The sequence below is a fragment of the Perca flavescens genome, chromosome 3, assembly GCF_004354835.1.
Source record: "Perca flavescens isolate YP-PL-M2 chromosome 3, PFLA_1.0, whole genome shotgun sequence".
Classification (NCBI taxonomy): domain Eukaryota; kingdom Metazoa; phylum Chordata; class Actinopteri; order Perciformes; family Percidae; genus Perca; species Perca flavescens.
Window position 1 is genome coordinate 10,790,553 of NC_041333.1, and position 144,179 is coordinate 10,934,731.

At 41.3% G+C, this 144,179-nt stretch overlaps 1 protein-coding gene across 1 annotated transcript; it reads right to left on the bottom strand.

Annotated features, from left to right (window-relative positions):
- Nucleotides 1-53,541: 53,541 nt before the first annotated feature.
- Nucleotides 53,542-101,045, bottom strand: LOC114552239 (uncharacterized). The gene is made up of 4 exons (XM_028572898.1): nt 100,846-101,045; nt 90,150-90,243; nt 81,490-81,591; nt 53,542-53,781 (listed from the first exon to the last, which is right to left on the bottom strand). Exons 1-4 carry the CDS (start codon nt 101,043-101,045, stop codon nt 53,542-53,544), a joined length of 636 nt encoding a protein of 211 aa, XP_028428699.1.
- Between the last annotated feature and the right edge of the window lie 43,134 nt (nt 101,046-144,179).

Sequence of the window (144,179 nt, forward strand, 5' to 3'; positions counted from 1 at the left end):
CCAGAACTTCCAGTGTTTGGTCCAAGAGTTCGAACCATCCAAAAACTGCTTTCAAGCTAAAAACAAACCGGAACCATGCTTCAGTTTTATCACAACTGATACTACCTCTTTTGGTTGGACCAAATTTCAACTCTTTGGTGGTCTGGGAAAGGTTTCCCACCTGTAATTTTGGTTTTGGGTCAAACAAAGTAGGCGTGAAAGCCCCCTTAGTTTATACTAGCACATGTTGGTATAGAGGGAAATGAGATTGCAGATAATATTGATAAAAGCGCATTAAACAAAAATGATGGTCAGAAGCAAACTCAATAAATCATCATGAAAGAATGAAATCTCTGGAATAATGACAATAAGGGTAGAGAAAATTCAAAGTCTGTCAAAGAAAGAAGTTATAGAGGTAAATTTAGGAAAGTAGACACAGTTGTTGTGGGTTCAGATTAGGGCATGCAGGACTCAATGCTACGTTATGCATGATGAAAAAGACAGCATGTGCATGTGCTGATAGGTTGCAGAAAGATTATTGTAGAAAGAGAAAGATTGAAGGACAGGGGGGTAGATATGGGAAGGGAGAGGAGCATCACAGGACAGTTAGAGACCGGGGGAAAACAACTACAGGTTAAAAGGTTTTATTAAAATTTTTAATATCCAAACATATAACTTCTTTACAATTTGTTTTGTGAGTTTTTTTTTAGTGATGGTTGTTTAAAGTCATGAAATTACACACTCTGGTAGTTTGAAAGCGCCATTTTGTTGGAAAACCACATTGGGGAAGGCTGCTTGTTATATCGTTCCACTTACAGGATTCCTTCGGTGCCGCTGGCAATTCAGCCAGATGTCCCTCATTTCGGCCGGATGTCCTTTACCTTCCTCTTTCTTTGTGTTGGCGTTCTAAACTCAGGTGGATTTATGCAGGGTTAATCCACACAGTTAGCTAGACTATCTGTCCAATCTGAGTTTTCTGTTGCACAACTAAAACAACTTTTGAACATACACATGTTCCACCAAAACAAGTTCCTTCCCCAGGCTATTATTTTGTAGAGGCACCTTTGCTCCATCCGGGGCTTACCACCCAAGACGATTGTGATTGGTTTAAAGAAATGTCACAATTCACACAATACAGTAACGTGAGCTATTTAAATTAGCTGGATACATGGCTAAACCTCATTGGCTCTTACCAGTGTATCTCCGTTTGTACTTCGTCCACAGCCATTCCACCAATCGGTCCCAAAACGTCTCAGTTAGAGAGGAAATGCCCTAAACATATTCTTTGTAAATCTTTACAATCATTCCCCGAAAGAACCAAGCAGGCCTGCCTTGTTGCACCATCCAAACATTTTTAGCATGGAGCTTGCTAGCTCGAAGGATGTTGTTGTTTCCTGAAGTGAACAGAGTTTGAGAACGGCAACACGCAGAGAGCAGAAGGTGACACTTTAGGCAATTATCTTGAAAAAATGTACTTCCATTGATCCAGAAGACTGACTGCCATGCTGCGTTTCCACTCTGCTTTAAAGCAGACACTATTCTACACATTACTTAGCTCTACAGGCAGTTAATTACTTTACAGTAATGGAGAGAGAGGCCCCCCACCTTCAGATCCTATCTGCTCATTTAAAACATGTACAATTTCATAAGTTAGGAGAACAGAAGCAACAACACTGTAGAAACTCATCTATAACCTGTTGTCTGCTGGTGGCTTGTGTATATTGTTATCTGTAGTGAGGATAGATACAGCTCAACAAAACAAGCCAACATCTCACACAGCCACGAGGGGATGGATTACACACAGCCTGACAGATGTAACAAGCAGACTTTCGGGGCGGTGATAAAACACAAGGAATAAAAAGAGTCACTCTGGACAACAGAGGAACCACATTTCCTTTCCGAGTGGCAAAGGGAAGTGATACTCCAGTATATGGAGCCCAGAGCTGACTGCAGCTGCAGCTCTGATATGAGAGAAACAGCCAGATACACAGGGCACACTCCAAAAGAACAAAAAACTAAATTCAAAATACAAAGGACACTGAAATATAACTCCAAATAATAAATGATCTCTGGATAAAATTACACATACATGCATCTAGACTCAATCCAGTGTAGCAGGTTTTCTTTTCCTGGTCACAAATAAGAGATGGCTGGAGAGAATGTGAGGTAAGCGCAGGATAAATATTATTCAATTTTTATTCTCATCCATCTCCGTATATCCCCATTTCTCCACTGAAAGTGTTTTCCTATTGGCAAATATGGCAGCGCTTGTGTAATAAATCATGAGTAAAAGCTGTGGCCCCCAACTCGGCTGACAATGATTCTCAACGATTGGATTTCTCCCACTGTACATTAGTTATCATGGCACCGGCACCATGAAGAACAGCAGTTTAGCCTGCAGTAAGGTGCAGCTTACTGCCAATTCAACCCAGGTGCTATGATTACTGTTCTTCTCACAAATATAAATTTAACCCACAGTTATTCATCCTTTTCTTTTGTCATTTTACGGTCATTATAAACTCTAAAAGTAGGGCTGCCAATCGATTAATCGCATGATTGTCAATAGTTAATTTGCGACTAATCGCAAATTAATCACACATTTTTTTTAATCTGTTCTAAATGTACTTTAAAAAGGGATATTTTTCAAGTTTGTAATGCTCTCATCAACATTGGAGCAGACAACTATGCTTGCTTTATGTAAATTTGTATTATTATTGCAGCAAACAATGACAAATACTGTCTAGCGTATTCTCCAGAATAACCTAAAAGGTACTGTATGCTCAAAAAATCGTCTGAAAGCATGATATGGTAAATTCTAGCCCATTAAGCTGCAACAGATGGGCATATTGACCTGAATGGAACATTACTAACACAATGTAGGGTCTCACTTTACACTTGAAAAGGTTAACTAAACAGCAGCTCAACAAAATCAATGGACCTCGTGCTTTACAGCAACAGACACATTGGTCAGCTGAATGTAACAATATAATGTAACAATGTCACGTGGGAAAATAAAAGCTCACAAAAAACATCCCCTTCTACTAAGTGGTATAAAAACAGGCTGATACAATAAATAAATTCCAACAAACAAAAAGTCTGAGAGAAACTGTGATGGCTCGGTGGAGGCTATGTACTACGTAAAGCGTGATTTATGGTTGTGCGGAGGCTCCATGCAGAACTTTCTCCGTAGCCTACGCAAGTGGTCTGATGTTTATACTTGTGCGTTGGTGTGTGCGTCGACCTCTATAAGAGGATAGCAGGGTTGGCATGTGTGCATGTGTGTGTGTGTGTGTGTGTGTGTGTGTGGTAGAGTGAGTGAGAGAGAGACGGTGATTATCGCCGGAGCGAGTACCGACTCTTGAGTCATAGTGAGAGAAACAAAGTGTCTCCCCTGTTCTTTCTGACCATGGTGGGAAATCTGTAGCAGGAAAAGTTAACCCTCTCCTTGACTTCATGTTGTTTATGGAGAAGGAGAACCAGGAAATGAGTCGCGGGAATGCGAGGCTACCAAGCCAAGGCCGAGCGGACCAATCACAGTTGCGCGACGTGTAGTAGCATTTTTTTGAGAGGTGCATGTCAGGCTACGGCGTAGGGTTGGTATCTCCTACGTACGTACGTACGTACCCACAGCGTCAATTTAAATTTTTTTTAAATTGGCCTTAAGGCATATGCTAGAGGGGAAGTTGCCTGGCCGCTGCAGACATTTTGCGTGCTGACTTTATGTTCAATGATCCCCTGTCTGGCTACTTTTAGAAAGTGCTCGGGGCACGCGTCGGCTAAATGCCTCTCCTCTATCTTCATGACAGTTACAGCATGTGACCAAAGCTCCCACTGTGGGTCAAAATAATGTGCTGTGACCCCAAGGTAACTGTGATAACTTGTTATCACGGCGATAATGTTGACAACACTAGTTTAAAGACTCGGTCAATATAATTTAGCAGTAAAGTGTAAAAAATAATGTTTTCACATCAATAATGAAATGTGTGGTTCATTCATAATATCCATTAATAAAGGATGGATATATTTGTTAACCCACAGGCAAAGCTATGCAAATTAAACCATGCAGCTACAGTGGGCACATATTGCATAGATCCAAGTCGTATCCTTGTTTCCAAATAAAGCTAATAAAAGTCTAAGCATAACAATTGGACCTTCAAGCTAGGTTAAACATTTGCAGCTGTGCCCTCTGCCTGCGCTATTTTCATCTCTGTCCAGCAAATGGTGAGGAGTGTTCAATGAGAGGAGGCTGAGGAGAAGAAAAAAAATGCAGATTAGTCATCAGAAATTGGATTTGCGCTTGCCAGAAAAGCACCCTGAAAACATGGGATGTGCTTCACGCAGCCGGAAATGAAGAGAGTGAGAGGGGAGAAGAAGGGAGTGGGAGTGGAGGTGGGCGTCAACAACAATTACTGTAAGAGTTCTGAAGAGACGGCAAATGATCCACGGGGCCAGATGGAGAGCGTAGGTCTCGTCACAGCCAGCAATTCACAAACATAACGGCCCTTCTAACGGCGGGCTGCCAATAATTTTCTCTTTTCCCCAATTTTGTTGTTTTGTGTGGTTTGTATATACACTTTCATAAGAGGACGATGCCCATGAACGGTTTATCAAGATGCACACAGTGAAAAGCTTTCATGATTGTGGGGGATTTCCTCTAATGGATACCCAGAAATTTTTAATTGACATTCCCTTTTGCCACTTGCCACACCTTGGCCATGCTTAAGAGTACCACCACGGCCTGTGAAGTTGTCAGTAAAGTGTGCGTGTGTGTGTGTGCGCTATAGCCGATGGGGAGCAAAAGAGCATCAGAGCATGACAATATAATGAAGCTACTAATCATAGCCTTCAGCCAGAAGCCATTGTCAACAGGTACAGTACTGTCTCTGGCAAAGAGACGAAAACTTTCATGTGGACTGTCCTCAGAATCAGGGGATAACAGGAGCATTAACATCAACAACACGAGTATAGTGCTCTAATATCTAATATCTAATATATAAGATCTTAGTGCTGCATTTGACACTATTGACCATACAATCCTGTTACAGAGACTGGAACACTTAGTTGGCATTAAAGGAATCGCACTAAGCTGGTTTAAGTCCTATTTCTCTGAACGATCCCAATTTGTTAATGTTAATGATAAACCCTCCAAGCACGCTAAAGTTAGCCATGGCGTTCCTCAAGGCTCAGTGCTTGGACCAATTCTATTCTCCTTATATATGCTTCCTCTAGGTAATATTATTAGGAAACACTCGATTAACTATCACTGTTACGCAGACGATACCCAATTATATCTGTCAATTAAGCCAGATGAAAGTGGTCAGTTAGCAAGACTTCAAACGTGTATTGAGGATATAAAATCCTGGATGACCCACAATTTCCTGATGTTAAACTCAGACAAAACTGAAGTTATTGTGATAGGACCAACGCACCGCCGAACTTCGTTTTCGAAAGATATAGTTACTCTGGATGGTATTACCCTGGCCTCCAGCACTGCTGTCAGAAATCTAGGAGTTATTTTTGATCAGGATATATCCTTCAACGCCCACTTAAAACAAACCTCAAGAATAGCCTTTTTCCATCTTCGTAACATTGCCAAAATTAGGAATATCCTGTCTCAAAACGATGCTGAAAAACTTGTCCATGCATTCGTTACTTCTAGACTAGATTACTGCAATTCCTTATTATCAGGTTGCCCAAATAAGTCCATTAAGACTCTCCAACTGATCCAGAATGCTGCAGCACGTGTTCTGACGAGAACTAAGAGAAGAGATCATATTTCTCCTGTATTAGCTTCTCTGCATTGGCTTCCAGTGAAATATAGGATCGAATTTAAAATCCTCCTCCTGACTTACAAAGCTCTAAATGGTCAAGCACCATCATACTTAGAAGAGCTCATAGTACCTTATTGTCCCACTAGAGCACTGCGCTCCCAGAATGCGGGGCTACTTATGGTTCCTAGAGTCTCTGGAAGTAGACTGGGGGCCAGGGCCTTCAGCTATCAGGCTCCAGTATTGTGGAACCAGCTCCCAGTCTGGGTTTGAGGAGCAGACACCGTCACCACATTTAAGAGTAAACTGAAAACCCTCCTCTTTGATAAAGCTTATAGTTAAGGAGTGAGGAGTTGCAGCGTCCGCCTAACCAGGCCCACCTGCTTCTCCTCATAGTCATCAGTTTTATATACTGTATAATTAATAATCTAGCGAGAGTAGAGGGAGGCAGGCCAGTACAGCCCGATCCGGTTGGGGAGAGTTCTAGCCCGACCAGGCACCTCTCTTTAACCTGCCTCTCTTAAGTTATGCTATTACAATTGTAGTGTGCCGGGGAGGCTGTTCCTCCCTAAGACACACTGAGCTGCTTTCTCATCTCTACTTGTTACTTTTGTATGCATCCTGTCCCAGAAATGCTTGTTACTAATCTAGCTCTGGGGAGTTTACTCCCCGGAGTCCTTATGTTTCTTCTTCGCAGAGCTATGCTCTGCGATTCTCTGCATTTCCCGGCCGCATCCTGCTGCGTCCTGCTGCGTCCTGCTGCACCCGCCGCACCCACCCGTGCTCTGCAGCGCCACGTCACATCCCGCAACGCCCTGCTGTGATGTTCCTATGCACAGAGTAGTCAGGATCCGGTATAGGAGACTGCACTACTCAGTATGACACGATGTGCCCTGCTATGACATGAACTTCCACGATAACCTTCGAAGTCACTGTGACTTCTAATGTGACTGTTATCACCACTGTTCATCACGCCCCCAACCGGCCCGTCAGACACCGCCTACCAAGAGTCTGGGTCTGCCGAGGTTTCTTCCTAAAAAGGGAGTTTTTCTTGCCACTGTCGCAATAGCCACTGCTAATGCTTGCTCTTGAGGGAATTACTGTAATTGTTGGGGTTTTGGAATTTATAGAGTGTGGTCTAGACCTACTCTGTCTGTAAAGTGTCTCGAGATAACTTTTGTTATGATTTGATACTATAAATAAAATTGAATTGAAATTGAATTAATATTGTGTAAATACACATACTATACAGTATTTCATGTTTGGATTAACCTTTGGGCTTCAATAGCATCAAACAGCAAAACAAGCTGATTAAGTCTGAATCCTTCTGAAAGCCCTTATCGAAGCAATTTGCGTCTGGCTTTCTGCAATTCAAAGTTAAGAACGATCTTATATTTAAGAACGTATGACATATTTTCTATTTAGTTAAATAACTACATTTGGATTTGTTAAAATGGGCAGATGAACTACTTCTATTTCTAACTTTAGTTAAGAGACCAGCATAGTGGAGCATTTAGTAGCTAAAGAGCCAGATATCAGAGCTAAAAGGAGGGTGAATATTGGACTTACATTCAGCAGATGGCCAGAAATAACTCACCAAAGGAATTAAAATGTTATTTTGTGTGAAAAGGCAACTGTTTGCTAAAATGCCTTCTAAAACAACTTAATTAGGTGACAACACACCCGTGTTGTTTTTACAGCTTGTTGCGCTGCTGTGTGAAACACTGTCAAATGATTTCTCAACTTAAGTAGTTTGGAAATACAGTCTTTAATTGGAAAAATCTTGACTAAGATGAGGAACTCTTAGGGATCTGATTAAAGAATAAATACCAATAGACTGTGAAAATGATGGACGTAGCATCAGTGACATCACCCATTGGTTTGTGGACTGCCGTTTTGAGGCCTCGAGCTTGACAATTTGGTTGTCGCCATCTTGTTTTTTAAATGGACGGGATGATTTTTGATGAGAGGGTGGAGCTCGGGAGGATGACTATTGGTTGCAGTGGCGCAGTGCTAAGCTATATGCTAAAGGGGAAAGTTGCAGATTGTTAAACCTTTCTGACACGAGTCATCCAGTGGAGATATACCGGAGGTACAGCAGTACAGATAATCAGCAAACTTTTCCTTAAGTTACCAGCTAATGGTAGCAGTGTTGGCAGAACGCTTAAACAAGTCATTTTTACAAAATGTACATTGAAGCAGACTTGAAACTAGCGATTGAGACCATAAACACATTATGAAAATCTAGTAGGCTCATTTTTCTTCTATAGAAACAAGACTTCTTTTTGGAGCCAGTGGAGTCGCCCCCTGCCGGACATTAGATAGAATGCAGCTTTAAGGAGCTTCAACATTGGCTTCACAAGCTTTGTCCATTTTCCAGTTCCTAGCTGTATACTAGATCTTTGATTATCCAACCAATTATAAAACATGGTCAGCAAAATATTCTGGTATGACAAAATGTGGACCACACCTCACTGAGAATATCAGATATGGATAAACACACACTAAAACTTTTATATAGCATTCAACTGCAAAATCAGTGCATTTATTCTTCTGCTACATAACAGTAGAATAAAACTGGTAATATAAAGTGTGGTGATGTCACACACTGCTACAAATAGAGTAGGTGATATTCTTTTATAGACACAATAGGTGTTTCAAGCCTTGTGATCTTTCTCAGACAGGTTCATTGTTGTCAAGTTTCCATTCTGTCTTCAGAGACAGTCATTTCTTAATGTTCACAGATTTTTTTTTTTGTGGTGTAGCTGATGAGACACATCACATTTGCCTGTGCAGTCTAATGATGACAACTGGCCCTGACATTGTTAAATATTGCCCTAGTGACATCAAATATTTGAGATCACATAACAAAACTAATGATCATCTGTCTGAGGGTCTCATTTTTGGCTCCTGAACTGACACCCAATAAATGAAAAAGTGTCAAATGTTAAAATCATACACAGATATTTACTTATGACAAATTACTTCTTATGTCGATCAACTAAACCATTAATAAACTATTCATTTGAGCTCCAGTTTGGACTAATGTATCATTATTTATCTCCATCCCACTGTCAACATCCGAATAAAGCTGCTACATTATTTTGTGCATAAAAAAAACAAGAGTGAAGCTATCAAGAATTGCCCTTTAATTTACCATTGGACACATTACAGGTAACATAAATATAACAATGGGATACTATATGTATAAATGCATGTTTTAATAACTTGACCATGTAAAACACAAAGTATTTGGCTAATTTAAAATACCAGTTTGACTAAAAGCTGTCCGTGCACAGAATGTCAGCCATTTTTCTTTTAAATTTTAACCCAAAATTCCCAAAAGTGTTTTCATGTAGACCTTCACGTAAGAATTTCTAATCACACGTGACCATTATGATGTTATGCATACACTTATTTGAAAAACCAAGCAATGCAACAAAGGATTTCAGCACCAAGGACAGCGCCTTCGGTAACCATGCTTTCAACCAGAATCTTTTGTACAGGAATACGAAAATACATGTGTGTCCCCCTCAACACTGCACCTGAGAAATGGTTTATGTCAAGAGGCTTGAGTGATTAACATTCACATTCTATTAAGCCGTGATATAATCACCTTGAATATCAGCAGGGAACTTCGTAATGTTGGAGTTTTGGCACAGGACATAGGACCCACTTAATTTTTAATTTCCTCTCCAGGTTCCATTGCTCATTTCCCACAACGCTTGTCAGAGCTTATACAATTCTTTGTGACCCTCAGCTGTCACATAGTACTGCATTACTACAAGTCTTGTTATACAACGCCAGGAACTGTCTTAACTAAATTAGACTGGATAAGGATTTTAATATACTTCAAATCTTTCTTCTGGTAAAGCTTTGATTTTTCCACAACGGTTTTATTCTCCATCAAATCCAATTTATATATGAGCTCTTTTTTGTGTTTTGTCAATCAGTGAGAAGACACTTTGATGGAAATTACAATAATATCTTAATATTTGAGTTATTTCTAGTCAAACAACTCAAGCTGTGAGCATTGAAAATTAATTATAGATGATAGAACCTCCCTAGTTGAATAGCAACCTTAACGGTACAAATCACACGTACAGTAGAGCTCATTTAGTTTATGAAAAGAATATAGTGATGATTTTTTAAGCAAGACATTGTACAGTATCCCTGACTGATCGGCCTAGAAGACTGTTTGCCAAATAGCCAGCCTTTCACCCCTGCCTGAGACTCTTTTCTTTCCTCTCTGCAGCACTTTGCAGCAGACAGCCCAGCTTTCTTGTTAAGATTACAAACAATGTTTTTGCAAAACAGGTAACACACAACTATTCCTTATAGAGTGATATGATTTATCCTAAAAGGCCAGTGAAAATGGCTGCAATGCCATATCATATTGTGGCAATAGCTTGTGGAAACTCCAAGGTGTAAAGCTATAAATTGCAGTGTAAGCTATCTGAAATTTAACTTACTGCAATACTGCAATAAGTGTAGAAACTAAAGATTGTATATATCCCATCAGGGGGCGTTATGGGAGTCATGTGGAATTTGCCATTTTCGATTTAAATATATATATTTTTCAGCGATGCCACAATAAGAGCCACTAGATGGCAAAAGGGTAATTTGCAACACCAGTGTATGTCTTCAAATTAATGAAGTGCAATTGAATGCACCATTAGTTTAATAAGATGCACCTGAAGGCACCATGAAGTCCCGTCGGAGCCCACATGTTTTACCGTTTGTTTGTTTACATCACTCACTCACGGGGAAGGTAAAATATTGCCACACCGATGACTTCAGGGAAGCTTCAGGGAAACAGGAATATTTTCTGTTATTTCTCCTAATCTCTGACTCTGATGCAGCTGCAGGCTACTGGTAAGCTAACGTTACTTAGCTGCATGGCATGCTACCATCCGGTAAGCTAACGTTACCCTGTGTCTTTAGCTGCATGCTACTAGCCGGTAAGCTACACTGTGTCTGTTGTTGTTTTCTTCTTACTTGTGCAAGTAGGCGGGGGTGGAGAGAGAAAAAAATACTGTTTTTTTTTTATTTCAATCTTCAAAATCGAAAGCTCATTCCGAAAAATTATATATATATAAGTATATTTAATTTTATATAACTTAATTGTTTAGTGCAAATATTATTCAGTTTGGTATAACATTGTGATTATGGTCTGTGTAGCCTCTGTACACCCCCCAAAACAGACAGAAAAGGCATGCCATATGCCGTTTTTTGGCCCTACACTACCAATAGCTCATACAGTTTTTGGGATAAGTGACCAATGAAATTTTACTTGATGATGTTATTCTCCACCGCCCACTGTATTAGACAGATCCACAAGTGATGACAAGCAGTATTTACTGTCTGTATGCGTGGGGCATCTATTTCAGAGCAGCTTATCATTGCCTGCTGTAGTGAAGACATCAACTAAGTTAAATATATATCTTTAATTCTGAAGGTAGTAGCGCAACCATTGTAATTAGCTAGACAATGGAGGTTATTTTTATAGGGCTTATGCTGGCATTTCATGCCTGTTTTCCTACACCCCCGCTGTTATTTGCTGAGAGACAAACTCCTTTCTGAACTTCAATTAGTGCAGAATAAAAGACAAAGGTCAAAAATACAGTGCTCTAACTAGATGTTGCAGCTTTAAAGCTTAACTCACTAGTTGAGGGCTGGTGCTATCAACAGAGCTATCTCTAAATGAGTGATGCTGAGAATCACATCACTCGGATCCCTTCTCAAATGTATAGAAAGCTGTTTGATTAGAGGAATGATAAGCAAGATATCATCTGCTCTATTGCAGATTAACCTTTCAGAGGAGACTACTTTCCAGTATATTTTGTAATCCACTTCAGATGCATTACAAAGCTATATTCTCTTTCATCTTTCAGATGCCCTATAGGCCAAGACATTCTACACATGGAGAACCACGAGTCAAACTGAAATCAAAGCTAAAATAAAAACTGTAGGACTGTACTGCCTTTTCCCATGACACATCTCTGAGAACAGAATAGGAGCGATGGCAGCATTTCTTTGTTCCACCGACATTTCTATGATGTTTACAATAACAAAACAAAACTGTGTCGCAGGAGTAGTTTTGTTGCAGTGAGACATTGAATTATATCATTTTACAAGGCTCAATACACACAGATATTGTATCATTAACTATGTGGAAGTGATATGCGACTAATAATGGCTTCAAGGAAATTATTCCTTTTTTTTCTCTTGGAATATACTAAAAAACAAGTGAAATGTGTCCTTGTTTTCTGAACCAGTTTGGTATCACACGATGTAAGATTCAAGATAAATGATTCAAATAGAGGGGGCTGGTGATGTTTCTGCAGTTACTTCTCAGAAGTTCCATCTGAGTCGTGTAAAAATCTCACCGGAATATATCCAGTATGATATTCAGCCATGACTTTCAAAGAAATGAGGGATCTCATTTGGATAATTTTCTATATTGGAATTATAGGAATTAAAAGAAAACTGATGAAGACTCAACATTCAGAACTGATTTGTTTTGATGAGTTCAAAGGTGTGTCAGGTTTTAAGCTACTTTAAGTACATCACAGATCATTTGACTCCGTTTGAGAGAGACTGCAGCCTGATGTTCTCAGGTTTCTTTTGATTCAAACAGTAGACTAAAAATAAGGTGTGATGCGTTTGCAACCAGAATTCATTTGAATATTTATTCACTTCTTACAGCTCATTTTAAAAGATCCACTTTTATGTGATCTCCTTTTGCCTTAGTTTTTTATTCCTTGTGAAGTGCTTTGTGGCTATACCATATAACTACTTATTTGTGTTATTTTTGCCTTTTTCGTCATTGAGGCTCCGCCATGGCAACATGAGACAGATTTTTTCCCAATCAGGAAGTAGCACCCACACGATATGAATTACCACCTTGAGGCACCGATCTACACTCGCCATCTCCAGCAACCCTCGACTGTTTTCAAGTAACGTGTCCAACTGGCAGCAAGCTTTAGGCCGTCTGCTTTCTGGCGCCAAAACACGGAGTCAGTTCACCCACCCCAACGTTTTTATTGCTCTTATTGTCATTTCTGTTGCTGTTGTCGTTGCTTAGGACAATTTTTATCGTGGTTAATGTTGCTATCATTGTTGCTAACATTGTTGGTGGTGCTGTGGTCGTCATAATTTTTGTTAATTCTGTCATCATTTTGTATTATCACTGTCCTAATTGTTACTATTGCTGTTGGTCAATCAACATTGTTGTTGTTATTGTTGTTGTTGTGAGACAGCAAGTATAATTTCCTCCTTCCTGAGCTGACAATTTCCACTTTTTACTTGTCATCATTTCCTACCCTTGATTTTAAACAAACAAAAGGGACAATTCTTTACCTTCTTTTTTTCCACTTCCAATTAAGTACAGCATTTAACTCTGTTCTAGCTAGAGGTAAGACACAGTAATTGGAACACACTCTGTGCACCACAACATGAGTGAATAACGGTCTTTACCTTCACAAACTGCCTCATTAGTATCATCAACCACAGAGGGAGAGTGGGACCAATGCACACTCCCAGTTACGCCAAAACATTGCCCACATGAAAAGCTTGAACATAATGCAGGAACTGGTGAGCAGAATCTCAAACAAAGTCCTAATGGTGAACCTTGTCTTTTTCTTTCAAATTAATTCAGGAACAGTATGAAAAATATGATTTCCATGATCATATAGCATTATGGAGGTGACTTTCTTCATGTTTAGGTTATTCCTTGTAATGATGAACTACTATAATGGTCACATTATGGAAACTAAAGCAGAATAAACAAAACAGAACACCCCCAGGGAAATATATATTCCAACGTTTTACTGCAGAATAATCTGTCTGTTTTCTTGTTGTTGACTTTGCACTCTAAGCTAGAGATGCATTGTGAGGTGTTGCACACACTATTCAGGATGTGTGACAGAGGCCTGCAGAGCTTGCAGAGCAGGTAGCACCAGCTCCTCACAGGCAGAAGATACCAGAAATAATTATTTATAGGTTATTATTTATATGCCCCCATTGCTAAAATATAACATAGGTTATTGAGCAGAAAACTCAGAGTGGGCTGAATGAATCTCTCCTCATTTCTCTGCTATAATGATAACATATTTGATGGTTTTGGCAACATAAAACCACAGCAAAAGTTAAGGTGTACAATATATATGCATTCTCATGAACAGGTTTGTATGATATCATACGAAAACTTATGTACACCAATTTGTATATTCTCTGAAATGACAGCAAGTGCCGGCCAGTCACATGACAAGTTAAGTTCAGCGGTCTCTACAGTCAAATCTAGCTGACAAAAGGTTACTGGGAGCCAACTTACAGAGCACCACGACACTGCTGGTTGTTTCAGAGGCCGTTGCTAGTTGAGTTTAGCCAGTTTTTTTGTGATTGTTGTGGGCAAAAATCCTTGATTCTGTGCCACGTTTTCTTAAAAAATGCGATGGAATATGCGGGATATTTATGCAATTTTATGCGATGAAATTGCGGAAACTTGCAAAAACTCCGGTTTGATGAAAAAGAGAAAAAAAAGTGATTCCCCCAACACCCTGCTTTTCGATGATGTTCACGTCGTGTGATTACGTCACTTCATAACGTTCCCATGGCAACAGGGGAAAAGGCAAAAATGGCTGCTCTGTCTGCTAAGATATATGTGACTTTTGCAACGAAAATGCGTGGATTATGAAATCATGCAAGCCCCGCATATTTTGCGTGGAAATCGGCAATTTATACGGCAAAAGTGCGGCGTATTTGAAATAATGCGGCCCCCACATAAATATGCGGACTGTGGCTGATTATGCATTGAATTATGCGATTGCATAATCACGTTTTTTTGGAGGGACTGATTGTAGTGGTAATATTTGACATCTAGGTTCTGACATTGTCGCTCTCAACAAACATACACAAAGTTTAGCACCGCAGAGACCGATGAGTGAGGATCATGAACTAAACCCTACAGAGCGGCATGCCAACTTTTAAGCTGAATCGACTAGGCTATGAGTTGGCAAGCAGCACCAGCTGCTTCTCAGTAAAGCACCTCTGACCATTACAGAGAATTTACTATCCAGTGAATTGTTGAGATATATAAATCTAAACCCAGCAATGCAGCAGTAGGTGGAGACATGCCAGCTATGCAGCAGATAGTTACACTATTGGGGGTTAAAACATGTATTAATCAGTGCATTGCAATATAAATGTCCCAAATTCTATATCGATTTAAACAATTCTGATATCCATAGATTTAATTTTCTTTTTTTCAAAGATTTCTTTGGCATTTTAGGTCTTTATTTGATAAGACAACTAAATCATGAAAGGGGAAAGAGAGGGGGAATGACATGCAACAAAGGGCCACAGGTCAGATTTGAACCTGCAGGTAACCTCTCTACCAGGTAAGCTACACAGGCATTTCATTTTCTCTTGTTATCATGTTCTACTCCTGTAGGAGTCACACTAGTTTAATTTTGCATTGTACAGAGACTCAACTTGACCAAATGACGGCGGTGGCTGATCAGGGGCCTCATTTATAAACGTGGCACAGAAGAAGATATAGGCTGCTCTCTACGCAAGAATTGGGATTTATAAAAAGTAGGGCTGTCAATTAATCGAAATTAATCGCATACATAATTAACGGTGCCTGAAGCTATACTTTTTAAGAAAGTTTAAAAAAAAATGAAAAAAAAGAAGGGTACTAAACAACAGTCGGCGACATTAAAGAACAGCTTGTTTATTACTAAGGCCATATGGTCAAAATTAAATGATTTAATAATAATGTAATAACTATAACAATAACTTATTTCACTAGTAAATTGTTGTTGAACAACAAAAACAACCACCAGATGGGAAAAGGACATTTAACAACAACAAGGCCGTAGTTTCCCAGCTTCGTTGAACGTACTGTCTGTCTTGTTTTATATCCATATAGAACATATGAACACATGTTCTATATCTATGGTTATATCCATGAATGTATTAAGAGAACGGTTAGATCTCGGTGTTGGAATCTTCTACAGTGAAACACAGTCAAACTTCACACCGTTTAGCGTTAGCTGTTAGCATTTTAACCGTTTTTAATCCAGCTACTAGCTAGCGGTAGGCTAACGTTAGCTGCTGTCGAGTATAGTGTTAACTAGCGTCCCGTGGAGCGGTGTTTGTGTTGCCTGTTTCGTCTGTCTCAGAGCATCAGAGAGAAGACAGACATATCAGGGGCACCAGATTAAGAAGATTACTACAAGTAAATGTTCCAATCAATGATCCAGGCAGCACATTCTCGTCTCCCTCCTTCATTTTACAGTTGAATGGTGGCTAGAACGGCTCCGGGTCAAACGTCAATATGGAATGGATTAATCTGCGTTATTTTTTTTAACGTGTTATTTTGACAGCCCTAGTAAAAAGCAAACTTGACGGGAAAATGTGCGGTCCTCCATGGACACTCTGACCCAGGCGTACACACAGAAACGGGTGCAATGAGAAACAGCGACACCTACGGCAGATGGATGAAACACGTGAAACTGAGAACATTGTGTTAAAGGGGAACTATGCAGTTTTTTTTGCTTTATTTACCTTAACTGAACAGCTTCGGAGTCATTGGAATGGTTATATGACTTTTTTTCGGTTTGAATAGTGGTCGTCTTGCTTCCCCCTAGCGCCTGTGAGCGGAATAACCACCCTTGCAACTTTGGGCCGGCGAGCTGCGGGCCTGAGCATCAGGAAGTATCACGTGATATCAGGTCTCACGATGTAACGAAATGCTTTACAGCACTGCACACATACAGGAACCAGCTAGCTATAAGAACAAGGTAACAATGGGGTTTTTGTCAATGTGCTTGTCTGGCGGAGCACATCGTTTTAATATGGTCATCATATACAGTATCATAGTGTTTTATACAGTGTTTATTTTAATGGCTATAGATCGTTTTATTTTTGTTTTAAATGTTTGTTTTTATTGTAGGTTGTAGCATGTTTTAACCATTGTGAAAGGTACAATAGAAAGTTTTACTAATTACATGCTCCTTGCGCAGAACTTTTTGTCATTTATAATTAGATTACCTCCAACACCTTTAGCTTTTTAGATACAATCAAATTGATGGGTGGACAAAGGCATGCCATGCATAGTGACGCACAATGGCTGGCTTTGCACTGTTGGGAGATGTGGCAAATGCAGACAGACAGCAAGAAAACTTGCTTGCAAATGAGGACGAGTGGCCTCAGAGCCTCGAGCTGTCCTGTTGGATCTCTGTGCTGTTTTGGGCCAGTGTTACAGAGGAGCACTCGGAGAAACCACGCCATGCTGGTGTTGTGCCGACACTTGTCCCACTTCAAGGGGGTCAGCGCCGGCGTCCCATGGCAGAAACACTTTTGCTGTGTAGTGCTAGTTGTTTTTTGCAACTTTAATATCGGACTCTTTCTTTTTTAATTTGGGCCACGGTCCGACCTCTAAGGCTGTGGCATTAACTGCGTTTGCAACATGATTTGCTTTTTGGCATTAGTAATGCCCACACTGTGCCCTCCAAACATATTTAGCTATTTTCCACCTCTCTAACAAGAACTACAACTTCACATTGAGTTAAACTTCTTTGCTTTATTTCCCTCTCTGCGCATGATGTCGGTATGGATGAATATTAATTTGGGGCGTTTCACTGACTATTTAAGGGCAATTATGGGCGTGACATGAAGCCGCCAAAGCTGCGCCACATTTAGGGCCCTATCTTGCACTCAGCGCAATTGTCTTTGTACAGTGGACTTTTCCCTCCACAGACGCACGTCGGTAAAGTAGGGAATGTATTTGCGCTGCCGGGGGCAGTTCAGCGAAAAGAGGAGGCATGTTCAGGCGCAAACGTTCCCTGGTGCTATTTTGCAGTTTCAGAAAACAATTCCGCCACTGACCAGGAAAAACCTAGTCTAAAGTCAGTGGCGCGTTATTCAGATGCTATTTTTGGGGCGCATGCTTGGCCATAATGTAGCTTGTGCACAACGGGCATACACTTTGCTTCTCTCATCTACACGGACGCAGCAGTTCCCATTTTTGCAAACCATACATAATTACAAGGAAAAATATTACTGAAAATGTGCTTCAGGCGTTTGGATAGGTCAGGAGGCACTTTACAGTACAGTCCTCAAAAAGTCGCAGCATTCTTTGTGGCTTGTTGTGTTTTACACAACATTTCCATGAATCATGGATGTGTTGATGACATAAATGAGGAAATATTAGAGGACTTAAGGAGACGTGATGTTGAACTACGGCGGGATTGGACACTCCGGCAGGATGTGGTCTGGGAGTGGCAATGCGCGATGCGCTCATGGTGGAGCGGGTGGACGGAGATGGAGTGGGGGGAGGAGCAAGGGGCACAACAGGTGCATTTGGAGGCCCACGCTCCATGGCTGCAGAAATCCTCTCCAGACTTGAGGAGATGCGCCCGAGAGGCCACAGCAACATTGCCACCAGGTCAAGACGGGCATTTATTACTTTGCTGCATCCCAGAAAGCTCCCGCTGGCGTGCACCAGGCAAATCTACCGTCATAATAGCAATCCGCCATGGAACAAGCGCGCCTGCTCTTAAAGGCAATGTGAGATGATGCCACACCTAGCTACTTCAGACCAACCCATTTTAGATTTGCGTCTGGCGCAAGAGTCATTTATCCCAAGATCCGCCCAAAAAGCTACTTGCGTTTCACGTTTGATACTTGCGTTTCAGATCGTTAAAATAGGGCCCTTAGAGTCGATTGTGATTTATAAAGGGAATCTGGAGTGTGAGTGAAAAACATTGCAAACCATAAAATAAAAATGTCCTAATGGATTCCTTCTTGTACGACTTGAGTCAAACACAGTGTTTATCACCATGTACATTGAGGGTCTACATTATCTGGCTCCTCCATCTTGTGGAAACACTAAGTCAGATTCTAAAATAAACACTGATGGGGATCTTTTTAAAAGACTTCCAAACACATGACAATCAATTGGCCCTTATTGATAGCAAGGTTAGTCAGTCTGCAGAACTTCACTTGAAATAATGAGCAGGTTCTCCTTTGAGGGACAGCACCATTTACACATGGTGCTGTCACAATGGGCTTACACGCCATTAAGTAACCCTTCTAGTGTCTTTATCCAGCCAGGTTAGTCCATTTGTTAAGATGACCTTTTCTGTATCAACTGTACCCATTATTTTGCTGTTTCTTGTCCACGCTGTGTGCCTCCCGGTCACTACAATCATTAGGAAATGCAACAATGATGGTTCTTTAGTGCTTCAATAAGTTTCATTTGTATTAATAGTGAAACATTCCCAGAGGCACATACTATGATACGATACGATACAACTTTATTGTCAGCCAACGGCTGAAATTCTTTGTACATCCCTGGGTAGCTCATTTAAAAATGAGGACGTACACATACATCCAAAAACAGTGAATGACATACACATATATCCAAATGAGGACATACACATACATCCAAAAACATCCAAACATACATAGGATTAATAACACCAACAGACATACATGAGACATTACCACAAATGACATAAACTCCAAAATAAGGAAACAGTGAAAACATATATAACAACAGTACATGACATGAACATACACAGAGACAAAGTCTTGGAGATGTATATCCCTGAAATAAATATTGCACTGGGTTTAAGGTAGTCGGTTTAGCAATAGGATATTGATGTATGAAGGAGTTTTTAAGTCTAATATGATTAAAAGAATGAACTCTAAAGCGTCTGTTTGAAGGCAGAAGGTGATATTCACTGTGCAAGACATGTAAAGAGTCATTTGAAATATTTCTGGCTAGTCTAAGCATACTATTATTGTGAGCCTCCTGAAAGGAGTGCGCTACAGGTAGTCCTATAATCTTTGGGCAAATTTTAATCTGATTAAATAGCTTTGTTTTATTTTTAACTGAGAGGCTACTTAGCCAAGCAGTACTACAGTAAAGCATCATACTCTGAATTACTAATGTGAAAAACAGAGAGATGATTTGACTACTAGCTCCAAAAGATCTTAATCTACGAAGAAAATAAACACGCTGTTGTATTTTTTTGCAGATAAAATCTATATGAGAAGTCCATGAGAGATTGTCGTGTATCATGACACCCAAATATTTATAGACCGAGACTTGACTAATTTCTGAGTTATGAATCTTCACTAAGGACAGTTGACATGAGTTATTCCAAAAATGATTTCCTCTGTCTTCACAGTGTTAATAATGAGAGCATTATTATCACACCACTTAACTAACCAATCCACATTGCCCTGATACAGTGTAGGGTCATCACCTTTGTTCAATAAGGTCAGGAGAGTTGAGTCATCTGAGTACTTTAACAAAAACTGATTTGGTAAAGTAGCGGTGCAATCAGAGGTATATAAAGTAAACAACACAAGTGAGCTAATACAGCCCTGGGGTACTCCAACATTAGTTGTCTTTGGAGAAGACTGGAGAGAGTCTGTCATTTACTTTGACCAGCTGGACCCTATTTGAAAGAAATGAGTAATACCAAAGGATAAGATAAGAATTAATCTGAAACTGAATCATTTTTGATAAAAGTAAATGTGGTTGAATTGTATTGAACGCAGATGAGAAATCACAATCACATCATACTCTACAAATCCAGGCTCATGTGATTATGTCAGGTGCTGTTATGCCACTCAAGGTCCAGATTTCCCCAATACCCCAAGACACAAGACATATACAGCTTTCTCTGTATTTAGAAATGCTCTGTAAAGCTATCCAACACATCACAAGAACATGGGCATTCACAAGTAGTCCACCTCTTTATTTTAGTTCATGGCTGCTCTGAATAAACAGGGCAAACCAACTGGAAAATCATGCAGTTCTACCCTGCATGAATTGTATAGTGCCAAATGTGCCCCATAAAAAATCAGTGTCAGACAAAAACAGCCAAGGCATACTGCCTCATCTTTTGCCTGTGCATACATATGCAGTACGTGCAGTATGATAAATAATAAAGATTTCTTTTTTCATATATTATCCGATCCTTTACAGTTTATGTCCATCTTTAATGTAGTACATTTGTGGAACAGCAAAACGTATTCAGTGGAAACTAGAAAACCAAAAAGGAGCTCTGTATGACTGACTGCTGCTGTCATGTGAGGAAGAGAAGTGACCCCCCCTCCTGGCAGTGCGTTACCTTGCATTGCGTCCTCCTCTTCACCCCCCACTCCAGCTGTGTGCTCCCTGGGTCCGTCTGCATCCTGTCCCCTTAGGCTCTAAACCACCAGTAACAGGCAGAGTTAGCGCTAATTTCTCCCAGTCCCTTCTCTCTTTCTTCCCATGCTTTCACATAAACATAAGCCTCCTATGTCGAGCCTGGCATTCTCAAAATGTCAGAAGAATTGTCCCAAGGCTTTCCGACCCGTTAAATTAAGCCAGACATGCAAAACTGAACCTCTAATGAAGTACATTAACTTGGAGCAGTGAGCTTCCATTTACAGCATTGTGTTGTTTGCTTACAAGCCACCATGGGGAAAAAAATGATAGTGAGGGGAGGGAGACAGAGAGAAGATACACTTGACAAGCATATTATTGAGGAAAAGAGTCTCCAACGACTTGGTGGCTGGAATACACTGATACATTGCATCTTCTTTAAGGACAGAAAAGATTAAACACTTTGTCTAACATCACTGATACCACTGACAAGAGAAGACGAAGCAGGAGAAAAAAAACAGAAGTCTCTCTGGACCCTATTTGTCTGGCTGACACAGCCGATGTGCCCACAGCCTGCTGCGTCAAAATGAGCTAGTGTGTCCAGATTTCTGAAAAGGCCTAAAAAATGCATTCATCCAGTCGTACATTTGAGATGATTCAGTGTTGCCGACTTTCTGTGGAACTCACACTGGCATTTAGCTTTGGACTAACACTGAGATCTGTCAGCTCTGGATTTTGCCAGTTGAAAAGAAATATCTTTTGTTTGTATCACATGGTTTACTACAAGTGCATTTAGTGAAATTTTGACTGCCTGATCCACAAAAATGATCATAATATGTCTGCTGATCAGTCCCAGTGACTTTCATTACTTTCATGCAGGAAGAAGTCTGTAAGGCCGGTTACACACTGGACGCGTCACGCGAGCGTGTCAGCCGCGTGGCGTGTCCGTTTATATTTCGGCTCCCATGTTAACAGGTTAGAGCTTACACACTGCCTGCGTGAGACGCGCGTCTCGAGCCGCGCCTGAGACGCGTGCCTGCAAGAAATAGAACCAACGCCTATTTTTCACGCGAGACGCGAGCGTGTTGGAAGCGTTTCCAGGCAAAATAGAATAGGAAAATATGTGTATATGTCATTTAGACACAAATACATATTAACAAATGACATGTTGATGTTTGAAAGCCTCTAGGTTTTGATATAAATACAGATAGGCTTATATGAATGTATTTTTTTAAATCGATTTTCTAATATTGCACCTGTCAATACAAAACGAAATATTCTGGAGCCTATTTTGCCGTCAATACTGCCGACGTTGTCTTTGCTGTAATCAAATCAGTATATATTTATGTTTAACATGGTATTTCATGGTATGCCTCTCCGTGAACCATCACCTTATCGTGGTGGAGAGGTTTGTGTGTCTCTGTGAACCTGAGGGCTGTGTTGTCTGGAGCTTTGTGCTCCTGGTAGGGTCTCCCAAGGCAAAGTGGTCTCAGGTGAGGGGCCAGACAAAGAATGGTTCAAAAACCCCAATGAAAAAGCTAAGCAGAGATGGAGTGACCCTGCCCGGAGGAAGCCCGGGGCCCCGCCTGGAGCCAGGCCCAGACGGTGGGCTCGTCGGCGAAGCGCCTGGTGGCGGGTTTGCCACGGAGCCCGCCGGGCACAGCCCGAACAAGCTACGTGGCAACTCCCTCTCCATCCCATGGGCCCACCACCTGTGGGAGGAACCGTTGGGGTCGGGTGCGATGCCACATGGGTGGCAGTGAAGGTCAGGGGGGCCTCGACGGACCAGACCCGGGCAGCAGTCGCTGGCTCTGGGGACGTGGAACGTCACCTCTCTGTGGGGAAGGAGCCGGAACTGGTGCGGGAGGTGGAGCGCCACCGGTTAGATCTGGTGGGGCTTACCTCACGCACAGTCTTGGTTCTGGAACCATACTCCTGGATAGGGGTTGGACTCTTTTCTTCTCCGGAGTTGCCCAGGGTGTGAGGCGCCGGGCGGGTGTGGGGATACTCACAAGCCCCCGGCTGAGCGCCGCTGTGTTGGAGTTTACCCGGTGGACGAGAGGGTCGCCTCCCTACGCCTGCGGGTTGTGGGGGGGAAAACTCTGACTGTTGTTTGTGCATATGCACCAAACAGGAGTTCGGAGTATTCGGCCTTCTTGGAGACCTTGACTGGAGTCCTGCATGGGGCTCCAGTGGGGGACTCCATTGTTCTGCTGGGGGACTTCAACGCACACGTGGGCAATGATGGAGACACCTGGAGAGGCGTGATTGGGAGGAACGGCCTCCTGATCTAAACCAGAGTGGTTGTTTGTTGTTGGACTTCTGTGCTAGTCATGGACTGTCTATAACGAACACCATGTTCGAACATAGGGATGCTCATAAGTGTACCTGGTACCAGAGCACCCTAGGCCGAAGGTCAATGATCGATTTCATAATCGTTTCATCTGATCTGAGGCCGTATGTTTTGGACACTCGGGTGAAGAGAGGGGCAGAGCTGTCAACCGATCACCATCTGGTGGTGAGTTGGGTCAGAGGGTGGGGAAGACTCTGGACAGACCTGGTAAGCCCAAACGTGTAGTGCGGGTAAATTGGGAACGTCTGGAGGAGGCCCCTGTCCAACAGACTTTCAACTCACACCTCCGGGCGGAGCTTTTTCGTGCATCCCTGTGGAGGCTGGGGCATTGAACCCGAGTGGACAATGTTCAAAGTTTCCATTGCTGAAGCTGCAGCGAGGAGCTGTGGTCTTAGGGTCTTAGGTGCCTCAAGGGGCGGTAACCCACGAACACCGTGGTGGACAACGGTGGTCAGGGAAGCCGTCCGACTGAAGAAGGAGTCTTTCCGGGATATGTTATCCCGGAGGACTCGGAGGCAGTTGCAGGGTACCGAAGGGCCCGAAGGGCTGCAGCCTCTGCCGTGAAAGAGGCAAAGCAGCGGGTGTGGGAGAAGTTTGAGAAGACATGGAGAAGGACTTTCGGTCGGCACCAAAGTGCTTCTGGAAAACTGTTCGCCACCTCAGGAGGGGGAAGGGGAACCATCCAAGCTGTGTACAGTAAGGATGGGACACTGTTGACCTCAACTGAGGAGGTAATAGGGCGGTGGAAGGAGCACTTTGAGGAACTCCTGAATCCGACTAATACGCCCTCTATGTTAGAGGCAGAGCTGGAGGATAATGGGGGATTGTCGCCGATTTCCCAGGCGGAAGTCACTGATGTAGTCAAACAACTACACAGTGGCAAAGCCCCGGGATTGATGAGATCCGTCCAGAAATGCTCAAGGCTCTGGGTGTGGAGGGGCTGTCCTGGTTGACACGCCTTTTCAACATTGCGTGGAAGTCTGGGGACGGTGCCAAAGGAGTGGCAGACTGGGGTGGTGGTTCCCCTTTTAAAAAGGGGGGACCAGAGGGTGTGTGCCAATTATAGGGGTATCACACTTCTCAGCCTCCCTGGTAAAGTCTACTCCAAGGTGCTGGAAAGGAGGGTTCGGCCGATAGTCGAACCTCGGGTTGAGGAGGAACAATGCGGATTCCGTCCTGGTCGTGGAACAACGGACCAGCTCTTTCACTCGCAAGGATCCTGGAGGGAGCCTGGGAGTATGCCCAACCGGTCTACATGTGTTTTGTGGATTTGGAGAAGGCGTATGACCGGGTCCCCGGGAGATACTGTGGGAGGTGCTGCGGGAGTATGGGGTGAGGGGTCTCTTCTCAGGGCCATCCAATCTCTGTACAACCAAAGCGAGAGCTGTGTCCGGGTTCTCGGTAGTAAGTCGGACTCTTTTCAGGTGAGGGTTGGCCTCCGCCAGGGCTGCGCTTTGTCACCAATCCTGTTTGTAGTATTTATGGACAGGATATCGAGGCGTAGTCGGGGGGGGGAGGGGTTGCAGTTTGGTGGGCTGGGGATCTCATCGCTGCTCTTTGCAGATGATGTGGTCCTGATGGCATCATCGGCCTGCGACCTTCAGCACTCACTGGATCGGTTCGCAACCGAGTGTGAAGCGGTTGGGATGAGGATCAGCACCTCTAAATCTGAGGCCATGGTTCTCAGCAGGAAACCGATGGAATGCCTTCTCCAGGTAGGGAATGAGTCCTTACCCCAAGTGAAGGAGTTCAAGTACCTTGGGGTTGTGTTCGCGAGTGAGGGGACAATGGAGCGGGAGATTGGTCGGAGAATCGGCGCAGCGGGTGCGGTATTGCATTCAATCTATCGCACCGTTAGGACGAAAAGAGAGCTTAGCCAGAAGGCAAAGCTCTCGATCTACCGGGTCAGTTTTCGTTCCTACCCTCACCTATGGTCATGAAGGCTGGGTCATGACCGAAAGAACGAGATCCAGGGTACAAGCGGCTGAAATGGGTTTCCTCAGGAGGGTGGCTGGCGTCTCCCTTAGAGATAGGGTGAGAAGCTCAGTCATCCGTGAGGAGCTCGGGAGAGCCGCTGCTCCTTTGCGTCGAAAGGAGCCAGTTGAGGTGGTTCGGGCATCTGGTAAGGATGCCCCCTAGGCGCCTCCCTAGGGAGGTGTTCCAGGCACGTCCAGCTGGGAGGAGGCCTCGGGGAAGACCCAGGACTAGGTGGAGGGATTATATCTCCAACCTGGCCTGGGAACTCAGGATCCCCCAGTCGGAGCTGGTTAATGTTGCTCGGGAAAGGGAAGTTTGGGGTCCCCTGCTGGAGCTGCTCCCCCCGCGACCCGACACCGGATAAGCGGACGAAGATGGATGGATGGATGGATGGATGGTATTTCATTTTATCACTGGGAAACATCCATGTGTCCAGACAAGACTAGCAGCAGCAGCACCGCGTCAGACACGTTTCTGGTGTGTAAAGGCAGACAAAATCCACACAGCTGACACGCAGCTGACACGCAACAGAAACGTCACGCTCCCGTGACGCGTGCAGTGTGTAACCGGCCTTAGACACTTGCAAGCTAATGCAGTTCATTTAACTTAAATAAAAAAGATGCATCATCTCGCACACCTTTCTCTGCTTTTATCTGTTCAGACAATAACCCTCATAAAGACCAGTAAGCTTAACTGTCAGCTGTGTTTCATTTGCATCTCAGTGGCAAAGAACAGAGTTTTGAATCAAGAGTTAACTCTTAGAATTGTCACCCCAAGAATCACAATAACATTGTGAGATAGAGTGAGAGAGTGGCAAGTTATTGTTGAAACTCTGCTCTATTCTTGCTTACACATCTCTCACTAAAATATGAACATATTTAATTGCATGCTAGCATGAGCTGGTTCAGAGACTCAATATTGTTTTAAATTTCTTTGTTGCTAATAGAGACCGACATGAATGGTGCCTTTTAAGATACAAGCTGCCATGAATATGCGGTTATTTATTCGGCAGAAGTATACAGTTTGATAAGTTACAATGAGTATGTTTACATGCACACTTATATTCCAGTATTATTCCAAATATGAAAACATTCCGAATTTGATACCCATTATGTAAACAGCATATTCCATTTCAATGTTCTGAATAAGGCTTTTCTTTCTTCGAATTTAACATTTTCTGATTAGGACACACATTATGTGGGATATGCCAATATTATTCAGGTTTCAGAAGCATGTACACAGCGCACTCGGAATCTGCGTCTCAATCAGGGTTTTACACCGCAGTTTGTGACAGTTTCTGGGTCTCTTGCCTGTTTACGGCTTACGGTCAGCTCTGTGCATTGTTGTACATAAACCAACCAGCCGACAGTTTGCAGGGCTGTGGTAGAGATGGATGGCCAAAAGAAAAGAAGGAGAAACACAGCTACTTTCAAACATGATTAAATGAACTGGATATCAACAGGTTTTTGGATGTGCACAAACATTGCAACGCTGACAAAGGCAAAGCTGGTTCAAGGAATGAAAGAGGGAGGCTGTGTTCACACGGCCGAACAAGTCCTCCACCGCTGGAAAACTTTGAAAAAGTTCTGTTTTGCACGGCTGCCTGTAAACGGCAATATTAGTGGAATATTCCCTTTCACTAGCCATGCAAACAGCTTAATTAGAATATCTATTTTGGATTAAGGACAAAAAACTGAATATTATACACATGTTAACTTGGTAATTGTTTAGTATACTGGCCATGTCATAGGAGAGAAGTGGAAGGTGTCCTTTCACATAGACTGAAGTTCTTTCACAGTAACACACATACACTGACAGAAAATATGGATTCATTTCTTCCCAGAGTTCAAGAAAAGCAGGGTTGATACAGGTGAGGAGCTTTTGGAGGTGAGTCAAGTCATGCACCATTGAAATGGCATCTGCCACCCATTAATGTGTTCACAAGTGTAATACTCAACATGATTAACAGATATATTTATTTTTCATGCTGTTTAATGAAATGTACACTAAAACAACATTTTATTTGACAATAACATGACAAATGATTCAAATTCATCTTGTTTTTTTTAGCCATCATTGGTTGGTTCGATCCACCACTTTGGTCTAGACTGAAATATCTAGACAACTAATGTATGGATTGTCATTCAATTTGGTGCAGATATTCATGGTACCTGGAGGATGAATCTTACTGACGTTTGTCATTAACTGACTTTACCTCTTGCACCACCATGGAGTTGACATTTTAAGATTTTTGGGGGAAATGTCTCAACAACGATGGATAGCCATGACATTTGGTACACACATTCATGTCCAACTCAAAATTAATTTTAATAACTTTGGTGATCCCTTAACTTTTGATTTAGCACCACCATCATATCAGAAATAGGATTTTGTTAAATACTTTGTTTTATGACCAAAAACCTGCAAAGCTAATGCCATTCATAAGCCTTAGCTGTAATGCCAGCATGCTAACACACTAAGCTAAGCTGGTTAACAAGGTAAATATTATACCTAGTAAACAGCATGTTAGTATTGTTACTGCAAGCATGGTAGCAGGCTGCTGTTAACATTAAGCTCAAAGTAGTCTATATCGACGATGTTTCATTTCCGGGATTGTTCAGGTGCTGCCAGAAATTCCGCCTGATGCCCATTACTCTCCGCCTTTTTGTGTTGGCATTCTAAACTCAGGTGGATTTATGAGGACTATGGTTAACTGCTCCTCAGATCTCTGCAGGATTAATCCAGACAGCTAGCTAGAATACCGTATCTGTCCAATCTGAGTTTTCTGTTGCACGACTAAAACAACTTTTGAACGTACACGTTCCACCAAAACAAGTTCCTTCCCGAGGCTATTTTGCAGCTTAGCACCGCCCATGACAATTGTGAATGGTTTAAAGAAATACCAATAAAGCAGAGCACGTTTTTCCGCCATCCCAGAATGCTGTGTGGACTAGCCAGACCCTCCTCTGCAGCGTTGTGGAGGAGGGTCTGGCAATGCGTGACTAACCTCAAAGCACGACTGTGCAGCCACAGCTAGCTTGGCTGTACCCTCTTAAGCACCGTTTACACGAAGGGAAGACGGAGATATTTTCCTGCGGTTTGGCCTCTCATTTACACGAAAACCCTGTTTTCACAGAAAACGATTATTTCTAAAAACTCCGTCCAAAGTGGAGATTTTGGAAAACCTTGTTTGCACATTTGCATGTAAACTGAGACAAACGGAGGTTTAGGCAGCCGAGAGAGAAAAAGAGGTAGTGATTGGTTGCTGTTGTTGCTATTGTCGGGTTTCTGATTGGCTAACGTGGGCTTGAGCTTCTCGTTACACTGCCACCTACAGGTCTGGCGTGCTCTTGACTGCATTGACGGCATATATACACAGGTACATATAAACACTTTTCTGAAAACGGAGAGGTTGAAATGTCCGTTTATGAAAATAGCCGGCCACGTGTAAACATAGCATTAGACTTGTTATGGTTTGTCCACTTCTATCTTTACTATTTTTCCTGTCTTCATTATCCAATGCAATAAAAAGGATAAAACACTGTGTACTGCACTGTACCCTAAAATCCTGAGTATATGATTGATCAACTGTCATTCAAATAAGTCTATTAATTCAATTCAATTCAATTCAATTCAATTTATTTATAGTATCAAATCATAACAAGAGTTATGTCGAGATGTTTTACAGATAGAGTAGGTCTAGACCACACTCTATAATTTACAAAGCCCCAACAATTCCAACAATTACAGTAATTCCCTCAAGAGCAAGCAGTGCGACAGTGGCGAGGAAAAACTCCCTCTTGGGAAGAAACCTCGGACAGACCCAGGCTCTTGGTAGGCGGTGTCTGATGGGCCGGATGGGGATATGATGAACAGTGGCGATAATAGTCAAATTAATAATGGAACAGTGACTTCAAATGGTAGTCGTAGTAGTTCATGTCATATCAGGGCGCTGCAGGGCGTTCCAGGATGTAGCGTGGCCCAGCAGAGCATGGATGGACGTAGCAGGAAGCTGCAGGGTTCAGCAGGACGCAGCATGACATTGCAGGGCACCGCTGAGCTCAGCAGGGAGTGCAGCAGGACCACGGCGACAGCTGCAACCAGGATCTTTGTGCCAACGTTCTCCAAGGAAATACGCTGGGGGAAAAAACATAAGGACTCCGGGGAGTAAACTCCCCAGAAGCTAGGATTGGTAACAAGCATTTCTGGGACGGGATGCACACAAATGGTAATAGAAAGGGAGAGAAACAGCGTAAAATTATAACAGCGTAACTAAGAGAGACAGGACATAAGGAGAGGTAGCCTGTTCGGGCTTTGAACTCACCCCCGCCGGATCGGGCTTAGCTGGCCTGCCTCCCTCTACTTTTGTTATACGTTATTAATCTAACAATTATGAAGAGAAGCAGTTGGGCCAGTTAGGTGGACACTGCAACTCCTCACTCCCTAACTATAAGCTTTATCAAATAGGAGAGTTTTAAGTTCATTCTTGAATGAGGTGACAGTTTCTGCCCCCCGAACCCAGATTGGGAGCTGGTTCCATAGGAGAGGAGCCTGGTAGCATAAGGCTCTGGCTCCCATTCTACTTTTAGAGACTCTAGGTACCACAAGTAACTCTGCATTCTGGGAGCGCAATGCTCTAGTGGGACAATAAGATATTAGGATCCTTTCTAGATATGATGGTGCTTGACCATTTAGAGCTTTGTAGGTCAGGAGAAGGATTTTAAAATCAATCCTGTATTTTACAGGAAGCCAATGCAGAGAAGCTAATACAGGAGAAATATGATCTCTTTTCTTAGTTCTTGTGAGAACACGCGCTGCAGCATTCTGGATCAACTGGAGAGTCTTAAGGGACTTATTTGAGCAACCTGACAGTAGGGAATTGCAATAGTCCAGCCTGGAAGTAACAAATGCATGGACTAGTTTTTCAGCATTATTTTGAGACAGGATATTCCTAATTTTGGCAATGTTACGAAGCTGAAAAAAGGCTGTTCTTGAGGTTTGTTTTAGATGGGCGTTAAAGGATATATCCTGATCAAAAATAACCCCTAGATTTCTGACAGTAGTGCTGGAGGCCAGGGCAATACCATCCAGAGTAGCTATGTCTTTAGATAATGAGGTTCTGAGGTGTTTAGGGCCCAGCACTATAACTTCAGTTTTGTTAGAGTTTAACATCAGAAAATTATAGGTCATCCAGGATGTTATATCTTTAATGCACACTTGAAGTTTAGCTAGCTGACTAGTGTCGTCTGGTTTGATTGACAAGTATAATTGGGTGTCATCCGCATAACAGTGAAAGTTAATTCAGTGTTTCCTAATAATATTACCAAGAGGAAGCATATATAAGGAGAATAGAATTGGTCCAAGCACTGAGCCTTGTGGATCGCCATGGCTAACTTACTTGGAGGATTTATCATTAACATTAACAAATTGAGATTGATCAGAGAAATAGGACTTAAACCAGCTTAGAGCAATTCCTTTAATGCCAACTAAGTGTTCCAATCTCCGCAACAGGATTGTATGGTCAATAGTGTCAAATGCAGCACTAAGATCTAGTAAAACAAGAATGGAGACAAATCCTTTGTCTGCAGCAGTTAGAAGGTCGTTAGTAATTTCCACCAGTGCCGTCTCTGTGCTATGATGCTTCCTAAATCCTGATTGAAAGTCATCAAATAAACTATTGCTACGTAGAAAATCACATTAGCAACCACCTTCTCAAGGATCTTGGATAGAAAGGGAAGGTTAGATATAGGTCTATAGTTTGCTAAGACCTCGGTATCGAGGGTGGGTTTTTTCAGAAGAGGTTTTATCACAGCTATTTTAAATGACTGCGGTACATAACCTGTTAATAAGGACATATTGATCATATGTAGTAATGGAGTGTTGACCACGGGTAACGCTTCTTTGAGAAGTCTCGTTGGGATGGGGTCTAAGAGACAGGTAGATGGCTTAGCTGAGGATATCTTTAACATTAATTGTTGGAGGTCTATAGGATAAAAGCAGTCTAAGTATATGTCAGGACTAGTTGTTCTTTCTAGCGGTCCTGCATTTAAAGGTGAACTGTTAGAAGTTGAGGGCAAAAGGTGATGAATTTTAGCTCTAATTGTTATAATTTTATCATTAAAGAAGCTTATGAAGTCATCACTACTCAGAGCTAGAGGAATAGATGGCTCAGTAGAGCTGTGGCTATCTGTCAGCCTGGCTATAGTGCTGAAAAGAAACCTTGGGTTGTTCTTATTTTCTTCTATTAGTGAAGAGTAATAGTCTGATCTGGCCTTTCTTAGGGCCTTCCTATAGGTTTTGAGACTTTCTTGCCAATCCAAACGGGATTCTTATGGTATCTACAGTTTACATGGTATCTACATCTTAGTATCTACAGTTTTGACGTGAGAGGACTCTGGCGCTGGTTATTCGCCGCTTCTCCGTCTGCTATTCTCTTGTGTTTGTTTGTGTTCGCTGTACCCCCTACCTCTGGACAGCCTCTGTACCTATGGACAGTCTCTCAGCTGGTTCCCGAAGCCGCCTCGGCTCCTTGACCGGACTCTTGCCTCGTCGGTTAGCCGCTAGCTGGCTGCCCCCGTTCACCAAACGCGTGGCGGCTAATCCTAGCTGCTACAGCGGCTAACCCGATTGCTGATCTCCTTCTCACAGGCAACCTCCACCAGATGCGAGCCTCGACCAAGACTAGACATTCCTCTCCTCCTGTCATGCCGTGGATCATTCTGGCACTCACCTCATTCATCCACCTCTGTGCTCCTAGTCCACGGCTTTCCCCACTTCACATACACTTAATCATAATCTCCAATCATTTGCTAATCGGCTCACTGTCCCCCCTCAACTGCAATACCCCCACACCCCACCGACCACACGCACTGCTAACCGGGACAACCTCAGATCTCTCCAGCCTGCCCCCATCCCACCACCCTCTCACCATGCCAACTTTGCCCTCCTCACACCCGATCGCTCAACAATAAAGCCCCTGCCCTCCATGAACTAATCCTCGACAACACTCTGGACTTCCTTCTGCTCACCGAAACCTGGCAACAACCCAACGACTTCTTCTCCCTCAACCAAGCATCCCCCCCTGGCTACAACTACATCGGCAAACCCCGCCCCTCCCGCCATGGAGGTGGCCTCGCCGTCATTTTCAATCAGAAGGTGAAAAATGAAACAAACTGGCCGCCAACTTGAACGTCTGACAAAGAAATCATCCCTCACAGTCCATCATGAAGCCTATAAATCCCATCTCACCGCCTACAAAGATGCCCTCATTGCTGCCAATTCTGCCTACCTCTCCACCATCCTCACCGACCCCTGCCAAAACCCCAGAACCCTCTTCTCCACAATGAACAACCTCATCAAGCCTCGGACCAACAGCCTCCTTACCTCTACTCCAGATCTCTGCAACTCATTCCTCCACTTTTTCACTGACAAAATCAATCTCATTTACAAATCTCTATCCCCTGTATCTGACCTCCCAGGATCTACTCCAGCACCTACCTTGGACCATCCTCTCCCCATCCCTCCAGACCTCCCGACCCCTCCTCCACACTGCCTCCTCTCCCAGTTTGACCCAGTCACTCCTCCTGAAATCTCCAAACTCATCAGCTCTTCCAAACCCACTACCTGCTCCCTTGATCCCTTCCCTACTCCAATCCTGAAGTCCTGCCTCCCGGTCCTATGCCCCTACCTCACTAACCTCTTCAACTCCTCACTGTCCCTTTGAACTGTCCCCTCTGCTTTCAAAACTGCTGCTGTCACCCCAATCCTTAAAAAACCTGGTCTGCATCCCTCCTCTCTCAACAACTACCGCCCAATATCCAACCTCCCCTTTCTGTCTAAAACCCTGGAACGCATAGTCGCCTCACAACTACAAACCCATCTTCATGTCAATAACCTATTCGAACCTCTCCAATCTGGTTTTCGCCCCCTCCACAGCACAGAAACTGCTCTCCTCAAAGTCCTCAACGACCTCCTCACCTCTGCTGATGCCGGTTCCCTCAACATCCTCATTCTCCTCGACCTGAGTGCAGCCTTCGATACTGTGAGCCATAACATCCTGCTCCCTCACCATCTTCCAGTCCCGCCTCAAGACCCATCTCTTCAACTCTGCCTACCCATAGCCCCCCTGCCCCCCCTCCCTTTTTCATCTGAATCTTGTTTTGTTCTACTTGTTTTGTTTTGTTTTGTTTGTTTTGTTTTGTTATGTTTTTATAATCTACCCTGCCCTGTAAAGCGACTTTGAGTCCATGAAAAGCGCTATATAAATTCAATTTATTATTATTATTATTATTCCACTTTGGTGGAACGCCACTTACTTTCGAGGTTTCGCGAGATTTGTTTTAATTTGCGAGTTTGGGAGTTATACCAAGGTGCTATTTTCCTTTGCTTCATCATCTTCTTTTTTAGGGGAGCAACAGAGTCAAAGGTCGTCCGTAGGCAAGTCGTAGCACCATCTACAAATGTATCAATTTGAGAGGGACTGAGGTTAACATAAAGGTCCTCTGTTATGTTAAAGTGATGGTTCGGAGTAATTTCACCCTAGGGTCCTTTGCACCATGACCTCGAGCCAAACACCCCCACAGAAGCTTTTTTCAGCTGGGTCTAACATTGGGAGAGTTAGCGTAGAGTAGCGTTATCAGCTGAATAGCTTAGCGCAGGGGCTAATGGACCCACGTTTGTATCTCGTAAATGACCCCACTAATAATGCCCGGAATGATACCAAACGTCTACTGTAGTACAAATAGGTTATGTACTCATAAAATGATGGATTGGAAAGTTTGTAAGTACACCAGAAGTTTATGAACACTTGCCTGCTAGCTTCTGCTCTCTGCTGTTGTTGCTTCTGGGGGGGTGTTTGGCTCGAAGTCATGGTGCAAAGGACCCTAGGGTGAAATTACTCCGAACCATCACTTTAAGGCATGACATAGAGTCGAATGCTGTTGGAATATCTTCCTTAAATTTAGCTATAGCACTGTCAGATAAGCATCTGGTGTAGAAGCTTTTATCTAATTTAGTATAGTCAGGTAGTAAGAATTCAAAAGTAATTAAAGAATGATCTGATAATACCGAATTCTGCGGAAATATTATTAAATCCTCAATTTCAATACCATATACCAGCACAAGGTCGAGGGTGTGGTTAAAACAGTGCGTTGCCTTGTGCACACTCTGACTGAAACGGATTGAATCCAGTAATGAGTTGAAAGCAGTACTAAGGCTATCATTGTCAACGTCCACATGGATATTAAAATCACCTACAATAAGTACTTTGTCTGATTTAAGGACTAAGCATGATAAAAACTCTGAGAATTCAGATAAAAATTCAGAATACGGACCTGGAGCCCTGTACACATTACAGCAACAGAATACAACTCAAAGCCCTCCATTGGTGCATGATTCTCCCTCACGTCTGTAAAAGGATGGTGCCTAATGCTAGCATTACAAGCATTTTTTTTGGATCTCACTGATATTTTGTTTTTTTTAAATGATGAGTGACGAGTTTAGCAGATTTGACGTCATCGTGGATAAAACAAAAGTATTTGGCAATTTTGTCTCTATATACTTTTAAATAGTTGTTTTTTATTTATTTATTTTACTTTCTCTATCTATCTGTACTATTGCTGTCCATGTGCTGCTGCAACAACCAAATTTCCCCTTTGTGGATCAATATAGATTTGTCTTATCTTTAGTTGAAACTGCCGACCATGCTGACACTGATTTACCTCACGTTTGTGAAGACATGATGATGAGACAACTAATCTGTGTAAGAGAGTAGGAAGAGCAGGAGGGCAGTCAGCAGAGGGCCCTCCAACTCGCTGGACAACTGTTGGCATGTCAAATGGCTCCGGCATTAAGGAGGAACTGCCATGTGCCCCCCAATGGGTTAGCCACCATTGGGAATACAGTACTTGGCCAAATGTATTATTAATCTGGTCCAAATGGCTACTGAGTATAGTCCAACTGATAAAAGGCTGGATAGTAGGTCCTTTAAATCAGCCCACATGGTTTACTGTAAACTCATAGGAATGTGTCATATTGTACCCAGTTTCAGCCTTTGTTCACATGGCCCACACTTGGGCCTTGGGGGGACAATACAGTTTGCCAATTTAAAGCCCACACCCTGTTGTTACCCATAGTCCATGTCACGGCCCACATGGACATCTGCTGAATGTTGACAATCCCTGGTCCTTGGTTAAAACAATGCAAACACAAAAAAATAGCTCTCTTTTATATAGATAATAGTCCCAAAATGTGCATATTGCATTAAAACAATTAACCCTGATGATAGTATAGCATAAGGTTATGACTGCTGGTGCCTTTTTGAGCGGCCTGTATCTAGTGTCCTTGCAAAATAAACTGGCAATACTGCTTTGAGCTTTTTTCTTTTCCTGTGAGCTATCAGCTGTAAGTGTTTGCCAGTGACAGTGGCTTTGTGACTGTGGAATCCAATTCTATGGAGACAGGTGAGTCAGAGAAAATTTGAGAGGCGTTGATTATTGTGGGCAATTTAAAGCCCACACCCTCTTATTACCCAAAGCCCATGTTACAGCCCACATGGACATTTGCTGAATGTTGGTTAAAACAATGCAAACACCAAAAAATAGATAGATGCATATCTCTTCTTTAAGAGAGATAATATTCTCCAAATTTGCATGTGGCATTTAAAATGTTACCTTGATGATATTAGTACCGGTATTGCAGTATAACATCTTGTTATGACTGCTGGTGCCTTTTTGAGCTGCCTGTATCTAGTTTCCTTGAAAAAAAACTGTTGATGCTGCTTTGAGCTCTTTTCTTTCCTGTGAGCGTTCAGCTGTGTTTGTCAGTGACAGTGGCTTTGTGACTGTGAAATCCAATTCTATGGAGACAGATGACTCAGAGAAAATTTGAAAGGCGTTGATTATATTGATTTTGACGCCCCCTCCCGCCCCCGCACTTTGCATCGCACAAGTATACGTCTCACAGATATTCTTGTCTTTGCCAATTGGACATAAGACATGTTTGTATGTGGCTAGGAGGAGACAGTGACAGAGTCACGAGTCAGAAATAATGAGAAAGGTAACAGCACAGGCGGCGAGCTAACTGGGTTGTCATAGTTTTCAGGGCTGGAAAGTGTGAGGAGTGAAAAGCAAAAGATTTAAGGGATAAGTGTAATATGGGAGAAATAATCAGGATAAACTTAAACAGGTAAATAATAATATAAGAAAAGAGAAAAATAGCATAAATATAGATATATGGAATATACTGTGTATGAAACAATGATATATTCAAAAGGTACTTTTCAATAATTTATTAATAAATTCATGAACTCACATGCCCGTTAACTTACTCATGGTAACAACATATGGTGTGTGTGTGGACTGTGGAGTCACAAAACCATTAGGTCAACTCTAATGGCACAACCATTGCTAATTCAACATATGCTACACACTGTACGTATTCTATATTCTGTATACTGCAGGACAGAAAATGTTATATTGACTTGAAAGCTTCTTCTTTGCTGTTATCTTCCCTCCCGACTGTGACAGCCATGGTGCTGAGCTTGGAAAGTTGGAGAAACTTCAACAATGAATGATGCTGTGTCATTGGAGCTGTAAGTAAGTAAGTAAAGTTTATTTATATAGCACTTATCACAGACAGAGTCACAAGTGCTTCAGAGGCCAAATAAATAAATACGTTATAACAAATCGTTAATGATAAAAAAGCACAATGAATCACAATAAATCGTAGTAAAACACAAAAGCATAAAATACATAGGAATCAACGTCAACAATGTGGTTAAACAAACACCTGACTAAAAAGATGAGGGTTCAGCTGATAACTTATGTAGGCCGGTCTCTGACCATTGATGGCTCGGTATATAGTTACAAAGTGTATCAGTCAGTACGTTTACATGCACACTAATATTCCACTATTATTCTGAATTTGACAATATTCCGAACTTGTCATGTAAACAGCATGTTGTATTTGGATATTCCGAATAAGGCCTATTTCCGAATTTAGCTTTTTTTTGATTAAGACGTGTGATATGCCGGTACTTTTCAGAATAAGAGCAAAAAATTGAGTATTATGTGCAGGTAAACGTAGTCAGTGATAATTCCACTCACTGAACACTTCTTATGAACTATGGGGCTTGAAATTGCTGAAATAGCTCCTCGTAACTGCTTGTCCATCACTCTGAGGTAAGCTGTCAGGTACCACAAGTTAGTAATGGGCCGGCACCAGGATAATTGGCTCAATTTATTAACTTGAATAATCGTGCGCGTGATGAAGTAAGTTTCCAAAAGGCTACTGATGACTAGTCCAACTAAAGGGAGAGGCTGTCGAAGGGGACTCTTTGTCAAAATGTTACCCACAGGGAACCCATAAGAGGGTTCCACATGAGTCCAGGCCTCCTGAGTAAGTCATATTATCATTCATCTACACTTACGTTTAGGGCTGGGAATTCTTAAAAAAAATTCCATTCCATATTGGTTTCTGAACGATTTTTTGAAACCCATTCCAGTAAAATAAAACCAATTAAATACATTTTAACGAGAAGATATTACAACATTATGGTATGATTTTTATTTTTAAATTCAAACTCCTTTACACCTATGTGACGCACACTGTAGTCAAGCCTCAAATACAACAACACACACGCCTGGTCTCTGTGTAACGTAGTGCCTCATAATTAGATCTTGGTAGAAGCATACTGCATGCTAATTGGCTAACTGACACTGATGAGATTTACTCCTTAGTTATTGAAATTTGGTATTAAATGAGAAGACATTTTTCGATACATCGATATGGAGGCAGTTCGTCGGTGCCTAAAAGTATTGAAATTTGGTACGCAGCTCTACTTATGTGTGATACTTGACACTACGTGCAATATATATAAAAAAGAAAAAAGAAAATTAAAAGATGAATAATAGTTGCAGAATACAGCAGTAGGTAGTTTTTTGTGTATATAATGAATTGGATTAAACCATTTTTGGATTTATATCCTGCCACAATTACTCATGGTAATTACATTACGGAAGAGGATTAGGGCCACTGGTGAAAAATGTATTTGAGTTCTGACTTAATTCTCAGAATTCTGATTTTATTCTCAGAATTCTGACTTTATTCGCAGAATTCTGAGTTTAAAGTCAGAATTCTGAGAATAAAGTCAGAATTCTGAACTCAAATAAAATGTTCACCAGTGGCCCTAATCCTCTTCCGTATTACATAGATAGCCATATTTTGAAATAATACAGTGTTTCTATGATAACGTGCAGGAGTCTCTCATGTTGTCTGCCTAATAGCTTCTATGGTTGTCGTTCAAATTTCCCTGCCAATTCCAGTAAACAGCTGCAGCTGTTGTGGAGCACTGGCTGCCAGTGACATTATCCAACACCTTATGTTGTATCAATAAAATATAACTGTCTCTAAACAGCTGATTTCCTAACACACAGTTGCCTACATGAGACTGCACTATCTAATAACCCTGAACACATTTGTTGCAAGCCAGACTGCTCCTTCCCACCGGAGGGACCAGTTTTGTTAACGCACCCAACCTTAATTAACACCGCGTCTCCTTCTGATGTGCATGAATCATCAAAGATGCAATCTAATACCTGGAGAAGCGCAGAGAAGCACTTTAGTCCCTCCTTTGCTCTGCGTATGCTTGTAGCACCCTTTGAAACTGTACAGTACAGCAATGCTATGTACCCTGGACCAAAGGCACTTTCTAGGAGGCTGTTCTGCGAAGTAATTGGACTAGGTTTAGACTTGTAGACAGCTATGATCAAGGTAAAAGTTAGTTTGGATAACTCTAGCGCCACCCATGACAATTGTGATTGGTTTAAAGAAATGCCAATAAACCAGAGCACGTTTTTCTCCCATCCTGGAATGCTGTGTGGACTAGCCAGACCTTCCTCTGCTCCACAGCGTGTGGATGGTTCTGGCAAAGCGAAACTAAACTGTCCCTGATAGGTGTCACGGAGCGGTTCAGACTTGGACCCAAATGCAGAATAGGCGAGGACAAGGCAGCAGTTGGTATGAAGGACTTAATAAAGAACACAGGACTAATAAAGAACACAACGAGAACTTACAAACACGTGAGCTGATGACTGTCCAAACACAGGAAAAAAAAAAACACGAACACGGAAGGCATAGGAAAAATCCAAAAACACAGAAGTAAGGGAAAAACCCCAGGAACACGGGGAAACACCAGGAACATAGTATACAGCTGGCACAGGCAGAGACTTCTCGACAAAAGTAGGATAACAAATGACGACGTGCCAACAGCAGACGCAAAAAGCAAACAGATTACATACACAAGGTAATGAGGTAATGAGGGACAGGTGACATGAGGGCTGATGAACAGGTGGAACACATCAGGACAGGGCAGAACATCGCGAAGGCCGGAAAACACACAAGGCAGGAAGTAACACGAGACATGACACAGGATAAACAGAGACTACAAAATAAAACAGGAGACTGAAGCATGAAACACAAGGAATAAGCTAGGGAAACACACCGAAAGAACAAAGAACTTGAGCAATTAAGGGAAACATTAACACAGAGAATGAAAGACAACATAAAACAGGAAACTAAATGACAGAGGGAACAATACAACATGGACTGACAACACAAAGACAGGCTGACTTGGGTGAGACCAGCAGGTAAGGACTACAGAGACACATGAGATAAACACACATGGTCAAATGAAAATAAACTTGAAGTCCAAAGACCAACTGACCTAGAGTAAGACCGTGACAACAGTTAGTAGCGTGAATGCAAAGAGAAACTTAAATTTGGAAATATCTAGAGTATTCACTGCTGCTTAATAAGTACCTGATTTTCATATTTTTGCATATTTGGACGGATCACCTTCAAATTATGCCATCAGTGTAACTTTGATGAAAGGCTTCTATGGAATTTTCAGCTGGAGCCAGAGCTCCTGCAGAGTTTACACAAGGTGGCAGAGATTGGACTTCAGAGTGCTGAGGGAAAAAAAGATGAGCGACACAGGCAGAGTTAAGGAGACAGTTTGATCGGATCTGTGTGTGTGGTTTTTAAATTTCCACTTTCTGTGTCTTTTCAGGTCCGAAAGCTAGCTGCTGGTGCAGCAAAATGGACAGAACTGAAAGAAATCTCAAATGAAAAATGACATAAACTTTTGTCCACTGGGCTCCCTGCAGGCACTGTCGTAATGTTGCAGCAGTGCATGAAAGCCTGCCAATCACTCACTAAATGCCACAGTGGAAGACATGATGAATAGTTCTTCAAAAACACCCACAATTTGCCTCTTCATGATTCAGCATGACATTTTAATCATGCAAATTGTACAAATCAAATACCCTAAAAGTAACGTTGGCAATACAGATAAAGAAAAGCTGCGCTTATGTCAGAACTCGGATGATAACTGGCGGTGGTGTGAATCCAAGTGCTAAAAGATGATAATGAGATACTTGTTTAAATTCACATAAACATCATAAGCTTTTAGCTGACATTATTATTCAGAGTGACTTGCAGTGCAGTGAGTTTAAAGGAGTAAATTAGCCTAAAATGTCTCACATCACAGGCAGCAAAGAATAAGGGTCAAAGGTCACAGTCACACTGATAATAGAGGTAACAAAGGATTACTGTGATCATGAATAATCACTCTAGATTGTTGTCCCGCTTACACACACACACACACACACACACACACACACACACACACACAAACAGCTTCAACCTTTTTGAAGTGTAATGTATTAAATGACTTTCTACACACCCCTTATCTCTGACTGCGTTTTTGTTTATCTGCCTCCTCACTGTTGCTCTCCATTTATCAGCTGCTCTGGCATTCCTGCATCCCGGGCTCGATTCCTGGATATGGATGGACACAGGTGGTCAGAGAAAGTGTCCACATGGCTGAGACCAGAGCACCATCCTGGGGCTCTGGCAGTGGCCTTGAAGGCTTATCATCTCTCCACAGAAGTGCTCTTTCATGCTTTTGATCTTGAGTGAATTAGTTTCTCTGGCTTTTCTGTTAAAAGCAATTTGTCCTCCCCCTCCCTGTCTCAGAAAATCCCAGTGGCGATGGTTATGATCAGAAACTTATGGGAGTGTCATTTCCGCTGCCGTCGTGGCTGTGACTTTGATGGACAATCTTAAGGAGGGTAGTTCATGAAATACCACTTACTGCACAAGGAAACATGCATTATCTGAGCAGTTAAACAGAACTGCTACTAACCCAACATCTTGATGTGGGTCTGGCTTGTCAGGCTATACTAATGCTATCTTTTTTGTATATCTTTGCCGATTTATTTGATTTATTTTGTTAAGGAAGAAAGTGTAATAGGTTTCAAATCCCTAAAAAAAAGAATTATAAATTCATAAATAGTGGTCTGTTGTGACCTTTTAATAGCAGTTCAGATCTTACTATTATTGCTATTTTAGCATTAGTATTTGTTGGGTCTGGCTTGTCAGGCTATACTAATGCTATCTTTTTTGTATATCTTTGCCGATTTATTTGCTATTTTACATTAAAATAGCAATAATAGTAAGATTAGAATAGTAAAAGAACACTACAATACAAGTTTTTATATAACAAAGGCTGGGCTATAACTCAGTCTTTAAGAGCCATCTACGTGACAAAAATGGTTCCCCATTTCATGAACCACCTGTCTAGTCTTTCTTTCAGGAAAAAGGTTTCTTTTCATATATGCTGCCTCTCTAGTGGAGTCAGAAAAACAGACTTTCATTATTGTACCATTATGTTTAAGATATCAGTGAAGGAGTTTTATCTTTTAGAGTCCATGGACTCTGGTGCAATGGAAGTGCATTTTCAGGATCATTCGCCGGGCTGGAACCCCGCCAGCCGCCACCAGTTCTGCCCCCGCTTACCGATGGAGGAACTGAAGTGGCAGACTCCCACCTCCCTGTTGGGAAAACTGGAGCTCGAAACAGAAGAGGCTTATGGAGCCCCGCCACTGCATCATTGGCTTTCTTCTCTGCATCAGGCGGGCTCCCTGCTCACTGCTAAGGTTTTTGTTCTCAACCATGTGAATGCTGAGTAAGCATTCTCCGAACCCAGGAGACGGACGGCACCAGTGTCCCGCTATGCACCGTTCACCATGGTCCACGGCGACACGGAAACGGAGTTCCTAGCGGCCCCAAGACTGCGGCAGAGCCTGGCCTCCATCCTGCTTCCGAAGACCATTTTTCAGCCAACAGAAGTCCACACTGCCATATCCCCGGGACCAGGTCCATGCCCACTTCACTGACCGCGTGCAGCTGTTTGCCGCCTAGGTGACTGCGGCACAGAACAACATTGCTCCGCTGTCTCCGCCATGACCGCTAAGCCTTTGGCTACCCCCCGGAGTTATATCGACATCTGGCTGCATATGTCACAGCAGACCATCTGCCTGCACAGGTCACAACTCCTAGCCAATAGCAGACGTGTGCTCTTGGACAGTCCCATTGCCCGTGGTGGGTTGTTTGGACCTCACCTTGGACAGCCACGAGCTATAGGTAGTGGAGGGGATGCGGAAACACACCTCCTGGAGAGCGGCGCCTCGGCCAAAACAGCGGCACCAAGATGCCAGCTCGAGAAGACGGCGCCCTGCAGGCTGCGGCTGCGCCTCCCCCTCCCCAAGCCCCGGCTCCAGCTCCACCGTACCGCCCTCATCCCCCGTGGCGGTATCACCCGCCAAACATTAAACCTATGCGGCCATAAAGTTCTGCAGGCGGCTCCCACCTGATCCAATCTATCCCTGAGCCGATTTGAAAACAGTGGCGTCAGTGGCAGTGACAGTGACGGGGTGCTGGGAACGCATGTCTCACATTAAAACCAGTGAGGAAGAGTCCGACATACTCATACTCGACATACATTTTGAAGTGTATTACCTTGTCTCTAACTCATTTTAAACCTTAAAATTACTTAAATATTACCAGTTCTTCTGTAATTACAATATCCATCTCTTTCCTCAGGTATTTTCAATGAATTTTTACACTACAATAACAATAGTATAGCAGTGTAGTATCCATACCTACAGTCTCAACCTAAAGTATCAAGACTGTAATGGCCACAATACCAGTACCGAGTCTTTTTTTTAGACTAACGTCAGTGGGATTAATACCAAAATGAACGGTGTCTCATGGGATATCACATTCTGGGCACATGGAATAGTGCATACACTCTTTGCTTCTCTGCTGCTTTTGTGTGAATGTGCATAGTCACCTCATTAGTTAAGAGAATCCATTTACCATAAAAAGCTGTCTTGTGTTTTAACAAGCATGTGATCAAGTTATTAACCGAAAATACCTTGTAGCAAAAAATAATGTGGAAAATCACTCAGAGGTAATGCAATTAGATTAAGAAGTAGCCTATTATTGATGTGTTGCACCGTTGAAAAGAAACAACTCCGTCTTCTTTGTTGTTGTGTGTTTGTTGTTGTATAGTTTAAATGCAGCAGCCGGGTATGACAGCGCTGTATGCACCAACTCAATACAACTTCAGTCACGCACACTGATATGCTATCAGTGTCACTCAGAATTGTCGTACTTCAACATCAGCATATTAACAATGAAGGAAGATGAACAATGAATAAAGTTGCGTAACATCTTTGTAGCTTGGTAAATAATATTTTCTTTTCATTTTTATCCTCATGACATTTGTATATCTTAATTTGTATGTATTGATATTGTATATACAGATGCAATCATCTCATGACACATTATTCCCCCCTACATGATAGTGCAACAGTCACTGTTAGTCACAAAAGTGTCTGTATAGGTATTGATGACGATGATGTCATAGTTTTCCTGTAAGCATGGATGCATCAAAACAAGCACGCGTCATCAACAAAGCTAAGATAGTTCAACAGAAGTTGGACTAAATGTTCATACATATGCTGTCCATACTAGGTTTAGTGGGGGGAACAAAACCCTGAAACAGATTGACAGACTGACATGATTACCTAAGCAATTGGTAATTGTCAGATAATCCAATCCATTACTGTCTGTTGCTGTGATGAAAAACAGTTTTTCAAGTTCCTTCAGCATTGTGTGCATCATTGTGTTTTATTGCATGGTGAAAAGGTTTTTTCTGCGATCCTCGGGAGGAACTTTCATTTCTTGCAGAAGAGGCCTTGCTCCACTAATGTGAAAAAGAGACTGTATATTTAACTTGTCTGCTTCTGTGCTTTCTCCCTCCAGGCCAAAAAATATTCATTATTTGGCTTGTCATATCAAATGAATTCCCCCGACAAGATAGGAGGACCACTTCTAAATATGAATCAGTTTGCAAAAACTTGAGTCACAGTATCAATAAACTTCAGCCAAAGTTGGCCGACCAGAGCTGCTCTCCCAACCCTAAGTGATTAGGAAAAGGAGAAGGGATTTACTCTAGGGATTGGGTATGATGTATAGCAGGAGGGATAATGCTTATTAGTTGTGGCCACTGTGAGGAAAGGGCCCATCTCCCTCTGCTGAGGAGTGTCACATGGAATTTGTTTCCATTTGCGCAAGGCAGCGAATCAGTCAATTTCATCTGTTTCCCTTTCCTCTTCTATGCATCCCAATGAGCTTAACACAATGTTAAAATATGGCAGATAGCTGATGAGAAAAAATGAGAGCAATGCCCATCTGAGCTGCTGCTTCTGTACTGCCTGTCCCTGTTTCCTGCATCCACAGACGAGCTGCATCGATTCTGACTGCTAGTAAATCTACAGTATGATACATTAAAGGCAGGGAAGATGCTCATTCAGCTAAGTCTCGTACCCGGAATGGGTTAGAGTATGCGCAGCAGGGGCATTTCATTGGTTCTTTCCAAGCGGACCACAAGGCAGTGATTGGTTGGCGTTTTTACAGGATTACAGCAGCTACAGATGACTGATCTTTTTTGATCCTTTTTCAGAGTCCAAAACGTATATATTGCTGTCGGGGTGTGAAGACCATTTCAAAGAATGTATTAAAAAGTGCATATTGGAAATAGTTAACAACCCTGCCTTTATATTCCACACACACATGCACGCATGCACGCATGCATGCACACACAAACAGATGCTTTTAATATGCTTGTCTGAAAGGTCAAGTGTTCAATGGGAATTGCCTTGTCCAACTTATTGGAGAATGTAATGAGATGGAATTGTTTATGTATCCGCTAAACACTTGTCACAATTGATGGTTCATTTCAGGTTCATTTAATATGCTCCTGGTCACTTCCATCTTTGATTCTGGGTGTGACAGAGATCTCTTTTAAGCCTGTACACACAGTGGAGCCCGACAGTGCAATTGGTCACAGACATGTTGCGGGTGTGCTGATAATTCCCATACAGCTTGCCGGAGCTTAGTTTCCCTCTTTGCTATGCCGCCTCGTGTGGTAACCAGGGAGCTTGTTAGAAAGCCGAGATACAGGAAGAGGTGGACAAAATAGCTGGAAACGGTCCTTGCCAGGAAAAAAAAACAGTTTTTTTTCTGGCAATTTGTCATTTGTCATTTGTTCAAAAGAATAAAATTAAGAATGTTTTGATAAGAACATCCTGGAAACTGTACTTTGACTGTGTGACACTTCTAGTGTGTAGTACTGTACAATCAAATTACTCTCTTCAAAGTGGGTGGTGGGTGTTGAGTGAAGATCCATGATGGGTCTTAAAGCATATAAAGCATCTGACTCTGCCACTGGAGACCCCTGTCCCCATCCTGTCTTCTCCCAACAGTTTAGGTTCGCTCAACCTCCTCTAACCTTACAGAGGAAGTGTGCTGATTTTACAGATAAAAGTTGGTCTTGAAAATTACTACTGCATATTTGAAGGAAATTGTTGTGTGATAATTGCCTCAAGTGATGTCACTTGGGGGGGGTGGTGTTAGAAAGAAGTGATCTCACCAGACCTCTGAAGCCTGTCCCCCGTCTCTGCTTGAGGCTAGCAGCTCGAGGCTACTACGAGCTGCTACAAGCATGACAAACACTAAATCTCCAACTGAACTGTCTGCAGTTATGTTGCATTGTGGGTAATGTTGCCACCAGGTTTTAACAAGGAAGAAGAATTCATAAGATACAATTATTTTTTATTTTTTAATATCTCTGGTTCTACTGTATCGATGTTTGAAACAAAAAAAACTGTATCTGTAGCTGTAAAGTGCTCTTTTAATCCTAGAGGTAGCAGATCAAAAATCTCAAACCTCACTTAACCCCCAACCCTCACATTAAACATACCCAAAACGCAATCTGGTTTTCATCAGGTTTTCATCAGCTATAAATCATTTGTGTAACAGTCATATGCATTCTGGAAGGCTGTTGCAAAAAAACGCTCATATGCAAGCTACTTGCAAATAGCTTGTATTATCATTTAGGGTGGATGACTTGTTGATAGGCCTGCATATCAAGAGCTACTGTACAGTAATTGGTGTTACTACAGTCTGTGCATTTACATGCTGTATCTGTCTCTGTGATGCTTTTCATGTGTCACTGAGGTGTTGATCCGCTCTACAGTTATTTCTGAGGCTGTAGATTGTGGTGTTGTATCAGATTGCATATTGTATGTTCCTGTTATTCTGTCCAATTATTACTTTGAAGATCTTTTTTTTTTTTTTTTAAGCAACACACCTGCATTGGTTACACCAGTGGTTACTCAAAGTGGGGTCCCGGGACCCCCAGGGGTCCTAGAGGGGGTTGCAGGGAGACCCTAGCACAAACTCCAAAATTCCATCTATAAGTAACACAGAATGTATGACTATTTTGGTTATGGGTTTCATACTCTTTCTGTAATAAAACATCTAAAAGCAAATATTATTTTAGGTGGGGAATCCTGGGACGAAATCTTAATTAAATTGGGGTCCGTGGTCTAATTTGTGTCAGTTTAGGGCTCCTTGATTTAAACAAGTTTGGGGAATACTGGGTTAACACCTGAAGCCACTGGAGAATTTGAAATTAAAGTCGGCATTTGCCTTAGACCTTTGTCTGTGACATACAAAAGCTAATCTACCTGCAAAACTAGGCTCTGTTCTAATGTCATACTGCAATTGATATTACTGAAGTCTGTATTGCTGAAATATCTGTTACACAGATATTAGAAAGACAAAGCAAATTAGGGAAGAACAAAAGAGGAGCACAGCAGCATGTTACATAAAAGTGACAAAGAGGATTGGTTCCAGGAGATTTCACCCAATCCAATCATGTGGGCTTTTCTGGATGAGTTCTCAAGCGATTCTTGCATCTCTCAGGAGAAAGCACTCAAGCTAACCTGTCCTTCAGTAATGAGCTTTTTCGTTTGTTACAAGTATGATATTCTGCAAGATTCTGTAGTTTGTACTGCCCACACAGACAGACTTACAACAACAGCACTGAATGGTTCTGACAGAATATGGGATATTTTGCATGCACAAAAAAGTACTAAATAATTTAACATGAACACCGTCAAATTTGCAATAAAGACTTACAATAGAAAACATATTTAAGTATTTATTAAGTATTTAGACATGGTTCCTAATACGTTTAACGCTATTCCATTGGACATTTAGCCAGGAAACAAACACATATTGTCACATCCAGCTCCCGCTCTTATTTTTTCTGTTGGTTTTCATGGACTTCCTGTTTTATTTGAAATTCACTGTTTGTCTGTATTGTCTTCCTGTTTTTTTTTTTATTTCCCGCCTTTTGTGATTACCTGTCCCCGCCTTAATGTTATTCACCTGTGTGTAGTTGTCTTCCCATCCCCCGTGTATATATTCCCCCCTTGTTTTACTTGTTCCCTGCCAGATTGTTGTAGGAACTCGTGTCTCTCTTTCTAGCATTATTTCCTAGTGTATGCTTCCAGTGTCACCAAACCTTTTGTTTGTACTCCTGACCACATCTTCTGCCTGTAGATTTTGTACTTTTGTCTGCATTTGTTCATTGAGCAATAACCGTTCCTACCTTTACTCCAAGTTCCGAGTCGTGCATTTGAGTCCGCCATTGTACCCTAACACTTATGGCATACAATAACAAAAACATTATTCCTCAAAGTATTATTAGATTGTGAGTTAAATATTTTTATGTGTCAATTGTCTCTTGATTGTCTTATTGGCTATAATATAAAAATGCTTTTTGCATGTTTAAGCTAATTTGCATGTTCTTCAATTCAAAAATATCACATTACTGTTGATAATCCAAAGCATCATTTTTTCTCCCCAATTTACTCCTTCCAGGCAGCCACTGATTAATGCTAATTTTAATGTAATAGCATTGACTTGATTTGTATGGCTCAAAAAGGAAAGAAGGCTCAAATTCAAAATAATTATAATAGAGATTACCCAATGCCCCTAAAAAACAGTGGGCTGGGATTGTGGTACCGTGGCCACAGAAAGACCTGGGACCCAAAAACCCGTTTTGCCTGACACACGCAGAAATGGCTGTAAAACTATCAAGAAATTATTACTATTATTACCACAGTTTGAACCATGAGGTCTAAAAGCCACAACGATCCGTATATATTATTCTAGTACCATTCATGTGTGCAGGGAGTCAGCCAGTGACAGACACTAATAACCATCAGGGTACCAAAGGCAAGGAGCAGTAGAGTCTTTTGAAAACATCTTTTTGGAAATCAGCTTTCAGTGGTATAAAAAGGCCAAAATGTTTGAAGGTGCAACATTCTGCAATTTTTGTGTGAAAATGGCTAAATCTAAAAAGAATTTTAACAGAGAGAGAGAGTGTGTGACCCACCCACACTAACACACACACTCTGAACATACACACGAATGTGTGTACACACACACACACACACACAAAAACATCCATAAAATATCTGTACATATGTAAATTGATTTAAATTAGTGTTGTGTTAATGTTCATATAACTGTTTATTGTGTTCTGTCCAATTATTTGGGCAAATTGTATGTTGATGCTTTGGCAACACTGTTATTGAAACTTGTATGCCAATAAAGAACTGAATTAAATTGAGATATGAAGAGAAAGAAAGAGAGAGAGAGAGAGAGAGAGAGAGAGAGAGAGAGAGAGAGTTTTTCTTTGAACGTGTGTGTTGCTCAGGAAATATTCATTAACTTTTGTAGTAGGATGTTTACGGTGTTTCTGGGCATAAAATATCTTCGGCATGCAGGTCTGACTTTGCCTGGCTCTGTTCCTGGGGGCTTGCTGCAGGCTACACATTCTCTGACAGCCAATCAGATCACCTCTGGCTTTGGCCAACAACTGGCTGCAGCTGATCACACTGTTAGAGTATGACTGGTCATAGTGTGATTAATTAGCAAGCTAACAGAAAGTAGTTTGTTGACATAGCTAACTCTTATTAATGGGAATGCAGCTAGCAGCTAATTCTAAGCTAGCCAACTAAATATGTTGACATGATTTCAATATGTGCAATCCCACAATATGTTATAACGTAATTTAAATTTTGTTATGCACTAACTGCTCAGCACCAAACAGCACAGCATTATAGTTATTTAATAATTATAATAATTACTGTATATGATAATACAACCAATACACTTAATTCAAGAAAATACTCTAAACAGCTATAAAACCCGTAAAGGTCCTGGCAGAAAGCAATGCATACGGATGTGGTCTAATGAGGTCCAGTTCCAGGAATGCACTAATATTTTGTTGGTAGTACCAGTTTGCAACAATTATAAGTTAACACTAAGTTGTAAACACTTCAAACGGAAAACGAGCCATATTTCAGGAAATAAACTTGTCCATGATTCTTCTTCCAGCTAACAGCGGGGTCTGTGAGCAACGCCGGCCGGCGAGCTGGCGATCCCGGCGATCCAGGCCGCAACCAGCCTGGAGCTTCTCAAGTCCAACAACATCGGAGCAAATGTGCAATTGGCCATACATTTTTGTAAAACTGCCCATATTCAAACTCTACACACTTGATTTCTCGCATAAAAAAGTCTCAGAAGTGAATTTAGTGGTGAAACAGCAGACGAAAATTGTAAAAAGTTTCCAGTTGTTGGCTGCTGCAAACTCCCGATCTAGATTCTAGAATCGATTGCTTTTTTACAATTTTCACAGACCTCACTGTCAGCTGGAAGTCACTCAATGGAATCATGGACAAGTTTATTTCCTGAAATATGGCTAATTTTCCGTTTGAACACATTGTCATCAATGGTTTAAAATGACCCATTTTTCAAATTTGGATATCGTTTCAAAATCGGAAATCAAATGAACGGAAAAGTACGCAGGTCCAGTTAGAGTAACTACATGAAAACTTCACTGTTGTTGCATGAAATATCGTTTGTGTTTAGCCTAACATTTGAAAAGATGAATCTTAAAATGTCAAAGGGCAATTGCCAAATTCAGTTTAAGCATTTATATTTAAGCTTTGCATTTTAAATTTGACTTTTTGCATTTCAACTTTGCTTTTTCAGTTTCCTTTTTCTTTTTTAAATTCAGTTATGGCTTGATTAAAATAATATTTTTAATTTGATCTCGCTTCATTTTCTCTTTGGACTTTCAATTTGAATTATGAATAAATATATCCTCCATATTACTCAAGTATTGCATTCAAGTACTTTAAACAAGAGTGATACTTACATACTTTTACTTAAGTAACATTTTCAATGCAGGTCTTTTTACTTGTAAAAGAGTATTTTTACAGTGTGGTATTAGTACTTTTACTTAAGTAAAGGATCTGAATACTTCCTTCACTACTGCTGATGAGAGGCGCTGGACATAGAGGGGAGAAGAAGAGGTCTCACTCTACTTCACATTCTACGTCCTGCAGCTTTAATGCAGCTTGAGACATGCATACATGTGTTGACAATAGAATTACAAGCACTATAACATGGGTAGTTTGTGAAGTTTAATGTTAAACTGCATGACTTTTTGTTCTTTTTTTCACACATTGGATACATTGTTAATATTTACATCAAACAGAAATCAAAATGTAATAATAAAAAAAAAACAGGTTACATTGTTTCACGTCTTTTCATTATTTCAGCAACAAAAAGAGCTCATAACCCCCTAATAATTATTCAGGTATTATCCTTTCACAAATGTACAATACATGTCAAAAGAAATGTGCTCTATTTATATGTATAGGTTTAAAAAAATAAAAAAAATAAATGTGACAGTCTTACAAAACACAAAACAACAAGGGTGACAACAAACATGGCGATAATCTTCAGGACATTCAAAATAATGAAATGTGTCTGAAAACATAAGTATTTGACAGTGAAAAATGAATACATGTAAATGCCATTTTCAGCATGCTTTGCAGCAAGTAGCAGCACTTACACATAATAAGAATGATAAGAACAATAATAATAATAATAATAATAATAATAATAATAATAATAATAATTATAATTATAATAATAATAATAATAATAATAATAATAATAATGAAAAAGGAAGGATCTCATGAATAGTAAATGTGTCACAAAAAGACAAAGTAGTGTTTCAGTGTTTTTTCACACAGCAGTTACAGTAACTCCGTCAGCGGTTTGAACACCGGACCACTGCTTAAACTAAACGCTAGCACACGTATCGAGCCAATGCGAGACAACAAGGTGAGCACGGGAGAAAGTCTCACACATTTTACTCTATCGCATTAACCATCATTAAGAGTAAACACTAAATTACCTTCAACACCTCAAGGATTTGTATTTTCACATTGAGCACTAACACAAGTATTTTCTTATCTTTATTTATTTTTTTTTTTCTCCAAACATACATTAATCTGACATGTCAAAAAATGTGAACTTTCAATTGACGCATGTTTGCTGTGTCTAGAGGGCTTGTGTGTAGGAGGCAGTATCCTGAAAATTGGCTCGTCAAGCACATTAGCTTATGTATGGTTTGAAATGAACAGTCAGTGTAAAATGGACTCTGGAAATAAGCGGAGTGCTATCGCATATATTACTAAGCATTCTATAAAAAAATACAGTAGCAAGCTTTTTTCTCTTCAGTGTTCCTTAGACTGATTTGAAACTATTTAGGCTATATTAGTACAACTCATATAAAAAAAAATAGATATTTAAATATGTTAAACGTGTGGGCTGTCCTATGAAAAAGATTTCCCTTTTAGGTATGAGTAGAACTATTTGAACAGTTTTTCCCCCCCAGGACAACCCAAGTATATGTGATTGTCTTCACCTAGTGCACCTGCATAAAGAACGACTCCTATTGGTTTTAGAACTCCACAAAAACACACGGGACCCACAATGCAATGGACCTCAAACCAACCTCCATGAGGAACTTAGGTTTTCACATACAGTTATGGAAAATAGCCATATGGCAAGCCATGATGTAAACTGGGAAAGTGTTGCACATTGCCAATCAACTATGTTTACTTCCCATTAAACAAGGTAGTAGCAAATGGACACAAACGGAATGAAACTATATGTCTTTGGCAGCTACTGTTAATAATAATAATAATAATAATAATAATAATAATAATAATAATAATAATAATAATAATAATAATAATAACAACCTGGATGGATAGATAATTGTACATGGAGGAATATCAGAAAGTAAATACTGTTGGATCTCAAGCCCTTTGTTTTTCTTGGTAGCTAATGATAACATTTGCTTCTAATAGTCCGAAATATCCAGTCAAACTCCATAACAGCAAAGCTATTATGGAAAGTAATGAAGGATTCAGTTGAGAGACTGCCAATTCACATCTTCACATAACAACCCTATCACTAACGGTCATTAAAGGGGTAGTTCATGTCATTATAGATTGATAATTAGCTTTACAAATGGCAAATTCTTTTTTTTTTTTTTTTTTTTTTTCAACAGAACACAGCCGATCACACGCACACAACAGTATATGACTTTCAAAGAAGCAAGCATTTGATTGACAGACAAACAGAAAACGAACATAAGAAGCACGTCGCTATAAAAGGTCACTACCACCGTAGGAAATGTAAAAAAAATGATAAAAATAAAAGAAGAACAACAACAAAATAACATCTTCTTCAATGACATACTCTGTACACGGTTTAGACGATTGGCAAAAAAAAAGTAAATAAAAAAAGCCACGTATTGAAAAGTGAGGGAATCAATCAAAAACAAACAGGATCAGTGGGCACGGGTGAGGGGTGAAGGGTGCTGGGGGAGGGTAGTGTTGGCTACGCTAAAATCACAGGGTGAGCAGGGGTCCCACATACAGCCTCAGTGGATCGAGCGGTGCACAAATACACAGGGGATTGAGGGCCACACATTATTTTCATCATGGCAGGGGGAAAGCCCACATGTGGTTTAAGCTTTTAGAACAAACAGAAGCAGAGTGGGAATGGATGAACATCTGTTCAGCAGAGCTTTGTTTTCCATGAAGCGTTTGCTGCACTATCATGTCGCCTCTTGCAGAGCTGAGAGTAATGCGGGCGTGTCACACGGATTGCTCCTTGGGGAACGTGAACGGGGCTCGAGGGTCGGGGGCCGGGAAGCTGGTGTTGGAGTACGTGGGCTCGTTGGGTGGTTGCTGCGTGTAGGCGTGCTGGGGCAGGAAAGTAACGGGAGGGTAGGCCGGAGCGGGCTGAGACTCGGGGAAGTGTTCCATGTTGCAGACGCGCTGGTAGCTCATGTATTCGGCTGGGTTCAACAGCTCTTCTGGAAGCCTCCCAGAGTCCTGCAAGGAGAAGACAGGAGGAGGAAAAAAAGAAGACAATACTGCAGGGTCAAAGAGTTTTCTCAGTCGGAGGAAGGTTGGCCAAAGCCGAAATGGAGCGTCATCACATCAGTACTTTACAGTGCACAGCAGAACAGTGAGTATTTTATACACACAGGTTCATTAAGCGGTTTACTTAACAGACATCAGAAACACTATTTGGCAATGTCACATTTCAGTAGTATTTTCCTACTGATTAAAGGTGCTGTGGGGAGGATTGCGAAGATCCAGGACTTAGCCAAAGAATTTGAACATCTACAACTTCTCAGTCCCTCCCCCCCTTTCTGCTAAAGCCCAAACGGTCTTCTAAGCCCCTAACCCCACAAGGGAGAATGAATGCGTGTGCATGAGAAGTGATTGACACACAGTTAGATACCCCCCCTGGCCCTGATTGGTGCATCTGAACAGGGAGCGGTGGATTTTTGCAAATCGCACTACAGGCTGTAGGTGGTGCCAGAGGAGCTGGATTTTTTTTTTTATTACCTGCTTCATGTAGTTCTACTGGAACATAAGGTCAGTTTCAGCAAATATGACAAAAAGTTAGTTTTATAAGTCTTACCTACTGCATCTTTAACAGTATACAAACCATCATTTTAATACATATTTATGCATATGTTTCTGCGCCGCAAAAAGGGTTGGATTAACTAATATCTGTATTCAGGTTTGTTTTTATACTGCTTTGAGTTCTTAAAATAATATTGTTCGTGTGCAAACATCTGTATTAACTTGTTAAAAAATTGGGATTTATAGTCACACATTTCTAATTTTATATTCACAGTAAAGGAAAATTGTGGGAGCAGTCCATTCATTACAGGACCAGATGTACTATTAAATATGCCTGATGTGCATTACTGGCCACTAACTCTTGCTCACTGAGGGCCCCATTTCCATGAATCAGAAAGGTGCAGATACAGATGGTGGGGCAGACTGGTTTAGGCCAGCTGGAGTTTTGGTAATGTGGCTCTGCAGTGGGGAGAGGGGTTGCATACAGAAAACAGTGGAGGTGTTTGGTTCAAGGCTTGTGTCAGTTATCAAGCATTAAATCATCTGGATTTGAATCTGGATGTTGCAACTGACGTCAAATAATGAAGCTACAAAACATTTATCACTTGCCTGTATTTGTTTGACTGAACAAATTTAAATGATTGCATTAACTTTAGCTCTCATGACTCAAATGATGCCAACTGTTAATACTTGGAGTAAAACTGTCTTTTTTAAAAAGGCATTCCAGCAATTTAGCATTATTTGGACTCACAAAACGAATGATCAAAATCAATGCAGCAGAGGCACTGACTTTATGTCCCTAATATGGATCAAAGTCCAAAAGCACTGGATCCTACAATTCCCATAATGCAACTCAATGACATCGTTTTGATGTCCCACATCTATCACACCCCAAGTTTGTAACGTAGGCTTTCTTATAATTGTAAAACTCAAGCCCAATCCAAAATGACTCTGATGATGACATCTGGGTCATTTTCTTATACTATAAAAAGCTCACCCCAGAGCAGGGTTATTATAGTAAACTAAAACTAAAATTGATATATATTATGAGAAAACTAAAACCTTCAAGAAAACTAAAGCTGACCTGAAACTATATAGCAAGGTTAAAAAGCTAGTAAAATAAAAAAAAAATGAATCATTTCAATTTTAGTTGTTTAGCTATAATATATCTCTACTGGAAAAAAAAGGCAGCATGAATTTCTGTCAACTCTCGTGACGTTAAACCATAGAAAGCGAAAGGACCTGACATGAGATGGCGGTGCTGTAACTGCTTTACATCAGACACAGAGTGCAAAGATTAAACGTTAAACATCATGGTTATTCTCCAACCATGTATTTTGTATATATGTGTAGCTCAGTGTACCCATGTAGTTAATACATTATGATGTTTTATTATAAATGAAACTAGCCAACAATATAACAGCCTACAAGTCCAGCTGAAATGATTGGACCATCAAACACAAAACTGTTTGCATTGTTTCCAGATTGCGGATAAAACATGTTTTTCTTAAAAAAAAAGGTTGATTTCATCCGGACTTATAGCTTTTACAGAAGCAGAAACTTTCGTTATCGTGGATGGTTTAGACATTATGGCTAATAATCAAAATCCTTATGCAGAAAATCTATGGGATTTTTACTTCCAGAACCACACTGTTGAGCCCTACTATCTGACTGTTTATCTTTTAGAATTCAAAAGCAATGCTTCTAGTGCTTCGTGAAGGTTTATAATGGCTGGAAGATCGTTCATGGAGCTGTGTACACTGTGTCCTCAGGATGTCAGGCAGCATGCTGATGGCCTTGTATAAACTTGAAATGTAGTCATCCAGCTGTGACTTGGAGTTCTGTGTTAGAGTCAACAAGTCTGTAGAAAAGTACCAAGGTTGTATTTGTTTTGCATCATTCAGTGCTAGCAGTGCAAGTTTTTAATCAAGGTACTGGCACTGGATGAGGAATGCTAAAACTGTGTTGTGCTTTGTAAGTGCACATCACACTCATATTGCTACATTATTTGAATCCACTGAAAGAAAAGGCAATCATGCATTCCACCTGTGGTGACATGTACTGGTTAGATTTGGCTTAATGAATAATTACTGAGAATCCCTTTACCGAATTAAAAAGTATGCACCAACATGTGCTTTTGGTGGGTGGAGAGTCAAGTTAGTTGTATTTTGCTATTCAATGTGTATTGACACTGCTATCCAGAATGCTCCCCGCTCATTCCAACAGAAAGGATATTATTCTGTAGCAAAACCCAAACACAATGCAGGGCAGAAACAAAAGGGCCTTTGTGGCAGTTTAAGGTCACTGATCTTGATCTGCACAAACATGAATATAGTGCCTTCAGCCCTAAACTGTTTTATGTGTTGATTCCAGTGCTTGGCTGGTTGAAAACATGAAGAGTCTGGCTTTTGAACAACATTAGGGCATTAGGGTTATTTGCAGGGTCTCCCAAATAATATTTAGGGCCAAACCTGTCCAGAATTAAATCCCCCATCTCCCCCAAATTAAAAATCACTGCAAGAAAATGCTGCATTCAATATGTTTTTTAGCAGTTTCCCTCTTATGGACATTGTGTGCACATTAGTGATAAAAGAAAAGACAAGACTTGATAATAATAATGATAAATAGTATTTTAATTGTTGTTATTGCTCTCTGTAAATTATAGAGTGTGGTCTAGACCTACTCTATCTGTAAAGTGTCCTGAGATATATATAAAATTGACATGAGTTGAATTTTCCATTGTTCGTGTGTCCCCTGTTGGCCCAAAGGCCCTAAGCCACTCTGAACTCAGCATTTCTTTTGAAGGAATTCCTTGAATATGTTTGATGTTTTCAAAGGAAAAGCATTATGATTGAAACATGATTATGAAATAACAGCAGACATGCAAAAAGACAACATGGATGACAGTGAAAATGGAACTTACGAAAACTCCTCAAGCATCTCTACATCTACGAAAACGATGATCCCAACTCTGCAAGGGTTTCGGCAGGGCAACAAAACCACAAACAGACTTAAATCTGTCTACATTTTCTTGCGTGTGTTAAACAAAATATAAAAACATTTACTTTACATAATAAAGCTGCCATAGCACAAATACATACTTATTGGGTAAAACATGCAGCAGGAAAACAAGGAATTTTATTAAGCAGATCATAAGCACACCAAAGTTCATCTTATAAAAGCCCAACTTGTGTGTTGTAGGCCTAATTGTTTTTGTGTGTTGTAACAGGGATATTAAACAACATGTACTTTGAGAGATGCAAAGAATAATTACCCAAAGAAAAGGCTCTAATTTAAAATGACATTGTGAGGGATGAATGGTTAGATAAGCACAGTGGATCTCAGGAAGACAAAGGGTGAACGGTGATGGTGTGTGAAGGTAAATTGGTGTTTTCACAGCAGCCGACATGCAAGTAAACCTCTCCTGACACACATGCTGCAGACAGAAGCGTCTGGAAAGCTTATTTGCTTCAGGTCGGTATCAAGGACCACTCAAGCAGCTGAAGAGAACTTTCTACTTTGTCAGGTTATTAATTTATTTGCTCGCTGAGAAGAACTTGGCGAATTCAAGCAAAATTAAAACCAACAGTCTGAGGCAAAGTTTTTTTTTTCTCCCAACTTATAGGTTGGTCTCAGGACATTTGGAATTCATACCTGAAACTTAAGCAAACTGCTTCAGATAAAAGTCTGACTCCATGTTGGCATCAGACCGTCTTCACCCAGAAAACGACCATATAGGTCGACTGCAAGCAGCTCATTACGACCCATAATCATGGCTCTTGTTAGGTGGTGACCTCTCGTGGCTGTAGTAATTATCGTGAGAGCAAACGTGGACGTGAGGTGACAGAGTATAAAAACGCCTAATCTGCGTAAGCAGGTTGGGGGGTGGATGGGTCAAACAAGCACAGGACTCTCACCCAGGAGACTGCGGTTGTGTCCCATGTGAAAGCAAAAGCCAACTGTCACATTTGAACAAAGTTTGAAAATGACATTATGTGGGTTTATGGGCATATGTGCCTGGCTATTTTTTAAAATGATCTTTAAATGTCCTGGTAGGCATATTTGGGGGATTTTCTACAATAAAAATATCCCTGTTTGTAGTCTTATGCTAAGCTAAGATAACCAGCTGCTGCTAGCTGTAGTATTTACCACACACAAGAGAGGGCTGTCGCTTTTCTTATCTAACTCCCTAAAACATTATCATATGTCCCAAAATGTCAAACTATTAAAAAAAAAAAAAAGTATGAACCAGTTCATAGTTCTTTTTTTCCATATGTTGCTTCAGTTCAATGTGCTGTTTCAGGTTTGCTGTGGATGTGACTGAGGTGCGGATTTTCTTTTTGAAAGCCGGCAGGAAAAGTTTTTCCCATCCTCAACCGACCTTTTCATAAAACTTGTTTAAATGATCATACGATGCTTCCTTGCTGCTTCGTCGCCTCCATGCTGCTTTTTGTTTTGATGACGCATGCGGCGGTGCGACACTGGTAGCTGGTGTTGCCAGATTGGGTGTTTTTCCGCTACATATTAAGGCCTGTTTACGGTGTGTTTTATCCAGGTTTTCGCCTGGAAGGCTCTATAGAAATCTGGAACCCTATTGAACGAAGTTAAACTGAGTAGAGCGTGCCGTTCACAGACACCAGAATGAACGAGTTCACAGTAACGTTCATCAGGCATTAACACAATATGTTCAGTTCACGTTCGCCCAAAATATGAACGAGTTCATGAACTATCGTTCAATGGACGCGTTCAGGCACAACACTGCATACACGTACATACAAACTGACTTTCCACAGAAAGTTTGTTTTGTTATCTGTTCACTTTATAATCCATTTGTTACATTACACCAAATCTGATGTAAGTGCCTCTTTTATTATTAAATAAGGAAGAGCACCTGCTATGTACGTATCAAACTTATGTGGATACAATGCAGGGCGCTGCGGGCGTTTAGGATTATCAGGTGGGTTCCTTTGCATCAGAGAAGTACATTAGAAAAGGTCGAATACGTTCCAGGAGGCATGACACAGTGCAGTCTGAGCTACACACAATTACATATTTATATAACTGCTGCAAGCAACAGATCTGCTACACTGACAGCACACCTACACCCAGCTTTACATTTATGTGAGAGCATGTAGAAACCAAGTAGTTTCCACAATAAACAAAACTCACAAACAACTGCTGTCAGATTCAAAAACATTTCTGCATCGCTTTTAGCCATCGGTGTATTCTACCACTGAGGGCATCAGAGTTAGACCTTTTCAAATCATACACGTTGAGCCTTTACATCAATCCAACCATGTCCTTAAATGGCCCCAAATTACAGACTGTAACTTTTAGATTTGCCTTTTGGTTTTGGCTTCTTACACATTTTAAAAAATTTGTATCTGCTTTTATTCATGTATTTCATTTAAATTGGATGTCTCTGTATGCCTGCGTGCCAATTGGCAACTGCTGAAGTTTGATCTATAATTTCTCTTAATACCTCTTTTTATGACTGCAGATTATTTCACTTTAGGGTGATCTACAGCAGAAGTCAAGCTGAATATGTCTTTTTCTGTTTCTAAGCATTTCCACAGCTTCAACACCAAACTCTGGGCAGTGGGCCAAGGATTTGGATGATTGAGAATAATGGCCTGAAGACATATACTTACTTTAAAAAGGTCATTATGGGAAGAAAGACAAAGAATCTTTCAGGGGGCTTTTACACCTAAAAGTCCGAACCAAGGTCCGGACCAAGGTTCATGTTTTTGCATTTGATCCGGTAAGTTTTGGTTTCACAGTGCAGTTATGCAAGCGCAGTCAAGATCTATACGTGACGAAATTAAGTCCGGCCGTCATCGCATATGTGAGCTGCATCTCCTGATACTTATAACTGATTGGTTTGTAGACGAGCTTCCCCATCCTCTCGAGTATCTTTTTGTTTTGCTGCAATATTGAGAAGCAAGACACAGGAACTTTCTTTCTGCATCATTTATTCAGAGACAAACATAATCCTACACTGTACATTTACTACCACTTAACAAGTAAACTGCTGATTTATTCTTTGCTCTGATAGCCAACAGCTGTCTGCTCTGAGTGCATTCACCGTCCCCCACTCTCTCACGTACACACTAAGCACTGAGCTGTTCCTTAAAGGAGCTTTCCCGGTCTTATAACACAGTCATAGCCTGCCAGAGCTTGCTGTATTTGGTCCAAAAGTCACGCTATAAACGAACCGGACCATGCTTCAGTTTGATCCGGACCGAGACTACCTCTTTTGGTCGGACCAAATTTCGGCCGTTTGGTCCGGACCGTGGTCCTGGGGAGGTTTCACAACTGTAATTCTGGTTTGGATCAAACTGAAAAGTCCGAAGGTCCGGACCAAACGAGGTAGGTCATGTAAAAATATACACATCTTATCAGCCTAAGTCACAAAATTAGGGAAACGAAGATTCCGAAGCTTCCCATCCTTGACTGACTAAGCCCTCTATTCAGAGAAACTTTAACCAGTGTCTTTCCAAAACCTCTTATACACATTGACAAAGTTTAATAGCATCAAATTTCCGTGTAAGGAGGGAAACAAACAGGACTTTCACCCAAGGGTTTGTGTCCCATTTAAAAAATACAACTGTTTTATTACTTTACGGAACAAACAGGAGCAACATTACATTCTGCGTCACATGCGTAACTGGAAGTGAAGGACAGTCTGATGTAAACCCAAACCAAGATCTTTTTCTAAACTTATTGAAGTCGTTTTTGTGCCTAAACCTAACCAAAATTACCCGTTTGACAACGTTAACAACGTGTTTAAAACCTCGCCCGTTACGCTGTCTGGTTTAGATATGAGGTCCTATTTCCTACCACCGCTAGGGGTGCTAATTTATGAAACGCTCCTGTGGCTCTTATTACAGGAGAGGAACAAACAACCTACTGTATATCACCCTATGGTTTGGCGGACTTGTTGGTTAAATAACATTAAACTGAAACAACACTGACAACAGAAGTTAACTGAAAACATTAACTTTTAACTCTACTGCTCTCACTCTAATTTATTCCTGTTCTGTAACACTAGACAGAAACATATGCCACATCTGCTGACACAGAGATGTTCAGTACCATCTGGAGCATGAATGTTGCTTTCCCTTTACAGGATGTTACAGGATGAACGGGGATTGTGTCCTCCTGATGCCCATGTTTGATGCCACCTCTTCTTTCCAAATGACTATCATAAGTCATTTTAAGCTCACTACTTTTGCCCATCTTGTACTTCATTAGATGGACCTTGCACAGTATTTGCTAGGACCCTTTAATGCATGATGACATAACATTCGTTTTTTCCATTACATCACCATTCTGTAATAAAACAAATGTAAAAAAGCAAAATGTATTGTTGACATATGATAGATCTACTCAGTTATGATGTTAAATTATTCCATTGGATTATCATAGAAGTACCCAACAGTGCTGCATCCTCTCTCAAATCTACATTTGGTCATAATATATGCTTTTAGCTGACAGGAGATTTCTGTTTTGAATAACGTAAGGTTTTGTGGTATCTGAAAGTCAATATCGTTTCTCTACATGCACCTGTGTTGCCTTTTACCTAGATCAAAATTCAGACTTCTCAACACCAAGGCATTGTTTTACCAAGGAGACTTGTAGCTGAGTGAATGTGTTTTGCTCTTTTTGCACTATTCTTAGGAAGCTATTTATCTGTAGGTATATGGTGCCATTGATCACCATTGATCCAGTATATCTTACACTATGTGTGTTACTTGTTACAACATTTAGCTGGACGGTAATTGGACTTATTGACCCTGTTGATTCGATTTACAGCATGCCTGTGATGCTTAATGACAGCTACAAGCCACATTCTCCGAACACATTTTCCTCTGTCATTTCTGTGTAGCTGTGGTTCTTTTGAGTGATTCCATGTCCTTAGTCGGCCTACGGTTGGGCCTAAGATACGGATGAAGTTGAGGTTCTGGTACTAGAAATGTTTTTAAGCATATGAAATTATTCTTATAAGCGCGCCAAATGTCCATGTAACGAGTCATGTTGGGTGGTGGATGGGTCAAACAAACAGGACTTTTCCCCAGGTGAAATTGTATTTAATTTTAAGAACGTCACATTCAGTGTCACATGCTTAACCGGAAGTGAAATAACTGATTATAACCCAAACCACTATCATTGGCTAAACATACGTCGTTTTTGTGCCTAAACCTAACCAAATCGCCACTTTTTCATTCAAACTCGCGACAAATATTCTCTGGCTTACGCATGATGACAGAAAAAAAAACACTCCTGGGGGTCGTAATAGAGGGTAGGAACAAACGACTCATGTTGTGTATTTTCAACACGGTCTCACGGCAGTACGTGTAATGGTCACGTTATTTTGAATCTATTGATATTCACTAAGGGTGTGACGAGATCTCGTTTTACGAGATCTCGCGAGATTAAAACGTGACGAGATTTCTCGTCGAGGTGAAAAGTTGTCTCGTGAGGCGATGTTATGTCAGCGTGATGGAGCGTGAAATTACTATTGAAGATCCCCCTGCCACTTTTAAATCATTTGTGTGGCAACATTTTGGTTTTCCTGCGGAAATAATAAATGGCGAAAGAGTGACAGACAAGACGAACGCAATATGTAAACATTGTAAGAAAAAAATGCCGTATACCGCGGCTAACACGAGCACTATGCAAAAACACTTACAGCACCACCACAGCTCTCTACTAACTACTGCACCCGCTGACGAAAACATTAAAAGGGCAAACAACTCTAAAAGCCTTTGCATCTCTGCCACCGGTAAGTGCAAGAGCCACGGCAATAACGAGGGACATAGGCGTTTTCATTGCAGCTGATATGAGGCCATTTTCTGTGGTGGAAAATGTTGGATTTCGGCGACTCCTCCACACACTGGAAACGAGGTACGTCATCCCATCACGCGCGCATTTAACTCGCACTGTAGTCCCAAACCTCTACAAAGAAGCCAAGGTCAGTTGAATAAAAAAACTATTTTCCATTCATATATTTCATCATTGAGGATTTCTTCAAATTTTAAAAAAAAATCTCGTCTCGTCTCGTTCTCGTGAACCCAATCTCGTGATGTGTCTCGTCTCGTGGAGTAAGTGTCTCGTCACACCCCTAATATTCACATATGTTCACGGGGACGTTTTTGTCATTTTTTTCGTGGTGGCCAGCACAAAATGGTCTATAGGGAGATTAACGGGGAAAGCAAACGCCACACCCTGGGGGAGAACGCCTCACACGCCGGGAGACGGCCGCAGGGAACGTGCGACAATAACAGGACTGTTAACGGGGAAACGCCACACGCGGGACGTGATCCCCGACCTCCGGGGTGAAAGTCCGGAATTGTTTGACCCACCCACCACCCCAACCCACCTCCTTACGCGGATTTTCGGCATTTCATACTACTGCCGTAGTCGTGCTGTGACCACGACGTATGCTTCCCATTTAAATACATTAGTTTACATTTTCGTGCTGCCCACCACAGAAAAAACAACAAAAACGTTCCCGTGAACACGTATCAATAGATTAAATAATGTGACCATTTCACGTACTGCCATGAGACTGGGTTGGTATTTTGGGCTACTATTAGATCCGTATAAGATACACCTGATGGATTGTGGTTAACTTTAGCTTCCGTTGTTGGTGTTAGCCATGCTGCTGTAAAGACATGCTTTTGGGCTAATAAAGGGTTAATATACCTTCGTAGTCCGGTTTATCATTGTTATATCTAGTAACAAGAAAGAGCAACAACAGTTTTTGTCACTTTATCCTCACATGTCCACGTCTCTGTCCGCTGAAAAAAAACACAATGTCTTTAAAACAATCAAATAAGACAGCCTCTTGTGCTCTATCCAAGAACTGTAAGAGGAAATGAAAACAGGTGAAAAGAGAAAGGTCTAACTAAAATAGATGGGTGACTTCACTTTGATGCCGTTTCACTACCTTATTTCTGTCTGCAGTCATAGTGTTTATTCTGCCAAACGTCAAGAATCAAATGTGAGACAAAACATACTTCAACGTGCCCATTCAGCTTCCCCAGCATCTAACACAGAGATCAGAAAAGACAGTAGCTTCAGAACTGTTCTATGAAGATTCAACAATTATTCAAAATGCAACAGGAGGCTGCAGTTGCTTCGCTCGTGTGATCTGGAGAAGTTGTTTTATTCTTAACGCAACAGCACCTGTGGCTTTTCTACTACATTGCTAGATTGTAAGTGGGCAAAAAAAAAAAATTAGGTCAAGATGTTAGATCCAACATCGGAGTTCAGCAACCCATTACAGAGCTGATTCTAGGTCAGTCTTGCCACCGTTTCTCTTTCTGTCAGGTCAGACTTCTTCATCTTTACTGAAATAAAAGCTTTGGGATTTATTTCCAGCTTCGTACAAATGTAAGAAGAAGGACATTTTTAAAAATGCATACATTTAAGATTTAGAGTTCATCTAAATGAAGTCTGGCCCGCCTTGAAATCATTTGTTTTTTAGAAAGTAAGTATGTAAGAAGTATGGCCCAAATAAGTTTTCATATCTGATGATGTAATAACTCTGCCAAAGCAAATGGATGCTAGAAAAATACAATCAGGCTGTGATTTATTTCAATGATTACCTTTAACCCACTGACCAAAGGTGAACTTCTATTACTCTTAAAGAATAAAATAAGGTGTTTTGTCACCCTGGATGTGAACTAGTAATTCAGTCTTTGGCTCAGCAAACACAGATTCCATTGAATGGTGTAACCTCAGGAGTTGAGCCTGTCAAGGCCAGGCTAATACCTTAAAACAAACAGGGAATTTCAACAGGCACTCTCTGTGCTGCTACAGTCCTATTTTATCCATCACAGACCTGCTAGTCTTGCATTGACAGACATTCCTCAACAGCGCTGCAAAGGAAGGTCTGGCTAGTCCACACAGCATTCCAGGATGGGAGAAAAACGTGCTCTGGTTTATTGGCATTTCTTTAAACCAATCACAATTGTTGCGTTGGGCGGTGCTAAGCCCCGGACGGAGCCCCGGTGCCGCTGCAAAATAGTCTCGGGAAGGAACTTGTTTTGGTGGAACATGTGTACGTTCAAAAGTTGTTTTAGTCGTGCGACAGAAAACTCAGATTGGACAGATAGCCTAGCTAGCTGTCTGGATTTACCCTGCAGAGATCTGAGGAGCAGTTAAACATAGTCCTCAGAAATCCACCAGAGTTTAGAACGACAACACAAAGGAAGGGGAATGCATGGGAAATCCGGCCGAAATGAGGGACATCCGACGCAATATCCGGTGGCACCTGAAAAATCCCCGGAAGTGGAACGTCATGGATATAGACTACAGAGCTGCTAACTGGACACCTCCTTAAAGCTGACATAAGAATTAAATCTATTTGTCTCAGAACTGTCCAATCTGTTGAACATGTTTTCAGATCAGATATTACATTTAAAACACTCTTTTGTGACCTGTCTTGGGGTAAAACCTGTATTTACAGTATACACACGTTGAAGACGTGTATTATACAAATGTTTTTTTTTTTTTTTTATGTAGATTGGCACGTCCACTGTATTAGATAAGTTAATGCCTTGGGTTCTTGATGATTACATATTAATATCAGTAGAAATGTTTAATATTCTTAAAACGGTTTAAAAACTGCCAATAAATGTAGATAATATCTCTTGTTCTAATTCACTTCTACCTGATTTAATGATGGCCTGAAATCATAACGCTACTTTGAAACGAGGCTCTTCTTCGCTCCACTAAAGATAATATCTTTACCCCTGTTTCAAGAAAACTGAAGATATTGTAATGAATGTTTTTTTTTAAACCCCAAAGCCAGAATAGATTATGTTTAACTATGGATATTTTTGGAAGACTGTGAGGGGCCTCCTCCCACATGCAGCTCCTAAAGATTTAATATCAAAGATAAGTCTCGGATGTTAATAGGACGGTATGCACATGGTTATGCAATAAAGCTACTTATGCGAGAATATTTAAATCTGTTAATTTGCATGGCGGAGTTTATGTTCTATTAGGAGCAGGGCAGGTTAGACCATCACTCTATTCATTAGTCAGAATACTGAATAGATTAACTAACTCCTATGGAAGGCTACATAAAGCTACAGATATAATGAGTGCAGGCTCTCACACTGAACTCACATGTGATGTCTGTTCCATGTCGATGCCCTAATGGTTTTATTATTTTGATGAAATCATTGTTGAAAAACAAGCAACATGACTTTAATGTCGCTCCCCAATCTCTGCTGTTTATTTACATTCCCGTTAACCTCACAGGTTATTCATTTTGCAATTACTGTGCCGCTGTCCACCGCAAATATGTATTATTTTATATCTTATGAAAGTTATATTTTATCCCTATATTAGAGAGTCTGCACTTTTTCACGTCTTCGATTCTTAATGTTGTGTGATTTTATTTTATCATACATATTTGATGAATATTGTTGGATGGAATCTGACAACTAAGATTTTGACTGCTTCTCTGTAATTGTTGATATAAATATGACAAAGTCTTGAAACTTGTGCTGTGCGCGGTGTATGCTTGCAGGGAGCCACCATGCCTCATATAAATTATGTTACGTACTACTAATTTGCAACAGTAGCTATGTTTCCATACACACGTTTCTATCCGAATTAAGTGATATTGAATGAAAAAAGCATTATGGAAACCGTAGGATTCAATAGAATTTCATGAATATCGAGTCAAAGGAAATACGTTCGGTCTTACGGCTTATGCGATAAATGCTGATGGAAACGTTATTTTCCAAATAAATTAATGAATTGCGATTAAGTTTTAGGTCATTTTATGGTTGCAACCCGCCACAAAACGAAGAAGAAGAAGTTTTAGTTCATTTCCGCCCAGTATTTCCGCTCTGTTTGCACACATGACAGGTGTCAACAAAGACAGATAAGTGGACGAACGAGGAGACAAGAGACTTTTTGAATTTAATTTACAAGCAAAATATAACGGCTATTTTAGATAGCAAAAATCTAAAAAATGCCATAATTTATCAGGAACTTGCGAAGGAAATGACCAACAAAGTTACGACAAGCCGTGGGACGTCCTCCGGAGTAAATGGAAGGCGCTCTAACAGCGATACATGTCTCAAAAAAGAGAGTTGTCCCGCAGCGGTGCCGGAGGGAAAATAAAAGGCAAGTTCCACCTTTTTGATGAGCTGGATCAGATCCTCGGCCAAAGGCCCATCGTAGCTTCCTTGGCTTCTAATATTAACAACTACTTTTGTCTAGCAAAACTTTGTTCGCAAAAGTTTGCTTGAACGTTGTGCGATTCAGTGCAAAAATTAATGGAAACACCTTAAAATGTCTCAAATCAATTTGATATACCAATTTAATCGCAAAACAGCACGTGACATCATTACGCACAGGTTTTTATTCACTTTAAAGCTGTTGGATGGAAACACACTTTCACCAGCTTTATTCGCATGAGTTTTTTTACCGAACTTCAGATAATTCGATTGACAAGTGGATGGAAACTTAGCTACTGAATATGTATTGAAGCATTATTATGTTTTCAATTAACATAGTGAGGACAATTGGTGACTTGTTGCAAAATGTTGATATTGAACATATCTCCAAAACGATCACGGACTACGTATTTCATTCACAGCAACCAAGGATGATCACTTTTTTTTTAAATGGTTATATTTATGCACATTTAGCACTGGGTAACGTTAGGGAACGATTAAATATTGGAAAATTCAGCTGTGAAGCGTGACACTTGACGTGTTTTTCTTTATTAACACTTAACCAGTCTTTCCCAAAACTAAACGTTGTGTGCACCGAACCACACGCGAGACTTTGTAGCCTACGTGTGAAAACGAATTAGTACTATACATAGACGTAATATTTTAGCAGACAGGGTTGTGGGGAAAGTGTATTGTTGTCACGCCTCGATCCCTTCTGTGCCGAGCCTGGCGTGTGCTCGCAGGGAGTGGGGAAGTAAAACTGTACATACTAAAAATAAAATCCGTTTCATGTGAGTTGGCTGACTGAAACACATTTTCTGTGCTGCTCTGCTGTCGTGTTTACGAGCTGAATGAGTGACAGAGAAGCCGCGTGGCAACAACAGATGTAATTATTCATCGTGCATGTCAAAGAATGTCTAATTGAACTGACTTATGTATAAGTCTATATGGGTACATTGAGGAATTATTCATCATTGCATTCACATTGGGTAAACCAATCACCACAAAGCAAATAATTAAAACTAAGTAGGACAAAAACGGTTTCCTGGCAACCAGGCTCTTTTTTTCCAGAGAAAGCTGGACGTTGGTTCCTTGTCTCTTTCTCTCTCTAACCCTTAAGTCCAAATGTTGAGGTACTTGTACTTTACTTGAGTCTTTTCTTTTCATCCCACTTTCTACTTCTACTCCGCTACATTTCAGAGAGAAATATTCTACTTTTTACTCCACTACATTCATCTGACAGCTTTAGTTACTAGTTACTTTACAAACTAAGATTTTTGCATGCAAAACACATGCATTCTATAAAATACAGTGTTCTATTATAAATTAAGGGGAGACACACCAGGTGAATAGGAAAAAAAAATACTAATAGATATCACCATGAAACTTCCCCAGTTGATGACTTACATTAAAAGGAACACACCGACTTATTGGGACTTTGTCTTATTCACCGTATCCCCCAGAGTTAGATAAGTCCATACATACCCTTCTCATCTCCGTGCGTGTCGTAACTCTGTCTGACGCACCCACCGCTAGCCTAGCTTAGCACGGATCCTGGAGGTAACCGGCTCCATCTAGCCTACTGCTCCCAATAAGTGACAAAATAACACCAACATTTTCCTATGTACATGTTGTGATTTGTATAGTCACAGCGTGTACAAATAACAAGGTCGCATGATACACAGCCATCTTCTAACCGTATACATACTGGGAACTATATTCTCAGAAGGCGAAGCACTGCTACTTGGGCGGAGAGGTTAGCGCAACACCTGAAAAGCACCGTTGTTACTCTCTGCTCCTCACCACGGGGCTTCTCAGGTGCTGCGAGCAAATCACTCCGCCCAAGTAACAGAAGTAGCAGTGCTTCGCCCTCTGAGAATATAGTTCCCAGTATGTATACGGTTAGAAGATGGCTGTGTCTCATGTGACCTTGTTATTTGTACACGCTGTGACTATACAAATCACAACATGTACATAGGAAAATGTTGGTGTTATTTTGTCACTTATTGGGAGCAGTAGGCTAGATGAAGCCGGTTCCCTCCAGGATCTGTGCTAAGCTAGGTTACAATGGTTCCTTGGGTGTCTCCCCTTAAACTAGCCAACAATATAAAGGCCTACAAGTCCAGCTGAAATGATTAGACCATTAAACACACAACTGTTTGGATCCTTTCCACTTTCTAAAAGGGGAGGAATTTTCTGCATTGAGTACTTTTACGTTAAATACTTGAAGTACATTTTCCTGATGATACTTAAATACTTTTACTTAAGTTACACTTTCAGTGCAGGCCTTTTGCTTGTCACAGAGTATTTTTACTGTGTGGTATTAGCACTTTTAAGAAGTAAAGGATCTGAATACTTCTTCCACTGCTGCATACCGACGAGTGAATACAGCTTCAAATTCTTGCTGCCTGGTGATGTCGAATCGCCTCAATAATGATTCCCAATGTGCAGTTCACGATGACAAATAGTAATAATGCATTCTTCCGTCTGTTCTGTATACATTGGTGTACCACACTCGTAGATGCACAAACATACAAACAACTCATTCCAGTTATGAATTTGATTTGTTAAGGCTTTATGTGCAATTTACTCCCTGGAAGGATATTGTTCCTAAATGAGAAGAGAATTGCTGCAACATCATTTCAATAACATGCACTTTGCGGTGCGCCTCAGCACGTCTCAGAAATTGCTTCAAAAAAGCCTCAGATACTGCTTGGAGAATTACCTGCCTTAGGAAATGCCATGGAAACCAATCACCAGGGCACAAATCGTCCATGTTGTTAGACTTAGCAACATGGCGTTTGTGCCCTATTATATCCCTTTTTGCTGTATGTCTGTAATGAAGACTTCCAGTGGTGCAGGGGTCTGGATTGTTGTGTGATGGAAGGACTTTTCTCCAGATGAGATGGGAGCAGCAGCTTGTAGATGAGAGCGTGCTTCGCCACACTACCAATCAGGGTTTTCAAGTGTGGCATAATCACTTGAGAAACACATTTTGTTTGTGACTGTTCATAAAAAAAAAAAAAAAAACATTTTACATGAGATACCTTCAATATTTTACAATATTGATGTTGTCGTTGTTGTTGAGAATCAGCATAACTTTAAAAAAAAAACATCCTTAAGCACCGTCTTATTGTAAATGCAATTGAACGGAAAGCACATTCATGTTCATGCAAAAGACTCGTGGCTAAATTGCCAATATTATTGACATTAGTCAATTCAGGATTTTAAATGTTTGCATGGCAGAAACTATCTCTGCAGATTTATCTAAGATGAAGTGTTCCCAAAAAATAGTATTAACTTGTTTTTTTTGTTTGCCGATAAGTCATATTGTACAAGACATTTTGTGACAAAAAGACTTACTGTATATGGCTGATTTTATGATTGCTCGCAGTAGGCTAGATTTAGGGGTTATTGTGTCTCTGTCGTGCCAAAGAACTGCACGACTCTGCTACGCGTACTATATTCCGTAGAAATAATAGCTCCGCCTCGATCAAACTCTCTATAGAGCTGCGCGGGGGAAATCAAAAGACGGCCAAGACTCAAGGGGAAGGTAGACAAGGGAACCACGTTGGGCAAATAAAGGGGGGTCAGTGCATGTGAGAGGGGGATGAACGAAAGGGAAGGAGTGCATCAGTCTGTGTACCTTGAGGCCAAAGTCTGAGGGGAAAGGCCTATAATGGCATGCGCTAGTGTGAGCTAGGCTGGATGGTTGCATACTCGACAAGATCCCCAGGGCCAGTGTGAGCAGAGCTTCGTGGGCTGGGAGAAGAGGCCAAGGCTGCAGTATCCAGCTCCGCATACTGGACATCACAGTCCCTGTGGCCAGAGTTCTGGAGACAAGAGAGGTGAAAGGTGTATGAGGAGTGAGGCAGCCAAAAATATGAGAGAGAGAGAGAGAGAGAGAGAGAGAGAGAGAGAGAGAGAGAGAGTGAGGGGGGGGGGGAGAGATTGACAGAAGGTCTAAGGGTGCTTTCACACCTGCCTCTTTTCGTTCAGTTGAATCGCACTATAGTTTGTTTCCCCCTTGGTGCGGTTCGTTTGGGCAGGTGTGAATGAGGAAATCGCACTCGGGTGCACACCAAAAGCAAAGAAGCCGAGACCTGCTTGATGAGGTTGTCTCGGTACGCTTTCAATCAAACTCTGGAGCTAGTGTGGGATGAGCGACGCGACCTCGAACAGCACCAACTACTGTATGTGTACTCCGAAAGATCTGAGCTAATCTCTCCTGTAGTCAGGTGTGCTTAGCAAGCTGTGATACAGCAGAGCAGCAAACTGTAGCAGCCTGCAGTGTTTCTCTCACAGAAATAGACTGCGGTCAAGCTCACCGTCCGTCACTCGCATCTCCGTGTTCCAACCACTGCCGCTGCTAAAGTTGGAGACAGTGCCGGCAGAGCAGAGCAAAGTCTCGGTGACAATGTCTGATTATTTAAATGAAATGAGCTGGTTTGACCATGGAGATGCAAGAGTTATGCACTAGTCCAGAACACAGGATTTTTCTTCCTGTATTGATACATCCGACCAATAAAGGAGTTAACGTTCTTGCATAGTTTGTATTGACGGATTTTGGTACACTTGGAGTTTTCGGTGTGTGAAATGAAACCGAACCAAAAGGGGAAAATCGCTCCAAGTTTACAAACCCATCATCTGATTCAGACCAGAGCAAACAAACTATAGGTGGGAAAACGCCCTGAGAGAGAGAGAGAGAGAGAGAGAGAGAGAGAGAGAGAGAGAGAGAGAGAGAGAGAATGAAGATCTGATCGTCATGGTGACATTTTGAGTTCGTGAGCAGCGGTGTTACAGTGGAAAGCCAGTGGGAAAGCATGGAACATATAAATAAAATGTCAGATTAACATGAATGTGACAAGCAGACAAAAAGATGGAGATGTCACACTGAAAACCATAACAGTCAGACAGAAATTAATATATGACGATAAATAAAAGGATACAGATGAGGAAGGACTCTGACTTTGTTTACATGCACATAATGACATTGTTCTATTATTAAGATTTAGTATGTGGTAGAATGGCTCGAATGGGCTTATTTCAGATTATTTTTTTTATGATGCTGTTGCTCACGTATGCATTATTTAGGAATGATGCAGTGCTCCGAGTTAAGCCATCAGGCTTAAACAAAACCAATCGCTGCAACTAAACAGGCATTGGGCATGTGTTGCAACTATAATGCTTGGAGTATGGTGAGTGCCTGTCCAGACAATCCTTTGGGGAAAAAAAAAAAATATTTAGATTGTAATTTATGTCTCCTGATCACTGCATGAATGGACTGATTCTGTCTGTATCCGTGGTTACTGGGCTGCACACGAAGGTATTTACACAACCCGTGAGGAAATTCATGGAGATGCTGGAATGCTCGCTTTAAAACTGGAACATCAGTGTGCATGTAAACACAGACAAATGCCTTTATTCAACCAGCATCTGACCACTGTGCACAAACACCAATGATTGTCTCGGGGAGCAATTGTCCAAGTGAGCGATGGGTAAATGACCTTAATGTGGTAATCAATAAATAACAATGAAAGCTTTCAGCGCTGTTTATCTAATTATAAAAATACTTCTCAGATTGTTGTCTTCTGCGCTAGAAAGACTCAAAGGCACTGGGTCAGTACGAATCTGAAAGATGGTGAATTTAAAACACACCAACAAGACATTATATGCATATAAAACACATTGTAATGCATTTAATGTAGTAAGTAAACAGGAAATGTTGACATGGGCTTGGAAGACAACATGAAATAGAAAGGTAACTTTGGAATGCCATTTTATTCAAAATTAAATAAATATATGAACAAATAAATAAATAAACATGAAATGCATCCTAATAATATATAAATACATGTAAATATAAATATATGAAGGAGTAAATATAGTTAATATTTTAATATATATTATATATATATTATATATTATAATATTATAATAATAAATAAATAAAAAGGTTTTGACTTTTATTTCTTTCAGGGGACTTTTATTTTCTCATTTACATATTTATAGTTACATTTATTTATGTATGTATATATGTATTGTATCTAATCTTTTTTATATTTCATTATGTATTTTATAGGCATATCTGTGTATTTATTTATTCAATATTGAATAAAATGGCATTCCATACATAACAGGACATTAATGCAAACACAGTTTTGATTTCCTTTGCTCCTGCAAGGTGATGCCTTTTCTTTCAACACAGAAGAGGAGTCCGACTGCACTGATGGTTGTATCACCACGGAACTGGAATTAGAGATGACAGGAATCGAAAGATAACAGACAAATCTTCCATTCCAAAACGGCAACACGTTGAAAAGCTCCACAATCTACTTTGCTGTATTTTTCTATTGTGAGAGCAAAAAACGAGTCTGAGAAAGTCAGCGATTGGATCAAATGGTAGTGTCTCTCCTTTTTGTCAGTCTGCTTGTTCTTGGTAATGAACTCAACGGAGCAAAACAGAGGGAGCTATGTGACTAGGTAAATGCAAAGCAGAGATGGCAGCTGTCCTGTATCTACCTAAACAACAGCTCAGGATGGTGCAACACAGTCGCACTCCCAGCGCCTCAAAAACCGACACTCTGTCAGGTGCCTTTGGCGTTAGTCACTGACACAAAAAGTCTCCTGTAGCATTTAAACCTTATTTTCCACAGGGCCGCTGGCCCCCGCGAGCAATCGCTGTCATTCAAGTCGATGCTTGATATTCCACCGGCCGCGCCACGCCGCGTCCCAGACGTGTGCGTGCAGCGGCTCTCCGCTCCGCTAAAGATACGCGCCAGGTTTATTTTCACACGAGCTGCGAGGCGTTCAGACAGCAGGGCAGGAAGTGAGACAGCGAGAGTATCCAGTCAGTTTACTTAAAGACACCCTCCAATATACGGCTGACGAGAGATACATCTTGAAGGTGGAACAACATAATAGACATCATAGATCACAATGCCAGAAAAGAGAAGGCATGGAGTTTAACTGTAGGAGTGCTTGGAGTGGAAGGTAGATACTAGCTTAATATAAACAGGATTGCTCTGTAAAGTACTTGTAGAGACAATTTAATCTGCGAGTCGGGCAGCAAGACGCTCCGCTTCTGACATGCTCCCGGTGTGGTATGGCGCGTGGCGGAAGACGGAACAAAACCGGAACACAGCAGGAACGCAGCACAGACGGGCCCAGTGGAAAATTAGCTGCAGGGTGGTGCGGCGGTTGCAGTGTAACACAAGTAGACTTTATATTTCACAGTTACTGTTTTACGTCAGATCGTTTCAAAGATCTCGACGTTTCCGACTGTACTCAAAGGCAGCTTCATTTCACGGAGAAAGAGAGAAAGAAAAGAGACAGATGCTTTGTTGTCTGGCAAGCATTCAGCTGTTCCACAGACTCCTGGTCAGTCCAGTGCTTGTGTTAGGCGTTTCAAAACTTCCTTGTGGCAGCGATGGAGGCAGTGATGTTTCCCGTTTCCTGTACTGGGTTCTCACACCGCCTCAAAACAAACTGACAAGTCTGATCAGGCCCGCTGCAGTTTATTACGGCCCCCCCCCATGGCAAACCCTGCCGCATCCTAAACGCACTATCACCATTCAAAATGGATGGAATGACGTTTTTGCCGCACCATCTGGCGGCCGATGCAGGCTTTGTGAATGCAGACTTAACCAGACCCGGGGGCTTTCAATTAATAAAGGTTTCGATATTTGACGCTCTGGGTACCCCTTTGGCGGCACATTTCAATACTCTCGGTCGGGACCGAACTGGCGTAATTGTTTAACGTGCAGGGTAAAACCACTTTGTTTGGATTGGGAAAGATGGTGGGTGGGGTTTAGAAATGTACATTTAAGTGACACGCAGGACAACAACGGGACACATACCCGGGTCTCCGGGGTGAAAGTCCTGTGTTGTTTGACCCATCCACCACCACAACTTGCCTCTTATGCAGATTTTCGGCCTTTCATACTACACGCTACCGTTTTCACTCTTAAAACTACATCATCTTAGATCAGTGGTTCCCAACCTGGGGTCCGGGCACCCCTTTAGGGGGGTGGCAAAGATCACTGGGGGTGTGCAAGTCTTTATCTGGTTTAAGGTTGAGGTAAAAAAACTGTTTTTTTTATATTTTTGTTCTCGCTTAAAATTGTAGGCAGGCTACTTAGTAGGCCAAACCTCCGGGACCTCTTAACCTGTGACCCTTGCTGTCATCAGGTCAGCGCCAAGGAAAAAAGGTTGGGAACCACTGTCTTAGATTATTATTATTATTATTATTATTATTATTATTATTATTATTATTATTAAACCAGGAGAAACCCATTGAGATTAAGAATCTCTTTTGTGACCTGGCCAAGACAGGCATCAGCATTTAAAAAACACATATTTACAGACAAGAGACACAAGAGGACAATGTTAACAGAACTAAAATAAAGCAAAGCAATTCACATTACATCAATTTAAAATAGCCATTTTTGTAACCAGGAAAAACAAGTGAAAACACTGACACCTTAAAGAGTGTGCCTCCATTTCTTAAATTTTGAATGTAAAAGCATTCGCCGAGATTAGTGTCAAGTCATTCTGCAGCGTATTCCATGCAGAGGGGAGCAAAGTACACAAAAACCTTTTGTTCCCTGTTCTTTGCGCGCATTAGGGACAGAAAGCAAAATGATGTCCTGAGAACGTAAGAAGTGCCGACCTGCATTTCTCTGCGTGGTAAGTGAACAAATGTAGGGAGGTAGCACACCAAGCATTGTCTTATAAATAAAGTTATACCAGTGACAGAGCCTACGGGTTGCCAGAGCAGGCCATCCTACCCGAGAGCACAACAAACAGAACAACAACAACAAAAAATAGATGTGAGAGCCACTGACCAAGCGTCAGTATTTGACGAGCTGGGAGTGAGAACGGGTCGGATGGTGAGGCGGTGTAAGGGAAGAAATGCATCAGTGTACCTTATATCAATCTGAGAAAGAATTACATAGAAATGGTTGAAGCTTTTACATAATCTCAAGTTAATAATTGAAATCTACTGTGCAATCTCTCAGCCAATCGGATATTTCCCCACACCGCCCTGCACTCACGCTGGATATTTAAATATCTCGAATATTTGTCATGACCAGAGTGCAATCAGGGGGAAAATTACAGCCACATTGCATTCAAAATTGGCAGATAGTGTTTTACCCCGAGAGAATCATCATTAGTAACACTCGGAGCTCAACAGTCAATGCATGTCTCTCGCAAATAGTGTTTTGAAAACCTCGCCGATACCCTGTTCATCTTAAGAGCGGCCCTAAACTTCACTTTAAGTGGAATGTTATCAGAGATAAGAAATAAATCTAAGAGAAATCTACCCTCTGTGTCCAAGGCTTATCAGAATTAAACATCCAGTTCCTTTGAGAATAGAATTGAAGAGGATAGTTTGATATCCTTGAATGACTACACAGAAAATCTAAATCAATTCATCCGGGGGGTAAAGAGTGACAGTAATTGAGTTATCCCGGCTTTGAGTCAAGATGAGTCATTTAAAAACACACCATGAATGCAAAGCAGTCATTTTAAAAAGCTTGGCTGACAGGCTAATACACCAAAATCCAAAGCAAGTTGGTAATAAAGAGCATCAATGAAAGCACAACAGTTACAGATCATTTGGGTGTTGTTGAAGAGAAAGTTTAGCCAGAGTTGTCCATCAGTTTCATATGAAAGAAAAGTAACTTTTAGTAAACAAAGCAGACAACAATTACACTATTCACTGTAGTGTCCATCATGCACTGTAACAAAAGCCATTTCATTCAACTCAACCTGACTCAGGCTGACTTGTTAAGTAAGTTAAAGGTGCCCTGCCAGACGTATTTCTGTACATTCTATGTCTGAAGTTCTACCATGGACTCTGTAATATTTTTTGTGGAAAAAATGTCTTGGTTACCATGTTTCAAACCATTCTAGTGTGGTATAGAAAACCTGCAGGAAGACTCAGCTCGATTTGTGCCAGTTCTCATTAATATTCAACGAGCTTAGCTGCTTGACTCTGATTGGCTAACAGCTAGCCAATGAGAGCCTGGCTATCAGCATCCTTTAACCAGCGCAACTGGGCGAGCTCATGAATAGTAATGAGCTCAGGCAACACCACGTAAGACTGACCAGCTTTTGTAATTGGCCTGATTTCTCCGCTTATTTCTTATTGCTTCGTGCTTAGTGGCTAGAGCTGACAAAGTAGGTAGCAGTTCATTTTCACATTCACAACATAATGGACCTAACATATTTTGTGTGGCAGGGCACCTTAAAACGAAATAGTTGGTTCCACACTCTAATCGCTTGTTCTAATGTAACATTTACACTCAGCAGTCTTGCTGTCAACGAATCCCATGAAAAGACCAGAGCTGAACGTGCATCAGTCCGTCTCTCGATGCTTTCTGACTTAGAGTCTGTGGCTCTCATCCCGAAGCTCATTGGTTCCTACCGACAATCTTTGACCACAGTACATGGAAATCTGAGCTTCTCTGTTCTTGGTTTCGATAGCCTGTCCAGCGGTGCGTGCATGTTAGTGCACGTAGCTGTGAAATAACGTTGCTTATTCCACGTACGATCTGTGAGAGATGTTTTTTTTTTTTTCTTCCAGTATTTTGAGTACAGCCCCTTTAAAAGACTCTGTAGTTTATAGCTAATGTTACTGAAAGAGGAGGACTATTTTCCGCAGTGGATGAATACACATTTGGTTCTCTAGTGAGTATCCATGGCAGCATGACAGTGTTTCTGGGACCGACTCAATCAACTTCACGGTTATAAATAGGGCTGATATTCTTAGTCGACTAACACTCATTTGATTTTTGTCGACTAATCGATTCGTCGATTTAATCAACAGATCTGTAAAACTCAGAAGAATCATGCAAAAGCACTACTTTAAATCTCTAAAATGACCAATTAGGCGACTAATCAACTAGTAATAAAGGGACATATCAGCCAGTGCGACAGTGTGGCTCACTGATGTGTTGTAATAGTTAACAATGTGTCTTTTAGACAACAATGACTCAGAGGAATGAGATATATCAGGTATTGGCTACACAGAATATACTGAACTTCTTAGTAGTAAGAAAAACATAGATGCCCTTGATGAAAGTAACCGTGTCTAATTACACTGACTCAACTCACTGATAACAAAATATGCTGATTTCACTGAACTGATTATGAGATTGTACGGTGTTTGGAGGCACAAGGTGTTCAAAGCAAACTCTGTAATCCAAATGAACACCCACATGTTGTTGTCATCAGTTTCTGCACATCAGCGTTCTGGAAGTTGCACTTTCCCATCTCCACCAACAGCAGGTGTTTGTCTGTTCCAACACGTCTTCCCTTCGCCATGCAGGTAGTGCTGCTCATACTAATTTCAAGCACGCACGCACACACAACACATACAGGCTTACACATGCCAACACATTGTCTAAAAGTCCAAAAGAGTTTCATTTTCTTTAACTCAAAGCCGAGACCCCAGCCAAAGCAAATAAAATCCCCCGAAACACTCGAGCATCTGTGGCCCTGAGGGAGGCTCTGCACACTTAGCAGAGGCATCTGATATAACAAGGCAAACACTTCATAGTCAACAGCTTACACTCCGGGGCGATGATATACTGTAGAGCATCACACTGCAATTTATCGGCACACGGTTGCCATGAAAACACACACGTAATTACGAGGGATTAGAAGAAGTGGAGGGGAGGAGAGGCAGAGGGCAGAGCGGGTGATGAACACTGGGGTCAGAATGTAAAATAGTCCACACGTACACACACAGAGACACACACACACACACAGAGACACACACACACACACACACACACACACACACACACACACAGAAAGGGAGGATATAGTGAGGTGCTGATCAATGTAGGTAAGTAGACAAAAAGTGTTGCACACTCTGGCTTCATATGCATATCTGTGTTTATTCTGACCATGTTTCGGCCCTCAGACCTTCTTTAAATCAACAAAAAAAAGACATTCACAGATACTATATATAGGCCACACTCTTGTTAGACATCTGATGTTGATTAAATAATCATCTAGCATCTTTGGGGTAAAAAAAAACAAATATTATTACTACAACAACAATGTTTAACACTATGTAGAGCAGGGGTCGGCAACCTTTTTGATATGAAGTGCCCTTTTCAAAATGTCTTGTTTATTAGTGTGCCATGTTAACATAATTTTTTTTTATGAAATCACATCAAAATGTAATATCCAGGGAATCTGTAATAATCAGGACCTTGTAATTATTATTATTGTATGTTATTATTATTATTATCATTATGGAAACATGGTTGGTGGAAAATGGGCTGACAAAAATATCACTGTCAAAGAGCCTGAAGCGAAAAGTTGTGGAAAAGCCCAGCTTTAATGAGGAATGGACTGATAAGCAGGTCCTGTATGTCTCATTTTCAATGAAACGATGCTGTGGCAAAATAATAACACAACCAGCATCATTATCAAGAATGAAGAACACGAACATAACGATTGCGTCATTCACGTGCATATTAAGTAGCCACATGTATTTGTTTTGGTCTCATAATGCATCCATATTTACCGCTCCAGCGGAGAGGATGGTTTCTTCAGACAGCTTAAGTTTATAAGAATTTGTCCAAATTTCAAGATCCCTGCAAACTAAGATACAAAAACAGACTACAAACCAACAGCTTTTGCTTTAGCTTGTTTTGTAAAAATTCGCTATTTTCAGAGTAGAGCTGTGTTTGCGTAAAACAGCGCAATGGACAAGACTGGACTGAGCAGACAGAGCAGATTGAACTATCGCTTTCTACATGTTGATGCCGGTCTACACAGGTGAGTGCACTGATAAGTATTGGCTTTTAACTCACGGAGGTTTAATTGTAGCCACCTTACATTAACAAGACGTTAGTTCATCTGCCCCAGCGGCAGTTGGTAATCCTCTTTGTATTGTTCCCAGTCAGAGATATGAGTCAATCAAACTACTGTAAATAACAGGCGCCGATTTATGTTTTCCTCCGTGGGTGCTCACACGCGCACACCCTTTAAAAAAAAAGTAGTCAAAAATGTTTGCATTTCAGAACCTTAGGAAATGGACAGCGGCCGACACGAACACACACGCCGTAGTAGCTCTCTTTCAACTCAAGACAGCGCCACTTCTCACAGATAGGATTGGAGATGAGAAGTTTAATCAGCTTCGTGGGAAATTATAAATCAATGCCACCGACATGACCAATAACACTATGACAGACGCTCCACTTAGCACCACCTGCAATGTTTAATATTAAATTAATATAAAAATGAACTGGCAGTCTGGCACACGTGGGTGCTCAGTATTTTTCGGCACCTATGAGTTTGGCAACTGTGAACGTTGTAATTTGGCATGCGGATGATTTTTGAGCCATGATTTCAACACATCAATAACTCTCTTGCACATATATTGCCAGCGTGCCATTGGTTAAGGTGCCGCGTGCCCATGGTGGCACGCGTGCCTAAGGTTGCCGACCCCTGATGTAGAGAGATGTCAATTTCATATTAGTATGTTTGAAAATACAGAAAACTTCTAATAGACATATAGCAGAGGTTACAACGTCAGTTATGGAAGAACATCATTAACAACTTTGTCTAGACATCCAATAAACAATCCAATAAATGAAGGTGCATTACAAAAAACATTTCATATTGTTGATTTGAAGAAGGGCCGAAACGTGGTCAGAATAAACCGAGATATGCATATGGAGCCAGAGCGTGGATAGAAATTATGACATAAGGAGTTTAGTCAGTGGATTTACTGGTCAGCAACACCAGACGGCATTCAGGAAGCATCACAGCACTGCATTTCACTTGTAAATCAATTCACAAATACCTCTAAGCATAATGGCACAGAAAGTTGGCCCTTTCACCAGCAATTACTGGTGGCCGGCGGCAGCGGAGGCTGTCGATGACCCCTTCATACAGAAGCTCCCGTGAACCCGCTCGTGGCAGCACTACTCACCGGTTTATCAGTGAAGGGGGTCGACTCAGAGGGCGCCATGTCGTAGTAGGGAGGCTGGAGAGGAAGCTTCTGCATTTCCTCCTCCTTGTCCAGATGAACGACCTGCAGGAAACACCGAGAGCTCAGCAAAAAGTCTACAAACCAGGCAGGTCGGATGGTTTCTACTGGAGCTGCTCAGCAATACCTCTGCAACTATGCAACAATGCTGTTTGAGGCTGTAAAGATTGGGCAGTTTCATAATAATAATAATAATAATAATAATAATAATAATAATAAATTAATCCCCAGGGGGGAAATTACAATGTTTTCACTCTGTTGTTAGACAAACTAAGCCCAGAAATCTAGACGCACCCTAGCAGCAGCAAATGTAATATAAGCAACTCTGTTGGCTTGCCGGCTGGAAAAAACAAACTCTAGTCAGGCCAATCACATCGTGTATAGAGTCGGTGGGCGTGCTTAACATAATCATGGCAGAGTTGCGACGGTTCCGTGGGAATTCCCCGCAACTTGAAAACAAAGAAGATGGCTGCTGCTGCTGGCAAACAGCGGCCTTTCGAATGAGCTTTGGCCGCGACTCTGGAAGACTTGGGGCCTTATCTTGCACTCAGCGCAATTGCCTTTGTACACCGACGCATGTATCGTTCCTATTTTGCACCTGACACACAGCGGACTTTTCCCTCCACAGACGCACGTCGGTAAATTAGGGAATTAACTTGCGCTCCCAGGGGGGGTTCAGCGAAAAGAGGAGGCGTGTTCAGGCGCAAACATTCCCTGGTGCTATTTTGCGGTTTCAAAAAACTATTCCGCCACAGACCAGGAAAAACCTATCAACTAGCGTTGCTCTGGTTGGTTGTAGTTAGAGATGGACCGATACCACTTTTTTGCTTCCCAATACCGATTCCGATACCTGAAATTGCGTATCGGCCGATACCGAGTACCGATCTGATACCAGAGTGTCATATATTTCATTATGTTTTAACAACTGTATGCTACTATCCCTGTATGGATGTGATATGATTTCTATCTTTGTTGTTGGTCTGGCTCAGGTTAAACTCTTTGTGAAACATGAACAAACACAAACAATGAATGCCCCAGAACTTTCTTTTATTCTCCAGTTTGACAGTCAGTTATAACGGAAAAAGAACATAAATAAACTACTTTATTGTAGATTTTCTTTAGGGCTTTATTACGTGGTATCGGATCGGTACATAACCTCCAGTACTTCCCGATACCGATACAAGCGATTTAGGCAGTATCGGAGCCGATACCAATACTGGTATCGGAACATCTCTAGTTGTAGTGCTATCCTATTGTGTGCAGAGGGAATTTGAAAGACAACCGTTTATCCCGCCCCTCGGATTGAGCCCTGCCAACGGTGAGTTCCAGTTGTATCTGTGGTTGTACTGCTGCCTGTCTTGGCCAGGACACTTAAAAATGAGATTTTTAATCTTAATGAGTCTTTTCCTGGTTAAATAAATGGTAAAATAAGAATAATTTCTGTGTGAGTCCAAAAGGGACAATAAAGTATATGGTATCGTCTTGCAATCCTCACCGAGATTATCTTTTTAGCGCATCACTGAAAACTGTTGCATGCACATTAGTTCTGGCAGCAGAACATAATGTGGAAAAATTATTTTTTGACTTAATTTGCTCACACTTGTTTTTCAGTGCCAATAAGATGAAACAGGATCTGAAATCTGACAAGGAATGCATCTTGACAGCAGTTTGAACTCTAGTCGCTCGGCTGAACTCTACATGTGCATCAAAGTTGTTTTGTCAAATTAATCACTTTCATGTCACGCAAAGACATGATGCAAACTTTTGAAATAGTGGAACAGAAATGTAAAGCTCCAAAAGCTAGCTGTGCTACACAAACCACTGAAGGAAAAAACTGCAGGAAATTGAATTCCTACATGAAGGTGACATGTGATTACAAAAACAGATACGCTGCAGATTAATTACAGCTGGGCAAACACAGCTTGTCAATATATGGACGTGGCTCCTTGAAACCACCTTTATGTTATTTGCGAAATATTATCTTTCTTTCTACTGGAAAAACCAAAACATGAACACATGAAGAATGTTCAACATTATCACAAACTGGACATCCTGTTTTGATGTAAACTCCCAGTTAACTTCAGTTAAATTTGGATTCATCCACCAGCAAATACACCTTTGAATGGAGCTTTTCTACAACTGTGCCTTGGCTTTGTCATATTCCAGAGGAATATCTGTTGCTCTGCGTTTGAGGATTTAAAGCTGGACTGCAGATAGAACCTTTACATTCAAAGAGAGCGATGGAAGAGTCTTTAATGTGTCAAATGTGTCAAATGTGCAGTAAGCGATATGCTCAGAAAGATACATACTGTAGGCTGCTATTTCAGTCGGAACATTTTCAAAGTGTTGAACATAACAACAAACAGGAAGTCTCACACCATGAACTTACACAATTTTTGCAACCCATGGCTCTTTTTTTCAAAGAGGAGTGGAAATAAAAGGGATGACAACATTCATGACCGGTTCCTTTTTTACCGATCAGCAGAATAGTCGGGGCCTGGGGGGGTTTCCTTCAACAGGTTGCCACCGGTTTTAAACTTTCCGCGCAGCATGCCCCTAATTGATCTGTCAAACTCAACCATGCTAAAGTTTGACGACGCTGACAGCGTACCTTTCCAGGGCTTTTAAGGTGGATGTTCACAACAGGCTCTAGACACCTTTCACTACATGAAGGAATGACTTCATTATGTTGGAACGGCAAATGAACGCCTTCATTGAACATTTGTCAGACCTGCGCCTTGCACAATGGAAAGAAATAAAAGTGAGTGAAAGAAATCAACGTCGCCCAGAACAATGACGTTATGAACGTAATAAAGGTGAGATTCAGATAATAGATGTTGAACAATGAGTTTTCTCTCTGCGCCTCTGTGCTGTGTAATTTAAGGGATCAAAAGGCTGCCAAATGCTGTCCACATTTTTTTCTCACACTCAGAAATAGCTGTCCATATGGTTAGGTTGGGGTGAGCTTTTCCATTCATATTACATAAAAACGTGAAAAATGTAATAACCAAGTGTTCGAACGGTGAGCTGAGCACCAGACTTTATATGCAATTAGCTGGAGGAAAGGTTTGTTCGGAGCATAAAGACATCAGCCTCCTGGATGCTTGGCATGTGTTTGGCTCGGTTTGGGTCCATCTCAAAGCGACATACCCCAAGTGTTGTGATGCAGCGAGCGCAGATGTTGATGCTTTGGCTGCGTGGCCGGTTTTGCTCTGTGCACTGGGCAATGATAAAATCAGGATGCTGCCAATTTCTCCAGGCCAACAGAGTCACCTAGCAACCTATTCTAAAATAAAGCTGTAATATCCAACTTTTTTTAACTCCAAATTTCAGTAATAGGATATACTGCATTACCCGTTACCTGTCCCTGTGGCACTTTTAATAGAAAATAAATGCTGATATCTGGGTTTTCACTGATGTCCAGGATGTTTTGGTCAGAGCTGTGTTATAGCAGCCACAGCAATAACTAGGACTGCACCGAATCCAGATGTTTGAGGTTCGGCCGAATATCGAATCCGAAACCGTATACCGACTCCTACTCCCATCCTCAGTCCATTAACACAGTAAACACATGAATGAAGTAAACAACGTCCACAGCCTCTAAAATACTTAAATGTAACAACTTAATGTTGAATTCACACGCTCTTTTCACATCGTAGGAAAGCACATTGTTATCGCCAAATGAGTGACAATTTAGTTTGGCAAATTTTCGCTAACCAGTGTATTGTGAAGGCAAGTTGGGTGGGTGAAATTAGAAAGCTAACGCTCCAACTGTAGGGAGGCTCATTTGCAGAGAGAACAGCTGACAGCCCAGGAGAGACTGGTTAACATAAGTTTTTAGCTGTGACTGTCCTTCCTTTGCCGTACCTGAAGTTGCTGCATTTTGGCTGCTGTCTGTAGATTCCTTCATGCACAACTCATATTCTTTTGGATGATTCATACGCAAATATTTTAACAGTGGCAATGTTGTGTATTGCTGAGGGTCCTTAGGGCCACCACGAGACAAATCGGCATTGCAAATTGAACATGTAGCTCGACTTGAATGGCCTTCTTTTGACTGAAAGTACTGCCAAACAACACTTTTCCTGCTCACGAGTTCCATTTTCCCTTTCTCACAGCATACTGCATTGAACGCTCCACCTATGTAAACACTTTCCTGTAATCAACGTTGGCGTTATTACATCAACCAGAGTAGCGCGCGTAGTGCAAGCGTAGGGTTCAGTGGAAAAAAATTCTAAGGTTCGGCAGAAACCGAACTCCGTCAAAAAGCCCAATATTCAGCCGAAGCCTGGATTCGGTGCATCCCTAGCAATAACAAATTTTTCAGAAAACAGGAAATAAGCAAAAGTTTGGCCGCTCCATTTGAAATGGTCTAGAACAGTCACTGTTATGATAAAGATTTGTCATGAAATACATAGTTCACTCTCTTCAGTGATTGAGCAATGTATGGTAACCTTGTGTCTTTCACAAATCAGACCATTGTGAACAATTAATAGAACTGTGATTTTATTACAAATTGCCTGGCAGCTGTACAGAGGCTGATGATCTCACTGTCTTTTAGAGAAGCAGCTCATCAAGAGGATTGGCAGGTTTTGGGACAGGACCTTGTCCAGCTGACGGGAGGAAGGGCAGACTAAAGACACTTTTCTGGTTTATCATTTAACCTTGTAGATCAGATTATCATAACTAAAGCCCTATTCGCACAGGATTAGTATTACCTGGTGACCTCTAGTCCTTTGTAATAACTACGGAGGTTGTCTGTGATCTTAATCCCACAAATGACCTACCATATATCACTGAACACCGAGGTCCTGTAATAATATGAGTCCCGTGCAAATCAACGTGTCTGTGATTTGGTGGTGTCGTATACCATTTTTTCAAGGTTTTTATTTCCTGTTCGCCTTTTTATCCATCTCGTGAAAATGGATATGGGATGGCGGTGGCTGTGGACGCGCCTTTTCATGACCAACCGGCTTTGTCTTTTAAGCCTCTGGCAACCTCTGCCGGGCTATTCTCCGCGCTCCTCCGGGTAGCCAACTCTCGGTTCAAATTCAAGTAAGAGCAGGCTTCGCTTATCCAATGTGAATGCGCCACAGGAAACTCAGATGTGTGTGTGTGTGTGTGTGTGTGTGTGTGTGTGGGGGGTAATTTCTAAATCACACGAGATCCCCAGATGATACTAATGCTGTGAGAATAGGGCTCAAAATAACTTGTTTTTATGTTGGGTGTATGGGTCACTTGGAAACTGTTCCACTGTTCCGGGTGATGAATGAATGTTGAAGGTGCAGCCATTGGTGTGTCATGACCTGCTGAATGAATTACAGCCACAGATAGTACAAAAGCTGAACGCTTGAACCTTTAAAAAATCTTTTTGGTCAGTAATACATACATTTTGTTCTGCACATGTCTACTTGTATAACAGTAATGCTTATTGTGTATGCATCAGTGATGATTATTTTGTCATGCGTGCTTTACCCATCATGTCATGAACCTGCTGGGATATTTCTTTTTGCTTACTTTATGTTTTATCAGATGCAAGCTTGCTGAGCGTGCAGCTTCTTTTAAAGCAAATACATCCATAAAATGGAAGACATTAAATCCTGTAAAGTGTCTATTACAGCCTCATCTGTCCACTAATCACCAGTGAGCGTGGCATTAGGTGCCTTGCTCGTGTACTCCTCTGCAGTACTTGTGTAGGGTCGAGAACACATTACTTCCCCTTCTCTCCATCACCTTCTTTGCCCAGATGTCCGGGAGTTTGACCCTGGTGGAGCGATAAAGAGTCTCAAACAGTTGGATTTAAAATCTCAGCGGTGCTGATATGCAGTGGCCAACTCTGCTCTTAGGTGAATCTTCACTTATTCAGATTCTAATAAAAAAAATTCTCCACTTTATCTCACCAATTAGGAACAGCCAATTGCTTAATACTACAGTCCTTGACAACACTAAAGGTCTGAGAAAAACTCTCGGCAGCCTCTGCTGACTCATGCACACTGTACCCAACCTTTGATGTGTACATACAGTACTATTACATACACTACTATTGCACTTGTTTGTGCTAAACTACAGCAGCCGCACTGGGAAGATTGATGCAAAACCAAGAACTTCTAGGAAATGCTTTATGCAGTACTGATTCTGTGCTATTTAAGCTGCCTACAGTGTTTTTACCATATCTGTGTCTAAAACGTTGGGAAAGCTAAAGCAGATGATTAATAAATAACAAAACTTGCTTAAGAAGTCAACTGGGGACAGACTTACAATCATTACATCTGAGAAAATTAATTTAGGTAGTTTTTATGCTCATATTGATTTTACATTCATTGCGCCTAATTATTATAAAAAGGTAGGGAAAACCAGACCTTCCTCCAAAGTGCTCTGGAGGAGGGTCTGGCTAGTCCACACAGCATTCCAGGATGGGAGAAAAACATGCTCCGGTTTATTGGCATTTCTTTTTGGCAAATTTTACCAATTACAATCGTCTTGGGACGCACGGAGCAACGGTGCCTCTGCAAAATAGCCTTGGGAAGGAACTTGTTTGGGTGGAACATGCGTACGTTCAAAAGAGTGTTGTTCATGCAACTGCTCCAAACTCTGCATGTCTGTCCAACAAAACAGTCCCACTGCCCAGGACTTAACACAGGTCTTTGTGAAAGTGTGTGTGTTTTTCCTCTTCGCAACAGATCAGTGATCTGAGAATACTGCTATATCAGTCAAATTCTCCTCACTAATCCAAATCGATGTTGACATTTCCGTTTGTCTCTGACTAATAAAACTGATCACTGAAATTATCAAAACACATCTCACCATTAAAACCAAACAGTGTTGTGAAATTAAGACGTCAGATGTGAGTGATACTCAAGCTATACCACTCATCTGATAAGGTCCAAATACAATAAAATGAATTAACACCATATAATGGATGAAGTGATCACGTCTCAAATCAGACACATGATGCATATGATATATCCACTCTTGACCCAATGGGAACCAGGCTCATTATAACGCACAGTGTTCAAGCCATAAATAAAAACTGCTTCCCAGTACAAACAACAAGGCACTTATTAATATTAATGCTGCAGTGTGAGGTCAGTATTTATATGTCAAAGATGACCCACTTACCATTACTTTACTTATTAAGAGATAAATTAATTAGCGTCAGATTGGTAATTACCATACAGGTTACTGGCTTCACTCGGAGAATGAGACATTTCTATACTTAGATATTGAAGCTGTAACTTGGTTGTTAAAGGAAGTCTGTGACGAGAGGACGAGAAACACTTGGGCAGCTTTATGGGAGTAGAAAGAATGAGAAAGAATAGCCCTTTCCCACTAAAACATTTAACTGGATTCCCATAATTACCTTTGGACCATAAAGTGATATAGACTAAAATCCCTTTTCAAGAAGAAAAAAAGATAAAGCTATGATACATATATTATGACAGCTGTGTTATGAACATAATTGTGCATGTTCTGAGCATAAACTGAGTATAATGATGGATGGCTTGACAGCTCCCCAAAAATGGAGCCAAAACATCTGGATTGTCCCCTGGTGGCTGGCTGCAGTATAGGTCATTAACCACGCCCCTTCCATGTTAGCGGATGGGACGTGGGCCAATCTGAAAAATCAAAGTACACGTCAAATACATTTTTCTCAAAAGATGGTTTCTGTCATTTTAGGTGGTTATAATCAAGCCGATATTTGTTCAAGTGTTCATCTTCTGATACGTTTTTTTTTATTAGAAACCTCATGATTGACAGGTGTGATTGACTTGTGATTGGTCGGGCGGGCGTATGGGCGGGACTTTGATACCGCTCGATCACTACTGTGTTAGTCTTGCATTGCCAGACCTTCCTCCAAAGCGCTGCAAAGGAAGGTCTGGCTAGTCCACACAGCATTCCTGGATGGGAGAAAAACGTGCTGAAGTTTAATGGCATTTCTTTAAACCAATCACAATCGTCCTGGGCGGCGCTAAGCGTTGGGTGGAGCCACGGTGCCTCTGCAAAATAGTCTCGGGAAGGAACTTGTTTTGGTGGAACACGTGGACGTTAAAAAGTAGTTTTAGTTGTGCAACAGAAAACTCTGATTGGACAGATAGTCTAGCTAGCTGTCTGGATTTACCCTGCAGAGATCTGAGGAGCAGTTAACCATAGTCCTCAGAAATCCACCGGAGATTAGAACATCAACACAAAGAAAGCGGAAGGTAACGGGCATCTTGCCGAAATGAATGACATACAGCAACATTTTCGCCGGCAATTGAGCAATCCCAGAAGTTAAAGGTCATGGATATAGACTACTACTGCGCAGTCTCTGGTTCCACAATTATACAAGATGGCAGCGCCTGTATCTGGGATACTTTGGCTTCACTTTCGTACAGTGGGAGGCAGTGGAGATGCGTCGTCCATCTTTATATACAGTCTCTGGTTCTGACTTGGTTTACATAATTCTTTTTTTTTAAATACATTTGGGCTTATTTGGCAATATTTCCCTCAAAAGATTGACAAAGTGGAACGAACGTGAGACAGAAATCTGGAAAGTTCTCAAACTTTGTAACGCCAGAGTGGACAAGATCAAGAAAAGAGGAGGAGATACAGGAAGCTCTTACCTGGATGTCATCGGATGTCAGGTGTCCCTTCATGTCACTGTTCTTCTTTTTAGGCGGGGGAGGGGCTGGCTTGTGGGCAGGTGGGAGGTCGGTCCTGTTAAGAGAGCGAGAAGATAACATGACACTCAGCACAGTAAGGGATCGCCACTCTTCAACGTCCCTCACCTACTACAGCACTCTATAATGAGAAGTCCTGCCTGCACTTGCCTTTTTCACTCTTTCCTCGGATTTTGATAGATCTGGTGTTGGTGGCTTTGTTGCGGCGGCAGCCCTTCCCCCTGCCCTTTCAAAGGCTCTCGCTGGAGAGACACTGTGCTAATGAGAGTGGGCTGTAATTGGACACTGAGGTGAGGAGATAGGGATGGGGGGAGTATAGGGGGGCAGGGAGAAGGGCATGTGTGAGTCAAGTCCTCAGGGTGGATTGAGCCTCTTTCAGAGTACCACGCGGACACACAGCCCGCCCACTGCGCAGCCACTGTTTGATTGACGTGTTGTCCTGAGCTGTGGCTCAGAGAGCCCAGCAGGCGGCTTCTGCTCTCCACCTTTCCCTGGATCCCTGGCAATAACACCCCCTAATCCCAAGGCGCCCACCCCACCCCTCTGTGGACACACCTGGGGAAGAACAAAGCCTCGACAGCTGAACACCTGTACTCATTTACATGCCGCCATTAACAGGAACAGCAAAACACGGAGAATGAAGTTTTCACTGGAGATAAAAAGGCCAACCCGGCACACAGTCGTGGCTATGATAATAAAAAGGGGAAATTAAATTGGGAGCGGAGAAAAGACAGCAGTAATTGAAAGCTTGATGTTGGAATTGTTTGAAGTGCATCTGGATAATTATTTCAGACAAGGAAGCAGAGGGGCTGTTGCTTCCAAATCGTTACAAAGAAAACCCCTTCCCTGCAACACGCTGGCAGTCAGATGTCATCTGCTGCATTCTGACATGATATCAGGAGTGATCAAAGATAATGAAGTGGAGCACAGACACTGAGCTGTGTACCTACATGCATTATCTCCGGCTCCTCCCGCATCCCATTCGCACTGGTTCACATCCTTATTGAATAACATGACCTTTCCGCAAGGCCAAGCCGGCGTTTTAATGTGCAGAAAATGTGTGCATGAGTGCACCTCTTAACTCTTCCTTTCACGCTCATTATTTCCAGTCCGTATCACCTTGTCTCCAGACAGTGCTACCGTGCCACTGCCAGATTCATGTGGCACCCTCTTCAGCCTGCCTGCAGCACAGAGGCAAAGCAAACACACAGAAAGACAGCACACAGTAACCTCTGCTGTCGCAGAGCCTTCAGACGAGAGAGCATCCATTTTCTCCGAGACGGATAATTATGAGTCTTGTGGAAACGCGGTTTCCGCAGCTACATCAGCAGCTCCCTCATTATAAAAAGTATTGTAATGCGTTGCCTATGATTGACTGGATTCTGATACAGGTGAGAGAGAGAAAAGCCGTGACAGCCGACAAGATCATTTGCTTTCAAGAAATGCATGAGACAAAGTGTGAGTGTCAGCCTCTGCCATCCCTGTGCATACACTGAGACACCGAATTACATTTCTTCAATTAGCTGAAACAAATAGCTGATGAAAACGTCATTTCCTAACTGTCATTTCATTAAAAGGAAATGCAGCATTATCCAACATTCAATACAATATTTACTGCGTTTCAAGCAATGCTGTCAAAATGAACGCAATAATGATGAGTTATTAGATAATAAGGCCACCAATTTGTGTTGACGCGCCATTAACACCCACACAATCTGTGATTCGGCAACACATTCTCACTATCCCATCGCGTAAAGTACGGATGCTTGGTCATGTGCCTTTGGGGCATTGCTAAATGTCTCCTTTAGCGTTGGGCATTGGTCACTTTTGACGCTCTGGATGGGCACCACCCTAACCAACATCTTTACGCGGCATTTCAGTGTTTCATACTACTCGCTACTGTTGGATATCATACGCGGATGCAGAGAACCCCCCTCCCCCGGGTCACAGGCACACCATGCTGGATAGTTTACAACGGAGACGCCTGGACAACTCTACAAGCAACACACTTTTAACAGCGATAGCTAAATGGGTGGCTACAGCTTGCAGGTCGATAAACACTGTAGAGGACGAAGGTCTGCTTGAAATAATTTGCATCGTATCCAACGCCTGCACGTATGAGTTGCCTTCGAGAGCCACCGCTGACAGTATTTGTCATTGTTTTGGAGGGTTGCAACAGAAATGAACATTTGCATGAAGCAAGCATTTTTTGTTATTTGTATCTGCTCCCATGTTGATTTGAAGAGCATTAAAAACTTGAAAAATATCCCTTTTGAAAGTTTTGAGCAGATAAAGAAATGGGCGATTAATTTGTGATTAATCGCGAGCTAAATATGGACAACCATGCGATTAATCGCGATTAAATATTTTAATCCACGGATAGCCCTAGTTTTGAGGCAAATCAGTGGCACATCTTCACGTTGGAATCATTCAAGCAGGATGAAATCATACCATGTTTATATGTGATACAGCATTTGCATTCAGAGCCTGGTGCATTTTCATAGGACCTTCGATGATTGCATTACGTTGCACATTATGTGAAGGAGCCTGTTCATATAGGTAGTGTGTTGGGGGGCACCCATATGCAGAGTGGGTTTGTCAAATCTGACCCGACATGAAGAAACTCCCTCGTCTCATGACTACCACCCAGCAGCAACCACTTCCTCCCTGTCATAGCTCCCTTTTCTTGATTGAATTCAGCTACGTCTGTAATCACGTTACGCACAAACAGCAGCCTCAGGAGACCGCCAGTGTGTACGCCGTCACTACGGCTTGACACAGTAGCAGGAAAACAGAGCCAAAAGTACAATCTGTGTTTAATGGAGTGGCATGAGTGCAGAGCGCACAGACATGCTCAAGCTGTGTCCCAATTCTAAAACTCACACTGTTAAGCACTCATTTTTAAAAGACTCTGTGTCTGTTAGTGTGCAGGACATTAATGGCCTGTCTTTCACTAGCAGGAAGTAATACATAAACAAACACTATTGCTAATTGAACTTTTTAAGCTAAATGTTTTTTCCCCTAGATTTGCTACTTGATGTTTTGTTTTCCGAGATGCTCCTGAAGCTGTCTCATCTCTATCTGCAATTCGTTTTCATCTCTCGGGCTGTGTGAACCTCCTTTCTTTGCTGGGAGTGTTGCATGCTGATATCTTTGACTGTAGCTAAAGGATAACTTCGGTTTATTCTAAGGTGGTTATAATTTTCTTACTTCCGGACATAATTTCTATCAGTTATGATGCTGATGATCTCCCCAATGTAATTGCTGAGTTCTGCTAAAATGACATTGCCACAAGTACCATGTGCCAAGAAACAAGTGGTTTAGAGAATTTGGCCACATTCTCTAAACCACAGGAGCTAGAAATGAAAGGGAACAGCTATGGCAATTACGGTAGTTCATAAGTAAACCCATAAATTGTGATGAATCTTTACAACGGACAGTTTGGTAAATTATTCTACCGTTCTCCTTCTTTCAAATAAGTTTGGCTAGCTTGGGAGTTTTTTTTTTTCCTAAAACCTGTGTTGTTTGTGTTGCTTGGCCCAGCTGATATTCTTTCAATGATTTTCCTCAACGCGTTTTAATTTTTTTTCCCAGCTGTGAGCAGCTTCTTAATTTCCTGTGTAGTACAATTTGGGGGAAACTGTCCATTGACAGAGCACTCAAAAATTATGCAAGGTTAGACATCTGACTATAGTGTTTTGCTAATTCTCCAGCGTGAGCACAAACATGCTCAAACCTAGCGTAGAATTAGCATGTAGCATTTGGAAATACATGTTTACTATTTATTCTCTTTACTTATATTTGTTTATCTTTAGAGTGTATTGTACTTTTCCCCCCTATCACGTGCTGCTTCCCTATGTATGTATGTATGTATGTATGTATGCATGTGTGTGTATATATATATATATATATATATATATATATATATATATATATATATTTTAAAGGATTTTGAATCTATCTTGGATCTTGCACACAGAATAAGCTACAAGTGCAAAACAGGAATCTAGTTGTATAGAATAAACTCAAATGCATGTGACAAACTAATTGAAAGTGGATTGAAATGCAGCAGTGTTTATGGTTTGAATAATTCATTATAAAAAAGATTCACAGTGTCAGCTGTGGAGTCACTCAGGAACTGTTTTGCAGCCTCGCAGGTGAATGCCTTTATTTCTTCACAATAATACTCTACGACGGCGAACTCCAGCTAAATAATTAAATAACGTCTTTCCCATTCAAAGCTTGCTTTCAAGCTTAATAAGATTAGCCTTTGATTTTAAGCATATATTCCATTATTTCCATTTCTTCTTGCTTCTTGTGAATGTTATATATGAATAATGCAGTCTCTCGTCTTTGCATTTGAGCGTACAACTGTGGAGATGGAACCTTTTGACTAGCCAAAATTGCCACTGGGAATAAAAAGATGTAAAGTACAAGAGACTGTCAACCCAAATAAAGAGTAAGTAAGAGTTAAAATAAGGGTTGATAAGCTGTGCAACATTAAATATTTATTAAGGTGGTTGCTGCTATGATATGCCATAGGGTAGGTAAGATATCCACCACTTGAAATGTGTGTGCAATATTCTCTCTCCCTCCTCCCGTGATGCATTACAATCGAACTCACTCTGCAGTTTGCGCTTAATGTTTGCTCGAGCCGTCATTAGTCAGATGCATCTCAGCTTGACCCCCCACCCCCTCCCCATGTGCATCTATATCTCAGCTGTGTGCCTACACACAGACTTCCTCAGAGCTGAATGGGATGCAGGCAACGTGTGGGCGTTGGCTCTGTGAGACTCAGACACTAATGAAAGCTGACAAGCACCACAGGCCTGTGGGGAGCAGAAAGCACCGGGCAGGGAACCATAAGCTACATTCAAGTTTGCAGCATTTCCCACTCAGACATCCACCTTGAAGACCTCGCTCCGCCTCGCTCTGTTGGCTACAAAAGGCTCAGGGCAGCTTAAGGGGAGATTTAAAGGGGATAGCGAGGAGAAAACATAACTAATCCTTAAACTGAGAAGAGTAATCTGCGAGGGAAGATTTACAGCAAAAGAAAATGACAATGCACTCACGAAAGAAAAGTGAGCTTTCTATTAGGAATGCTTGCAACGAGCTGCAGATACTCAAGAGTGGACGACCCTCGGTACGACCCTCAGTTAGAAAACCCTCTTGCTGTCCGCAGCATGTGGGAGAAAGTGAAGTGCTGCATCCCCAGAAGCGCTTGGATTAAAAAGAGCCGCCGTATGACCACACAGCCCCGCTCGTGGAAAACAATGTGAAGTGTTTGAGCCCGTCCTCGGTGCTCTCATTGATTTCTGTTGATCACAATCTTATTTGGCAATTTAAATGCTAATGATACTTTTAATTGCAAGACGGGATAAATGTGATTTGATCTTTGGGAGGCAATTACTTTCATGCTTTGTCTCGCTCCGATCTTTTCAAAAGGCGGACAACAATTACCCCGCAGAGCTCAGGCTTTTTTTTTTTTTTTTTTTTTTTATTATTTCTCTTCACTCCTTTCCTCGCAAGAGATGAAAGAACTAAACAAGAATAAAACCAAACGACTTCTGTTTTTGTTCTTTGACAAGTTTATCAAAAAAAAAAAGTGATTTCTGTTGTTGGAAAGTTTTTGCTTCTTTTTTTGGAACATTTAACTTTGCAATTATATACACACACACACGCGGGCCAGTTTCCAAAGCTTTTTCAAGATCTCGGGCATTGATGCTAGATTACATATACTGCTATACAAACCAACATGAAATTAAAAGGTGATTGATATAGACAGTTGCACTGCATGTATAACATTATGTACAGAGGAAACCAAGCACCATTTTTTTACTCATAAAAACAACAACAGTGAATGATTCCAATTCACAGCCAGTACAGGAAGTCCATGTTCAAAGACTCAGAAAGACAAGAAAGACAATGCTACTTTGGTTACAGCTTGAAGCTAGAAGAAGGTGTTCCGACAATGAGTTACCATTTATCACATTTGAAAAAGGTCTCCACACAGCAAAGGTGAAAAACACACTGGTGGCCGGTGTGTAAATCCAAGGGGCACAAAAAATACAAATAATATCTCTAGCAATCATCTTTTAAATTGTGCTTCACTTTGACTTCACTGTAGAGTCTATCTGTAATTTCAAGTGTCCTCCAAAGTCACAATGGGTCTAAATTTCAGTCCTGGAATATCATTTCCAACCGCTACGGTGGAAGGGTTTGCACCTACGTTGAGAAAACACAGTTGATGTTGTTTGATGACGATGACTACCCGCTCCTAATCCATCATCCATTTTTTAATGTTCCGCATGCAATTCTTTTTTAAGATATTGTCGGAAATAGGGCCAGGCAGTTGGCACCAGAGTGATTTGCAACTGTGTCAACGACAGCAGCTGCACGTCAGGAACACCAGCAAGTGGATTTATTTTGCCCGTGGGAATGGCGCCGCGATTGGCAGCGCTTTTTCCGCCGTTTTTGGGAGGTCATGCATCACGCTCGCGGCAAAAGACAGAGCGATGAACACATTATTCTGAGAAGCATCGCTTTTTTGACAATGCCCATCTATTTTGATAATCAGTTGACTGTTGTGCCAGTGCAGCCTCTGAAGGGCCAGTGATTTATTAGGATTGACCAATTTCGAGTCACATCGTGTGCTGCTTGGCAAGGGCAAACAAGAGACGTGACTGGCGGTGCAGTCAGCCGTGTTATCAAATGGCCAGGCTTGATTAACGGCTCATCAACATGCAGAATTAAACTGGCAAAATGCTTCCCCTTTTAACCCTGTCGTCATATAAAACTATGAATTTCTCGCAGTGGTTCTCTGCATTAAAATAACCCCACCCCCTCACACACACACACATTCTGCATTCACATGATTAGACATAAAAAAAAAGTAAACAGTTTCTTCATAAGACACTGAACATGTTTGATGACACGCCACAGGAAAATGGACACAGATATTCATCTGGACAGTTTAAGCTATGAGTCACATCTCACTACGTTGAGCATCACATGCCGAGCTACAGGTGGGACACAACAACAACAGTTAAACAGCACCGACACGACTATGACTCATGTCATGCATATTTGACGACAATCATGCACACAAAGCAGGGGAGAGAGAGCAAAAGGCAGAGGGGGTGGAGGTTGCACAGTGTCGTCTGTCAACAAAGACGTTATCAGCGCGTTGGAGCTCGTGTAAAACAAAGCCTCCAAACGTTTACAGATTCCCCTCGGATTGACAATTTGACGTACGTTCAATCTTTTAATCTCGTCGGAAATTTTCTTTCAAGCTCCCCGATCTGATAAATACGGAAGAGGATTAGGGCCACGTGAAATAAAAATAAATAAAATGTATTTGAGTTCTGAGTTTAAAGTCCTCATTTTAACTTTTTCCTCAGAATTCTGACTTGAAACTCAGAACTCACATATATTTATTTTTTTAAATGTGGCCCTAATCCTCTTCCATATTATTTAGATATGGGGAGCTTGGAGCTTTTCTTTTTTTTCTCAGAAATGCTGAGGGGTTTTGTTTGTTTGTTTTTTAAGTCAGAATTGTGACTTTAAACTCAATATTCTGGGGAAAAAGTCAGAAGTCTGTGGAAAAAAAAAAAGGTTTTATTTTCTGACTTTAAACTCAGAACTCAAATACATTTCTCATATGTGGCCTTAATCCTCTTCTGTAGCTAAACCCCAAATGGAGCTGGATGTTTTATTTTAAGACTTTTACTAAAGTTGGATTCATCTTGGCACTGTTTTCACCGAGTTTCATTTTAGGTGTTCATCGAGCTGAAAGTGTTTTGTTGCTGTTGTCACGCACCGCATAGAGATGTCTGAAACTCACTTCAAACGTCTCACTTTGTTGAGCGTTATCAACAGAAAAACAGAAATTCCTCAAACATCTAGATTTTTTAGATGTCAAGTCCGGTGTGAATGTGTAGTAAATAAATCATGTTGGTGAACGCTTTGCGCTTTCGGCGCTCACAATGGTGTGCTCAAGTATGTGACTTGCAGGCCACCGTTACATGCAGGTAACAGAATAGAGGATCCAGGAGGACAGGGTTCAGCGGGGGATGGACTGGGGTCAGGTGCCTCTACTTTCCTTGTGGGGGACTCTGGCTTCTCTGGAGCCTGTGTCACACAACTATCAGCCACAGCAGCAACAGCAATGCTGAGGGAGGGGAGTGGGAAACAGAGAGCAGTTACTTTGACATCAGAGTGATAAAGAAAGAAAGATAGATTAGCAGGGAGGGAGAAAGAGACAGAAAGCAATGGGAGAGGTAAGAGTCGGTGTGCTTCACTTGTCTTGAAAATCATTGCTGAGAGGTAGAAGCAGCGTGCTATCTGGCTTCTGCTGCACGGACAGGGCTAGAAGGCTGAATTATGATTGCTCCCCACCCCCCCGGTCCCAATCTACTGGGCTAGATTGCTGTCAATCTGACAATTGTGATTCGCATTGGATCAGAGTACTGTCACTTGGTTGCCTTTTCTGCCAATCTTCCAGCACTTGTCACATGACCAATTCATGTTTCCATGACGGCTATCCAAAATGCTGATACCATGGAACCGCCACTGGAATAGTTTTTTTAAAAAGTGGCTGACTTTGCTTGCTAAAATATACAATTCTTTTTATGAAATCAAGGGAAATTAATAACGTGAGGTTTCATTTAGCAGAATTACATGATGTTGTTCTATTCTTTCCAATATTTCCAATATTTCTAAACAGATTTTCTATGCTGTATTCTGATAATGTGTCCCCCCCTCCCCCAGGACCCCCTCTGAGCGCCTGCGAGCGGCATGAGGAGTCGCCGAGGACAGGAACCTGGCAGAGCGTCTTGCCGCTGCTTGATGTTAGCGTCGCTGCTTTGAATATCGAATCAATTAGAAGATTCTGGAGGGGGGGGGGGGGGGGACCTCTAAAATAAGCACTGTAATCTCATCATGTGAGTTGATTAAAGGCTCATGTGCACCCTCAGCCAGATTCTGCACACCCCCAACCTCAGATGTGTTGGTAATATTCCCAGGGAGGAAGATAGCCAACCCCTGCACACACAGCAGCACCATTCCCATGGGGATGTGGTTTGCATCTTGTATAGGTAGCATAGCCAAGGGCATCATGGGAACCCTGGCAACCACGTGGTTTACACAAAGCCAATAAGCAATATTCAACTTGAATGCCTGCTTCCTTCTTTGTTGAAAACAGATTTCTTACACTTCTTCCGAAGCAGATGGCAGAGACTTTCATCACCTTCGGAATAACATGTGAAGATAGTTTAAATTCACAAAGCTCTGTTGCTTGTTGTTTTCCTCAGCTGCATCCTCTGCAACTGCTGTTTTCCCCTCTGTGTACAGGCAGCAGCTGGCAATTGTTTCAAATTGCCATGGCCCCTGGTTTGTAGGCAGAACATAATTACCTGGTTGGCTGGAGGAAGGGCAGAAAGAGTAGAGAAAGTGGCAGAGGTACAGGGTCCTTAAATCTATCTTTTAACAGCACTTTGACTGGCTTAAGTGATTCAACGAAAGCAGTCGCATTCATTCTAAAACTCATTCTGAGTTCAATTTAAATGGCCTCCAAATATTGCTTTGGCAAGGTTCAGACTTCTAACTTCTTTTACCTACCACATCAGCGTCCAATCAATATTAGTATTATGGTTGCAGCATTCTTCCATGCTGAACTGCATCTGGTTTTAGGTTTAGCCCAGTCATCCAATCTTTGATCTGCGGTTTCAAATCATATTCATTTGCATAATTCCACAACTTTTTTTCAAATAACATTTCGAGACAGTCCAACCTCTGGGCCTGTTGCATACTCAAAAATCTCCCGGTAAAAAATCTCCTTCACTTCCTGATGATGCCGTAAAAAAATCCAACAGAGGTGAAGCTTTCCCAAGAAAAGACTGCAGCACAAGCTCCTGCAATCAGTCCTGATTAAAAACAATCGTGTTTTAATGGGAAATGGGCTCACTACAGGCCACATTACAATCAGGCAGACTTAATAAGTGCCGCTTCAATGATAATCATTGTATCAGCAATAGTAAACTTTTTAAGCCTCGGTGCTTTTAGATTATTTTTCATAAAGTGACCTATAGGAAAGGAGATTAGGGGCCCGTGGTCCAAGTTTGGCCCGTGCTCCCTTTGTTTTTGGCCTGCCATGGAATTTGACATGTTCATGCTTATTCTCCTCTTATTTTGAAAGTGCTGTAAAATCCTAACCGTAATGACTACGGAACATACATTTTATGCAGCTCTAATCGGAGTTTTACGGCAATGTAAAGCATGGTGCTGGTTAACTTCACTAGGCTAATTAAATACTTAAGTTGTATCCATGACGAATTACAAGAATTGCGTTATTCTTCAACATCAACATTTATTTTTGGTCTCTGGCCTTCCATCCAGATACATTTTGGCCCTTCATATGAAAGATTTTGGGCACCTCTGAGCTATCGGAATGAATGACAAGGAAGCAGCGACATGTTTGCAGTGGGTTCTCCTGTCTCCGAACACTAACTCTCCCCCAAAAAGTGTTTTTTTGTTCCCTTTTCAAAGGGTTTCTCTCCCATGGGCTGACAAGAGTGCACACCTAATCTTACCACCTGTCCAACCCCACTGCAATATTCTCTGGCAGAGGCTCGGTACTCACAGGTCATTATCTGTCTCAGTGCGGGGCTTCTGCTGCCGCCGATGGACCATGAAAACAGTAACAGCCACGCCGGCGATGAGTCCAATGGCAACGACACCTCCGAGGATCCCGATAACGCCTCCCGGGGGACCCTGCGGCTGCGGCTTCGCTGCAGACAAGAGGAGAAATAACAGTGTGAGGATCGGCGCCCTTTGAGTCATTGATACTGCTGGGTTGAACTTGGGGGGGGGGAGGATCGTACAGCAGCGGGGACAAAGAAACACCAATGTTACAACTCCACGACAACATTTTTCATGTCTATGGCAGCAAAAAAAAAAAAAAAAAAAAAAAAAAGGATTTCAAAATGAATCACATTTCTGGACATAACTTCAACAGCTGGTCTAAATATTTCAAAATGAAAGCAGTAATGCATCCAAAAAAAAAAAAACTAACAATAGACGACTGTAAAAGGAAAAATCTTTACAAGCCATTTTACACAGCGTTTGTCAGGCTTGAGGCTTTCTGTCATAAAACGCTATTTTCAGAGACATATTTCAGGAGGAGACCATTGTCCGGCTAAGCCTGGCACGGTGTGGATACCACACAATCATGGTCACTCAGCAGCTGCTGCTGCTTTCCTAATGTGTACTAGCTGTTCAAAAGGAGCCTAAATTGGCTTGGATTTGACAGCGAACCCAAATGCACTCTTAAGAGCACGACAAAGCTATTATATTTTAAAGTCCTTGCCAGCAGGGGGTAATGAATGCAAAACATATTTCCAGCCTTGCAGAGAGGGAATGTGTGCGGTGGGTTTCCAAAGTACAACAATTTATCTAATTCCGCTGAGAGCAAAACATGGAAAAGTTAGTCTACAACTGTAAGCTCAAATGACATGACGATCTAACCCAGTAAACATTTCAGATTGTTGATGTTACCCTCTCTGCTCTGTGTTCAATACTCCAGTCACCACTGTATTGAGACAGCCAAGGCTATTAACTTATAAAAATAAAAAAAGGCACAGTTATAGCAGTGGAAAGCTACAAATTCAAGAGATTGATGTAACCTATTTTTCTGTAAAAGCTACACTGGGCTATGACCTGCTAAACTTAATTTTTGCAAATGTCTTTGAGAGACAATCTCTGGAAGTGTATGAGTTTTTGAAGTGACTGTAGCCAGTGCCAGAGAAAACATCTGAAGCGAGAGAAAATATTGGAAAATAAATACGTTTTGGATGCCAGCGCATAATTGTTTTAGCTCGATACATTGAAAACAAACGTGCTTTGAAATCATTGCTTAAGGGCCTGCTGATTTTACGCTTTCATATGTTATATCAACATTGAATCATGCTGTATGAGATCAGAATACATCCAAAAGGAATTAATTTGTTGTTGCGTAGATAAAAGCTAAATTATTGCAGGTCCCATGTGAACCTCTTCTACTGTATCCCAACGGATGTCAGGTATTACTAAAACAGAACAGTCATCTCTTTTCTTTTCTTAAGCATAATGGAGCTTCTTTTCTGTGGAAAAAAAAAACAAAACAAAAAACAGCCCTGGCTCCGGTTTTCTTTGACAAAAGCCATTAAAGCTGTCCTTTTAAGACAGGCCAGGGACCAATCAATGGCTGTGAGCCTGTTGTGTTGGGACACTGCAAATTCTCCCCCATCTTCCACTTATAAAAAAGGGGAAAGCCTATCTCCTGCCCTCATGATGTCTCCATTATTATCTGGCCGTCCCTGCCGGTAGTGACAGGACAAGGCCTGGCTCCCAGGGGGCCTCTTCTCAACAGCCCCTGCCTGCTTGCTTGATTCACTGCCCATAATGATGGATACACAGAGGACTACTTCACATACGGCCACATTAGGTTGTCGTGTCACTCTGCAGTTGTTGCCGCTGCTTTCCTTTTGTCTTCTGGTACTTAAAAGCCACCTCTGTGAAATCTACACACCAAAAGGAAGTATGTTTTTTTTTTATTGTAATCACACTTCTTTCTTAAAAATAAATAAATAAGAAAGGACAGTGCAGCGGCTTTGAAGAGCGGGCGTGAATGTGATCTTGCTGTAGTATGGCAACAGATAAGCTATACCTCCTACTGTTGTCTCATTGCGCTGCATAGTGAAAGCCAGTGGGCTGAATTTCATGGTCCTAATGCAAATGCCAGACACAATAGTCTGTTGTATAACACTAACACACAGAGGAGTGGACTGATCAGAATGCAATTTCCCTGTTGTGGAGCCTTAGGCACTCTGCACACCGGATTTAGACTGTCACCTCCACACACATAAAGGTAGGGTGAGCCATCTGGCGAGTAGTCTGAGCGCTTTTTATGCTTTTTATATAGCTGGAGAATCGTCAAAAATGAAAGCTTTCGTTTTTTCAGTACGCAAGTTTTGCATCAAAGAATCTTAATCATCACCAATCTTCACATGTACGTTTGCATTGTTTTGGCGAAGGGATTTGACAAAATGTTAGTGTCTCTCAGCGTCAGATAGCGACGCAGAGAACTCCCTTTAGCGTCTGTATGGAACGCACCGGGCATACCGTAGGGTGGCTTGTGGCTCGGAGGTAGAGTGGTCGCCCCTCAACCACAAGATTGGTGGTTCATATGCAGCAATTATATTTCACTACATTGTACTGTGTATGTGACGAATTAAGAGTAAAGTTCCGTCCGTTTTGTAGCTTGACCGCAGCGCTGTAAGATGACGTAGTATTTACGACAACAGTTATAGTATAAAAGACCATAGATTTTCATAAGGAGGCAGGTTGGGGTGGTGGATGGGCCAAACACAGGAGCGGTTCATGTCCTGTACACTGAAATGTACATTTCTTAACCACAATGTTTTTCCCAAACCCAACTGAAGTGCCATTAAATGTACACTTTCTTTGAATGACCACAAATCGGTCCAGAGCCAGAGCGCCAAAAAGTGATGCCAAGAGTCCCGACCAATCGCAAATGAGTTAAAAGCCGCACTCCATCTGTCTGCGACGCTGAAGGAGACTTTTTGCGTCGGTAACAAACGCCAAAGGCACCTGAGCAAGCGCCGCTTTCTGATGTGCTGGGAGTGAGAATGTGTCAAGTGTGGACGGTGAAGCAAAATGCACCGTTACTGCAACCCTGTGCACGATGATGCCGAGCTGAGATCCTTTTATCACCAAAGGAAGAGCAACCCTCCACAGAAGCCAAGCTCTTCTACAGTCTGCCTATGTGCAGCCAACAGCACACCTTCAAATTGAGTCCTAGTAAGATAGTACATCTGTAGCAGATAACTGGTGCCTGATGATTCAATTACCGCAGAGAATGTATTTTCAAGGACGAGTCGAGAAATTGCAAAAACCCTTGGACTACAAAAGGTCACTTCTATTAAATAAAAGTTCCAGTTTTTTAACATCACAACAACCGACCGCACATGGATTTTTGATGGCATACATAAATCCAGCATTTAACATTTTTTTTTTTTTTTTTTTTTAAAGCAGTGGAGTGAACCCAAGTTCCTGCTGAATCGACCCAAGGATGGGAGCTTTTGAATAATGGGAAAACAAGCATGGAATTTGGAGTTCAGCTGTCCAGATGTCACAGGAGTTAAGAAAATGAAGCGATCTGGCGAGCATGACATTCAAATGTGTCAAATGAGTCACTGATAAATATTTATGCTTAACCTTGGATTGTGCTCAGCCTCTGTGCTGCAGTTGTAATCTTTAGCAGAGACTCAAATTACCATTGTGTTAGTATTCCCTGATGCACGTGACTTAGTCCTGTGAAAGTAATGCTTTGGAAATTCCCCCACGCTGCAAACAGGCCATACTACATGAAGAGGGCTTTGTCCTTGTTGTAGAACAAACAGTCGATTGCCAACAGTAATAGGCATGGGGACTGAGTTACTGTATGTAGCATGTCTCTGCTTCCTGCTTGCACAACCACCAACAGTGCCAGGACCAACACCAGCGGCATTTTTATCTACACCTCCAGCGCTGTCAAACAGAAGAAAGAAATGAACACCGCGCTGTTAGCATGAAGCGGTTTGGAAACAGCTCTACTGTAGTCCAGCCTTTACTTCCGTGACGAACGTGCGTCACTTTGTAAAACACGTTATAATGCTCGCCTACCTGCTAGCGTAGCACGCCCTCATACTCTGCTTCTGACTGGCTAGTAGTCCTTACCTAGCTACTGCACATGTGCAACTCCCAACAAAGATGGAACAGAAGTGTGATGCCTCACTCTGTAGCTAAAACAGAGAGCTCAACACACAGGGTGAAAAGAGGATGTGCAGTACAACAAAAATATGGTGTTTTTTGAAAATTAAACCATGTAAACCTATTCTGATATAACCTCTAAATACAATTATGAACCTGAAAATGAGCATAATATGAGCACTGTAATGTTACGAGAGACTTTTCCAGTGGCATTTTTAGTTGGAAAAATGGTGTGGCAACAGTTACTTTGCACACAAACAAATCAAGAACAAAAACCACAAGATTACAATTTGACATATGCTGTGTCATAAATGTATAAATATGTGGCAAGGGTCACCAATAAGAGGGAAAATTTGAATGAAAGAACCGGCAACGCCACCTAGGGAATTGCACCCTAGGAAATACTATGTGAAAATTGATTGATTGAAGAAATTAGAGATAAAGGCACACAGGTCCGTTACTGATGAGGCAGAGGCGCGTTTCAAAGTAAGGGTTAATAAACAAAGTTCCTAAATTGGTGGGGTAAAATTATTCTTTTACACAGTCTTAAAAACTAAACCCAAAATAAACTATAACCAATAACCAAACCAAGCAGATGCCACTTGTGGAGAGGCAGACTACACTGATGAGTGTTCCGGTGAGCCACTGCTACTCACCTAAGTGCAACACAGCAAATCAGAGCAATCCTCACAGCAAACTTGTACAGTCTATATTGTATCCCTGTGCAATTACTCACATGCTAAAACAGTAAAGGAACCTCACCACGGGTGCCGAGCCTCCAAACAAGATGGCAACCTGCTTGGAGAGAAATAAACTAAAATCACAAATATATATAGTAAACTAGTTAGTTAAATAAAGAAAAATCACAAAAAGCCAACAATAAAGGGGCAGTACAATTAATGAAAGTAAAACCTAAACTAAAATAACACAAGCTAAAGACAAAAAAAATGAGATAACCAAAAGGGCAAAACTAGATAAGGGCAAAACAGAACTAAACCAAACGTGTGATGAGGATTGTGTAAAGCCGGCCTGTTGGCTGGTACTGTATTTCAAATGCGTGTCGGCTGCAGAGATTTAATTTTGGTTGTGTTGTTTCGGTAAAAAAAACAAAAATTTGTAGAAAAAACGGATTAAGTCCTGACAGAAAATGACCAGTACCTTTTACGTTAAGTTTACGGACACTTCTGTTAAAGCTATAGTGCGTAGTTTCTGTCGCCCCCATGACACAAGCCTTCCGTGATCGTCCTCCACCGCTCCTCCACGCAGTTGCTAGTAGCCAAGGAGGACACGGTGCACAGTGCACTCTCTTGCTCGCTCGGTGAGTAGTAGACTATTCACGTGTGCGTGTGGGAACCTACCGACAGGTGGGTGGGCAGTCCTTGTGCGTACTACGAAATAGAATCCTGCCAGCGCCACTGATATCAGCAACTGACATTACATTGTAGATTAATTGATAAATAACAGCAGCAACCGAGGATTTTATTTCATGCATTTAAGCTGTGGCAGGCAGTATATATTGTAAGCGCCATAGGGCATAATTATCATATCATATTAATCATTTCCATAGTAACCTTTCAGAATATGTCCTCTTGGCTCTGTTTTCAGGCTTTAGAAAATCTAGCCTGAGACTTTGGCCAATCACAGGTCACTTCAGAGAGAGAGAGAGAGAGAGCGTTCCTATTGGCTGTTCTGCGCTTGCAGACAGAGGGAGTGCTGTCTCACTCTAGTTGAAATTCTGGCATTTTTTTGCTTTCTACCTACTGCAGCTTTAATCCAGAATTGTAATTATTCACTGTATCCCCCAGAGTTAGATAAGTCCATACATACCCTTTTCAACTCTGTGGGTGTTGTAACTCTGTCTAACGCACCCACCGCTAGCCTAGCTTGGCACAGATCCTGGAGGTAACCGGCTCCATCTAGCCTACTGCTCCCAATAAGTGAAAAAATAACGCCAACATTTTCTTTTTTACATGTTGTGATTTTTATAGTCACAGCGTGTACAAATAACAAGGTCGCATGAGACACAGCCATCTTCTAACCCTATACAAACTGGGAACTATATTCTGCTACTTCTGCTACTTGGGCGGAGTGACTTGCTCGCAGCACCTGAGAAGCCCTTTGGTGAGGAGCAGAGAATTCGCTTGGAGTTCGCTCAGAGTTGGAGTAATAGTCACTCCGCCCAAGTAGCAGTGCTTCGCCTTCTGAGAATAGTTCCCAGTATGTAAGAATGTATGGCTACAGACATAGTTACGACATGCACAGAGATGAGAAGGGTATGTATGGACGTTTATAACTCTGGGGGATACGGTGAATAAGCTAAAGTCCCAATAAGGCAGTGTGTTCCTTCAATGTTAAGAGAGGAAAGAGTTCCTGTTCCATAACAAATTATGCTTTTTTTCTGTTCACAAAAGCAGCACCTGCAGCTTGTTTCCAATATGTGATGTACTGTGCTGTATTGTAAACATCTAAGAGGCAGTGTACTGAATTTAAGCAGAATGTAGCTGTGCTTTTACTTTGCTGTAGTATTTCAGTGTACTGCTAGGCTAATCACTGTGACTTCTGCGACACTACATTTTAAAACAGTATAATGAAAAAAGTTGTACTTTTCATTTTGACTTTTTTGATTTTTTAGCATGCCTACATTGTGCTGTTAAAAGCCTACCTGTGTGTTTTACAAAAGTAAACATTTAGATGCTGGCCTCAGCTGTAATAGAGTATGTATACATTGTGGTATTGCTTCTGAAAGCTACATGTATCGCCTTTGACCACTAGTGGGCACAGAAACATAAAAGCTACCTGAAGACAATAAGCCCTGAAATTCCTTAGAAATAACTTATGCCACCACTGATAAGAGGGCAAACAAAGAGAAGTAAAAAGCCACAAAGAGTCTAACATTTAAAGCGAAACATGACCTCTTTTTACAAAGATGTCACATGGGGACAAAATCAAAGAAAGAAAGAACAGAATATCTGTAAAGTATAAAACCCTTTGACCCACTCTGATTTTTCCCCAGTGGAAAACCTGCATAAAACCTGACCAAACTCTATTGTCGTAGCTGCCACTGAAATATTGCTATTGATTTTCAATAAATGCAATGCAGCCATCCATGCGGCAGCTCTCTCTGTGCTGTCAGTCCACCACTGTGGCCGACAGACTTGACCTTGGCGTTTTGTGGCTGCAGCTCCCTCCGTGGTGGTGGCAATCTTCAGTCTTGTCACATCTACTCCCCAGAGTTCATTGAGCTGCGCCAGATGTATGAGCTGTTGTTGTTTTTCTCTGCTGCACAGTAACATCCAAACACAGAGCACAGTCACAGGCCTGCGCACAGTCCTCCGTCAGCTTTCGTAGAGCTTTGTGGTATTACGTTTGTGTCAGCTGGTAGTCCACGGAGAGTCACATTTCCCTGACAATCCATCAAGACGGCATCATTGACTGAATGCAACTTCTACCCAGCAGGTTCTTCTGCTTGCTGCAGAGATCAGACGTGCAGACAGCCAGAGGTCTCACTGGATTTGGGAGGCACAATGAATAAGTGCTTTACGTGTGATTATTACATATTCATTCCTCAGGCAGAGCCTACAGATTTATATGCATGCACCCAACAGGGGGGTGGTTACTACTTAGGGAAAGATCTGGCAACATTTTTATGTAGCAAAAAGCAACTGATCAGCTGAAGCCGTGGCCTGAAAATTGATTACTTTCTATCTGCTGCTTATGGCACTTATTTGAGTAAATGGGACCTACATGCAGAGTGACACAGAAATTCAGCATCTGGACCATCCAAAACAGTGTAATCTCAAGCGCCAGCTGTACTCAAGAGCCAGAACATGTGGGCTCTAGTGTTACCAGACTCCCATAGAACATGTTAGTCACACATACCAGGACAGGAAGAGTTCAGGTGAGAGGCCAAAGGGTGAGCAGTCTCCAGCTGGAGCGGGCTGTGCCCACCAAATCCAATCTGTCACAGAATGCGGCAATGCAGGATTTAAATGGAAGCAGGTTTTTGTTTTTTTTTGTAAGCAGACCGCTGCCATGTACCTGCTGAGGACTGGTGTGGTTCATCAGACACTGGCACAGGGAAGACAATTCCCAGCTTAATGATGTCTTTCAATGTACAGTCACCGCCACTGGTAATCTGACAGTAGACACTAAAAAGGAAGGGTATAGAAAAGCCTGAAAGTATAAGACATCTCACTGATGGTATTAAGAGGACATTTGTGTAGGGACGCATTGTAAAAATGTTCCAGTCATAAGTCTGATCACATTCCAAGACTGGATGTGGCTCCTGGCGCTCTCCCTCTCTCCCATCAGAAATTGTAATTGCTATCGCCTCCACAGGGGCCATGCTATTTTCCAGCAATACTGGGGAGTTTTCAAGTGGACAGATTGAGAGTCTGGCTACTAACCCACGCCAGCTCCACACCACCGATGCCAGTCTGAGACGGCCACCTGTTCCAAAGACCACAGTGACTGGTTTTCTAGCTGGGCTTGAACAAGTAGCCAGTCGCCTAGCCGAGTGAAACATTCAAGGTGTCTAGTTGCTTTTATCTCTCTATTCATGAGTTGTACAGCTACCTTATGTGGAAGTAAATGCCCAGGCTGTTAGTCGTTTATCGGGAGGAGATTTTTTTTTAATTTATTTTTGTCTAGCCTTTTTCCACATTGGGTAAGTGCTGCAGGCCCCAATAAAGAGAAAGAAATGTGGTTTAATGGAGTTCATAAATCTGTGTTTCTGGCCGCCAACTCCAAGTGGCACATGCTGTTTCGTCTCCTTCTCCCCCCCCGAGTTGGTAATCTTGTTAAAGTTCAATGTTTCCAGAGCTGTCTCCTCTGGGAGTTTGGGGTTCCTGATGTCATCCTCTTTTCCACAGTAGAGGCCTGCACCTAGATTCACACTGATGGTCTGTCTCTGCACCACCTCTCAGAGCCCATGTGTCCAAACTGAGATAGGGGCCCGAGGCGATGGGGGCAGGGGGCTTGTTATGATTTGTGATTGCTGTTCTAAATCACTCCACAGAGGGCAGCACTTCATTAAAAGCAAATTGTTAACACATGGGATGTGTTTACTAGGATGAAACCAAGCCCATTATGAACATAACTGTCGTGGACCTGCTGGGCCACCATGAGAAACACCTGAGGCCAGAGTGTAACATAATTTTATAATAGTATTTTTGGGTTTTGTTTTATCATATATTCCATGTTTTATTTTCTCAGACAGCCACTTCAGGATCAAATCTAGACTAATAGATGGATGCCGCTGCATGGTTGAATAAATGCCTGCTGAGCCATTCTGTTTCACTTTATAGCTTCTCCATCTTCTGTGTAAACATTTTGTGACTCAGTGGTACGTTGAGGCAATCTGGGGATGTAATCACAAGCCTTCAGTAATATGAAAAACACATAGCATGTTTCCACGCTTAACACAGACGACTCTCAATGTCAGCAAGGAAAGCTGGAGATCTCCATGTGAGCAGGCTGACATCAGCGGTGGCTGGTGCACCGCTGCGTCCGGCGGGGTAGATGAAGCGACGACAAGCGCCACCAAAGCCCCTGTCAATCAATATGAGATTGCAGGCTGCCAAACTGATGCCGATGCTGTCATGAGGTATTACCTCCTGTGACAGCCTAAATAACAACCGTTCTAATTAAAGAATGATTGGAATGGGTGGACCATTGCCTCCTAATGGGGGAATAAACCGCAACATCGCTCCAGGAAGTGAATTGCACTCATTTATTAACTCCAGGAAGCCGGTAGCTGCTGTCAAGATGCAATAGCTTACTTTAAAAGCTACATAACTTTCCTTACATTCTGCCCACTGGCCTGTTCACTGGAGCACTTTAATTAGAAAATATATACATATAGTATCATATACTTGTTTTCCTGTTTTAAGGTGGGGAGATTTGAAGTGAACAGTAACTCTGCTGCAGTTTCCTCTGCCGTGCGTCAACACTAATCTGAAAACTAGCTTTGGCCTAACACATCCTCATACCAAACCACATTATAGGTCAATTTCCAAAGAGTCCTAAAACGACACATATGACCATTTACTGCCGCACAGTGCCGGTTTAATCATGTAACCATAATCAGGTGGCCTTGCTATCTAAGGTAATGGCCGCAGTTTTAAACACGTAGTAACGGCTGTGAAACGGAAATGCTGGGATAAAGCCTGACATTCAGCGCAATGTTCCTCCCTCTCGCTATCTCTGCATTGGGGGCTTAGCGCCGCCCAGGACGGCTGTGATTGGTTTAAAGAAACACAAACAAGCCAGATCATTTTCTTCCCCTATCCCAGAACAGATAGGTGGTGTATCCAGACTATTCTCCAGTGCTAAAGAGATTCAAAATGACAGTTGATTTTTGGTTTCACAAAGGAAATGAACCCTAGTCTCCTGACTGGAAGTCCTGTGCTTGTTTGTCCAACTCACCACCCCAACCTGCCTCTTTACAAGGAATTTGGCGCTCTTATACTTTGTCAGCTCACTTCCTCATTTGCTCTTGCGATAATTACCACAGCTACGAGTGGTCGGTGCCAAACAAGAAACATAATTGTGGGTGGTAATGAGCTCCTTGTATCATCCACCTCTCTGGTGATTTTCTGGGTGAGGACTGCACAAGTTCTACTTGCGGAATGAATCCTCCATGACACGTTCATACAACTCGAGAGCCTTCTCGTTTATTTGTCTCCTGACATGTTAACAGTGTGGGCCGTAGCATACAGAATTACATCCTAGGACATTTTTCCAACTGCCTTAAGTAACGTGTATCACGCCCCCTTGTGGTAGCCTCATTACTATCCGAGTAGCCCTACGCCGTTAACTAGATCCAGCATGTGAACAGTTACATGACAAGGACAGCTAGCTTTGGCCCCTTAAAAAGAGCTGGCCATGCAGCGTTGGTGATAGGGCTCCCAGTCTGCTTAAGCAGGCACTCTCTCGCTCTCGGGCCCTTTCATGCCCGAGTTGAACTCCTCTATGTGTTGAATGTTAATTTAATGGCTGCTCGCTGCTCTAAACTGGAGGAACAGCAGGGCTTATACAGATCTGTACCTTTGCCTCCATCTCGTCCTCCCTCTACTACCTTCTCCTGTGTGTAAGCAAAATTACTTCACAGTGTCTCTACCTGGCAGGCGCCACCAGGTCACGGCTGTAATTTCCTTTGCTCGGTTAAAAGCTGACAGAGTAACAGACCCAGTCCGTCTGGATATGTTCAAGAGAAGGTTTTCAATTTAGCAACACTTGGGCTGGTGAGTCTGCAGATCCCATCCCAAAGGCCGGCTCCTTCTACTGCCCCCGCTGCTAAGCAAGTGTGTCATCTCAAGCAGCATACACACTCAAATGTAGGCTTTATAAATAACCTCTGTTGGGTTGAGTATTGGATCTGAAAAACAATATATTTATATCCCTGGACTAGACTGTTTGTGGTCTCTCTGGAAAATCACCATTAATTCCTTTATACACACTGGCAGAATGCTGCATTTAAGCACAAGAATATTAATTCACTATTCAATATTCATTTGTAAAGCACCTCTCTCCTGTCTGACATTCAGATTTTATATTTCCCCTCCACTGAGTCTTTGTCTCAGGGTATCTTTCTATCATTTTTTGTGTGCTCTATTTTGGGGATTAGCAATCCGTTAACCCAATTACCAAGGAATCCATTCCGGCGGCACCTGAACAATCCTGGAAATGAAACGTCGTTGATTTAGACTACACCAACAATAACTGAGATGTCCTATAATGATGTGAAGACATCTACATAATTTCCAGGTTCTGTCTAAACTTTGCTCTGTGAGATTTCACATTTGAGGCCTCGTCTCTATCTCTCTGGGTATGACATTTTCAGATTAGTATGCAAAAAGGTGAATTGAATAAAATGTATGATTTACATACGGTCACTGTAGCTATGTGTTTGCCCCCTGAGATGACACAAATAATTCTGAGAATCTGGAAATTTGCTAAAATAAGCTACAATTAAAAAATATTACACAAATGTGTGGCCTGGTGTTCGGTTTATTCTATCCGGATGTCTAATAATGATTCAGAATCTCTTGATGGAGATTGTATCCTAACAACATCTGGTGATTAAGAATACTTTGTCATACAGCTGACATTACTCTGACACTCTTTATAACACTGCTAGATGAACATGGGTATTCTCCTCTACACAGACGCATAAAGTCATCAAGTTCATCACTCAAAATTATCATCCAAGTTTTAATTAGAAAGCACCTAAATGTTCAGCCTGTTCTCATTAAGCATTCGTTCAAAAAGCCATGAAAAGTTAAGCACTGTAATTCGTAAGCATTCCACGTTTTTTGTTCGTGTTGCCGTATTCACTACATTGAGTATTAGAACGCAGCTGGCTGCGAAGGGAGGAGGTCGGGGTGTATGGGTGTGCGTTATCATACAGGAGTTTCAAGCCAGAAAGAGGAGTTCACAAAACGTAAGCCTTTCACCCAGGAAATGCGTGCTCTTTATGAGTATTTTAATCCAAACCACCATCTTTTTCCTAATCTTAACTAGTCGTTTTGGTGCCTAATCTTTACTTCCGTTCTGGCAAAACGCTCATACACTGTGGACTACATTTAACTGTAATGTCCGCCGAAACGACTGGCAGCTCGCAGTGCTCTGTACCCGGCTCAAAGTCACCTATTTTCGGGTAACTGAACCACCAACTACTGCTGATACAACGGAGGTCTGTAGCCTGTGTCACAAAGATCTGTAGCGGCTTAAACAACTGGCAATTGCTGCTCAGCTGGTGGTCTCCTAATTTCGTAGGATATCATACGTTATGGTGTACAAACATTTTCGTACGATTTCATACAGACCAGTTCGTGAGAATGCGTTGAAATGTTGCATTGATCACAAACAAGTTCATCTGTTGAACATCATATGTTCGAAAGTTGGAGACAGTCATCTCAATGAATCCACCTTGTTTCTATGGATAACTCTGATGCTGAAATTCCATCATATAACAGAAGTGAGCAGTCTGAGTACATCTCACCCGTGTTTAGTATTTTTAGATTCATCATATACTAAGGGCAGATAGGTAAGGTTGCAATTGTAAAATTAATTCTCATTAGAGTATATTTAATTCAAAATAGTAAGACTTTAACTCTCATCTTAAAGCTGTTAATTAATGTTGCTATTTTCTGTGCTATTCCATCTGCATCACCGCACAGTATATGCCATAGGTAATGTAACATAACTGCTTTAACAGAAAGCTACCTAAGTTAGGGTTGGTGAAGAGATGATCCAACCCTCAAAATGTCTCCAAAGTAAAATGTCGCTAAACGACATCCATAATTAACAACCTTCAACGTGTCAACAAAACATGTCCTGAGGTAATGGCCTCTTCCTAATTTTTAGGAAAATATGACAAACTAGACAAAGCTCCTTGGAAATAGACTCAAGAGATGGCCATCTCAGAGATAACCATCTTGTCTGTCCTCATCAGTTTAGAGCAGAGACAGTAAACAAACATATCCTCCAACATGGTAAGACCTGTCTGCTGACAGTCCTTCAAGTTTGGTTTGGAAGTTGGGAAACCTTTAAATAATGAAATAAATACATAAAAGTAATGAGTATGTAACTGTGAACCCTTCATGATTTCTGACATCATGTTTTCCCCAAGGCACTCAAAGCTACTCAAGCTACACAAAGAAGCCTTACTTCACCCCATTTATAGTTTTTTTATAATTCCACATTATCTGTTCAGAAGCTTATTTCAATTCAGAGAAGAAAAAAAATAAAGATGCAGAGTTTTTCAGAGGACATATTGCACTCTCAGAAACAGGACAATATGTTCATATAGCCATTTATCAGCTAAGCTAACTAACATGTAAAGTAACCATTACTGGTTTCAGTTGCACAGCTAGCATATCTAGTAGACGTTAACATTTGTAGTAGCTTTAGTAAATACATGTAGTTTGGTGGTTTTACTGCTGGCTAGTTAGCCATAGACCCAGAGTCGTACTGCTTTGGAGTCAACAGTAATTGTGTCACATTAGCCTAAATGTGGAAACAGAGCTACAGACTGCTTAGTGGAAACACAATAGATAAACTGAGTAGATCAAGACTAATACCACAACAGCTTACATATCTAAGCCTCTATTTGTTGGGCGATAACTACTTAAAAATATTATGATTTAGTAATAACTTAACTCCAGGGATTTCACAATGAATAGCCTACTTGATTCAAATTATCCATTATGACTTGCAAAACAGATTTTAGGTCTGTGTTTGCCTGATACAAGATGATTGATGTTACAGTTCCGATTGTTAAGTAATGTTGTTGTGTTTGCAAAATAAAAGTGGATTACAAGAACAACACTCTGGATGATGTTCTAGGTATAAAGGAAACACTGTATATATCATAAGTAATAAATATAACTCAACTCTGTGTGAGTTACAGACAAAAGAATATAGAACAATGAGCACACCGCCAATTAAATCAATATGTTTTTCACAGTGGATGAATTCCAGCAGGCTGTTAGATGACATCAAACATTGGAGTTTCCTTTTTACAGTCGGTAGAGTAGACGTGTTCATGATCACACACTGTGCATTGATCCAAATTCATGTAAGGGGGGGAAGGTGACTTATCATCTGGTAATTTTTTTTTCAAGAAGCTTGAAACCTCTTATCTATATACATATAGACCTGTACATGGAAAAACAATCAATATGCAGTGACTATAATGTCTGTAAGTGAGCCAGAAGCATTACACTGGCCGCTACAGCCTCCCTACTGCTTGACTGGAATGCAGATTCCACAGACTGGCACTAATGTGCACTTCATTGTGGTTTATGGAAAGCCAGGTTGTTATAAGAACTCCACAATTGGCTGTTTCCATAGTGCTTGAGATTTCAGGCAAACACTCCAGTGATAACTTGATGCGGTACTCATGGTAGAGGGAGCAATCGATGGATGGGTGAAATGCTTTCATCCTGGATCCCTTGCTCCCACAGAAGAGGAAGGTAAAGAGAATAACACAGTATGGGTGCATACTGAATTGCACAGGTGGAAGTAAAAACCCTTAAAATTCACACAGGGGATTCTCTGGATATCGACAATCCCCACCTTCACTGCAAAGAAAACATATTAGTGTTGCCAATCTGTTAATGTCTCAAACATCAAATCCCCACATGAAGCAGAAATCTGTGTCTAACCTGAGAAAAGGAACACCAGTGTATCTGACAGGTTATAATACTCGTGCAGAGTCAGATACAGTCATTTAAAACTAGGCCTCCAGGAAGTGCGCCAGGCTTTAAAGCCAATTTTATATACCGGACAAACAGTGGGCTTACAACTTCACTACACGTGATGCGATGGGGCCCAAAAAGACTTTTTCCCAAAGACTTAGATGGAGAACAAGACATCTATAAATTAGTGTGGATACATTTTTTCAAGCGTCACAACCCCCGCATTTCTTTAAACCAATCACAATCGTCGTGGGCGGCGCTAAACACTGGACGAAGCCACGGTGCCTCTGCAAAATAGCTTCGGGAAGGAACTTGTTTTGGTGGAACGTGTACGTTCAAAGGTTGTTTTAGTCGTGCAACAGAAAACTCAGATTGGACAGAAAGTCTAGCTAGCTGTTACCCTGCAGAGATCTGAAGAGCAGTTAACCATAGTCCTCATAAATCCACTGGACTTTAAAATTACAACACAAAGAAAGAGGAAGGTAACAGACATCCGGCAGTAAAGAGTGACATCCGACGGAATTTCTGGCAGCAACGGGGCAATCCTGGAAGTTGAACATCGTGTATATAGATTAGTCTGTCGATAAGACCTTCAATTTCTCATCTTAAAGCTGCTAATTACTATTATTTTCTGTACTATTCCATCTGCATCACTGTACAGTATATGCCATAGGTAATGTAACGTGACTGCTTCAAGAGAAAGCTACCTAAGTTAGGGTTGGTGAAGAGATGATCCAACCCTCAAAATGTCTCCAAAATAAAATGTCACTAAATGACATCCATAACTAACAACCTGCAACCTGTCAACAAAACATACATCATACATACATACATACTGTACATTTTAAGGCCATGACCTCCTCCTACATTTTTAGGAAAATACGACAAAGCTCCTTGGAACAAGACTTAAGAGATGACCGTCTCAGAGATAACTATCTTGTCCGTCCTCATCAGTTTAGAGCAGAGACACTCCTCCAAGTTTGGTTTGGAAGTTGGGAAATATTTAAATAATGAAAATCTTTAGACATGAATACATTAAAGTAATGAGTATGTAACTGTAATTTGACATAGCGGCCAAATAGTACAAATACATGGAGTGGAATTACATGATATGTCATTTTACACATAGAAGTTTAGAACTTTTTCTGGCTTTATGTGTCACTGAGCAACTCTCATAGTATCCGTCTCCAGGTATTATTATACCTCCATGGTGCTGACACCATGGAGGACCACTGGGACAAATATGACCCATCACCTCAAACCGCAATTTGAAGCCTATTACAGTCAATGAGGAGCAGAGCTATTTGAGATTTCTGCCATGAAGGTCAGCCAAAGAAATTTTTGAGCAATCTCACCAGTGGATTCGAGTCTCTGTGTGTTTATATTGGAATTGAGATGGTATTTAAAAGAAAGATGAGTCCACAAGTTTGTGAATATGTTTTATTTCACTCTGATGGCACTGGTATGCTATGCATATTTTCCACTGACAGACAGCGGTGGGCGAATATAAACCTGACCTGCCCTCTGAAGTCTGGCTCAGGGTTTAAAGTTAAAAAAGAGGAGGTATGTCCTCTTTACGACAGACAAGAGAAAAAGCTCTCTTCTCACTCCGAGAATCTGCCTGAACTCAGATCTGCTTCACACCACGTAACAGGGGTGACTATTGTGATTCTGCACGCATACCATCACCCCCTCACCCCAGCTGAGCGCTGCTCCGTATCGAGCACACACTGCTTAGAAAGACAGCGGAGTTTCAAAGGCATTTCACAGAGCTGCTGAAGCTACTTACTTCCACCACTAAATACTGCCAGGGAATCTCAAGACTCTGCTGCGGTCACTGACAATTATCTGTGGTGGGAAATCTGTGAGGGGAAAGAGCACGATGGAGAAGAAGGAAATAAAAAAAGACCCTCCACAGAAATTTAAGTTGTGCAAGTCCTTGGAAACAAAATCAGTACAGACCAAGAAAAATGCAATTTTCTTTGAACGGCATTGTTACTTCTAGCCGAGGATACATTTTTGTGCATTATAGAGGATGGATTTGTCCTTGTTTTGACACAAATAGAAAACTCTGCCTTAACATGCACACAGAGCTAGAAAAAAAACTCTCTCATTGTACAGGACACTGTAAAGCTACCAGGTTTCATCATTTACACACTTGACATCTTTGGGCTCAATTTGTTACTTTTGGAAACCGCTCGGGTTGTGGCAGAAGAAAAAGAAAGAGAAGAAAAGAAAAGAAAGAAATGTCAATATGACGCAGTAAAAACATACTTTATTATTTTCCAAGAGCCCAGGGAACACACACAGTTCCTCCCAGAGTCCAAAGCAAACACAGCTAACCTTAACCCTACCTTGACAGCAGCGATCCAGTACAGTTAAGTCCATCAAGACTGTATGAAGATTTAGCTGTCACCTCACAGCTTTATATTTAATTTCAAGGAAAAAGAATCATTTTATCCCTACTGCTTGCTCAGATTGACAAATGTGCCACTTGGATAAGCAAGATTTGATGATGCTGTTTTGATGATGATTTGAAATGCATGCCGCATTTCAAATCACAACATCGTCAGAGTGCAAGACGGCTGAAAACAATGGCTAGTCGTATTTGAAAAACGACATCTATTATTGAATTATATGCATTGAAACACCTCAGAGACTGAAGACAAAGGCTGAACTCAAAGCTGACAGAGTGAAAATCCCTGTTTTGTGTGCTGGTTTGTAAAGTCTGGGCTCTTACACGTCTCATGGCTTGTTATGCCTCGACACTGTATTAATTGCAGAGTATCGGCGCCAACCATCACACTATAAACGGTGAGAGTAGATGATAAACTAAGTAACCGTGTGGGAATCAGGGGGGACTGCTCTGAAGACAAGTCGCTAAATAGTCCCATCCAGAAAGTGCTACCACGTGGAGGCTCGCAGCACCATTTACAACCACGTTTCATTGTTCAGTTTAACTGGAGCAGCAACGGTGTAATTCTGACTGGAAGCGAGGACCACAGTGGGCAACTTGTTTCAAACCCCAGATGCACAGATGATCCATTCAGTCTAGATTAATATTTGCTTTTGTGAAGTTGAGGTTTTTCTCATTTTTAGTGTAACTTCCATCACCACCTTTTCACCAGCTTTAACAAAACAAAATGTCATATTGATGCCATGAAAGCAGTGATGAGAGGCAACCACATGGAACGGCTGACTGAAGTCTCTGGAGTTTGATGTTGACTGTGGCATGTGCTGTACATCATATTATACTGCATTTAAGTCACTTACGTAGAACATATGAATGGTTTAAGTGGATGGCTGTTTGTGTGTGGGTATAAATGTATGGGTGCGCATGTGTAATTATCTATCAATTTTTATAGGGCTAAACCTTCTATTTTTCTAACCTGACGTAAATTCGGCTTTTTATTCAGTTGTTTAACTGTGAGCATGAATTCAATAAACTCAAACTCAACAATGCCTCTCGACATGTTGCACAAATCACCAACAATATACAACCAATGGAAATCATGTATGGACACACAAATTGGGAAGAGGCATTACTCATGGCCGACTGGCTGCTGTTACATTAACTTCTACTATGCGTGAGTGTGTATTGGCAGTAATTTGCTTGGATTGATGATCTTGTGTGGTGGATAGTTGATCTGTTGTGCCACAAAAGCCACATCTGAGAATGTCTTCAACAAGTCCGTGTGAGAGACGTCTGAAATCACTTCCTTCTCTTTGAAGGTTCAACTCAATCAAAGCACACAAAAGATATTTTTTTCAAAGTGAGGTCTGATTGCAAATTGTCATAATTTGTGCCAATTTTACCTTTATAGTACCCCCCACCCTCCCCTAAAACAGCCAATGTACCAGTTATACGGTTGTTGTAGTTAGCTTGCAATGTGCTCAGACTGATCTCTTTTTACTGTTATTTGCGTCCAGCCTCTCCTCTATTTCCTCTTATCTCACTTTGTTTATGGAGTGCAGTCAAACTACATAAAGATGTTAGAAAGGCCTTCTGTTTTTCGTTTGCATTATATGCAATTCTACTGTCTCTAACATTTGCTGAATGTAAAGCCTGAACGCACCTTCTACTTCACCCCTTCACTTACCCCTGGAAGTATCTAACAAGAGCCATGTAGTTATACATACTAAATCTCTGCTGCCACCCCCCCCAAAAAAAAGTATTTTTCTAAATAATTATCTGTATACTCTCCTGACATTACATTGGACGGTTTTCACGTTTGGTTTTTACAAACATTCAAAGCTTCTTTGGACTGAATCACTGGGACAATCTTACAAAAAAAACACAAAAATCACTTCTGGGTAGATAAATGGCAATTGATTTGATTTTGGAGATATGTGAAATCGGAAAACTTGTTTATATGTGTTGTCATTTTCAGCCGTAACTGTAACATTTAAAGATGTATAGTTAAACACGGAGGTCTGACCTATCTGTCGTCTCTGCCGTGATTATTTTCTGTCCTATGTTGCTTTGCTAACGTCTTTGATAAACCAAATCTAATGTTAGGAACTGCAACATGTCACCGCTGGTCGGACTGACTGCTAGTTTGGGTGCTGTAAGTTTCTTTAGTGTGTAGCCCAACAGGTAAATTAGTTAGTGACAGTGTTGAGATATAAAAGCATCAAACACGCATTTTAGTTGGAGATGATAGTATATCCAGTTGTTCCTTGTCCCCGTTGGCTCAGCCCCGTTAAATTGTATGTATGGGACGCAGGAGTTTTCAACCCAAAGTTATTTTAAACGAACAATGTGACTTGGTCTATTTAATTCCATTCCATTGTAAAACATCAAATACCCCAAGATATCCTCTTGGAAAGATACCAGTTGGAGTAAGTGAGATGTTTTTGTGTGTTTTGGGGTAAACTGACCCTTTAAATAATCCCCACTACACCTCTGTGTTTTACGACTCAAAGGACCATTGACTTTCAGAGTATACCTCGCTGATTAATCTTAACAACATTGGGGGCGGATAGAGAAGCTTCAGTATGTTCCAGTTAGGCTCAGCGCTCACTGTCTACTGATCTCTTTTCAAACTACTTGATTGCTCCTGTTGGATTATCTGGTGGACGTGCGACCGCATGAGTGCGACTGTGGGAACCCGTGTGCGCAATGTGCATGCAAGTGTGTGTTTTAATTAAAGTTTGAGGGGGGGAATGGGAAAAGTTTAATTTAGCAAAGGCAGGGTGAAAAATTGTCTCGTTTTCTTGTCTTCATTTCTGTGTCGTTTCTTATCTTCCTCTAAGCTCGGCCACTGCGCAGGTTATCTCCAAATTACCAACAGAACTCATTTATTCTTCAATTGAATTAGGTCCTGGAGAGGAGGCCTGCACAACCATCTCTCCTTTATAAAACAAGCCGCCGACAGTGGCTATCCACAGCTCCAATGATTAGACCGCTGCATGACCTGGATCAAACACCTCAATCAGACACCACAGCTTGTTCTCTCTTCCTCTCTCTTTGTCTCTCTCGCAATCCTCTCAGTCTTTCTCCTCCACCAACTCTTGACAACAGTGACATCACATTTCTGCCCAATACTCTAGGTCACACAATACCCAGAATAACAGAAATGTTCAGTGTAAAAACTGTAGACTGTAGATGTAGACACATTTAGCCAAAACTGATTTTTGATTACAATTTTTCCTCTCATTGTTCTCATGAATTTATGGAAACAAACATGTAATTATGTTCTCAAAACCATCACAAGGCAAGGCAAGGCAAGGCAGCTTTATTTGTATAGCACATTTCAGCAACAAGGCAATTCAAAGTGCTTTACATGAAACATTAAAAAACAGTTAGAAAACAATTAAAAACAATTTCAAAGCATTAAATGACAAAACATAAAATGTAAAGAGCAATTAGAAAACAATTTAAAACAATTTAAAATCATTAAAAGACAAGAATAAGTTACAGTAAGAGTTAAAGGGGACAAAAAAAAAAGTAAGCTCTTTATTTCCAAAATCTGAACAGCAAACCTCAAGTTCACTGCAACCAGTAGGTCTGCAGTTCCTTTTTACAGATGTTCATGCACATACATCTTGGTTAAAAAGAATGATGTGTGACCAATCCAAGCTCTTACTGAGAGCCATGAGATTTATGTTTGTGAATATAATCTTCCATTGCATTAAAGGTAAGCAGAGTGAAAGATAAATCACTGTTAATCCTTTGAAACCTCTACAGTAGTACAGAGTCTCGCATGGCCCCTTAACTCAAAATCTGTGGCAGCGTCACGGAATCACAAAAAAATCCGTGATGGGCCCAAGGAAGAATTCCATGAAATGAAAACGGATCACCGAAAATTCCGTGATGGGCCCACGGAAGAATTCCGTGAAATAAACACGGCACCTTAAATTAAGGAAAAGGTCGTAGGCGGGCTTACGTTTCCATGACACGCGGGGCAACAACGGGACAACAAAGGTCCCAGGGTTAGGAAACGAAGAATGGGATGGTTGGGTTTAGGAAAACAATAACGGGACACGGGACAAGAACAGGACGGTTGGGGTTAGGAAAAGAAGAACGGGACGGATGGGTTTAGGACACACAGGACACGATCCCCGGTCTCCTGGGTGAAAGTCCTGTGTTGTTTGAACCATCCACCACCACAACCAACCTCCTTATGCAGATTTTCGGGCTTTCATATTACTTGCTACCGTAGTCGCTCTTAATGCTACGTCATCTTCTCATTGACTTTACACTGGCATTGTTTTCCGTGGTGGCGGCACGGAATGTGTGAAAATTCCAGGTGGCCACCACGGAAAACAATGCCAGTGTAAAGTGTTTGAGAATGCGTAATGCGGTGTTAACAGTTCGCAATCATTTCACGGAATTCTGTGAGACCAGGCTGTAACATTCACACTCCCCTGCTCCCATTTATGTATTTATATTTTTGACCAAAGCGACCAACCTGGCGGTGCCTTCACATTTGACTTCATACAGCTTCTCAAATTAACTGTTTTATTTTTTATCTCTGCGTGTTTACACACAGTGAATGAGCCAACACGAGAAGCTCGAGTGAACTTTTCCAACCGTACTTTCGTGTGATAGTTACCTCAAAAGTAAAGAAAATAGTGTGAAAAGAACTAGATATGACTGAGAATTCAGTGAATATAGTTTAAATTGTGCATTTCTAGTTCAGAAAAGGAAACCAAATGTCACCAAACAAACAGTGGAAGCCGAGGTAGACAGACCGAGAGCGGCTGACTGACACTGCAGTGTAGTGGGTAGTCCGACCACGTGAGATCAATATCCCCTAACGACCCTCAGCTCCACCCTCCAGGCTTCTGCAGCTCTCCTTAGCTTATCGGAGCCGTGTTTTGTTTCAGTAACTAGCAACTAGCAAGAGTATAATAGTATCTTCTCTTAGCTCTGGAATGTTTTCTGCTGAAGTACAGTTTAATGATGCTTAATAGATTTATTTTGGCTTCTAGACGGCCAGCCAAAATTAATGAATAAGTCTGCATAAATAATTTTTGCTTTTTTAAAGATTTTTTTTTGTTCTTTTGGCTTTTAATTAATAGGACAGCTGTAGACAGGAAAAGAGGGAGAGAGAGGGGGGACGACATGCAGAAAAGGGCCGCGGGTCAGAATCGAACACAGGCCGCTGCGGCAAGGACCAATCCCCTGCACATTGGGCGCACGCTCCACCAGGTGAGCTATCAGGGTGCCCCATGTTCAACTTTCTTCACCAGCTAGCATACAGCGCTAACTTTGCCCGGGAAGGTGGTGTAGGCTACCTGGTGCTGGAAACTGGGGCTTGTGTGACAATAAAATAGAATGAGAGTAGAATGGACCTTCCCATCCCAAGGATGGTCAGAGCAGCGGCCATTTTTATGTGTAGTGTTGAACTGTAACCGACTTAAGGTAGGCTACGTCACAGAGTCGCTCAGCTGATGTTTTGTAACAAGCGAGCAGTGGAGTAGTACAAAGCATGGAGAGGCGTCTTTTCTGCAGCATTTCCGTTGCTTTGCTGCTCGAAAAAAAATTGAGGTTTGATTTGGTTACTTCAAGACCAGACTTCAAGACCCAGACAAAAGGAAAACGCAGGCTTGGTGGAGGTGGCAAAACAGAGTTCTCAAACTAGTGAGCGTGACACACTTTACACCACTGACGTGTGTTGTCACCACAGGTGTAGATTTCAGGGGTTGCAGGCAATATATCGCCCCCACCCCCTAATATTTATGAAGATGTCGATTTGTCGATTTATTGTTGCATAACAAGTCACCAGAATGCAGGAAATGAAGTGTTTGTTGTAAAACAATTCTGGGGGGACAACCCTCAGACCCCCCCTGGTTATAATGTGTTCCTCCCAGTGTTGAACCAAAACCTACGCCCCCTGGTTGTCACCATAACAACTAACAGCAATCGCCATTTTCTCTTGAACTGGTCAAATGACCATTGCGAACAGTTCAATGTCCGTTCTACTCTCATTCTATTTCTATAGGTGAGACAAAAGCAATGAGCTAAGAGAGGGTAAAAAAAAAAAAAGTTCCATAGAGAGAGATAATTCTCTGTGGGATCATAATGCAAGCAATCCTTCTCTCACTACCCACAGTCATGCATTGCTAATATAATAAATGATTGGTTCTTCTTCTTCCCATATAATTATAATATTAATGGAGCTTTAATGTATCTTAGCATGTTAGCCAGATAAAACTGTGGTCATTTGGCTCCGCCCACTGTGGTTTAGCCCAGCCAATGAGATATTTTGCTCCTTGTGAGAAATGCTGGTATAATTAAACCCTCACTTGGCTGGTTGTTCTTTATACAGCATATATTGGTTTGCAAATATTGCTTTAGATTTATCCCTACAGTGTCTATTGCCTGAGAGACCTCTCGTCTTTGATGATTGCCTCTCTACCTTCCTCTCCCCTCTCCCTCTGCTTCTACATCTGCTTTCATTTTTCTCCGTGTGTATGACAAACAGCGAAGAAATTCCAAACTGTGGTCGTTCTAAGCCAGCAGCCCCTCCTCCAGCTTTCTCTTGGCAGGATGGCTCGTGTCTCACATTTAATCATGAATGCTTTGCCAGGCAGCTGGGCCTGAGGGAGATTCAGTGGGGGAACAGTAGAAACCTGATCCGGCGAGGTAGGCAGCGTACAGTTAAACCTCTCCATGAAGACCCAAGAGCCGGGCCATAACAACACCATCATGATAGTTCGACCAGAAGACAAACAACATCGTCCGACTTGTTTTTGGTCAGTGGAATCGAATCAGAAGAAAGTGGCAGAAAAACAAGGAAAGTTTAGAGAAGCATCGGGAGCACTTTCATGGCAAATTAAATGAACAGATGGAAAAGGGAAACGTCATTTGCTCTACATTCTGTCCCCTTGTCCCCCCATTTTTTTCTCTGTAAAGAATATGACTCTTGTCTAGTGAATGAAAATACAAACATTGCCAAGACATGTGTGATCTATTAAGCCGACCAAATTTAAAGCTCCACCAGTGGCCAGCCCCACATCACAGTGTCCAACATTCTCATTCACATCCATCCTGTATAATTGCATCCTCCAAGAGAATGCTTCAAGGGAACAGATAATTGAGTGGCACATGAACCTAATCATTTCTGCAGAGTCTCTCAAGGCCATTGGGAGGGACGAACTCTTTATCTCACCAGTCTCAAAGGAGAACCTTTCCCTTAATCTCACTCTGGATTCAAAGAGAAGGGCATTATAATGGTGGCCACCAATCTTCGTCTTTTTAGCCCATCAAGTATTTCTCCCCGACTATCGAAAAGCATGGAAGTAGTGTCTCTAACATCAACCATAGATTGATGAGGAAATGTTGGAAATTTTACCCTTCATTGACATCTTGGCAGTAACTGAAGCCGCTGAAAAATCCAAATGTAGTCAATGGAAAGGGAAGCACAAATTGAGCTGAGACAAACAAGCAGCTGGTTGTGATTGGCTGAGACACCTGCCAATCATGCTCATAAGCATATTTCTCTTCAAGCCATCACCTTAATTCACCATGAGGCACACATCATGTCCTAACTTCTCGTGGCAAACATTGATTCACCTTGAAGTTTGGAGAAATAAGTTGCATCCATTTGAGAAATCCGTGGAGTCAGAGATGTTTTTTTGGATGCAGTATAGGTGAACTAGGGCACTTCCACTTCATTTTTTTGACAGTTGGTTTCAGTCCAGCATTCTTTCTCGGCTGGGACCAGGCTGGTTGCCTGGCAACAGCTCAGGGCTAAGATATAGTCACATAACTCCCTCTAAAATTACAAATTGTGTAAACCTTTTTTTTTACTATTTTACACATTAAATGAACAAGATATGAACGGGTTAAATAGTGAGCTGTAGAGGTGCTGGTAGGCAGATTCTCTTACCACTAGACTGCTGTTTCCCTTTGTTACTAGTCTTTGTGCTAAGCTAAGCTAACCAGCTGCTGCATATGTAACGAACAGATATGAGAGAGGTGTTAATTTTCACCATTAAGCATATTTCCAAAAAATATCTAACTATTCCTTTAAATGTTGCAGAACATTACCATTGAACATTGAACATTCTTTTGTTTTGACTGATACTAAAAGTTACTATGTTGCAGCATTTTAGAGATTGTAAGAACATTCATGATATTTTCTGTTTAGATTTATGGTAAAAGGTGCACGATTCCAAGAGCAACCAGAGAAGTCAAATCATGTTTCAGTAATGTGCTTCATTTTACAAAGTTTGAGCCTTCCTGCCCCGTTTTTCTGCAGGGATAGGGGTGAGGGACAGGGGATGTTTATGGGGTGGTATGGTGGTATCAGGTCAACAGCAGATTCCACATAGACGTAGGTATGCAGCATCTTAAAGCTGGGAACCTGAGGATTAATGTGCCATGTTGCTCAGTACTGTGCATAGTAATTGATCAGAAATAAAATTGATTAATTTATCAAAATAAATTGTGAGAATGTATACGGTCTTAGCACATTATGATATGAGCCTATAATGGCAATTCCCATGTTCACTTATGTCTCATAAATTGTTGCAGCAGTTTTCGGGTTGGAACCATTTGTTACACAGATTTGGTGCACACATTCTTTACCCCACGAAAATTAATAAAAATGGTCAAAAATCCCTCCAAAATAACAAAGGAACATGATGGAACATACTTATATATATATATATATATATATATATATATATATATATATATATATATATATATATATATATACCAATACTTGGTATTAAAAAAAAACGTTTGACATTTGGAGATTTTCAGAAAGCGTATATCCTCTGAATGCCCCATGTCTGTTGTTTGTGGTTGTAAAATTTAATGAGGCTGTGATTATCCTAGAGGTCACAACATGTCCTTTTATACAGTTCACACTCATTAAAACTAAAAGGCTGTTATGGTTTCGGTATTTTTGCTTGCTATTGTTTTCTTTCTAGTTTTCTGTATCATCCTGTTTGCTTTATTCTGGACTGTGGATTTATGTTCCCTGTGTCTTCCTGTGTTCTCTGCTCTCCCTTGTGTTTAGTGTTGTCAAGTTTCTGTATTTAGTAGATTCCATGTCTTCGGTTAGTTGTTCCCATTTCCTGTTTTATTTTGATAGTCTGTTTTCTGTCATGTCTAGTTCTACTTCCTGTGTTTTCCCTCCTTTGTGATTGTCCTGCCCCGCCCTGATGTGTTTCACCTGTTGTCTCACTTGTTTATGATTTGCCTGTCACCTCATGTATTTAGCCTCTGTGTTCCCTTTGTCTCTTGTCAGATCGTCTTGTGTGCTTGCCCATGTCTGGTGTTTGTTCCTTTGTGTGTTCTGTTTGCTCCTGCCGTCAGTGTTCTATTTTTTATGTTTCCAGTCCTTGTACTGCCGCCCTTTGTTATATTAAATACCTCAGTTTGACCACCTCCTGCCTGCCTGCCTCCTCTCTGCATTTGGGTCCGAATTCCCTGCTCCCCCACCACAAAGGCTACTATGGGCACTTACATCATCACACAGGAATACAATTGATCTCATTTATTCCACAAGAGTCTGAGCTTTAGCAAAGTCTAGCCTAACTTTGGAGCATTATTTAGCCACCTTCCTGACAACCTAGTCATGACATGGTTGGTACCATTGGATTCCTTAGATCTAGTTTTATATGATACCAGTATTTGTACCTCCAATCTGAGCCTGCTACAGCCTCTGAAAGACAAAAAGTTGGCCGTCAGATTGGTACGGTTACAGCTCTGTGACAGCTTCCAAAAGGAAATACAGTAAAAGGGTTTGCTGTAGAAAAAAAACACATATTTGCAAATAACTGCTTATTTTGTCAAATGCTGTCTGATTGTAAAGTCAAATGGAAGGTTTGTGTTGTCTGTTCTTACAACATGACATCATGGCTTTGCGTAAACATACACGGCACTTTCCTAAAGCCAAGTTATCTGCGTGTATGTCTACGCTGTATACAGCGGACGGCAGTCTACAGCGTCACAGCGTAAACATACACGGCACTTTCTAAAGCCACGTGACGTGTTATCGCGAGGCTACGTGTTATAGCGAGACTACAGTTGGGTTTAGGAAAAGAAGAACCGGTTGGGTTTAGGAAAAGAAGAAAGCTACGGTTGGGTTTAGGAAACGTGACACGCGGTTTGGGTTTAGGAAAAGAACAACCGGCTGGGTTTAGGAAAAGAAGAACGGGGTTGGGTAAAACAAGGAAAACAACAAACATGGAAAGGAAACGTCACACGCATGACATGAAGGAAACGTGACACACGGAACATGATTCCCACTCTCCTGGGTGAAAGTCCTGTGTTTTACCCATCCTCCACCCCGACCAACCTCCCTGCGTGGATTTTCGCCCTTTCATACTACTCGCTACGGCCTTCAATTCACACGCAAGGTAATGTATGTCAATGGAGGCCAAACGGCGTTGATAAACACGCTAAAAAGTGATAACGCGCCAATAATGGCATACGAATTGGCGCGTCATACATACGTCACTTGATGAGATCAGTCTGGTTCTTATGTGTTCTGAACACTCTGCAGGTACCAGCCCCATTTTCTTCTATTATTATTATTATTTAAACCCATCACCATGTGATCCAGGGTACAGCTATTCAAACCAAGCCTTATCCAGTGACATTAAGAACCATTGCTGGGTTTCAGTGTTTGCCTGTCATGACTCATTAGAGACATCTGTAGTAGGCATGTGATTACCCACTCCTACACCACACAGCTGACAAAACTGTTCCACAGCGGAGCTCAGAACAGACACTGTGTGGGAGCCATGTTGGTCCGGGCTGGCAGAGGGTTAGGAATTTTTTTATTTATTTTTTTAACTTTCACACAGCGACAATTGAAAGCTATGCCAAAGTATCCGAGAAAGACTGAGTCGGAACCATATTTTAATGTCACGAATGTAACAACTACCACTCTGGCGCTGGAGACACGGGCTGCCGTCATTATGAGGGCCGGGGGTCATTACGGTGAACACCATTAGACAGAGAACTTAAATTTAAAACTCAAATTTCAATTTTTTAAAAAGACCTGAGAAAGAGATAAGCATGTGGTTGATAAAACACGTCTGAAAGACAATGCAGAGGGAAGAATCAATAACTTCATGTAAGAAAGGCTATTAATTCACAGTGCATAAAAGCTGTTTACAATATATTCTGTAAAGTGCTACTCGGAGTGTTTTTCCCCAGCATCCCAAGAGCCACATCATACTGAAATATCTCTTTTAAAAGGCATACTTGCAAATGAACACGTTTTGTACAATTCTGCAAAAATGACAAGGAGCCACTCTCAAGATAAGATTGTGCATAAAGTCGCAACAAAAACAGCTGTTCAAAGACAACTGAATAGCTACATTGTTGAGATAAGTGGAAAGTAATTCACAAAGTTCATTCTCTGTGTTTGGATCCATAATGCATACAAAAAAAGTAGTTTCTGTTGCTGTGGGCATTTGCAAGTTTCAGAGATAAACTATTCAATATGAGTGTCTGAAAAGGCAGCATTACTGTAGCTCTGCTGGGTCCTGAAGTGCTGCTGCAAATGCTGAGAAGAAAAAGCTCTGGCATCAGTGTGCTACTCAGAGAAATGGTAGAGGCTTGTTAGAATAATGTCATATATCTTTCTTAACCTAAAAAAAACATGCACTGTTCCCAAAGTTCTCACCCACAAAAATGCTGCACACAATCAGAATTTCACCAGGATCCCTGTTTTGTTTCTGGTTCCCCTCCATCCATGGCTCTCTAAACAGAGCCTATACTTTGTTTATCTTCCGTCTGGGCAGTTCCAGCCTGAAAAACACAGGCATTGACTGACAATTCCAGCAAATTAAGACTTACAAAGTACTCCTTCCCCAGTTACTCGGCACTCTTTTAAACAAGAAGTAAATGTGTTCACGATAGCTCACCATGGACCATCTCATCGATCAGCCGCGAGTGTCAGCCGAAATGAACAAATCCAAGCCAACTCCTGTCCTCTGTTTTCTCTCTTTGTTCCAGCCAGCTGACATTCTACTAAATCTATCAACACTCGGTTGCTGCATGGAAAAATATTGCTAATTTTTTCAACAATCTGTCCCGAAGCAAACATATTCAAAAAAAACTCAATGTCATGCTGATTAAACAGCTGAAATCAAAAAGATTACCGTGCAGTTTTCAATGAAAAAAAAAACAATTATAGAAGGAGTTCAAGTCAGGTTTTCTTTCTTTTTATATTGCGGTGCTTCATCACAATCTTGGCTTTATTTGCAACTACTAGAAAAGGCCAAAATAATCCGAGCTGCCCCTTTGGTTTTGTGGGAATCACTGTACCAGAACATGGTCTGTGGAAGATAATCATGAGAGAATATCAATGGAATACAAATGCTGTCAAAGCCAAGGCGCCGTCCAATGGGGTCACATCGTCCTGACATATAAAATAGCCGTGATATCATTACGAAGCACTGCCCTCGCGTCAGATTATGATGTACCCTGCAAACTTCCAATACCTTTGTAGCATCTGCTTTCTGCAGCAAGTGATGAATCCAATAGAGAAAGGTCCCTTACTAACACAATAGATCACCTGATTGATGGCCATTCCTGAAAGAACTGCCAGAACAAAACAAGACCCTCTTCTCCAATTCCCTTAGAGGCGATGAGTTTTGTCGGGTGTCAAAATGAACAAAAAAGAGAGGAGAAGCTGATTCATTCCGGCCTGGAAAAAGATGACAGGGGAGGACTGCTACAACACGAACTGCAGCTCAGCCCTGCAAACATAAAAGATATCAGCTGAAGGATGAACAGGCTCTTAATTACGAGGTACGCAAAATCATATTAAGCTGCTCTACAAAGAAGTTGCTCAAACACATTCTGAGAGCTGTCGTCATTCGAATAGGCACATCTGCTCTGCTTTAAATCTTTGTCTTTCGGATAAATAATAGCATATGATTACAGAGGATGGACACGTTAACAAACGTACTAAATGATGCAATTTAATACAATGAGACCGTAACAAAAGACCTACAGCTTATGAAGCTCACACATTTTGTTGAGACAGGTGCGTGAGAGGTATGGATCCAAATGCATTCAGTTCTTGATCTCACCTTTTCTTAAATAAGTTTTAAGTTTAACCAACCACATATTTGCCACGATCTCCCTAAACCAATCATATCGTTGCTGTCAAACTTTAAAAAAAAAAAATCAGTTTTCCTCTCTGCTGCTGTCAGTTGTCATTAGATGCAGGGAACCCTGGCAGGGTTCAGACTCTTCTCATTCACTGTTTGTACTTGTACCTGCGAGAAGTAAAGCGCTACAGTATAAAGCCTTAATATAAAAAAATATATAAAAGAAGCACTTTATTTATCCCTCAATGGGGGAAATTCAATTATTTCACTTTATTGTTGTACCAATAAACACATAGGGACTAGATAGGCACACATGCACATACAGGACCAATAGGCTTGTATTAATGGAGAGGTGTATGAGGTGTCAGAGTGTAGGAGCTGCCACATAGTCAGCGCTCCAAGCTGTTGGGAGTTCGGTGCCTTGCTCAAGGGCAGCTAATAACAGTCCAGACTCCGTACTCTGGTCCATGTGGGACTTACACCAGTCACACCCCCCTGATGCCCAAGCCCACGATCTTTTCCTAATCCAATCCAATGTAGTTTTTTTTTGCCTAAACCTAACCAAATACTGATTGCTCATGTTGCTAATGCACAAAGATTTTCCAATTACCTTTCGTAAGATATCGTGCGTTATACGAAGATACGCTGCAGGGTTTTATTGTGAAATGCATCTGCCAGTTTGAAATCCCCCTTTTTTCCCCCCATTTCTGATGATCTGTTCACTCCCAATAATCACAATTGCAGCTCGGACACAAGAGCCACTTACCTCTTCTGAGACTGATGTCACTTTCCTAAGAAAACGCCAAGACCAGAAATAATTTCAAAACCAAAAACTGGAATAGTCTATTGAAAAAACAAAATTGTCTCCCAGATTGAATAGGAAATATGCCTCTGAAATCATACATCTAAGACATTTATGTGTGAGTACTGTTTCTTTCTTCTTGTCTTTCTGTTGTTTTTTGTTCATCTGGTGTGGAGCTTGTCTTTGTGAGCCCTGTAGGTATTAATAGCCTGTTCTGTAGCTCTGTTCATGAGCTGTCACTGTAGCCTGTCTTGTCATTGTTTTATTAACTTGAATAAAGTGGCATGCTTTTTAGTTTAATTAAAACATGTCACCCAGGCTTTAGTGAATATGTTTCAAGTGTTGAGGACTAAATTAGTTGCAGTCAGTTGTGGTCAGGTAGCCAGAAGCCCATTTTGAAAGAGCTGGGTGATCGGCCTAATATTACAACACGCACAACATAAGTAAAGATACATAACTCTGGTCGTCTCAAATTTTATTATTTTTGACTTGCTGTTCTGCAGAATATTACTAAAACCTATTCTGCAACCACTATTGAGTATGTTTACATGCACACTAATATTCCACTATTATTCCTAATTATGACAATATTTTCAAATTTGATACAGGTCATGTAAACAGCATATTCTGTTTGGATATTCCAAATGAGGCCTTTTTTCCGAAGTCAGCATTTTCCAATTTAGACATGGGGTATTCCGGTGTTATTCGGCTTTTCAAGGCATTCTTTGGGCATGTATACAGTGCATTCAGAATCTGCATCTCAATCAGGGTTTTTACCGCAGTTTGTCGCCTGTTGATTTATTTAATGAAAGTGGAGCGACAAGCTAAAGCCTTAATTGAATGCTTTGCTTCCTAGTAAAAAAATTGTATTACGGTCAGCTCTGTGCGTTGCTATGGTTATGTGCACACAAACCAACCAGCCAACAGTTTGCAGGGCTGTGGTAGAGATGCATGGCCAAAAGAAAAGAAGGAGAAACACTGCTACCTACATTATGAAAGACTTGGGTGTCAAGAGGTTTTCAGATATGCACAAACATCGCAACGGCAACCTTTTCAAGATGGTGGAATCAAAGAGGGAGGCTGTGTTCGCGCGCTAGTTTTTAATAAAAATCCTATTTTGCACAGCTGCATCTAAACGGGAATATTAGTGGAATATTCACTTCCATAAGCGATGTCAGCAGCTTAGTCGGAACATCGTCTTTTCCGGAATAAGGGCAAAAACCGGAATATTATGTGTGCTGTCATGTTGCTCACCCTGGTAATGCTGATATTGGCAGCTCTTTATTTTTGTTAGTTGACCTTCTGTTGGCTCACGGGCAAGACGCTCTATAATGAAGGTACTTGGTTGAATTGCTTGACCTTTGAGCTAGTTAAAAGCTTGTGAAGTGTTTGGAGAAACAAGGCTAAGTACGCAGGTCTAAGGATGGGTTTGACTTGTGTCAATCATGACAGCTGAGGGATGGTGATGATGTGTCCAAACAGCAGGTTACAGGCCTGTCTGTGGTCATCTGGACAGCATTAAACATGTTATTTACTGTCTCAATAACAGTGGTGGAATGTAACTAAGTACATTCACTCAAGTACTGTACATAAGTTCAATTTTGAGGGGCTTATACTTTACTTTGTCATTTCTTTTCATGGCACTTTCTACTTCTACTCCGTTACATTTTAGAGAGTGATATTGTACTTTTTACTCCACTACATTCATCTGTTACAGCTTTAGTTAATAGTTACTTTACACATTAAGATTTGTGCACACAAAACACAGTTTACAGTGTGGTATTAGTACTTTTACTTAAGTAAAGGATCTGAATACCTCTTCCACCACTGCTCAACACCAATCCCTTTGAGAAATCTTAAAAAAAAATGTAATTTAACAACTTACTATTAGACCTTGCCTTTTCTTCAGAGCACACACACACACACACACACACACACACACACACACACACACACACACACACACACACACACACACACACACACACACACACACACTTTCACTAACTCCAGTACTAAAACTGTAATGTGTTCAATATAAAGGTAGAAAGCCAATACCCCTGTTTTTCTGCACTACAACATTTAACACAGCAACATTTAATCAGATTTTGCAATTCAACAAACACTAAAAAAAAACTTTGCCTCATGTATTGTAATAGAACATCACTCCCAAGTGCTGAAACATCATTTAACAACAATAGATGTAACTGAACACTTTTCCTTAACATCCCAGAGCACCATGTTTATTGCTGCCCTGGAGGATATTGTTTTTATCTATCAGTATGTGGTGCATGGTATGTACAGCTGATGCAGCATTGTATACTGTAGCACATGTTTGTTGTTGTGCCTGTGGGGACGAATAAAGTTTATTGGACTCAACTGTTTTTACCCTATTTGCTGGAAGTTACAATCTAGACCACTTCAGCCTGTTTTTCCTGTTTATCTAGTCAGTGGATCTCATACCTTGAACATAATGGGTAATCTCAGCGATGGAATAAATAGCTTTGAAGGAATAGTTTTTTGGGGAAATGCACTTATTTGCCTTCTAGCCGAAAGAGTGGTATCGATCTTCTCATGTGACTATCGTCGAGAAAGCAAATAAGCATATTTACCCAAAATGCTGAACAATGACCTTCCTCCACAGCGCCGCGAAGGAGGGTCTGGCTAGTCCACACAGCATTCTGGGATGGAAGAAGAACGTGCTCTGGTTTAATGGCATTTCCTTAAACCAATCACAATCATCTTGGGCAGCGCTAAGCGCCGGACGGAGCCACGGTGCCTCTGCAAAATAGACTCGGGAAGGAACTTGTTTTGGTGGAACATGTGTACACATGTTCAAAAGTTGTTTGAGTCGTGCAACAGAACACTCAGATTGGACAGATAGTCTAGCTAGCTGTCTGGATTTACCCTGCAGAGATCTGAGTAGCATATCGTGGTCTTCATAAAGCCACCGCAGTTTAGAACGCCAACACAAAGAAAGAGGAAGGTTAAGGCCGAAATGAGGGACATCCGGTGGAATTTCCGGCGACACTAAGTAATATTACAAAGCACATGCTTTTATTTCTTAAGGTAAAAATTCTACTTTTGTTTCTGTAATAATGAGAATCAAAATGATCTTTCTTGTATTTGAAGATCTAAATCATCAGTTAACTTCATAGATGGGGGCAATCATTTTAACTAAACTCTAGTTTTACTTCCATTTCCTTTGCTTAGGTTTTATCCAAACCCTGTGGTGGTACATTGTGTAATATTCCGCCAGCCACTCGGTCCCTGCAGGTAAAACACTGTGTTTAGAGAGATGTCCTCTGAGGACAGCACTCTGAGAGCGCTCGGCCTGCTCATCAGTCAACTGTGATTCGGACATCAAAAAAAAAAAATCGAGGCCATGTGAATTGTGTTTCAAAGTACTTCTAATGCACTGCAGCCAGCTGATAGATGTTTTTTTTGGGGGCTGTACTTTAGATTTGTTTTTCCCGTGGCATGAGCACATGTAGTGCTGAAGTTTGAAGCCCCAGGGTTGCTCCCAAGAAAACATCCTTCAACTCTTCTTCATTGCAATGGTAGAGACATCACACACACAGCTATGCACTATGTACACCAAAAAACTCTTTGTGAATAACTGAAGGTCGCACATACTCACAAATTCACATACAAATATTTACAGTGAGGGTATGAGCTGACTATATTTACTTTCTTCTGAATAATATGTTTATAATTAGAGCCAGAACAAAAAAAAAAACGGGACAAATAAATGACGGCAGTGGTGTGAAGCAGCCGGATCCCCTGACTGTGTGCTATGCTTTGTGACAGTGCTGTTTAATTTGAGGTTTAAAGTGGAGCTTTGTGTTCTTGTGTATTTTTTTTTGTCAAGAGCAACATTATGCCAAGTTACTCATGAAGCAATAAGCCAGGCATCCACTTGCCCGGGCTGAATACCTTCTCTTCAAACAGGAAGCTTTTATCCCACAAGGCTATTCATTAGAAGAAAGGACACGGGATAAATCAACACCTGTGTATCAAGTTTCCTTTTGACAAGATGCGTCATGGCAGGAAGTCCCTCTGTTGATACCTGCGTATGTAATGTGTGAGTCATTCCTCGCAGTTTATAGGTGAACACATGAACTGTTTTTCCAAGCATTTCAAAACATGATTCTACTGAGAAACAGAGCTCAACTGTGACCGCCCGGTTTTTCCGGAAGTGATTTTCCCCATTCAACATCTCACTCTAAAAACTACTGCATCTCCTACGTTAAAAAGGGACCAACTACTTTCCGGGTTATTTCAACCCAGACAATTGGGTTACTCTTTTTGACCCAACTTCTGGGTTAAATACTTGACCAAATCTTTGGTTAAAATAACCCAACTTCAGTGTCAAAAGAACAACTGCATTTTCTGGGTTGAAATAACCCAGAAATTAGTTAGTCCTGGCACTTTTCAACCCAGGAGTTGGGTGAACCTAATTAACTCCTCCAAAATGATATGGGAAAAAAGGGATGACCCTGCCCAAAAATGTATTGTACTGGTTTGCATTTGGCAAAGACATACAAATAGACAATTTTTTTTTTTTTTACAGCCATGAAATATGTGCCTAAACCTCTGCATCTGACGCATCCCACTCCTCTGTTATGGTGTGGTGGCTATTTCAGTAGATTTACTCACTAACATTGTTGTGGAAACACAAAAAGATTGGAAACTAAATGCACACTTCCTGTATTACTTCAAATACTAAGTTACTCATCTAGTGTGCGGTGGTTTATGGGATGAGTAGTTCCTTCACTCTGAAATGACGATATGTACATACGTTGTATCAACATTCCCGCCCCTCCTCTGAGAGAGGGGGCGTTCTTCTACGGGGGTAGAGAGGGAAGGAGGTGTTTCTTCTTCCTCTTCTTCTGAATTTCTGGCAGACTGATGTGTATGTTATAGGGCAAGGGTTTAATATATGAACTCATTTCTTCTATTTCTTAGTTAATATATCCATGTTTAGAGGGTGTGTCACTTTATTTCTCCTACAAATACTGGTGATACTGTTTTATCATAATGTACACAACACACAAGTGTGATTGTTCATATTATAAACTATGTTGACATGATAATATAACTCCATAAAATACACCCCTCCAACAAAAAATACATTATATATATAGAGAGAGAAAGAGAAAGAGAGAGAGAGAAACAACCCTATAACCCAGAACATGGGTTACTCTTTGAAAAATAACCCAGCAACCCAAACAATCCAGGAATTGGGTCAAAATATTAGCCCTATAACCCAGAAAATGGTTACTCTCTGAAAAAATAACCCATCATTTTAACCCAACACAAATAACCCAGAAACTGGGTTGAAGAAATAACCCAGGAGTTTTTAGAGTGCTCCATTGACGTTTCAGAAAATGCGTATATAAAGAGTTTTAAGCATGGGACCATGTCGCTGTTATACTTAGTATTGTGGGTATTGTATTACTTCTCTGTGAGATTACTTATCAAACATGTTTTTCTTAAAATGAGGTTGATATCACACAGACTTGTAGCTTCTGCAGGAAGTTTAGTGTTTAGAACAGGGGTCTTCAACTTCTTTTACGCCAAGGACCCCTTAGCTGAAAGAGGAACAGAGCAGGGACTCCCCTACTACATATTTTAGAAAATGTAGTTATATATTAAACTGGGCCTACAATAATGTGTGCTTAAAGCCTTTATATATACCTTTTAGTGTGTAGAATACTAAGCTATTAAAATAGCCTAATAATTGTTGGCATTATTTTATAAATCAGGTTTTAATGTTAAACATACATGTGGCAGAGTGAATCCTTAGGATGAAGTGTATATGCGGATGACTACCTTAGTTATAGGCCAGTAAGCCTATCATCAGTGGAGATTTATTTATATATATATATATATATATATATATATATATATATATATATATATATATATATATATATATATTTTTTCTTGTTTTTAGTTGGAAAAAACTTAACAATAATTTGGAGGCCCCCCTGCATTGACTCTGAGGACCCCCTAGGGGCCCCGGACCCCATGTTGAGAAATTATGGATAATTATCAAAATCCTAATGGAGATAATGAATAGGATTTTTTTTACTTCCGGAACCACACTGTTGAGCTCTATGATGTATGTATGTACTACTGTAATTATACAAGCTGTTTAGTATTATCTGTTTCGTGTCACAGATGTTAATATCAAACTGGTGGAGAAGAAGTTTTGCAGAAAGTGTTAGATAAACTACTCACAGATTTAAACAAGTCAACTTAGAGGAGCAGTTAACCATAGTCCCCATAAATCCACCAGAGTTTAGAACGCCAACACAAAGAAAGCGCAAGCTTACGGATATCCGGCCTAAATGAGGGACATCTGGCAGAACGGAGCAATCCCGGAAGTGGAAGGTCATGTATATAGACAAATTAGGAATAAACTACCTATATCACCCGAAAGCATCCTGGTTTGTCTAAAAATGTTGTCATGGCAAAAGTACAACAGCAATAAGAGTGATGATTGAGTACACAGAGGTTGGCTAATGCAAAGCAAATGCTGCAATGTGTGCATTCCAAATAATGAATACAGATCAACAAGTAGTAAAAGTAATCAGAAAAGCTTCCAAAGGCCACAGCTTCTGCCAACTTCTTAGCAAAACAAGATGACAAAGCTCTTTAGAAAAACGGGCCCGAGTGATTATGAGCTTTTATGCCTTCATCACTGTCAGGGAGAGACAGACATAAATAAACATGTCATCATAGCGAGCATTAAATTATGCTAATACATTTCCAACTTTGATTAGCAAATTAAATCTCAAAAATATGTTAAAATCTCATGGCACATCAACCAGAAAACAACTCCTGCAACATAGGTGATGACGTTTGGCAAAAGCTGGTGGCAGAGTAAAACAAATCATAAGTGTAATCAAAAGCAAAGGCAGAAATGTATTTCAAGTAAGCTTGGTCTGTGATAGGACCGTATGCTAATCTGTGATTTGGTCACAATCCCAAATACAACAGAAAAATAAAAGAAAAAAGATGTATTTATTTATTATTTTTACCTGGTATCCCACCAAGGTGCTTCCATTATCTCACAGAGTCTACAGTCTGCTCATAATGATAAGGGATGTTGCCTAGGGCACACAAGAAATAAATCCAATATTCCCACAGACTCTGCTGGTTTTTCAGTGCTAATACAGACATGGCGTTGGGAACTGCTGATGGCAACGTGCACTGAGGGCTTCAGTCTCCAATGTCAAGGAAAAAACACCTGTGACCTGATTTCTAAATCAAAGCGGTGATGTAAACTAGCCTGGCACACATTACAGACCCCATACACCGTACCAGGTGAGAAGACACAGGTCCCTATCTTGCATCCGACGCATTTAATTAGACCATTCAACACACAACTGTTTGGATCCTCCTACACTTTCTAAAATGGGAGGATGTTTCTTCATCGAGTACTTTTACTTTTAATACTTTAAGTACAGTTTCCTGATGATACTTACATACTTTTACTTAAGTAACATGTTCAATGCAGGACTTTTACTTGTGACAGAGTAATTTTACAGTGTGGTATTAATATTTTTACTAAGTAAAGGATCTGAATACTTCTTCCACCACTGTTTACTGCCTAAACTCAAGCAGACCTTAACCATGAGCTGTCACATTAGAACATGTTAATATAAGTTGTTTCTATAAAGGCATATGAGTTGTTTCGGAAGATAAAGACAAGATAGCTCTTTTGTCAATTATGTATGAGGACTTGTTTCACCAATAGTGAGCGTCAGTGCACTGTGCAACAACTTTCTCTCTCTCTATTTAATACTGTATATAGCCTATTTAGATGCATTTTAGCAAACCAGATTATTAAAAAAGAAATGAGGTTGTCTGATCACTTGGTTTATTATTTTGATGTTTTATGCAGAAATGCATCGTTCAGACATCTAAGTCGTATATAGATCCGGTCCAGAGGCCTACTTTCTCAAATGGAGCATTAAATACCACTGACACACTCACAGAACAAAGCAATATCAGCTCTGCTGATGTGGGCTTGCTGACTGACCTGCAGGTTTGGGTATTGAAAACCTGCTGCTGGAGAAAGCCAATCCTCCCGAGGCAACTAATTGGTTGCGACTCATCATGGCAACCGGCCATGAGACTTACTGTAAGGGGAATTAGTCCCGACTGGCTGTGTTGTGGGGATCAGTTGGTTTATTTGCACTTTTGCATGGATCAGCTTTTCAAAGATGGAGTTGCAAATAGCAGCACTGTAATGTAATCAATGGCTGCCTCTGCATATGCATTTGTAGCCAATTAGGAGATTTATTTTTTGTTAGCAGTAATGCAGAACCTTCAAAGACTAGAGTTTGGGGTCAAAGCTCAGAAGTCCGCAGCTACATATTCCCTGAGACTTGAAGCGGTGTAAGAGGTAAAACTTTGGACTCAATTAAGTATTCTCCGATGACCTCTGGTGCCCAGAGATAATTGAGTGGTTAAGTCAGCGGCCGCTGCAACTACCTGTGTGTCCCTCCTGGCGTTTTATCAGATCCCACTGCTGCTTTTTCTCCACTGCCTCCACATCTCTGTCTGTCTATTCTAAAAACTGCTGCTCTTTTATTAAAAACTAATCACATTTAAATTAAAATTGGCACAGTTCACTTTTTTGGTGGGGAGTGCAAGGGGGGGGGGCTGAAGTGTGAAACACTGACAGCCAGAGGTGACTAGATTCATTTTGCAAACATCAAAAGCGAGAAATCTTGTGAAGTGCACACAGCATTCTGCGGTGCATTATAACAACGAATAACAGAAGTACAAGTGAGGCAAGACATCTTACACTGATGGGTTCAGTTCTTTTTATTGTATCTCTGCAGTTAAAGTCGACCATTTAGATTGGACTCTTTAGTTTTGACTCATCTCGCTCTCTTGTTATTATGTATATATAATATTTCTCCCCAATGTCCAGTTTCATTTGGACGTTAAGGTCAATTCGTTGGCATCTCAATTCGGGAGACAGGACACTTTTACACGAATTGGACAGATGACGCAGATGTGTTTAGACTGCGTAGAGCAGTCTTAAAGGTCCCATATTTTAAAAAGTAAGATTTCCATGTCTTCTTTTGATGATAAAGTTATAATCAAATTATAGAAAAATAATTAAAATCAATCCACAGACAAATGCACACAGCCCGTATTCAGGAACTGTGACTTTAAACGAGCTGGCAGGACTTCCGTACGGTTGTGATGTCACAACTATACTGTATGTAGGTAGAAAGTGCCGCTACAGTGACGTTACAGTCATTCCCCGGCTGCATTGATGGTGTAGAGACTCCAAGAGTGCAGACGCATAAGACCAAGAAACACTAACCAATCAGAGCAGACTGGGCTTTTTCGGGAGGGGGGACTTAAAGAGACAGGCACTAAAATGGAGTGTTTCGGACAGAGGGTGAATCCAGGTTTATTCAGGCAGACAGTATGATCAAAATAATGTATTTTTTGAACATTAAAAGCTCTGAACACCCACACAGGTGTTTTCAGTTAATCTGGCTGTTTGGGCTCTTCCCAGGACTGTGTGGGTGATTGTCATCTTCCTGATTCTCCTGTTAGCTCTGTTGCACCTGTTAGGGCAGGACAAATGACACATGTATCATTCTTATTGGTAGAAAAGATGTGTGAGCCAATAAATTCCCATCTAAGCTCCGGCCCACCTTCAACCTGAGCAGAGGTCTAATCAGCCAGAATAACTGAAATCACCTGTGTGGTTGTTCAGATACTGTGTGGCTGTTCATGAACCTAAAAATAAGCATGACATGGGACCTTTAAATTATACACTTCCCTGTAGCATTATTTGTTTTGAGTTGAGGACAGTCTCACTGCTGTAACGAGTGGCCAGTACAGCCTGGGCCTGGCGGCTCTGCTGATGAGGATCGTTTCTGACAAAGGGTCATTGGTTCTGCATGACGACAGGCGGGCCTGTAAGTGCTGATGGGCTGCCTCCTCTGGCACTGTTAGTCTAAATGTAGACTGGCACTGACACTAATGTACACTGATAAAGCTGTGAGAGTCAATAGTCGGGGGAAGAGAGTGTGGGGGTGGGAGACAGTGGATTCTTAATTTACCCTATTTGTTCCATTTGTCAGGCGCTGGAACTCACATTGTGAATGTGGACGGGAGAGCTCTCCTTACAGTCAGCGGCTTCAGTGATTCTTTACAGGTGAAGGTTCATTTCGTGGCAAGCTTAATATCTGGGGACCAAGGACATTTAAATTTCATTTGACATAATGATGCTGAGTGAGATTTGACTAACCCTGTGATGCATTTTCTCTCCCAGTGAGAGCAGCGGATTCATGCATGATGATCGCCAAGGACGCTGGCTAAGATATGGGTTTAGCCTGAGGACAGTTTTTCTTCATAGAAACATGTCAATACAGGCCTAATTGGTCCTTCTGTTGAAGACATAAATGAGGTGTTTGTAAAATTGTGTTCTGGTGATGAGGAGCATGTCGATACGTTATTCCTCAACATCATCTTTCCAATCTGCATCTCACTGGAACCCATACTGTATGTCTGTGTTTGACTAATAATACAACAAATACAATAATACAATAGATATAACTCCATATTATACCCCAATAATAGCAGTAGTAAAAGTAAAAGTACATCAATGAATACATTAATGAAATAAATAAGCAGGGAGCAACATTTTAAACTGTGTGCATGTTTATACTAATAGCAATGTTTTGAAATTGCACCAAAAATATTAAACAAAATGGTAAATGGTAATAGAAAAAGGAACCATCTGTACCTGTGCTTTATTATTACAGGGTGTATATATATATATATATATACACCCTGTAATAATAAAGCAGGGTATTACAGGGTGTATATATATATATATATATATATATATATATATATACCCTATATATTTTTCTATTACCATTTACCATTTTGTTTAATATTTTTGGTGCAATTTCAAAACATTGCTATTAGTATAAACATGCACACAGTTTAAAATGTTGCTCCCTGCTTATTTATTTCATATATATATATATATATATATTCATTACCATAATTTAGAAGGTTGATTCATGTCCTTGAAATCTATCTTTCTCTTCCTACAGCCACGCCCGGTTTCTGTTTAATTGAGGATCTCGGGGAGAATGTCAGTCACAATCTGTTTCATCATCCCACTCCTTCAGGAATTAATATTCGAAGAGTTTTTAATTTTAGCTTGTAACATCGGTCAAGAAAGGGATGAAGGGTATGTACTGTACACTAACTCCCCCACTGCCCATCTTAAACCACACACACACACACACACACACACACACACAACTTCTTTGACGCTGGGTAAATGGTCACAGGGACAGAGTATTCCCAGCAGGACTTTGTAGATGAGGGTTGTCAGCACTTTTCTCACCAGAGGGTTTAGGCCTTTCGTTCTGCTCTGGGATGGCTGAGTTTAATTGGAGAACGCTAATGCGCAGCTGGATAGCAGAGCTGCTCATGCCATGACTGGCTCTGAAAATGGGAGGGCGTGAAAGCAGGACTGGTGTGTGTGTGTGTTTGTGTGTGTGCATGCGCATGTGCATGTGTGTGTGTGAGTGTGTCTTCTACAGCAGCTACTGCAGG

Excerpts from the sequence above, each read along its gene's own strand:
- LOC114552239 (XM_028572898.1), bottom strand. The coding sequence starts at position 101,045 with ATGACTCAAAGGGCGCCGATCCTCACACTGTTATTTCTCCTCTTGTCT. Across the intron at positions 90,244-100,845 it reads ACTGAGACAGATAATGACCT|GACCGACCTCCCACCTGCCC; the intron begins GTGAGTACCGAG and ends CTCTCTTAACAG. Across the intron at positions 81,592-90,149 it reads TGACATCCGATGACATCCAG|GTCGTTCATCTGGACAAGGA; the intron begins GTAAGAGCTTCC and ends TGTTTCCTGCAG.